This window comes from Tetrao urogallus (assembly GCF_951394365.1).
Source record: "Tetrao urogallus genome assembly, chromosome: 6".
NCBI classification, from domain to species: domain Eukaryota; kingdom Metazoa; phylum Chordata; class Aves; order Galliformes; family Phasianidae; genus Tetrao; species Tetrao urogallus.
The window spans coordinates 24723339-24867517 of record NC_136819.1 but is presented as its reverse complement, the minus strand read 5'-3'; the positions used below and the strand labels follow the sequence as shown (position 1 = coordinate 24867517).

At 41.0% G+C, this 144179-nt stretch overlaps 6 protein-coding genes across 6 annotated transcripts; 2 read left to right on the top strand and 4 right to left on the bottom strand.

The window, feature by feature from the left end:
- Positions 1–4261: 4261 nt before the first annotated feature.
- Positions 4262–37920, bottom strand: ITPKA (inositol-trisphosphate 3-kinase A; the record flags this gene model as incomplete). Its single annotated transcript, XM_079536844.1, has 7 exons — positions 4262–4465; positions 5345–5416; positions 6487–6588; positions 11589–11793; positions 13472–13685; positions 15542–15638; positions 37417–37920. The coding sequence occupies 7 exons, from the start codon at positions 37918–37920 to the stop codon at positions 4262–4264; spliced, it is 1398 nt and encodes a 465-aa protein (XP_079392970.1).
- A 15378-nt stretch (positions 37921–53298) lies between these two features.
- On the bottom strand, positions 53299–54654 carry LOC306947834 (carbohydrate sulfotransferase 9-like; the record flags this gene model as incomplete). Its single annotated transcript, XM_079537265.1, has 2 exons — positions 53299–54143; positions 54561–54654. 2 exons carry the CDS (start codon positions 54652–54654, stop codon positions 53299–53301), a joined length of 939 nt encoding a protein of 312 aa, XP_079393391.1.
- Positions 54655–92960: 38306 nt separating this feature from the next.
- On the bottom strand, positions 92961–118840 carry RTF1 (RTF1 homolog, Paf1/RNA polymerase II complex component; the record flags this gene model as incomplete). Its single annotated transcript, XM_079537819.1, has 18 exons — positions 92961–93067; positions 93835–93946; positions 94234–94329; positions 95431–95508; positions 96073–96130; positions 96510–96631; positions 97815–97892; positions 98451–98558; positions 98644–98731; positions 99718–99800; positions 100760–100937; positions 101379–101514; positions 102348–102459; positions 103988–104102; positions 106615–106819; positions 108537–108684; positions 116137–116247; positions 118652–118840. The coding sequence occupies 18 exons, from the start codon at positions 118838–118840 to the stop codon at positions 92961–92963; spliced, it is 2124 nt and encodes a 707-aa protein (XP_079393945.1).
- A 906-nt stretch (positions 118841–119746) lies between these two features.
- Positions 119747–125319, top strand: NDUFAF1 (NADH:ubiquinone oxidoreductase complex assembly factor 1; the record flags this gene model as incomplete). The annotated part of the gene is made up of 4 exons (XM_079536770.1): positions 119747–120256; positions 122069–122254; positions 123580–123654; positions 125179–125319. 4 exons carry the CDS (start codon positions 119747–119749, stop codon positions 125317–125319), a joined length of 912 nt encoding a protein of 303 aa, XP_079392896.1.
- A 2242-nt stretch (positions 125320–127561) lies between these two features.
- Positions 127562–139812, bottom strand: NUSAP1 (nucleolar and spindle associated protein 1; the record flags this gene model as incomplete). The annotated part of the gene is made up of 11 exons (XM_079536945.1): positions 127562–127649; positions 128105–128216; positions 128758–128868; positions 131599–131774; positions 133665–133852; positions 134772–134884; positions 135498–135587; positions 136945–137119; positions 137947–138132; positions 139367–139432; positions 139717–139812. The coding sequence occupies 11 exons, from the start codon at positions 139810–139812 to the stop codon at positions 127562–127564; spliced, it is 1401 nt and encodes a 466-aa protein (XP_079393071.1).
- Positions 139813–140191: 379 nt separating this feature from the next.
- On the top strand, positions 140192–142886 carry OIP5 (Opa interacting protein 5; the record flags this gene model as incomplete). The annotated part of the gene is made up of 5 exons (XM_079537439.1): positions 140192–140447; positions 140525–140591; positions 140814–140936; positions 141634–141715; positions 142767–142886. The coding sequence occupies 5 exons, from the start codon at positions 140192–140194 to the stop codon at positions 142884–142886; spliced, it is 648 nt and encodes a 215-aa protein (XP_079393565.1).
- Between the last annotated feature and the right edge of the window lie 1293 nt (positions 142887–144179).

Below are 144179 nucleotides of genomic sequence, written 5' to 3'. Positions count from 1 at the left end.
AAATAGTAGATACTAAAGCCTAAAACCGCAAGAAACACTGAAATAACACAGTTTTGTCCCTTGCATAGGGAAGCTCTTTAAGAAAATAATATTCTTGTGTGACCAAATCACCATGGATGCCCTTTTTTCCTTCAGTCTCAGGTATTTATTAGTATACACACTTAAGAGTAACAAACACTCAGCCAATACAGTCAAAAGTGACCACAGTCAGCATTGCATTGTAGTGTTCAGAACAGAAGCACTGTTGACAATACAGGTCATTTGATCTCAGTACTGTAAGAATAACAAAAAATAATGACACCAATACAAAAAAAAAAAAAGAAAAGAAAAAAAAAAAAAAAAAGCAAGAGCCCTGTGAGATACTCACAGGTTTAGTCCAAATCCCATTGAAATCTTTCCTTATCATCGGAACTGAATCAGAATCAGATGGTAAATTAATATTCTACGTGCAAAATACCGAGGCATTTAATTAGCATCACTTTGGTTAAACTTAATCCAAATGTATGTCCATGGGGAACCTTAACACCTATCATTTTTAAACTCATCCAATATACTTCTTTGTGTACTTCTTTTTATATTGCACCTTCCACCAAAGAACCTCAAGGCATCTTGGAGGCAAAAATGAAGTACAGCCTCATACCATTCTGTGAGGTAAGGAGGTACTATTACCAACTGTAGAACAGGAACAAAACTCAGGCTGAGGATAGCTGCCCAAGGCCAAAATGCGAGTCACTGTCAAAGCTGGGGAAGAGATGTCCTACTGCTAGATGCACACTGAACTCTGCTGCATCTAACTAATGAGCTTAATGACCTTGGTGCCTAACTCAGAGGTTAGCTGCTCCATGCCTGGACAAGCATATCTTCCCATGCTGTGGAAACAACATGTGATTTCAGTGTCTCCAGAGTGAGGCACTATCCCAGCGGAAGCATTTAAAGAACTGTGTTCTGGACTTGCATGTGAGCAAGTGCCTTGGCTATCATGCAGCAGTTCTTATATGGCAAATGCCTGCGCATGTTGATCCCATACAAATGTAAGCTTGTTCAAGGCTACTTACTCCACAGCAAAAGAAAGCTATGCTGCTTCCTCACAGTAGCACGTGAATGTACACAAAGAGCCTCTCGGGGATTTTTGATGTGAATCAAGGTTATCTAACTTACCCTGTGATCATTTGCTCATGATCTCACAGCCTCCAGTCCCTGAGAGCTCCAGTCCTCACATTTGCAGTCCTATACTTGCCATTTGCTAATGAAAAGCTCCTTCCTTTGCACCTTTCCTGTAACAGCAGCATAATATTAGATTGTGGTTTCTTCCTTTCCAGCCCTTTGATAAGCCAAAGGGTGATTTTTAAACAAACTTACTAGAACTATTTAGCATCTAGAATGAATTTCCAGAATAAGGAAATAAGGACTGCTATAGCTGAGGTTTTCCTTCTCCCCTCTCCCACCCCCATCTTCTCACCTACTGCACAGCTCTGAAGTGGTTCCCTTGTTATCTCCAAGATGAGGGTCTACGAACCACCCTGGGAGGTGCTAGCAGCAGTCAGGTTTCTGAAGTACTGCTACCACATTGCTTCTACTTCTTTAAAACAAGACATTAATTCTAAAAGTTCATGACACATTCTCGATTGACACTGGAGTATCAGCTAACTTTTACCCCCTAAATCCCACCCCCATCCAGAAAATAACGCACTGATGCAAAAGGTTCACACATGTTAACAGAAAGAAAGCAATATGAAAGTTAATTAGGCAGACCACTAATTAATTGTATCACCCTGTCTCATTATACTTTCTTTAACCTTTTCCAGTTCTGTCTGGTTTTGGTTGTTTTTTTTCCCTAAATCCCTGAAACTGCAGTCTTAGAGAAAAGGCCTTGTTATTAAAGGTAATCCTGTGAGATTTATTTACTCCTTTTTTCCTCCTTAAGCAATGCTAGCTGACAGTTTACCTGTTGGCTGCAGAAAAGGAGGAGGACTTTTTCTTAATTAATAGTATGAAAACCACCACAGATTAATTTGTCATCTCATAGGAATTCCAAAGTTAGGAGGCATCAGAAGTTATAATATGCGTGCTCAATACTGGAAGCTCACCACAATTTAAAAAAAAAAAAAAAAAAAAAAGTGTAAACTCTTTGAAATAGCTAAAAAACCCTCTGAAAAAAAAACAAAACAGTGGAAAATTCATTAGCATACTATCATGAAAATAAATTGAGAAGGACTCTAGAAGGCCACAGAAGAAGTCTGAATTTGCAGTGAACTGCAAAAATAATTATCAGTTTCAAACAACCTCTTTGACAAGGAAATGTCTCCACACCTCACTATTTCCCACAGGATATCCATTCTATGTCCTCTAACCTTCAGGGCACAATTGCATTTTTAATACTGCTGTTTTGTTGAGAGGTGATGAATGAGTTCTCAAATCTGATCTCATAGTACAAGAGTCTGTTATCAAAAGTAACTCTTTGATTTCCCTTTGATTCAAATTACAAACGTTACAGATGCATTTCATTCCAGAGCTAAGCTCTACAGGATTTTTGCTCATGGTCACAGTTAGTTATTCTTGAAAAAGCTGCTCCCCAAAGCACCGAGTTACCTTCATCTATCCTTGGATAGATGCAGTTCTTGGAATCTCTTCTGAGCACAGGACACTCGCAAGAGAAGCAATTTCTGATCGATATGCATTACCAGCTCAAGATGTTAAAAGTGAATTAATCAAACACTAATCTTCAGTCATGTCCTCATTTTGGCAACTGCATCGACATGTATTTATATTAAAGCCTGGAATGTAAGTGAACAGGCGAATACTGATGGTCTTTATATCCTGTTACATTTATAGAACTGTTAAAGTGACAAGAGGCAACCAACAGAAATGGTATGTGAAGCCACTGTAAGAAGTATCACTTCAGTCTTTCTTGATTTTAATCTAAACACTGAATCACTGTGAATTTTCTGTGGCTGTGCCTGGGCCACAGCAGAAAAGAGTAAACCAAAAGTGGTCCTGTGATTCCAGACAGGGATTAAAGGATGTGATATATTGACATTCCTTCCCCCAAACTGCCCTGAGTTAACAGCTGATATATTGGAGGAGGAATGCGTAGGAATTATCTTTAGTGTAATGCTGTGAATGCAGGAACTTTACTTTCCTGATTGCTGCACTATACACTTTTATATAAAAGTACTTACATAAGTCTACACACTTCAGTGGCAGCACTGTACTTGGGAATAGGAGCACGGTCAAGAAATCACCTCTTTCATGTGCATCAGAAGACAGTCAAACTATAATCTTAAAAGATCACATTGCTTACTGGCTACTAGTGTGTGCATGTATGTGCATGTGTACAGTAGTTTTATGTTAAAAATGAGCAAGCCTTGAAAAACCCCCTTAGTTCCCCAGTCTGAGTGCTAGAGTGCAATAACTGATTTTCACAGCTGTAGTTCAGCTGCAAGAGGCCAAACCTGCCAAGCTAGGCACTTTCCCAACAGCCCACCCAGTTTGAAAAGTCAAATGTTTCTGGAGACAACAGGCTGCTACTCTCTCCCTGGACTATCTGTAATCTCCTCAGAGGCTACATAAAAAAGCAAAGGCTGCTCTTGGACAGAAGTGAATTGAGGCTAAGGTGGGGATGAGGAGGACTAATCAACAACAGTTACCACATACAGCCACTACAACTGCTGTCTCACTTTGCTCCAGGATTCTTCTGCTTATCATCGATTTCCACCTTGAGTACACCCATAACATAAGGCAGCAGCTGTTGTTAGTCCAACCTATAGTTTACACAGGAGCAAGAAGACTTGGAATTAGGGTGAAAGAAAAGAAACACTCCTGCTGGTTTCAAAACTATCCAGTTCCCTGAAAAATTGTTACTCCTCCCCTGAATTCCCAAGCATTTGCTCTGGATCACTGAGAGGTAATCTGGAAGTCCCATCAGTTTACCAGAAATCAGAATCATTCTGGTTTACCATACAGACCTCTTGACTCATGCTGGTGTGGTTCCTGAGTATGGAGATCTTGATTCTCTGAGGACCAGTCTTGCGTTAGGCTGGTGCAATGCAGACCAATCTGGAGTTAGTTATTTAGGTTCACAGAGGGCTGATGCAAAGTCATTTTGATAACTAGCTGCTGGGTTCTGGATTTAGTTCCCTCTGCACTGTGATGACCTCAGGAGTCTGAAGGGAGTGAGTTAAAGCAGTTTCCTTCTGAGTGATCTCAATAGAGAAGAAAGTTAGTTACAAAGCAGCCCTGTAAGTTTTGTGTCACTTTCAACTCATCTTTCCGTGATGCTTTCCAAGATGCGAATCAAATTGTCCAGTCCCAACAAGTACCCATCCTCCCTGTTGCCTTCTTGCCAGGGGATCCTATGATCCAGCGTCTGCCCGTCAGGAAGAAGGGTGGTCTTCCCAAAATCAATCAGCCACACATTGGCATTCCCACTGCCATCATGTACAAAAAGTAGTGAACTTCCAACGACCTGGAACACGGATTGAGATGATGTTAAAAGCGTATCTTTAGGTCTCCTCTTATCATGCCACCCATTAAGATGACAGCCTTCTCACCTGAGACCCAACAGTCTTTAGGGCCAAAGGCCACTCTGCTTGCATATTTACAACTTGCATGCACTGTTTATATAACTAAAATCAATCAGTAACGTATAAATGGGCAGCTAGCTGAAAAAAGGGACCCATCAGACAAAGGGAAGAAAAGCAGTTCACCAGCCCACTCGGCAGCTGGTCTCAATTCCAGCGATGGAGAAAATGCCACTATTTTCAAATAAAGACTATAACCTATGATTAACAAAATTGCTTCCAGTGACAAGTGGAAATTAACAAGGTAAAATAAAATGTCTGACCTCAAAATCTTGAGCTGTAATAACCAGAACTTAAAATGCCAATAATGCCCTCTCTACAGAAAAGCATAGAAGGAGAACGTATATAGCAGAATTATACAGATTTAACACAAATCCAGTATTTTGATAAAGACTTGATCGTCTAAAAGACAACTGGATTCTATGGTACCAGGTGCAAGCTTCCACATTACCACTTCCCTGTAAACATTCCACTGTAGCACACCGAGATTAGAGAAAACGACAGGAAACTGGTACTACTAAACTACTCTCGACAGTGGCCCAGGGCTCAATGTGTTGGTATGTTATAAAGATGAGAGGATCCATTATTCTTAAAGATCTGTTATTCCTGTATCCTTGTGATGAAGGCTTTGTGTTACCTGTACTGTTTTCTTCTACCACAAACTCCTTTCTAATAATAGAGCAGGCAATTCTGTAGTACATGTGAATGACTAAAAGAAGCAGAACTAAACTACACCTTCACACAGCATTATACTCACTGCTCACCTCATGTCGCTTGAAGAAGTCTGAGGATTCAAGAACGATATGAATTTCCTGCAGACGCTTGAGGTATTTTTTCTGGAGGGTGACGACAGAAAAAAGAAAACAGAAACAGGCAGAGAATGAAGGAAGATATTCTGCTTACAAGAACCAACATAACAAAGAGTTGGTTTTAGATTAGAAGTCTTTCCAAACAGAGCCATCATTTGAAAGTCAATCTGAAAATACACTTCAACAGGCTTTCACTGCAAAAGAATTGAGTTCCTCTGCTACATGCATTACACCAAGCATACTTATCTGTCTGGATGCAATAATGTAGTCTGCTCTGCAGCCAAATGCTAAATGCTTCTTTTATTTTTCCCTCTTTTTTATATTTTTTTCCAATGAAAATAGAAGTTTCAAGCAATGAAGAATCTTTCAGTTCACCACAGTGGAAAGAGAATGAGTTGGTGTTAGAGAGACAAGGAAGCTCCAAACATATAAGGGGAGGAAAATCAACACATAAAGCTCTAGTATCCATTTTTAATGCTGTCCTGTATTACCAAGCACGCTGCTCCTGGGTGCTTAATCTTTCCTCATAATGGCTTCTGTACTGCAACAAAATACTATGGCAGCCTTTGAAGTTCTGAAGACGATAGAGACATGTTATGACATCTACCACACACCTGCTGTGCTTCCTCTGAAAAACCATGAAGTAGCGCACAGGAATTGCTCTCTGAGGCAAGCCTCACACACAAGCAGAGCCAGCCACCAATCTCACTTCCCGTTCACATGCTCTGTTTTTCTTCTCTCTAGAACAAATTCCCTAATCACAAGTTTTCTGCCAACACAATCCTTGCTCATAAATCGTCATCCTTCTGATACATCTTACACTTATGGTGGAGACTGGTGGCAAGTCACAAGTTTGATTTTTGGCTAGCTCTCAGGCTATGGGAAACCTGAGGAACTTACGGCAACAGCTGCCAGAACAGGTCTCAGCCAACCACTACTCACTGCCCAGTAAGTCTTCATGTCCAGCCCACCTGCTCAGTGGTCCAAACCTGTTCTTCCTTGGCAGTTAAATCCATCTTTCTTGTACCAGAGGAAGTATGGCCCTCAAGTAAGTTGAACGGGTCACAGATCAGTGAACACAAAGAGTTCAGACTCACCAGAATAGTTGTGTTGCCCTCAATGAATTCCACAAAAACTTGGAGAACTTGCTCTTGTGTCTTTGTAGTTTTGAAGTTTGTGTTGCATGTTCCATCTGCTTTCTGCACAAAAACACAATTTATACCACGCGTCACTCCTCTCATCAGCCAATGTCCTTGAACCATCAGCAGCTCAGCTCTTGCTAACCAGATGAAAGTAAGTAGTCAAACAGGAAGAGAGGAGATAAACCTCGTTTCAAGCAAGAGGTGGAAAATAAAGAAAAGCTGATAGGATAACTTGAAATGACACTTTATATCCTGTTGAGTGTAGTTAAAAAACAAAACCAAACAAACAACCCCAAACCTCATGATATTACCAGCCTGCAGAAAGGTTTTCCTCACATCTCAGTAGTAGCAGTGCAAAGGTTCAATGAGGCAAACCACAGAGACCTGTTTAGCTGTCTTCTTAACAAGCCCTACGTAGCCAAACCCTGACAGTGGAAGGGGCAGAAGGGGATGGTTTCAAACCCAATTGTACCAGTTTTTCTTCTTTTTCTTCCTGTTTAGTTTTTTGTTGGCTTTCTTTTTAAACAAGGAAACAAAAGAATTGTAGTAAAGACTCTCCATTCCCTAAAGACCTTTATGTTAACATAACCTAGAAGCCACCAAACAGAAAGCGAGTTCCAGGCAAGAACAACTCAAGATTTGCAGTGATCCAAATGCTAGCAGTGACAAAGTAGGTGTATAAATTCTGGCAAATGACAGTGTGAGCATGCTTGTAGCAGCCAGGAGAAACTCACAGTACTTTTATGCTAACAATACAACTGAATACAGAAGTACCCCGCTCCTGAAAATGATAAAATCTTTTTGTGCATTGCTAACAGCCGGTTCGTGCTTGTGAGGCTACAAGTAACTAAGAGCAGTGCATGGATCTGAGACGTCTGTGAACACAGACTGCACCTCTCCAAGAACATCCCTCGTGTGAAAAGACACAAGCAAAAGCTTTTAGGACAGGCATGCAAAATACAGCCATTTTTGCAGTAGGTCACCTGTTTCTACCAAAAGCCTGCAAGGTATCAAACTACATTTCTCTCCATTGTAACAGTCCAGTGAAATCCCTCATCTCCATTATTCCTTTACAGGATGAAATTAACAGGTCATCAAAATACATTCCCTTCAACACATTGTCACTGCACCAGAACTAGTTAAATTCTGCTCTGCTCTCAGAAGGCGCAATGCTTTTTATTTCACAGCAGAACCAGAGTCCTTACAGCATACATTAAAAAATGCAATAGTATTGAATTTTCAGATCTGTCACGCAATGAAGTAACTGAAGGGCAAAACCATGCTGAAGAACCTCCCACCACCCAGACGTTTTAGGAGAATAAACACAATTTTGTCCCAAGGCCGCAGGCCAGATACCAGCGTGGCACATCAGCCTGCTGAGCTGCGTAAGTTATGCAAAGGCAGCAGCAGGCAGGCAATGACAGTGAGGAGCCAGCTGATCCAAGATACGATAAAACTCAACGGCAGACAGAAATCTGGAGTTCGGTCTGACGCCTTCTACCTCTTCTCTGGAGTAAGGTTGTTTTAAAAACAATCTCTCCCCATGCCCTAAAGCCGACAACAAAGTCTGTAAAAGCTGCTGTTTTCTCTGTTTTTTTTTCTTTTCTTTAAATCGAGACATGCTAGTGGCTTGTATCCTTCTTATTTAGAAATACACTTACGATTTTATTCCTTTGCAGCGGTTGACACGAAACACAACTGCTGCCTGTCTTTTTTTGCTGTAAACAACAGTCCAGGCTTTGAACTGCACCATCCCTCGTATTCTGTAGCAGGTCCTTGCAACAGCTCTGAGTGTACCTGATCCCCAGAAGGCGCTTGCCCTTCTTGCTCCCCGAGGTCACATTTTTGTCAGTTCCTGCACAGCACAGCAGTCCGTTGCATGGTGCAGCCTGTGGAGCACTTGCAGCACTTCTCACTAGATGGGACAGTGACACAGGTGGCAGCAGAGCACTAAAATATTGCTGCCTATCTTAACCTGCATGGTCTTGTTCAGATTACTCTGCAGAGTCCCCTTAAAGGGTTCTGGGTTAAGGTTGTGACCTAAATGGATTTAACAGAGACTTCTGAGTCAAATCTGCTGGGAAAATGGCTATCCCAAAGGACAGCTAACAGAACGGTACCAAAGTAAAGTAACTTCTGAAATCGCAGAAAGATTCACTGACAGAATGGGAAATGTGAAGCCCTGATTCTCATGCATAACTCTGCAGAACCATTAGCTTAGTGTTGAAGAGATGACGTTTGCAAGGCCAAGACTGCAGACAGTCCCTTCAGGAGGGGGGCTGAACCTCATTTATATTGAGCCCTTTCACAAAAGAAATTCTATGAATTCACTTTATTTCTGTTCCTCACTCCAGCAGTCACAAAGCAGGAATATTTTTGAATGACCAAACCCAATATCTGCTGACCTAATTCCTGGAGTTATCAGGGTACTTGGGGCAAAAAAACAACTCTTTTCCCCCCCCCCAACAACTTGCTGACATCACCGATCCTCATAGGCTTTACTCTCAAAACGGGGACTTGTGAAGTGTGGCATTGCTCCCCTGCAAATATACAAAATGGGACTTAGAGTTCGGCTACAGTGAAGCAGTCTGGAGGAACACTGATTAGCTGTATTACTTGAAAAACTGCCACCCCTTTTCCATATAGAAAAATGGAAGAATAATGCCTGCCTACATCCCCCATAACAGCATAGAAAGATAGAAGAATAGGAAGCACACTGGAGTACTCCACAGCATTTCTTGTGTTTTAAAAAAGGATTATTTGCGTACTTTTTTGCACAGTTACAGCACTGTCTCAGCAGAGGGAAATATCATGCAGTCGGTGTGCCATACTGCTCCTTCCCACCTCTGACAACCAGCCAAATCACAAAGAACAAGCCAGGAGGTTTTACTGGAGCTCCTCTAGCTCAGTCACTCTTCAGGACTCAACACAAATCCGTAAGTCTTCTATACTGACTTCAGATATTCCCAAGAACATACACAAAAAGTCTTGAGATCATCTGGGTTTCTGATTCAATTAGAGAGAGCATTCAAGGACTTAAAGAGGCATAGGAATGAAACAGGTAACTTGGATAATATCATTATACGGCTGAAGGGTAAGACAGAAAGTATGCTGGCAGGATTAGAGGCAGACCATCTACCACCCAGACAGTTCCTGCATGAGAATGCCTGTCTACCAGCCAGGAGTGGGTGGCACAGCATACAGGGGGCCAAACACAGCATGAGCTGGAAGGACTAGTTCCTGTAGCACAGCAGGAGGATCTGTGAACAAGGAAGGGAAAAGACAACACGTGGAAGTGGAGAAGATTGGAATGGTTAAAGAGCCTCTGTTCATGTGAATCACCTTCTTTGATTCCTTTCTTTTTCCTATGTGCTAGAACTACAAAGCAGATGCAAAATCCAAATAATAATTTAAAGCATCAAAATATACTTAAGTATATATGCTGACAAAAGGCACAACTGTGCTCTGATGAACATCCTGAAATCACACAGGGTAACTAAGCCTACAAACCTCTTCAGACCCCCCATTACCGACTTCAGCTACCAAGTACTCACACAGGGTGCAGGATGTTTGGGCTGCCCTCACCAGCGCTATGCTGCTACAGGTACACAATTATCAAAACCCAAGCAAACTAATTTAAACTAATTTGATCTGTGACAGAGCCAGTGATAGAATCATAGAATGGTTGGGGTTAAAAGCAATCCTTAAGGTCACATAGTTACAACCCCCGCTGCAGGCCAGGTTGCTCAAAGCCCCATCCGGTCTGGCATTCAGGGAAGGGACATCTACAACCTCACTGGGCAACCTGTGCCAGTGTCTCACCATTCTCATGGTAAATAATTTCTTCCCAATATCTAGCCTAAATCTACCCTCTTCCAATTTAAAGCCATTTCCCCTCATTCTGTCACTACATGCCCTTATAAAAAGTCCCTCCCCAGCTTTCCTGTAGGCCCCCTTTAGGTACTGGAAGGTCGCTATCAGGTCACCCTGGAGCCTTAGCATTTGAGTTAGCGAAGTTGGTGATACTCTAAGTGTAGATCCTAACGGTTTCTGGATAGGTAACTGATTCTGCCATGAGGCACAAGAAATACAAGCAATAAATGGATAGGAAAGAAAATTGCAAAGATTCTTCAGAGGCTGTAAAGTACTATCCTAGAAACGACATAGGGACACAACTCATCCATCAAGAACAGCAGAAGGGTTTTGCTGATTGACAGGTTTTATCATTGTATTTTTGGGCTTTATTCCAGCTTCATCTATACTGGATACTGTCATATTCCTAGAAGTAAAAGATGTTTCCTCTAACCTGACAATACATAGCTAAATGGGGGCCAGCGTGTAAATAGTGATTAGAACTAGAGGAAACAGCCTCAAGTTGCACCAGGGGAGATTCAGGTTGGATGTTAGGAAATACTACTTTTCTGAAAGAGTGGTCAGGCACTGGAATGGGCTGCCCAGGGAGGTGGTGGAGTCACCGACCCTGCAGGTGTTCAAGAAACATTTGGATGTTGTACTGAGGGACATGATTTAGTGGGAAATATTGGCAGTAGGTGGACGGTTGGACTGGATGACCTTGGAAGTCTTTTCCAGCCTTGGTGACTCTGTGATTCTAATGCTTTTAACTTGCCTTGCAAATAAGCATAACTGGAACAAAAACTCTTTTCTGTGATTTAAATGGAATATAACAGGGTATAAACAAATAAATAAATAAATAAATAAACAAATGAAAGTGGAGGGGAGAGGCAGCTATTTCATCAGTTCTTCATTCCTCCTTATATTTTCACTGTATCTATGCTCTGAACCTTCTTGCTTTCTTCCTGCAGTATCTCTGTGGTTGAACTGAGCATGGCTGATATGCATTTGGCACTTAACATACTTGACCCAACTGTTACAACAACTGATGCTTTAAAGCAACAATACATTGAACTTCGTGGATATAATTAATGCATTTTCACATAATCCATTAGAAAACCTGGTTAGTGATGCATGCTAGCATTTTGATTAATTAACAAATCAAAGTTCAGTTTAAATTGAACAGGCAGAAGCAGAACTATTACCTTAATCCCTTCAATCCTAAAGCCCAGGTTGGCACTAGAGCTGATTGTTTCCCTCCACTGCATGTATCGGGGCTTGGTGACAGCATGTTGAGCATTCTCTTCAGCTGTGGGAGCAAGAGGATCCACTTCAATCATTTTCTTGTACATGTCTTTACGCAGCTTTGGCTTCTCACGGGCTTTAGTCAGCTCTTCTTCCAGGTATGTCCTGCAAAGATATCACATTCCAACAAACTGCAGGAACTTCCCAACTTTATTTTTACAATTTCAGTTGGCCAGGAAAGTATTATCATTACCTCAGTTTTGCACATGGCAAATGCAAAGCACAGACTAACGACCACACACGCTTACTTAGTGAAACTATAGCAGGAATCAAGATTTGCCTCATTCACTTCTTGTTTTAACCATACCTTTGCCTTACAATTACACGTTATTCTTATGTCCTGCTTACAAGAATGAGAGAAAGCTGAGTTCCTATTCTGCCAGGACATACAAATGTACTTTCAGAGGACAGTTAAGAGAGATCACTTGCATTGAAATCAAAAGCAAAGGGGCCTGCTGAAGTCTTAATGGCTACTCTCTCCTTGAGAAAAACTTCACTTATGCATTTTTTCAGGCCTCAAAAAGCAAATACGGTTTCATATAATGTTTTAGAGAGTAAAAGACATAAATCTTCAAATAGTAATGAACTAGAGCATGTTATCTGAGGAACTGTAGCTCCAAACCAGAAGAAGTAACTAAGAAAGGGAAGACAACACTTCTGCGCTTTGCTCTTCTCTCTCCATCTTGGTAGCCACTAAAAAGGCAGTATCCATTGTCTCTGCATTTCACTGGATCCTAAAACTTGTCCCTCTCCACAAGTTTCACTTTGTCAGGTGCCTGGAGTGTACATCCTTAATTCTTAATCACGCTGCAAAACAAGCTGGACTGTTGTTTAAGAAATGCTGTCACTCGTTCTCTAAGCGTCAACTACTGTGAACACAACATGTACTGCTGCCAATCCTTCTCCTCTTTCTTCTGGGCATAGCAGATTTCTACTCTGATTTAGCAGACAATTCACTTAAGATTCTCCGCCTATTTTAAAAGGCTTGTCTCACTCCCATAAATTGCATATTCCATTTATTGCAGTAACAAGCACCTGAGTTGCACCCAACCAAGCACCTGGCACCCAAAGGATTACTATAACAGTTTCTACCTTTCTGTATTGTTACTTGAGGCCTTCAACAGATTCTGTATGTATTTGTTATGCTTAGATAACTTATTTGAGGTTTTCTCCTAAATCATACAGAAGACATGGAAAATGGAAAAAGAAAAGAAAGTGAGAAGCTGAAGAATAAGGTGAATAACATCACACAGATGTCAGAATGGGGAAAAGTCAGTCCTGGGCAGACAGTCAACACTTCTCCACAGGGAAGATCAATATCACTGAAGACTCATTCAAGCTTTAGAAATTGGCTTTTCTATTGGTATTCAGCCATTCACACTTGGAGAAGGGAATTTTACACTTCATAGGGTTTTAATGAATCACTGCATAGGCAAAGATTAAATGAACTGGCAGAGAGCGAATCGTGTAACTTTCTCTCCATGTTTTTTCAGGCCATTGCAGAGAAACTTTGTCCCAATCACCACCGAAAACATCTTGAGGGGGGTCACGTTTAGTCTACGGGTCACTCAGTTTCCAGAACCCACGTACAACTGGGCACCAATGGGACACAGACTCCTTAGGCTGCCCAAGGCAAATGTCAAACCAATTGTCTGGACTGAATCCCAAGGCTCCCAAACTGTTACCAAGCTCCTCCAACACACACAGCACGACCATATTATCCCTCCCCTTGCCTCCTACAAATGCATTTAGGTTAGAAAACATGTTCTCTTTCACATCTCACCTGATCCCCATCTTACAGTCCATCACACATGGCCCTTCAAAATCTGTAAGCAAGTCATCCAGCTGAATGTAGGTCTCTCCATCTCTCTCCACCACACCATGGAAGCAAGGGACGCAGGATCGTAGTGGATCTTTCATCAGTCGCTCAAAACATTCCTTTTCATTCTCTGAGAAGCGTTTGAGAATCTTACCACTATCAGCTGCCTTGAAACTCCCTGGAAAGAAAATCAAAGATATGCTGAAAAGCCTCACCTGCAAAGGGGAAAGCACCTTCCCCCCACTACTCCAGCCTCACCTACCTCAGCAGCATGATACCACAAAGATTTTCCCCAAATGAGAAAAGATAACATGCCTCTCATCAAAATAAAACGCCCAGGGCAAACACAGCTGTTGGCAGTGAAAATCCATTTGGATACATTCCCACACTGGAATTTATAGCTTTAAGGAATGCAGCTGCTCCAGCTCATTTTTTTTATCCACACCAAACTCTTTGTGAGTATATTAAACATTACTATACTTACTAAAATGTACAAGAAGAAACCACAAGCCATGCTTCCTTTGCTCTGAAGGGTTCTTTTAAAGCTGCGTAAGACTGTCAGCGTTGGCTTTGGCCTTAATCCTCACGTATGGTGTACCTGCTGAGTGTGTACATCCCAAGGCAGCGCAGTCCATCAGCAAACACAAAGCCAAGCACTGCCCTTTCCCCACGCACAGTCTGTGACTGCACATGCAGGCACACCCAGGTACTGTGCCTGCCCTGGGGAGCCCTGCTAATCTGCAGGTACAGCCTGCAGCACAATTGTTTTCACAGCCACGGGCCTGAACGGTATCCAGTACAAATGAAAGAGTGTGCATAGGCCAAGATAAGCAGTCATTACTCTCCAGCTGTGGAATTTGCAGCCTGCCAATAACATCTGAGAAAAGTACATGTTTCATTCACAGGTACTCTTTATTTAATCTTCACAACAGAAAATAGGCCCTAAAGTAGGAGCTTCATTAAACCTGTGCCTAGCACTGTACTTCTATTGCAGCGGGATCTTTCAGCCATTGCAAACTGTTTCCTTGCTGACAAATTCTGGAGCTGGCACTGGCTCATTACAAGGGCTAGGCTGACAATGGCACAAGTTATAGTTTAGAAAAAACTTGTCATATCATAGAAGAACAGCTGCAAAAATGATGGACTAAACGCAACCACAGAAAACTATCAAAAGCAAACAGAAATGGTATCTCTCCTAATTATCTCTGGTAACCTCTCCGCCCTCTTCTTCATCCTACACAAGCACTCAGAAGGGTTACAATTACACACACGTTCAGTGCAACACTCCACACAGATCAAGCCAACGCCAGACACACTGTGATAGAAACTACAGTAAGACAGGGTCATCTTGGCACTGGGTGATACAGGTCAGTACACCACTACACAAATGCAGCTACTCCATTTCTAGGACTAAATAAATCTCTCTGTGCAGCTTTGAAGTGCATTACATTAATGCATTAACACACAAAGAGCTGATTCGAGTGCTGCATTAAAGCACGATGCAGCGTAGGAGCCTGCCCACGTGTGTACTAATAAACCCTACGCTTGCACATAGGGAACAAGGGCTGCATAAGAATTAAATGAAGCGTAAGAGAAGCAAACCTGATGACTTCTCCTTATTGGTGTTCTTTTCTGTTTGGTTTTTTTTTTTTTCTTGTTGCTGTTTGTTTGTTTTAAGCTTATCGATGAAAGTAATCCTATATCAGGAGCACACTGACTAACTTCTACTGACACAGAAATAGCTGATTGAGTTGCTATGTGCATTGCATGCATATAATGAATACCAACAATCCTCACTATGCAAACACCTGGCCACCAAATCAACTGTCACCATATTTGCTTTCCTCTCAAGGGCTTACGTTCATGCCAAGAGTTTGGGGTTGGTACCAGAAAACCTGTCCTTGTCAAGGCTTGGGTGCACAAAGGCAAGGACAGTAATGCTTCCAGCTAAGGAAGTAACATCAGCGACTCAGTCAGTGGAAATGATCCCACACCACATTTCAGAGACAGAAACATTGAAGATACTCATCTCACCTGTATGCCCAGCCAGCTGCACCCAAGAGTAGCGTTTCTTGAAGGGGCTAATCACTGGTAAATTAACCATGGTTTTAATTGTATGCCATGCTTTTTTCTGGAACACAAAGAAAAGAAATATTAAGTTGGGCAAAATCTGAAATCCTGACATATCATAAACCTATCATATAGCTTCAAGCACATTGAATTGCTCCTTCCTGATCTGCAAGCACTCAGAGGTAGAAGCATAAAGCAAACACTGCAGTCATCTCTGGAAAAATACACTCGTAAAACAACAGACATACATGGTCAAATACAATGTTCTACCATCCACAAGAAAGATGTCTGTAAAAAATAAAGAGTCATGCTGCACACCACAGGCCTGTTCAGAGCCACACCTGGCCCTCTCTCTCTGAATGAGTCATGCAGAGAGCAGACGCTGAAACTACACTTACGCATATTTAAGTTTCCATGAGACACGAATGTGAGCTTTTTGCCACTGTCAGCAATATTTCCTTTCCCAGAGGCTTTCAGTATCACGTCACGACTAACAGCTTTCACCAAGTCAACAAGGGAGTCTCATCATATTAGGTGCATAGAACACATACCATTAATCGGGCACATAGTTCACTCAGTGCCCCTGCAGCACTCATTAGCAGTGTGCTGTACAACTTATTCCAGGTCACAGATTTTCCCACTCGCTCCTCTCTTTCCCAATCTCGTTACTTTTTAACAAAGCTGGTCACTGCTCTGGCCACCTTGGCTGTCCCCCAGGGCAGCTGTCTGGATAGGGCTCCAGGCAGGCAGGGAAACAGAGCAGCTGCTCGCAAACAGCAGCTGAGTGCTCCATCACAGAGGTGGAAAGGTGGAAGAATAAAAATAAAAAAAAATAGAGCGAAATAGAGTCTCATGATTTGGGACTTAAAACCCTGGCAAGTTAGAACCACAGCCCACTAGCAAGCACATTACATGCTGAGGAATCCTAAAGAGCACCACAAACAAGGAAGGCAAGGCTCATTTCTTCCATCATTAGGACATGGCACCACGCTGGAGAAAAAAAAAACAGAGCTTGTAACAGCATGTAGTGGCTATGCACAACAGAATAGAAGTGCAAAGCACAAAGAAAAATTGCAAGTAACAAAACATGGGCAAAGTGTAGCTCTCCAGATCACACTTTCACCTGGCTGCCCTTCCCAGATTTGTTCAGTTATAGCAGTATTGGTCATTGTGTGGGGGCAAAATTGGGTGGCTGACTTACCACATGCAAGGAGGATGTATGAAGTCACAGATGCAAGCGGTATTTCTTTTGGGGATTTCTTTTTCCTCAGGGAAGTTTTAAGCTTTGCTGCAACTTGAACTGACAAAATATAATCTGCATAAATGAGCACTTATTCTGAAATAAGATTACTTTCCTATTTGACTTATCTTGGTTTTGAAAGCAGCTCGAGCTGAAGTCACTCTTGGTTTGATCCAAGCTTCCCATGCAGCAGTAACACTTTTGTAAACATACTGTGCTAGCAAGAGGAAGCGCTCATAGAAAGTTGTGGATGTTAAAGCATCATGAAGGCTCAGATGCACTTGCTGAAACTCCACAGACATCGCTAGCTCCAGCTAAGTTACAGTTTAATAAATCCCTACTGCAGGTTTATACACCGCTGCGGTATCATACTCTATATTAATTTGCCTTAAATCATTCCAGATTGCTACTGCACACTGCTAGCACAGGGCTAACTGCAGTGTAGTGAGAATGAAAGGCACAGCACCTGTAAGTGGTCCAAGCCTCCTTCTGGAGGAAGGAGCAATAACATTCTCCTTGAATGTTATTCAAGCAGAAGAGATTAAAAATGATTTCTGTGTAGCCTATTTAGCAGATAGCAGAAGTCCTGTTTTCCTCAGTTCTGCTGCAGACAAACAGGACCCAAAGTTATTCACAGAACAACTGGAAGTAAACATCATTCTGAGTTGAAGTAATCCCTGTGGATGTAACTCCTGCCTAAAGTGGAGTTTTTGAAGAGTCCAAGTCAGTTTTCAGGTTTGTATTGCTGGCCCCCCCTCCCCCCCCCCCCCAACCAGAAGTCAGCAGAGTTCCGTATCCCTTCTATAAAGATCCTATGCTCATCATGATGTCCCACTCCTAACACAGTGTATCATGTCTCCCAATGATGTGTCATACTGCTATATCCAGAAGTGATGAGAAGCACAGGTTTCCAAGGAATACATGTCAGCTGTCAATGCAACACCACACTCTAGTGGCTTTCCCACCTCCTCCCTCCCACCCAGCCCTCAAAAGCTGCAGCTTTTATTTGTGCTGTGGGTGTGAAGGAGAGACAATGGGCCAAATTCAACTTCAGCTCCAAGGGAAATGTGACTGCTTAGGTTACAGCTGCCTGGGATGAAGATGCTTAAGGTACTCACGCAATAAGAAGTGCTGACAATTTTTTATTTTATTCTTTATTATATATCTACTCACAACCCTTTTTCCCCTAAAACAAGGAAGCGGGAGACTGGAGCTAGGTGGGAAAAGATCACTTTCAGCCCCATACCAGTGGGGCATGCTGTCCCGAGCAGCGGTAGGCAAAAGTACATTTGCTGAACTGCAACTTTCAGTCTCCAACCCCACTCAACTGAGGATGCAAACAGGGCTGCAGGCTGTTGGAGCAGTGGCGTGAGTGGGAAGATGAAAACTCTGTGTGCCTGCTGTAGGAGGAATCTTTCTCACATCTATTTCTAAAGCAAGATCTTCCTCTTTGTTAGTGATGATATCTGTTTTTCAAATCACTGCCTCATGCTGCAATAGGACTAGGACTAATGCTATTGCCCATGTGTATTCACAGCCCTTATCTCCTTCAGCCCCCTTTCTTCTACATTTCTGCTCAGTTTTCCTTGATCTTCTACTTTGGCTGGATTTCTCTAGGCCTCATTTTTTCTAGATTCCCATTCAGTGTTCTATGCTACTTATGTATGTACAGGGAAAATTTAGATCTACGTATGAGGATTGTCTGAATGCCTCAAGATTAATGTACTTAAGGGTTTTCCAATTAAAAAAAAAAGCATTCCAAAAGGCAAAGGTGCAAAATGTTAACATTCTTAGATTCAGCATATAAGTTACTCAGTGTGAACTGTAACTAACACATCCATACATGCGTACACACACACAAACTAAAAGATGCTGTAATGAAAGATGTGGGATGCTGAAGAGGACAACAGCTAGTATTCTGCTAAAGAGCACGTGACAGGCTGTGCCACTAGAACAGCAGCTAGGTAGCAATAGAGCAAAAATGCTGTGGAAGATAATGGAAGAACCAATCCCTGTAACAGAGCCACAAGGCATTCAAAGTATTGTGCTGTGGTGCCTGACGTTAATCTGTGCAACAGCACTGGACTGCACTTTTGAATCACTGAATTTGAAGCACAGCACTGAAGCATACATATATATATGCACACACACATATACGCACACAGGGAAGATGAAGTTTTCCAGACTATTCAACCCCAGGCAGAGTTCACTGTTGCCATCTCACCTATCCCATTAAGAATTAAAGATTAACAGCAACTTGGAGCCATTGATTCCTGGGAGTACAGCTTCCCCCAGAGGTCTGTTGTCATTATCAGAGCACAGTTTCATACATTACTACTATGCAGAAGCACAGCCATCACAATCCTGCCTCAAGACACCAGTAGGATATGGCTTAGCAAAACCCACTACACTTACTGGGAGCAGGCTCATATACTGAGGGGTTTTGGATCAGGTCTGAGTGCCCAAAGACCTAATCTGCTCCCCTGAAATCCTCCCACTGTTTCAGGAGAACAACTATAACACTGCATTATACACACACACACACACACACACACACACACACACACACACACACACACACACTAATATAATAATATATAACATATTCAGCTCACTGAATAGGTTAAGTGGAATCCACTGAGAGTATTCCTTTATCTGTTTAGGGTTGGGGTTTTTTGTTCTTTTTTGAAGCTGTTTTAAGGGCTGTATAGAACAACTCAAGCCTCTCACTGAAATACCAAATATCCCAGGGACAGATCTATTCTGACCCGAGGGTACAGATGACAGAGACTTGAACCTGTTTGATGGAAAAATAAAATCTCTCTCTTAAAAGAGAAAACAAAAACAAATGGCTAAGTTCTGCCAACAGCTACCACACTTGTAACTACCCTGAGGCAAGCACTGACAAGCAGGTAGTGTGAGCAGGAATTTGCAGAACAGGGTCCTAATTGAAACAAATAACATTTATAAATACCAACTACATCTAAACTAATAGGGATGGGAGGGCAGGGGAAAGGAAGATTTTAAAAAAAAAAAAAAAAAAAAAAAAAAAACCATCATCTCTAATAATCCTAGCTCGTTATTTGAAACTACAGTGAGTTAAAGAACAGAAGTAAACTGAAATAGTAAATTTAATAGAATCCCTACGTTCATTTTTCTATCATCAGCAAGGCAAAGTAGTAGTTTCTTGCTTGATCTGGTAGATTTTCATGGAAATTCTGCTACACAGTAGTTAACAACAACCTCCGCAACCTTTTTCCAGGACAATTTCAGTAGTTTCTTTACCTAAGATCCTGCTGCCTTTTTTCTTCGCTCTAGTACAAAGCCTACGCAAGCCTACAAAGAGCTATTATGACAGCAAGAAACAAAAGGATAGTGAGAAATTTCATTATAATTTTTCTTAAGAGGCTATAAAGACAGAGTACTTAATCGTCAGTTATCATCATCTACCATTCTCTTAAAGTCTTTGCACCATTTAAGCTAAATTCTGCAGCTCTGGGACATGGGGGCTGAAATGTGATCTGTATTGCAGATGCCACTGCCTACTCAGTGTTTCACCAACACCCAGATGGAACAAGGATCATCCACAGGGACTTCGAAAGAATATAAAAAAATATAATCATCAGAAGGTTGCTACACATTCCAAAATAATTCTCTAAGATCCATGCACCCAAATCACAAAAGCACTAAGCAATACGTTGCCTGGCAGTCCCAGCCAACTCAGTGCAAACCAGCAAGCTTGACAAGCACGTGAGGTAATGGATGGGTGCCAGTCTCTTAAAGTACAGAGTAACCATAACAGCGGTGACTGGAAAAGCAACACCTGAGAATGCATCAGCTGAAACCACCTTTCAGATAGTGGGCCCTAGGCCGAAAGAAGTGCTGCTAGGCAGGGAGTCAGCTCTGACTTCCCATGTACCGTACTATTCATTCCCAGTGGCTCACCTTTCCTCCATGATTTTCCCTTCCATTACTTCTTCCTTTCTGGGTCACACGGTAGGACCCCATTACTCGGAGTCACATAATAGATCGTCACAAAGTCAATACGGCTACACAGAACTCTCAGAAGTATCTGTGTGAACAAGTGGTAGACTAGTCCTGCAAAAAGCTCCTGTTACAGACCTGTTCCCTCTGAGCTCAGTGTGTTTCAGTGATTGTTTTGCTTACATAAGCATATATATCTACTTACAAACTTAGGGTCCTGAGGTTTTTAAAACCAAGTTAATAATCTACATAATCCTTTACTGTTCCACTCCCCTTAGTTTATAAAAACTGCAGTTTGCTCAAAAGCTAGTTTTGTTTGCTTAATTCTTCATGCTGTTGCACCCAACTACTTCATTCAATTTAGAAAATAAAATTAATATGTTGTTTTGTTTTCAGTGGCTTTCACCTGATACACTGGAGCAACTTGTATACAAAGAGCTTGAAATAGATCCAATGCTACTAGCCATATTGCAATAAACTAAGGCTAGCCTAAAAAATGCTGTTTTCATCTGTCTCACTGCAGCACTACCTGCTTCTTTATGAAATCATTCTGAGTGGACAACAATCAAGATAATTACTAGTCTAGTTAATTACCCTTTACTTAGACATGCTTCCTGTGAGAATGCAATCAATAACTACAGTTCTATAATAACAATCTAAAAAGGATTACACTTTAACAATGAATCACAATGTTCTACCAAGACAAGTCATCATCAGCATAATCCCCCACAAACCAACGAGGTCGCCCAAGGTGCACAATCACAGCTGTCAGCACCAAAGACTGAGGGATTTCTCTGCTTCAAGAATGTGACGCTCCGGGACAGCCAGCCATATAGTTTCATTTCATGGAGTGGTCTGAGGATTTGAATGATAACTTATCCAAAAAAATGTAAGTAATGAAAGCTACTGAGCAACAGGAGATCATTACAGCTGCAGAGCTTGTCTCCTGAGGGATCCTGGTTTTGATTTCTTTCAGTTCAAGGCTTGGTATAGTTGTATTTGCAGACCTGAAAAGGCAGGCAGCTGATTCAGTCAGATTCAGATCCTGAAGCAATCAATGCTTTCATGCCTAATGTAAGCAGCTAATGTAATGTAATGTAAGCTATCCTTGTTTTTTTTGTTCATTAAATACTATAGACAGACATGCACACTTGAAAATATCTGAGGCATTTAGCAAAAGCTTTTCTCACCAGAATTTCATTACCACTTGTTATCATCCAGACCATAAAACCTCCTAGGCTTGGGATTAGGCAGTATTTGAAGAAAAAAATTAAAAGACCTAACAAGGCATCATACTGCAGCAGACAAGTCGAGGAATATCTGTAATTTTTCCTTATTTGTTGTTCAGTACCCACACAAATTCTGTGCAGGGATTTAAGGTGCAAGATTTGCCCATAACTGGAAAAAAAAAAAAAAAAAAGTCCCCAAACAATAAACCCGGTTCTACCATATGTGACACTTGGTTTATATGTTCAGCAACTAGTTTCTGTGCTTTTGCCCCTCATTAAAGGCTTCTGGAATCCTCAAACTAAGGAGATTCTTGCTGCCAAGTCTACTACCCACGTGTCTGAATCAGACATGAATCACGAATCAAGACAAAGATCTCAATGGGTGGGAGGTGAAAGAGCAAGCCAGCAAGAAGAATGCTTCCCAAGCAAGTCCAGACAGGAAGGTATAAGTACACACACACAATCCATTAAAACTAAGTTTGAGTGCACCACTTGATTTAGCTCCCAAGACGGGGTTATGCTTTTACAGCAAATGACTTAGCCCCGCACACCATGGTTCACCTTTTCTTGTCACTGTGCTATGACCAGGTTTCTGACACACACAATAAACACGACTCTGCACAGCACTCCCAGATGCAAATATTCATCACCACATAGATGGGTATTTAGGTCTGAAAACAAAATGTTGCTCAGTGGTAATGCGCACCACAGCTTGCTCAACTCAAGAGTCCAGAGTGCTGAGTGCCTGCTTGAAAATGTCCATGTCGTGTGCTGATAAGCAACAGCATCATCCATTCTTCAGACTGTCAGAAGCACCATGCAAACCAACATCAACTGACAATTTGTCCAAATCACTGCAGTTGGTCTTCCATCAGGGCAGCTGTGCTACTTCAAATGCTGTCAACTGCCATTTCAGGAACGTAATCTAGGATGCTGTTACACTGCTTAAGGAAATTAGAGAGCAATCTCCACACACCAAACTCCTCGGGAACCTTGACCACCCTCGTACCCACTTAGTCAGCACAGCCCACAAGGAACTAACACGTGCTCTTTCTCACACAGCAGAGCTTCCTGCTGCATCCAAGTGCCAACTGGAGCTGGGAGACCAGTGATCAACAGCAAGGGAGAACACACGCTCCTCAAAAACAGCAGTTTGCATGCTACATGAGCGACTTCCCGATTAGCACTTCCAGACAGGCTGCCAGGCAAAGTGTGACTACACCTTCATCTCTGCTTCTTTCACCATCCAGCCTCCAGAGCTCTGAAAAGCAACGCTCAGCCTGTACGCAGCCCTCGACTCTTCCGGTTTTGCACTCAACCATGGGTAATGGCCACAGCTGCTTAAAGCAGCACTTGGCAGGTGTATCCTCCAACTGCAAGGTTTTCATTTCCTGTTTGTACCACAGGCAAGATGGGCTGAGCTAATTCTTCAGAGTCATGAGAAACACTTAATGCAATAAGCAGAAACAAAGCTGCAAGACTGAAGCCTCAGGTTCCTGCATTTTCTTCTCTGTCATGCCTCGCCATGCCTTATGCAGTGAGATGCATATATTCTTTGGCTTGCTACCCTCAGTAAATTTGTATGATATCTGTAATCTCTGGGCTAAAAGAAAAAGCGAAAGCAAGAGGAATTGTTGGACAGAATCAGAGCACTGAATTACACGGAGCGCAAAATTACACACAACCCACTTCACAGCTGGATTCTGCTTCTAAATCCAAGAGATGCCCTCTCCAAATCAGAAAGCGGTGCAACACAGTGAAAGCATTGCTTGCCAGTCTGTAAACAGCACCAAGAGCCACAGTCAGCTGACTATTCCATAGCAATTGCATTTTGCTTCTGTTCATTAACTAAGATATCTACTGTCTGTGTGTCACTCCCAGGCCAAAAGCCAAAGGAATTAGATGGGTTTTGTTTACTTTATCACAGGCACTTTGTAGAAGCCTATTTTTAAAGGGGCAATCTCATTAACTGAAATAATAAAAGGTAAACATTTGCTGTTCTGAGGGATGAGATTGCCATGGCCATTATGCCATGGCCATTATCTCCACCTCCACAGTTTGCGCTTTGCTCTGGAAGTTCTCCAATAGGACAGAGTTCTGCTACCTCTCCCTGCTGGGCGAAACTGAATGAGAGATGTTCTGTCAGAACACCAGTCTTGCTGGAAACTGAAACATCATTGTTCAAGAAGTACACGGAAATTTCCTCACTATTGGAAAGCTGATTTGCTTTCAGAGCGCAGACACTAGAAATTTATCTAAGCTGTCCATCATCAAGAATAATTTCATGGTAAATCAAATATCACTTTGGCAGATGGTGTGGCAGAAGGAAAGAAATCTTTCTTAACCTCCACAACAACTGCAGTTTAATTCCTCAGAAGCTTTCTATGCCAGTTAGGCAACTTGAGAATTCTTTGACCATCCTCCATTAATCCTCTGCTAGTCGTGGGTCACTGATTGACATCAGTCATGAGACAAGGACATCTAGAAAAACCACACTCCTTGGATTAAAAAAAAAAAAAGAGCTTAACATCCTATTAGAGTGGTAGCATAATTATCAGTTCCCAAATATTCATCCTGTTTGGAATATTTTAAACCCTAACGCACCCACACATCTTCATACACAGACCAAGACATCCAGCTTAAAACAAATGCACAATTTGTCAAGGCATAGAAAATTCTCATTTGTGCCTCAACTGAACCTCAAATCCAAGGTTGTACAAGTGCAAGTCAGGTATGGTTTCTGTATAACATCAAGACAGACTGCATTCAGGCAAGAAGCCAGGAAATAACTTCAAGAAACTAATCTGCCCCAATTGAGCTCCAAGTACTTGGGAAGGAAGCTGAGCACACATTTCATCCCATTTGCTACGGTGATGCAGGCTAACTTAGAAACACAGCTCTAGCCTGCAAGTCCAGCCTACGTTCACCACCAGTTTATCACCTCAAGAATTCACTATCCACGGAAGTTTGAACAAAGAGAAAAGATGGAAATCCTTTATTAAAATTTCTCATTCACCCTACACACATTGGCCACAATTTCGCAGTTGGCCTGATAGTAATGATTTGCCTTCTAATAACTGGTCAAAGACTTCTCCCTTCTTTACCCTAACAGCTCGGTTTAGTGAAATATATCCTGTGATGTTATCATGCTACTGTATGTCCTCACATGTGGGCCACAAAAGCTGTACCCCATACAACTCTGAGATTCTGCCTTATGGGAATGAGTGATCTATATGGGTCCTAACACTCTAATTATGGAAAACAATTGCACCATAATTCATTTTTCCCTATAGGAAACAGAGAGCACAAGGACAGCCAGTTGTTATCCACGTCTACTGGAATGAACACAAACAAATAGCTTTAATTTCCAACAAAAATAAGACATTCTAGTGAGATACCAGAAAAGAGCTTTCCAGGGGCATCAGCAAAAACAACCTTCAACAAGGGAAACTCAAATTGCCTTGACATATCTGCAAACCACAGTCTAGTTTAGTCATGGAGGACCAAGATAGAACTGGGTTGATCCCAGTGTCATTGAGCTGCAATACTTTTAAAGGAATTCTAGTCACGGGCACCAAAAAAGTTAACTATCAATGGCGAAGAGATACTTATGTCCTGCAGAACACCAAATAAGGATAACCTGACCCTTCTCTTCGCTTTACTTCCATGTCGTAAAAAAATTCTGATGCATTTGTTACAGAAACATTAAGTCCCTGACACCAAGATTCATCTGCAAATCAAGGCTTGCAAAACTATATGCATGCATGCTCACATACAGTTGTGCTAGCTATGGAGCATCATGGCTTAGTGGGCAGTGCTGGTGGCAGGTGAATGATAGAACTGGATGATCTTCGAGGTCTTTTCCAACCTTAATGATTCATTGCTTTACACAGAAAGGCATTTTTGAGAGACATTTATTTTTCCAAGTGTGTTTAAATACAACTTCTTGCTTTCCCACCACAGTAATTCAGCTTACAGTATCCTGAAGTGTCAGACACTCATTTGCAAGAGATAAAACTGCCATCTCACTACGGCATCTTAGTGCAGAGAAGTGCCCTTTGTCTGCTGCAGCTCCGACAACTATAATAGCTATATTTCAGAACACTGCTGAATGATGTAAGTAATTAATGCTTGTAAACTGTATTATAGGCACTCAACTAAGGCATGCGAGAGTCAAGTAAGAAGCCGAACAGCGTTAAGCGAAAAGCATTGTCAGAGCCTAAAAACACGTCATGTTAAAACAGATCAGACGTACTGGTAGCAGTTTGCCATCTGCTCTTCTAATCACAAAACAAAGTCCAGTACTCTTCCCTCTCCTCCTTTGCTGCCTCTGAACTCGCACTTCCATTTTCCTCTAAAGAATCATGAACAGTTGCTGCTTCTCCTATCATACACTCCACTGTTCAAACAGGCCCACCCCTTGGAATGGAATGCAAGTGTCAACATGCGATAGGACACTGTTACTCAGTGGGGTGTGGCATTTACCTAGGGGAAAACTACATCCTTCAGCGACCGCTCCAGTAACTGAGCTCTATTGCAGTAACTGTGGGATTATTCCAAACCACTGCATTGAAATAAGTTTTTGAATAAACAAAAAAAAACACCACCACCACATTCCTATTTGTGTTTGTGTGAAAACACAAGTAAGACCAGCGTGTTAGGAAAGATAGAGCCCACAAATAGGAGGTGAGAACAATGCAGAATTTGGCGAAGGTGGGGAGCAAGAGGTCCTTCTGGGTCACAAGATAGTTGTTAGCTTTTGGAGCAAACCTAAGACCAGCAAAATTCTTACTGCCTCCAATCAGCACTGGAAATATGTAAGGAATCTGGGGAAGAGGATGACTTCACCTTGAGCAAAACTACAGGATCAAAACAATTTCTGTTAACAGAAGAGCACAAGGCAAGTTGAAGTCCTCCTCCGTATCAGTAGCAGGTAGTCCCAGTAGACAAGGGATTATTTAAAATTTTAATTTCCATAGCATAGAATTAAGAAAAGGAGTTGAATTCAGACCTTACATAAGCAGCAGTGACTCAAGACTGAAAGAAGGCATCTGAGTACTGAAGATTTGTGGGTGTCTGAACAATAGTCAGTGTTGCACACAGTATGTTTCCTCTGCCCTGAAGGTAAACAAATGCATTCACAATCAAGATCCTGGAGATCACCTTCTTTAGAAGCACAGACGTCAACTGCCAGTTCTTAAGGAGCTAACAAAATAAACAGCCTAGTTTATATATAGATCATTTATCTACCCAAACTTTAAGAGGCACAAAAACCCAACCCATAAACCTTAAGAATTCCATACTATTGGTTCCTAGAAACAGAATTGCAAGCTATGGTCCTCTATCCTGCACAGACAGCTACCTGCACCAGCCTTGTGAAATCTGGAAGCAGCAGCAGCTTCTGTGCCAGAGTGGACACAGGCACAGAACCTGACAATAACCAACATCAGCACAAACAGCACAGTGCTACTGGCACGGGATGTCCTCTCTCCCTGATCTCGCTGCTGAAGTCAGATGCGTATTCTCTTTGGTCTTACTATAAACTTCAGGGGAAAAAAAAAAAAACATGAAGCTGTTACATGACCCTGATTATTGCAGAAATTCACGCAGATCGTCAAGGCCAGTCTCTGGAGTGCCAGCTTCTCATAACATATTTAAAATACAGCTTCCTAACTGTTTCTGCTGAGTGCTTTTGGTAGCTATGGTGGCGTGACATGCAAATGATAGACATAAGCCCCTAGAAGTCAGGAAGCCTCACCTTAAAAATCCCTCATAGGACTTCAAAAATGGCAGGATCTGGCCAAAAGGGCCTTGTGATTTAATTGTTTTGTCTATCTAGATCAGCACAAGGAAGGCAAAAACACTGCTTATCTGAATTCCACAGAGCAAGATTATACAGACCGTATTCAGTTATCAGTCCGAAATTCTGACACTCAGCATTTTGTGCTACAAGAAGTGAAAGCTGGAGCGTAGGAAGGTTTCCTAGTTTCTTCAGATTACGTTCTCCTCTGTGCAACGCTGACCCTTTGCGGAGCCAGCACTGCTGTTCCTACAGAACACACATGGGTGGGAAGGGCTGAGGAAGGAGCTCACAGCAAGCAAAGCTTATCATGATTACAACATTCAGGTCAAGTGCACTTAGCCAACAACCCACTCAAACCCCACAAAAAGATAACGAACAGCCAATCTGCATGCACAAACACCGTTCACACAGATTTTATCCCACCACAGCACCATGTGAGCGTACAGTGATAGTGAAACGCACAGAGACCACCTTTTAACTTTTGCTCTAGCTCTGCCTGTTTCAGAAGACTAGGGTCTCAGAACCCAGATTTCCTGTGCTGCTAAAAGCACAAGACTGCTTCAGTATGCCTCATTCTCCTGAGAATTGCTCTAATTTGTATGCATCAAAGAACAACAACAAAAAAAGATTGCTTCAGTCTGAACATTTCCCACAAAAAAAGTTCAGTTGTCTCCAACACCAGAAAAAGGATACTTTTTGATCACACCACTGATGAATCCTGTGAGAATTTTGTTAGCCTTGAATCTCGAGGAAGAGAATTTAATTCTGGCAAGAGGAAAGCATTCCAAGCAGGAGCAAACCACTGGAAAAGCAAAAGCCAACTTGACCAAATCTAACAAATTGTAAAAACCTCAACTTCTTATGCACTAATTACTTGTTAGACTTGGGAAATTACATCTGTGAAAACTGTGGGCATAGCACGCAGAAGGGACTGATGGAGCTCAACTGTGAGGACTCCTCAGACACAGTGAAGCTCAACTGTGCACCAGGCAGCTGGGTCCTAGCTTTGCCCAGGACAAGAGGGCCATCTCCCCAGAGCCTGAAGGTCCTCTCCAAGTTCAGTGCTCCCGAGGGCATCCTGCAGCAGTCACCTCTAGTGCACTGTGCAGCACCCGCTGTGCAAAGGAAGCGAGGGTGAAACATCAGTCACACGTCAGCACCTTCCACAGCTCCAACACTGCTCAACAGCATTCAATAACAATAGGTATTAGAAAAGCAAAAAAATGACATCTCAAATTTGGCTTCAAATTTAGCTGATATTTTTCTGCACTAACGTAGCCTTCCTTCAGTATTTTCCCTAAAAGAGATGACTAAAGTAGTTTGCGCAACAGATTGTGAAAATAAATTCATTAAAATTTCAAAAGTGCTGTTACTGCAGCGATGAAGTAACACGGTGGAAGTACCACGTAAAACTCATTAACTGCTTTTACAGTAGATTTCCAGTATATTAAGTAAAAATGGTGATGCCAAGAAGGCCAGAGCTAGGAAAATCTGCTTGTTATACAATCAGGCATTGTGCATTTACACTGAAGGTATTGCAATTACAGTACATTATTATATAATTAGAGACGGTATTGTAAGCTGTGCATTGAGGATGAGAGCTAACATCAAGATGATAAATTCCATATATATACACACAGATTTATTTGGAGTGCTCAGTTTTGAGCTGGAAAGACATCAATGTTCTAGTGCAATTGTAATGCTGCATCTGAACATGTTTGAGCAATGGCAGGCGCTGACATATGACAACTTTTCATCCTCACTGCCTTTCCACCACGTGTGCTGCACAGAGCACTGGAGATGAGTGCTGCGTTTAACATGCTTGTGCTAAAGAGGATGCCTGTAGGAGTGCTGTGCATGGAAAGGATCTGTGGGAGATGGCCCTCCCGGCCTGGGCAAAGCTGCCTCATGCACAGCTGAGTCCCTTCAGGCTCCACTGAAGGCTGGGGTGGCTGACCACAGCTAACAGCCGAGCCCCAGACTTTGAGAAGCACCGGTACAAAGAGGAGAATTAGACATCTACATTCAGTTCAGCATTCCATTGCAGGAAACAAGCATAAAATACAGCACAGATATGACATACTGCCCACTGTGAACATAACTGAAGAGCCACTGCAGTGTTCTTAACTACTCAGAGCTTCTTGAAAAAACACCACAACAAAAATCTACGTTCTCTGTTGAAGCTCAGAGTAATGAGGGCAGCTATAGGTAAGGCAGGGTCACTGCATGTTAGGATGTGGAAGAAAGTCAAGGACAGAATCAGCTTTACTGATGATGAATGCTGATTTCCTACCATCACTAGAAAACAAAAGCATTCTCTATGAATGCTCAATATAATTTAGCAGGAGATATCACTTAGCATATGAAACAGTTATCAAGTCTATAGTAGCTTGCATTCACCTTTGATGCCTCACAGCAAAAAGCAAGTTATTCCATCATCACCAACTTTCTTACTCACACAGTTCAGCATCATCCCAGGTTCCGGTTAATCAGGTAACTCATTCAGTGGACTGATGATGAATCATGCAGACATCAATACCAATTACACACAGACATCCATACATCTATACCTGCTCTTATCACCATGACCGTGCCTTTCTTATCAAGGTTGCTCAAACATGGGTGATGAAGGCTGATGAAGTAGACTAAAACTGAATGCGAGTGAAATAGAGGTGGTATCAGTGGGTTTGGGTAAACAACTTAAAGAGTTTGTGTTCATTGTGCCACCTCACTTTGATATTTCAGCCCATAGTTAAGGAGCGTTCCTGGATTCTGGGATTAAGCCAAGCTCCCACAAAGCAGTGTCTGTGTTATGCTTCCTACAATCACCAACTGGCTCAGAGATTCTGTCCCAGGCTCTGAATTTGGATTGTGCCAGGTCTATGATATTGCTTCAAATGAGCTGCTAAATAGTCTTTGGTTAATGTTTTCCCAAGCTTGCCAAGGACTGGAAAGTTTGGCAACAGGCAATAGTAGCCAGGCACGATGGGTTTAATGTAGTTTTCTGTCAGTCTCACCAGCCTGAGAAGTGAGACTTTTTATAAAGGAAAGGAAAATTCCATTCCTCATGGGAAGTTCAGAGTTTGCAGATATAAAAGCACATGCAAATGCTGCTTGTTACATGTTATTCCCTAAAGTATTCTCCATTGCTATAGAGTATAAATCAGTCAAGCACTGTAAATAACAACATTCCAGTGGAATGCTAGTCTGACACTGGAAGGAGTGAGAGAGCGCCTCTCCCCCTATCCTTCACTTTTCCTACTGCTTTTGAGCTGTACAGAATAAAGCAATAGAGATTCACTCCTGCTTTTCTTAATGGTATTTTTCCCCAGCGTGCTACAGAGTGGACTGACAATGCCATCTTGTCGAACTAAAGATCTTTAGGGGAAGCTCTGTTAGTAGAGAAGGCTGAGAAAAGCAGTTTAAAAATGAAATCTAAACCCACACTGAGCAAGATCCAAATTAACGAGAACTGACAAGTTAACTCTTTCTGCCTCAACCCCCTTCCTCTTCAGAAACGACACTGACACAGAAAGAAGAGAGAGCAGGATTATACTGGGCTATACATAGGATAAGTTTGCTCTTTGCTTGCAAGATGTGAAAGGACAACGTTGCTTTTTCTGCCATCATATTTATAGATAACCATCACAAAGTGAAGCGCGGCTGATAAGCCTTAGTTCTTCTCTCGGTCAATCCGAAAACAAACACCACAGCACTACATAAATATAAGGGGTATTCTCAGCTACCAGAACACTGCATTAAACTGCCTCATTTTGTTGTTTTTGTTTACATTTGTTAGCCAAATTGTTTCACTTGAGCACTCTCTATTTAGAATAAATCTTAGATGTGAGTGGAGAGGTTATTCCTTGTCTGCGATACTTGCTTTGCCTACTGCCTGTTCAATAAAAGCAATTCAGCCTCCAACCATTTTAATGGGTTAACAGTGACAAACCCCCAGAATACACACAGGCATGTTAAATTCCTAAACTACTGTCACAGCTGCTGCTTTTACCCCCTGTCCTGCCTGCATGGGCTTTCACAACTAAGTCTTCAACTCTGCCGAGTTGACAATAAGCTGAGAAGATTCTGATTAAAAGCAACTTCTTCAAATATGAGCACATCACCTGATGATGAGGAGCTATCACTACTTCTAGGAGCAATAAGCATTATGAGGAGCTCAGAACTGGAGAAGAGCACATACAGAGAACCTTCTATAGCATGCTTAATCCAACAGGTCCGTTAAGAAAAAAATTATAACAGAGCTCTTCCAATTTTAAACTGCATACTCAAGCCGCATTATTTAAAATACAAAAAAAAAAAAAAAAAAGAAAAGAAAACTAACAGTGGGTTTCATTCAAAAGAAAAGATTTCTGTAACCTCTAAGCCAGTGTATGAGATGTATGTAGGGTGAGAAAGGCTTAACTCATAAGACTTAGTTGCTTTCCAACTGATTTGACTAAGAGCCCAGTCACTTCCTACATCACTACATTACTAATGAACAGTTGCTGCTAAAACTGATACTGCTGATGTTTGGATATTCCACCATTTGAGAGTACAGTGGAGAACAAGCTGTCCTAAAATTGAGAGGTCTCCCAGTTCAGAGTTGAGGCCCAATAACAGAGCAACACAGAACCATTCACTCGTATTTGTTTACTACGTAACAGGAAGATGTCAGTAGCAAGTCTGTTATTATAAATCATTATTTTTAAAAAATATCATGAAATGCTGTTAAAATTAGCTGTTCCACAACTAGCAAATTAATGGAGGCTGGTGTCTACTGAACTACTAGCCTACTGCCCTGCACCCTTCTCAAATTAACAACAGCTTGTCACTGCGCTCCATGAGCTTGTGTCATAAACCCTCCACTGCACCTCACAGTTCCACATCTCTTATCTGGAGCTTGTATTCTTCACCCAGAGGATGATGTTCACGGAACTTTACAGAACTTATGAAGAAAACTTTGGGATGCTTACCTCATTGTCAAAGTCAGCTGAATTCTATTGAAGTTGTTAAAATTAAATTGATACAGTGATTACACAATCTTTCTTTCCTTTGAAAGTAGGCTAAAAACCCATTAACAGTCTTACTTCTGTCATCCCTTCATTCCCATTCTTCATTTAAAAATAACAATTCTGTTCTAGTGCATTAGCTTACATAACACCCACTCCTCAGCTGAACCACTTGAAACTTTCAGGCTGTATTTATTAAGTGTATGTGCCTATGTTTGTTCATTTTTAAGGTGCTCACTATTATCAAAAGTAATAGTGAGGAGATAGGTAAAACCAAGTAATGGCTATTGCCCAAAGTTTCTGAACTGGTATCACTGCAGGTAAGAACTGCACTGCTTTTTCTCTAGCGAGCTGTTGTCAGCTGTTCTCATGGTTACCAATGCAGGAATTTGCAATGACAGGTCACAGTTCTGAGAATGAGTAGATTTGCCTGGCATGCTTCTATCTAGGAAATAACACTACCCTAATGAAAAGGAGAAAAGACTGCTGTACATCATCACGCGATTCCGTCTCTGAGAAAGCCACTTTTAATTCTCTCTGTCCCAACAAAGAAGGCGCTAACCAGACTTAACATAGTTCTTAAAATTGCTTGTTCACACAATAAAGATAAAAATACATCTCTTGTATTCTCTTCATTACTATAAATGGACCAATGGAGCTTTCTCCAAAAGATTCAACTGCATACATAAACCTTCCAGATTGTGGGAAGCAAGGGTAGGAAAGGCATGCTTTCCATTTAAATTCAAAGACAGGCAGGAATAGTAACTTTGTCAGCTCGTGCAATAGCAGCAGAACCAGCTTCTCTCACAATTCTAACCCCTTGCTGCCAGAAAAGCCCTCCTTTAGGAGAGCCAGAGCAGTTCAGTTTCCGAAGTCACTATTACTGAAAAATGAAGTGTGGAATTTGTGATGATGAGACGAAACATCTACCTGCTGACTTACCTTCAAATGTCAGCCTTCTAGATACAAACAAAGGCAAGTCCCTACAGAGCCAGGCTGGAACCGTACTGTAATGGTCAGCCATCATTCCCAAGGAACTCACTATTCATTAAGGGCCATAGCATTCCAGGGACATACCATACATGGAACTCAGTAATATGCAAAAATTGCATATTGCTGTCACGATGTGCCAATTGATCCATGCCAGAACACTCTGTGAAATGCTTAACTGAGTCACTCACACTCCCGGGGAGCTCCTTGTCTGCCCAGAAAGCTTCCAGGAAGAGATTCTTCCAAGGCGCAGTCGGGAAAAGCACTGCGTAGCTTGCTGTCCCAGGATTCAAGGCCTGCCAACTTGCACAGTTTTCTGTTCCCTATGGGTCTGCACAGGTAGCTCAAGGGCCCACAACATTTTGAAGATACACCTGAGTATAAACTTCCAGGTCAACAGTAGAGAGGCCTTCAGCAAAGAAGCCTGGGAGGGCTTTCTTCAGCTCAGGTCTCAAGTTTCTGCATCTGCAGATGGAAGCCTTGAAACCCTGATAACAGGAACACTATCAGAACTTCTGCTCCTGCAGCTGAAAGACCTGGGCAAGTTTCCAAGGTTCCTGTGAAGCACTGAGGACTTGGGAGGCTCGATAGCTCAGCAGCAGTCCTGTGAGCCCTGATCTGAGCTACATCAAAAGGTGTCAGACTCTACATCATTTCCAAAGAAACACTGGAGAAAATTCCAATACAAGGAAAATTTCAAGATGTCACAGTTTTCCATGAACTGGGGAACACCAAGTCTGGCTCATTTCCACTGCAATTTCCTGCAGAAAGTCTCTAATCTGTGTTCCTCTCTGAAAATAAACCTTCACCTGTTAAAATACATAATGCTAAAGCAATAGACATGAATAAAACATGCAAGCTTACCTTTAAGGTACAAAAGCATCCCTCGTTATCCCCAAATTTCTAGTTATTCTCATATGAACATGCCTGCCTTGAGTCCTAGTCCTTTCATTTAAAAAACAACAAACCAGATCTACTCATCCTTCCTCAGGACTTACAGTAGAAAAAGATGCAACCTGTAAAGCCAAACCCACAGAGGTTCTAAGCAGGTTACTCCACTTGGCATATTAATTACTCACAGTTTCTTTACTGAAACAGTATCTCTAGAGACTGGACAACTGAACACAGGGCTGGAAGTTTTAGAGTACCAAAAGACAACAGCCAAAGAACCAGTGTGTTCTGGACACCTGCAGGAATGTCCAGCCCACAGGGCAGCCACTTGAGATGAACAACAGCGTGTATTACAAAAAGAATGGCAGATTCCTGGGATCCAAGCTCTTAGAGGTACTGTGGCAAGGGAGGGAGGGATGAACTACACCAGCGCAAAACGAGCAGGTTAAAGATTTAGCTCACTTAATTTATTAGGTAGCATCACAAAGTTTTTGATACTTAGTGCCGCAGTTCTAGAGCCCGAGGCACAAGTCCCAGCTTGCCAGCCTGCTGCACAAATGGTAACCAGACGCAGGTGTCCATGGAATGCGGGCTGCTGGTGGGGCAGTTTATCCCATCATCCCTACAGGTGTGGAAAAGTAATTTGAGCCTTAAGGACATTTTACCAGGTGTGAATACTTCAGTACTGAAAAACTAAAGAACACTGAAGCTGCACTGAACTTCAGAAACTTGCAAGAAGCTTTTTATGAGACTGAATTCTCACAATACCTTTCAAGGTCTCAATTTCTCATACACCTAAATGAAGAGGACATTCTTTCAGTTTAAAATATTTCTTATATGGCAATTTTTATTCATCTATGAGTGATCCATAAAGCTTTTTTTCAGTTAAGAAGTTTTCTTTTCTTGCCATTAAAAGATGAAAAGAGCGTTTTCCAATTTCTCACAGTGCCTAGACACTTCCTATAATTCAGATTAAATTAATAGCATTCACATCCACTTACATCGTATGCTTTAGATGCACTCACGTAGAATTACAGAGAAAGATACAGAAGAATGATTTAGGAATCAGTATTATATACAATATCACTACTTCCAAAATGCAAAAGCAACCTCAGAGCAGCTCAGTTTCTCACCTGAAAAACAGCTCTTGCTTTAATTTATGTGTATAGACAAGTGAACAGATGCTACAATGCCATCCCAGAGTTCTCCATGTAGCTTAAGCATTCCCAGTAAACTCTGGCTCTATATTTACCACATGTACAGCCCAGGATTACCTCCACGTAGCTCATTATCACACCCACTCTCCCACTGCAATAGCAGCGTTGTTGAGTCAAAGGATCCAACAGCTCTTTTCCATCTTTAATTCCAGTTCTTATGCTACTTCCACAAAATCCCTGCTAGCACAGCACATAGTTTAGAAAAGAAAGGCATATGGTGACAGAGTAGCAATTGTTTCCCTCCACACACCAGTTTCTATATCAGGATAGAAAGTACAAATTAAGAAGCGTCATTACTGGTTTCTTGGAACACAACATGACAAAGTACAAAACTTTTTTCCCCCCAAGTTGATGCAAACAAAGCCAATATTGCGCACATTTTAGTTCCTGTACTATGTGTCCTCTAAAGTAGTAAACCCACAATTAGCATGAGAAAGGTCCAGCTGGAGGTATCCGAACAACTAGCATTACTTCTTGCATATGTATTTTTTTCAAAACATATGTTCTGCTTGAGAACAATAGAGTGCCAGTAGGTTGGCAGTAGAACAACAATTTAAGTTATGGTCTCAGTAAAGGTAGGAGGAAGAATTTGCTAAAGCAATGTACTTCACTTACAAACCCCCAAGAAGCCCATTACAGACAATCAGGCAAATACATGTTAATGGCCATGGGGGAAAAAAAAAAAAAAACCCTAACTAAATGCTTTTAAAAGTGCACTGCATGGATGAAAGCTGCCAAATTACAGAGAGGATTTACTGAGAAGAATGCGCTGCTGCCAGGATGGACAAAAGCATGCATTCTACCCAATCCAAGCTCCTCCCCATCTCCTGTCATGCTCACAGCAAGAAGCAGCTCAAAAACTGACAGCCACAGACTCCAGGACTAGAAGAGACAAAAAGAAAAATAATAATAACCCCGCTGGCAAATGCCAGGAAAAATGTTATTTTGAAGATCTAACAAAAGAGGCTGTGGGAAAAAAAAAAAAAAAAAAAAATTAAGAAAAAAAGAACAAACAACGAAACAAAGCAACCAAAAAGACCCGAGTAACGAGCAAAAAAACACCACTCAAAATTTCTGGGACAGCAAGCACAGTTTCACAGGAAACCAAGCACACCTGATGGGGTTTTAAAAGGGCCAACATCAAGAAGTGCTTTGAAAACAGAAGCTGCAATGCGCATCATGCAACGCTTGGTAGGAGTTTCCCAGAGTTTGTGTGCAAGGAGAAAAGCGCAGTTCCCCCCCCTCCCAGCCGGACCACCAGCCTTTCCAAACGAGGATGCTCGATGGCCCCCAACCAGGCGATCGGCACCGGTGGGGGAGCCGAGCGCCGTTCGGCACGAGTCTACTTCCCTCACTCCCCCCTTTTTCTTTCTTTCTTTCTTGCTGTCGCTGTAGTTCCTCCGTCGGTCCCGTTTACGGAGCTCCCGGCCCCCCGGGCAGCGCGTCCCGGCCCTACGGCTGCGAGCCGCCCCCTACCTGGTTGGAGTCGTCGCCGCGCTCCAGGTGCACGATGCCCTGGCTCCTGCCCTCCGTGTCGCTCAGCACGTCGTCCTCCGAGTCCTCCAGGAGGGATGACGAGCCCGTGGAGGAGAGCGAGGAGGTGGACAGCCTGCGGGACTGCAGGTGCAGCGAGCCGCCCGTCCTCAGCCAGCCGCCCTCCGCGTGCGCCGGCGGCGCCTCGGGGCTGCCCTGCGACTCCTCGCTCTCCTCGGCGGTGACGGTGAGGCGCGGGATGACGGGCGGCAGCACGCCGTTGGGGGGCCGGCAGCCCCGCTTGGCCGGGTCGGGCAGCTGCCGGGCGGCGGCGGCGGCGACGGCGGCGCAGCGCGCCTCGAAGAGGGAGCGCAGCTCCCCCACGCTGAGCCGCGTGGCCCGACTGAGCTCCGGGCTGCTGTGCAGCGCCGCTCGGGGCTCCGCGCTGGGGTCGACGGCGGGCGCCCGCCGGGCAGAGCCCCAGGGATGGCGGCCGGGGGCGTGCATGAGGGAGCGCCGCGCCCGCCGTGCCGCCGGGGAAACTTCTTTGTTGCTCAGCCTCCGGCCGCCGCTCGCAGCCCGGCGGCGTGGCTCATGTCCAGCCCGCCCTCCCCGGGCGGCTCTGACTCACCCGCAGCCCGTTACCGCGCCCGCTGCCCCGGCGCCAGGGCCACGGGGGCTCGCCGAGCCTTCCCGCCCGCCGCCGCCCCGCTCCGCCTCGGCGCCGAGGGGAGGAGCGAGCCGAGCCCCGCCGCGGGGAACCCCGGCCCCCCCGCCCCTTCCTTGCCGCCGCCTCCACCCTTTTGGTTTCGCTTTCCCTCGAGCGGCCTCCGCTCCTCTAAGGCTGCCTCAGCGCCCGCCTTCCCGCCCTTACCTCGGCACGAGCCGCCGCTTGCTCCAACGGCCGCCGCCTCGCGCCCACCGCCCTGCAACGGTCGCCCGCTCCCCGGGCACGGCGGCTGCGCGGCGTGGACGAACCCCGGCCCGAGCCCCCTGCTGGGCGGCTTCGATCGCCTTTCCAAAGCCTGAGCCTTCCTGTGCCCGGCCGAGGCGCGTGGCAGGGCGCACCTGGGAGCTCTGCGGCCGCGTGGCACGTCCCGGGCGGCGCTGCCCACGAGGGGTGGCTGCCGGGCAGCGCCGCGTTCCTAAAAAAAACCTGAACTGCGTGTCTGTCTGTCAGCGCTTTGCTGCAGAGCCGTGCTAAAGAGGCTCTCCCAAGCCCCGGGCTGCTGGTGTGCTGGTGTGCCCCGCTCTCCTTCTCTGAATGAGTTTCTCCGGATACCGCCCCGCTTTGCCGCTGCTTCCCCGCTGAACTCCTGCTGCCTGAAGTGCAGCGTGCTGTGACTGCAGGCACTGAGGAGAGCCGTCCTGCCTCAGGGTTCCATCAGCCGAGATGATTAGTAAAATTAACAATTTGGGAACCAACTGCTAAAGTCTTCAACCCAGTTTTTGCTCATTTATCTCACTGTTTCCCTACACCCTTCCATCTTCTCTCCCTGGCTCTTAGGCAGGAGCTCAATGGGTGGAGCAGAACGGCCGCGGTTGGGCTGCCCAGCCATGCCACGCTGCAAAGCAGAGCCTAGCAGCCCACCTCACTATGTCCAGCTGGGCAGCTGGGGAGCCCCACAAGCTCAGTGTTTTTGGACACCTCTCTAGAATTAGGTGCAGTGGGTTGGGCAGGGCAACAGCTGCCCCCAAATTAGGTATGCTTACCAGAAACTTGCAGGAGAAAATGGTTGGCAGTGCAGTGTTTCCCCAGCACATGTGGAGCGGGTGTCCTGCAAGGAACAGACATGAGCTGGTCTGAGTTCTCTCTGGAAGAAAAGGCAGTCACCACCTTTATTACAAACTGTGTAAGTCACTTGAAATGTTATAGTGCAGAAAGGCAGTCTTAAAATACGGTTAGGCCCCACATACTGAAAGGCATACCTGAAAGTGCAGTTTTATAACTGATGGCATTATGAGAAGAGTCACAGTGAGGAATGTGTAGATACCACAGAAAGCAAAGTAGCCAATTTAAAATGAATCTGAAAGATTTCACATCCACAAGTTGGATGCGCTGAGCTCATTTCTGTAGCCATGACAGCTGCTGCCCATTGGCAAGCAGGACAGAAAGCGAGCTAGGGCAGAGGTGAGGAGGGAAGGAGCCCTTGTGCAGGCAGAAAGGCAGCTCAGCATCCAGCATCTCTGTGCCAATGCTCACTGCTGATTCTGCAGATAGAGGATTATGTGAGGTCTATGATCAGAGAACCAGACTCAAGTGGATTCCTTATTTAGGAAACCTTGTGACTGTAATGAGACTCACTACACATAGGACTAAGATGAGTTAACTTTATAGTTATAAAACATATTTTTAAAGGATTTATTTTCAACTAATAAACATGAAACGCTTGTAACGCATTTCATTTTAATCAACCAATATATTGGACCGGGCTCTGAGCACCTCGATCTAGCTGTACGTATACTGTTCACTGCCGGGGACTTGGACTAAACAGCCTTTAAGGGCCCAACTCAATGATTTTATGTATAAAAATAGGAAAACAGCATTTTGACAATATCAATTAGTAGCAATTGGTTAGATAGGATTAGATCTGGTTAGTTAGCTGCTTTTGTAACATGTCAGTGTTAGAGAGCTGCTGATCTCTGAGGTTTAGGTGAAATTTAATTTGAAGTCTTTCCGCACTAGCAGGAGAATGAAAGACTCTTTGGTGTTCTGTCAGGTGGTGCTGCATTAACTCACAGCTGCACAAGTTTGTTTTAGGAAAAGTGATTGTGGCCTGATGGGAGAAGTGCTGAGAAATTGTATTTTCCACCTGTGAAATGCTGAGATCCTGGCAACAAAGGGCTGTCAGCATTCACTAGTAATGCTTGGCAAGAGCTAAATCTGGAAAAATATGAAATAGGTGTCCCTCTTTTGCAGATGTGTGTACTGACATACAGATGGCAAATGAGTTGGCTGCAGACGCATAGTAAGTCAGGGGCGGAAAAGGGCGTTTGATTTGTTGCTTGCTTCTCTAACCACCCGCTCACATTCCCATCTCCAGGGCAATACATTTGTCTATCTCAGTCATTCTGATTCATATTGGTATTCTTACTGCTGTGGTTTCAAGTTTCACACGCTCCTGCTACAAAAACAACTTTCTGCCTTTATTTATATTGGCAAAAGAAGAGACTATTTTGTTTTCATGAAACCTCTTTCTAAACATTGTTATCATTAACATGTTACTTATTCCTTTTAGTTTGCATTTCCTTAGGGTGCCTAAGCCTTGACAATACAAAAGCAGCAAAAGATGCGGTGAATGCTTGTAGAAGATTTGAAGGGTTTCACATAGAAAAGAGTTTAAATATAAGGTAGAAGAGAGCCTTGGGTTTAGTTTGGCCTACTCAATAAAATACTGCCCACATGAGACCTTACTGATGGCTTGGAGCTCAACAGCTGGAAAACACCACACCTTTCTATTCAGTGTGGGCCTAAGAAGACCTGAAAAGTAGCTGGTAGTTGTGATTCACATATTGCTTTTGGATGCGACACATACAAGCGAGATAACTCTTATATCAAGTTACAATGTCTCTTTCAGGACCAACTGGTGTAATAAGGGAAACAAACAAAATAAAACAAAATTAAAAAAAAAAAAAAAAAGTAAAAGATGGGTCAGCTTTCATATGGGAAGGTCCTTCTTAATGATAAGAAGGCAGGTATCTGACCCTGAAAGCTGGTCTGGCGTAATGGAGACCCTGCCTGGCACACGGCCCCTTCACGGCAAAGCCTAATGTTCCCCCCAGCGGCTGAAGCTGAGATCGCCATTGCTTTGGGAAGGGGAAAAGAACTGCTGGCGTGGCATGGGCTTGGCGACTCTGCAGGGTGTTTCATCGGCAGGAGGAGGCTGGGACTGAGCCCAGGTTATATGAGGTGAAAGAAAGCACTGTGCTAAGTGACAGCTATTTATTTTACAGATTAAAATTTTGTGGGCTGTTTGCCAAATTCCTCTTCAAGCCTTCCTCTGCAAAAGTTAGAGAATTTTTGATGTAAACTCTGCTTAACGGATGTGTCAGCTCAGTGTGTGCCCTGTGGAAAAGGATTTATGAATCTACTTTTACCCCAGAAGCAGTACAGCTGTAACTCAGGCACCAATTTTTAAAACCATACTGTGGATTGTTAAAGATGTACATGTGAAATGACACAAGCAGTTTTCCAGCTTTCCCTCACCCTGACCCTCTGGCCCAGAGTCTGAGGGACAGCACAGCACAAACAGAAATCACTTCCGTGTTGCCCAGCCCTGCTGTCAGCTCAGCTGTGAGCACCCCAAAGAATTAGACCTGAAAGGGGAGTCCAAACCTTATGGGGAAAAAACATGGGGAAGATGCTGTTGGGTTTAAGCAGTATAAGACAGTAATCTTAGATATGGATTCCAAGGATATGAGAGATGACGTGGCAGGGAATTTGAGCAGATCCTCAGCTAGGAGAGATCCGTAGATTTTGGGTGGAAGTGAGCACGGCTGTACTGATCCCAGTAAAGATCAGAGAAAACTGCAGCGAAGCAGTAAACTGTGGAGGACCTCTGGTGGCTGAAATTCAAATTACATCCTTAAGTCATATTCCTGAACAAAAGTGGCTAGAACTGTTCACTTGGCTCGTACAGTAGGTTATAAGAGCAGGAGCTGATGGGCGAGGCAAAACACATCGAGCACATCCAGAAACCAGTGTCCCTGAGAAAACAAGCTTCGAGATAAATAATGTGACAACCACGATGGTGAGAAAAAACATAAGGCCAGGGAGAAGGAAGGAGTGCACGCAGCAACCTTCTACCAAAATGACCCACAGCAGCTTGCTGATGAGCAGAGCACAAGGTCTACAGAGAAGTGCTACAGGAGGTCAGCGCTCCACTGGAGGTGGAGAGGAAGTGAAAAAACACTTTCCTCCTACATCTGCCCTATCTCATACTGCAGGCTGTTATTGTTCTATGTTAAGGAACGGGAAGAGAAAGGCCTTTTCTTCCCATTTGTCCACAACACTCTTGCTGCTGGCTTCATGGCCAACATACCAGGCAACAGAATAAACTGAAGGAGGAGAAAAGGCTCCAGGTGCACCGTTGTGTGATAGCAAGCACGTGCTGAGAACAGCAGCATTCACTGTTAGCTTGACAGGTGCATTACCCCAGAGTGGCTGCAGGCTGATAGAAGCGCATCAGAGATGCTCACACGGTTTCTGCTTGTATTTTGCCTGTTGTTGGCTTAAGCAAAAGATCTAATTTACAGGGATTTTATCAAAAAATCCACATGAAACTCATGACAAAACAAGAAGAAGTGTTGCTGTTGTATATTTGAGATTATTATAGATTTTTCTGAGATTTGAGATTAAAGCCAACTGTATTCCCAATAGTTCCCTATCAGCTGACTGAGAATTCAGTACAAAGACTTGATTTAAAGATAAGTCCTTCAGTGAAATCAATGATGAGCTTTATGGTCTACATAAATACAACTGCTATTTTCGACTAGCTACCTATAATGCTCTCAGAACATGGGGACTTTTCCCTATTCTTACAGTAACAATTACATTAAATTTTGTGCATTTACTCGCAATCTATAATAGTGTAAAGAAGAGCAGGATGTGCCTCTTTATGCGCACCCACACCATCATTTCTAGAAGTTTAATTTTACCTGTTCCTCGTGTACTCCAGGGAAGTATATTAAGAGCAAATCATGCTTATTTCCTATCAGATGAAATTAAGACATCTCAGCAAGAAGCTAACCCAGGTTTACACATCGGAAAGAATAAATTATAAAACTTCTGCTGATTACAGAGAGCAATGAAATAGCATCAGTAGCTTAGATTTAAACAAAGATAAAAGCAGAATCTAATGTTTTCCAGAGAAAGCATCACTACTAGCATTTATTCTAACAGTGAATCAGTCATGGTAGCTGAGCTGAAATCGTCTTCATAATGATGGATGTTACTGCACAAATAGCAGAAATTCATGTCCCAACAGTCACGGGCTTTTATTTCCCTTTGAAGTGGGAAAATACTGGAGAAATCTTAAAACTTTTTACTAAACCCATTTAATAGCTACATGATTTTTTTCTTAACAAATACTTATTTGTCCACACAGTTTGCTTTGCCAGTTCGTTTGACAAATTTTGCATTAAAACCCAATACATACTGTAATGTCATAGCCACACTCTAGGATATCAATGAGTCTATTTTAAGAAAAAGACAAGCAGAAATAATTACTAAGAAATGAGCAAGCTGGGTTGTTTCTTTTTTTTTTTTTTTTTTTTTTTTTTTTTTTTTTTTTTATGTTGAGGGTCTATTTTGTTCTCGTGCAAAATTGCTCAGAATAGAGGGGCTTTTAAGAGTTTTTTAATATGTGCTTTAACGCGACCTAATTGAAAATAGCGCCTATCTGCTTACAACAACGTTGACTTTGGTGCCACATGCCAGTCGGCACCTGCGCTCGCTGTTCCAGCCCAGCATCCCGGCTCACGGCAGCAGCGGAGCGGGAACGGAGCCGCCAGGCGGCGGGGCCGTTTCAGCACCGCGGACAGCGTCACGATCAGAGAGCGGCCCAATCCCGCCCCGCGGGGAGCCGGGCTCAGAGCGGGACAGGCTTGGTGCTTCCAAGGGTTACGCCAGTTCCTGCTTCCTCTGGAACAGGTATCTCCTATTCTGTTTCACCTTCGAGTCCAAAAGGCTCTGTACTGCCTCTGAAAAGCGTCTGAGAAGACGCTTAAAAAGTCAAGCATTGACAGCACTGTAACCTTAATGATGCACGGCACTATTGGTGCCGTGTAACCAGCAAACAGCCTGCTGCACTAAAGGTTGCAAGAGTAAATCACTAAGTAAATACAGTAATGTACAAAAAGCTTGCCTAAGAGTTTATTTTTTCCAAGCTTTTTCTGTGATAACATGCATGATATTTGAATTTCTTTTCATACCAGTTGGAAAGAAAAGCAGGTACTATGCTGAGTGGAAAACAATTTCTGATTTCTGCTTTAAATAAATGTTAGCTCTCAATTTCTCCTGAAGCAAACCATTACGAAGTCTGTTTTCCCTAGGATCAAGACCATACTTTGTTTGGTTTGTAGTCATTTTTTCTGTTTCTTTGCTTGTTTCTCAAATCAGAATTTAAGTTTCCCTCTATTCTCCTTCAGCCTATTGGATAAATTCTGAGGTTTCATATACTATTATCTCTCTGATAGGTTTCTTGAGTTCTGTACGTGATAGTAAACTACCCAGGACTCTGACGTAAACATTAGCAATGCCATATCTGTGTGCTGTAATGAAATACTACTGCAGAAGTAATAAGGAAAAAAAAAAAAAAAGAAACATTTTTTTCTGACATAAAAACACCTGTCAACATGATGAAAACCAAACAAACAAGCAGACAAAAAACAGGGATATTTTCTTCCTGTATTTAATGTATTTACCTGTCATGGTTTTATGTTGTTGGGGTTTTTTTGGTTTTTGTTTTTTTTGGTTTTCAGTATTCCACATCAAAACATCATGTAGTGTACTGGGCATTAAAGTGTTAATGCTCCAGTTCCAGGTACCTATCCCTGCACATTACAGAAGTCACGGGATCTGGCCCTTCCGGGTGGGGGGTGATTACTTACTGCCTGGCAGTGGGTGCTGGAGGCTGCTTTCCTGGCCATTTCAATCTCTTCAGGTTTGACTCAGTCTCGGGAACTCTCTCTCCTATCTTGTTTGATTGATTAGTCTCAATTTCAATTAAATTGTATTACATTGTGTTATCTCGTATTCCGGTATCATAGTAAAATTATAAGTTTTCCTCCATAGATTGTTGCCGCTGTTTTTTCCCTCCCTTCCTTCCTTCCCATTTTGTGGGGCTGGGGTGGGGGGCAGGGCAGGGGCTTATTGCCCCTCCCATCACAGGCATAGATTGATCTAGTCAACTCCGTGACATTACCTTACATAATACCATTTTGCAGAGCTGCATGGTGACCACACAGGAAGCAAAGGAAAAAATCACAGGGAGAAGCCCTTTACTTCCCCAGTGGGACAGCTGCCAACCTGAAGATCAGTCTTCAGTTTTAGCTCTATCTTATCTGTTTATCTATCTATTTTCAGTTGGGAACAGTAACTATTAATTACCCTGTTTACTAAAATCTAATTACTTTTCTTCTGCACATCTGTTGGAAGAATAATGAAGCTAGTTTCACTTAAAATGCTATTGAAGTACTTACCAAAGGACTTGAGAATTTGCCTCATGAGGACAAAAGCACCTTCAGAAATGAAAATGCTGGGCTGAAAAGATATAGGAAAACTGAAATGAAGTTTCTGGGTATTGGTTTTCATTTTAGGAACTGCACTTTCCTCAATAGGACAGGTAACTTTTGGCCATTTTTTATAAAAACCTTCTATCTTTGATACACATATATATGGGCTGCTGAAAAGCAATGTTATCTGCAGCTTTTATCACGCAAATACAACAGATGAATTTTATCTGAGGTAAATAATAAACATATTGAGCTGCACTTTACAGACAGAATGCCTAATGGCAGGTTGCACCTTCACACATAACTATGTAACGCCTTATTTTCCAGATGATCATATGAAGGTCATAAAAAGATTCCAAGAGAGTGAGTGGATAAATTTCTTCGTGAGCCAGTAGTAGAGATAAAGCACACAAAACAAAATGCATGTGCAAACACAGGCAACTGAAAAACACTGAATCATAAAGTTACAGCTTAATAAGGAAGCTGATAAGTTAAATTCATAATGCTGTATTTTCCTAACAAGTTGCAAGGAAAGAGAGCAAATTGGGTAGTCCACAGATCCATTAGAGAGGAATGTTTGTAGCAAGAAGAGAAAAGTACTGGGCTGAGAAAACAACTTGTTTGAAACTGAATTCTTGTTCCAGTAAAAGAGGGATGGAATCAGAGGGAGAAAAGCAGGAGGGAACGAACAGGCACGAGTCGCTTGAGATTCAAGACTTCAGGTTAAAATGAAAGGATTGGAACAAACAAGACAGCACATACCTCTTTTTCCGAGTATTTCACTCTTGCCTGGCACACACTTCACCACCAGATGGCCTCATAATAATCGGTTACTAGCTTCAAAGACCTACGGCATTTGAATCTGTTAAATTTCCAAAACTGTGCCAAAAAAAATATATATACTTCTCCAAAAGCCTACCCATATGCAACTGAAGTTTGAACAGCTCCAGGTTCAAGTCTGGATTAGAATCCAGGTCTCATGTCCTGCAACCTTTGGATGTAGGACTATGGTTCAGTCTTATTAATATGAAAGGTATAACAGTGATAAGAAATTCACAGTACAAATAGGAATATAATCTGGGTCAAACCTGAGTTCGCTCTTTCAATCCATGCAACACTCCCAAGTTCACAGGACTGGACACAGCTTAGGGCACCTTGCTTCAGGAGAGATGGAGACTGCCTGGAACTGCAAATACTTCAATCGGAGCAGGAAAAAATAAAAAATAAACAAATTTGTGAAACACAGCCCGGGTGCTAAGCCTGAGAAAAGGGGCTTGATGAGCTGCTGAAAAACAGCTTTGTCAGTCAGCTGCAGGCAGCAATAGGTGGCAGGGCCAGGAGATAAAATCAGGAACATAGTAGGGGATATCGGTGCCAGGAGCCAGCAAAGAACAGCTAACAAATTCTGGTACAGATAGACTCCTGGGATCGATTTCAGGCTCACTTTCTACAACTTCACTTTGCTGAAAGATTCAAGGGAGTTAACCATCAATCTGGCAGATATCTCCGGAAAAGCAATCTGGAACCGCACTGTATGTTATTTTCTAAGACTGCAAGTTTTCAATTCATATAAAGAACGTATAGAACAACCTACATACAAAATAAGTAGCTTAAATAGCTATTTCAGAGCTGTTATTTATTTATATCTGTACAATTTTAGAAAGACAAAACATTCTCATGAACTCCTAAACCTGCAGTTTGCAGAACACGGAGGCAAAATCTGTTTTGGATACAAGTAAAAATGAAAAAGCCAAGAGGAATGAAAAGCTTTGGCACAGACTGCAATAAACGCCTAACTTGTAGCATGCAGTCAGCTGCCAGCACTGAGACGGGATAACTCCTGAGCATCACATGCTGTGTAAACAAGAGCAGCAGGAACTCACTGAGTAAATCCAAATTCTGATGGGGTATACAGCTAAGCGGGTGTCTGGCTTGGCATGTCAAGAACCCTACTACAAAGAAAAGCACTGTTATAACCCTTAATTTAAAAATAGAAAACCTAAAGGGCACTACCTATAGTAGTACTTGCTATGCAGCGAGGCAAAAAAATTCTAAACAAACAAAAAAGCAAAAATGTTAATCTCAGCATTTCAGATAAGAATCTAATGAATTAATATAATTAAAAAAAAAAATCCCTTGTTCTTCTTACATAATGCTGTCTTTCTGGAATAGAATGGGCCCAGAATCAATGTCTTTAATGGCCAGATGTCAAGTGGATTTCCTCCAACTTTTGTTACTTTACTTTTATATTCTTATCAAAAGCTAGCAGTGGCCCTCCAAGGGGGTCACTTATCATGTAGGGACAACTGGTGACAAGTCTTAAATCTCTGGAAGTAAACAGAATTCAAGAGGAAGGCAATCCTAAAGTAGGAGGGTTTCCTGGATCTCCTGATTTATCATTAACAAAAGCCTCTGAGACTTGATAGTGTTGGTGAACCCCAAATTATTTTTCCCCCTTGGCTGATAAATCTGAATGGAAGGTAAGCCCATTTTCAGGGGGAAAATAACATGGTTTCAAAACCTCCTTCACTTAAGAATCACAATTCACCTTATATGAATATTTCACTTGTGGAGCAGGTGCCCTCACACAAAGAGAACTGGTGCTATACATCCAACAACTTGCGCCTGGCAAGTTGTGCCCGAGTAAGCCAGCATCTGCAGCACCTGCCTGCTGGCCCCCAGCTGTGGGAACTCAGCAGGACTCCAGGTGAATGTGGAGGAGTCTGGAAAAAAGTGGGGGAGGGGGGGTGGACAACACAATCAGTGAGGTAGGATATTAGTCATAGGTTTATGTATATATAAAGGCTTTCCCTAAAGCACTGCTAAATCACAGTGTTACAAACTGGAATATGCTTACCTGGCTTCAGGTACTTGTGCTAAGTTCTTCTCTGAATTCCAGCAACATCTGAACTGTTGTACCTTTGATGGGAGTGCTGAAAACCATGTCTAAGCTTATTAACAACATCTCTTTGGAGGAGAATAGTCAAGACTTTTCAAAAAAACCCTTTCATCACAATAAGCACTAGTATGTCTCCATGGGAAGCTCTGGAAGGATCTGTCAGGTGCATCGCAACACGAAGAAGCACGCCAGCAGTTGTGAACAAAAGTGAGAACAGATAGTGCTGAAATGGTGATAAACTGGTTTCTTTTCACTAACCTGATCCAGTGATGTATTGCTCATTTTGAATCTGCTGATTCACTTTAATTTCAATCAGTATACCGACTGAGATTTATGATCACTTGTGCTTTTTCTGTAAAAACAATTCTTATTAGAAGCCGCACTGTAACTGTACACCTGTGTATATTCAACACCCAAAACTTCCAAGAGGGCCTCCTTCAATTTCAGGCACTTCTATCAGAAAAATTAGCCATCTATTTTGATTTAGTTTGCCTTACATTAATTTATGTAAGCTATATGACATTAACTTTTTTTTTTAATCTTACAGCATGATCTGGCATATAATTCTGGGAAGGAGATAAGAAGTTTGTGATAGAGACAAGACAGGAAAACTGGAGACTGTAGAGACTATGTCTTTTGACATATTAGCATTCTGAAGTTGGAAGCAGTCATCTCCCAGCTATGAGCTGTGTCACCTGAACAATGACTTGCACTAGTAAAATTTGTTTTTTTTCCCCTTAGTCAGAGGACATTCAGTGTAGTTGCAAGAACTTGAAGTTTCATTGCTCATACTGTTCACCTGTAGATATCTTTTATTCTGTTGGCAGCAGCACTGCATTGGGAACTTCTCTGAACAAGAAACCACTACTCATCAGTTGCCTGTTATTTTAAGATGCGTTCAAAATTGTACGAAAAATTAAGACTATTCAAGGACAGAATCACTGATACGTTTATTTTTTTTAATTGGAGGAAATGTCTGTTTAAGGAAATAACTGATGACATGGTCTCTGTTGTAGATGTACATCAGTCAACCACGGGATCTCTTATACCTTCACAAAGACTTGAAGGAAAGCAGCATTTGATTTTGCAAGATTTTTGCTTCTCTTATTTTACCACCTTAGCTTCGTATTTTATCCAAACTTGAATGTCCATTAATACTTCCTCATTCTTCCAACTCTTCCCAAAATCCTGTGAGACAACTTTATATTAAAGTACTGAAGAAGTCAAATGGCTTTTAATTGTTGTCCAATAGCTTGTGGCTACGTTGATTTGATGGAACAGCCCTAAGCATTGCGGTTTTTCTTTAAAAACAGATGTTATTGAGAAGGATGAACAAATAGATTAATATATTAACTCACTACTATTTATTACAGTAATTAGGTATAAAGCATAGCAACAGTTATATCACAGACAAATATAATGATAAATCAGAAGATCAATTATAGCAATCCTCTACCCCTTCTAATCTACTCTGAGACCTGAGCCCCTCTCCCCTCCATGCTGCCTCCATCCCTGACCCATCTGAAAGTACCCAACTTCCTCCCAGGAAACCAATACCCAGAGTTAGAGCTGAAATGAATGAAGTTCCCCAGACATTCTTCTCCTGCAAACATAGGTGGGAGCCAGTCCAGCCAGGAGCCTCTATTCTGGATAGTACACTTGTAGAGAGGAGAGTGCAAGAAATTTCTCTACCAGGTCATCAAGAGGTAATTGTCTTCTCCTTTTCACCATTAAGTGTACAGGTGTCTTGAAGTTCTTTCAGACTAATTAGGATTAGGTCGAGAGTCTCCATCAAGTTCTATTATATTGCAGTACCAAGGATGAAATAATGGTAAGTCTTTTAATTGGAGAACTTAAAAGGCTATTTCGTGAAATGAGCCCTACGAGTCACCTGGAGAATAAACCAAGTGGCACAGTCTCCACTGACAGTACAAAACAAGTCACCAACAACTCTGAAATACTGCAAAGCTCGTGTGCTCCTGCCTCACCGAACAGCAGCTCTTGGAAGGGAGAAGATGTGGATTATTTGCAAGCTGAGAGGTAGAAATGTAGTGAGCTGGATTGAGCATGGACAGAGACCTGCAGGAGAATGTTATAGCAGCCTTTACAAGGTAACGGCCTTTTTTTTTTTATTTTCCTCTATTTTCCAGCAGTTCAAGTATCATCCTCCTTTTGTTAGTGTTGATACACAACTGTTCTTGTACACTGCTTCCTTCTAGAATATCTGAAGTTGTATGTGCACACTTACATCCTCCATGATTGTTGTTGAGATCCACATCAGCTAGACATAATTACAGCAGCAAGTAGTTCCTGGAAATTTGCTGCATACAGTTTGCATATAGGTAAATGCTGGAAGTCTGAAAGTCTGTCATGAATAGCTACAGAGGTTTTTCTGCATCAGTAGCCCCCAGTTACTGACTAGCATTTGGTGACAAATGAATTACCCATCCATTTTCTGTCACCACTGTAGGAAGAATATATATGTGATCCCATGAGAAAGAAGAAGTAAGAATAGAAAGCCACCCATGCATAACAGCACGAAATTGGTGAGGAGTGTTAACACTAAAGTACTGACAAGCAGATACCTTCATCAGTATCATTTCTTCAGACATTTCCTTGGCTGGCTGGTGGTGGCAAAAAATTCAAGAACCTGTGCCGAAGCTTACAGCTCTGGAAGGAGTTATCATGCAGAAGAAAGTTATCAAGCAAATCTTATTTTCCCTCTTTTTTCTCTTCATGATCTGACAAAAGATAGGAGCAGTATATAGCTGGAGATGGCACTAAATCTGATTCAGGAAAGACAAAGGCCACATCCTTTTGTGCAGACTGAACTTCAATGAGAACTCTTTTTCAGCTCCCTCTGCCTCAGCACAAATAAAATAATTAAAAAACTTTACAAAGTACAGGCTGTCCAGAGAGGCACAAATGTTGGGGGATAATAGGACTGTAGGGATACCAAATATGATGATTCAGAGCCATGAATCATTGGGAAGAGAAATACAAGATTTTAATTTTTTAAAGTTGTTCTGCTGAGCTTGTTTAGGCTTCTTGCTTTGGATCCTTTCTTTGCCAAAGCTGTCCAATTTATGAAATAGTTATCCATTCAAGAACTGCAAGACATACTGAACAGCAATCCTGGCTTTGTGTACAATCAGCCATTGCGAAGGGCTGCACACACCTTCTTCTGCCTCTACCTCTTTCCGTGGTCTGTCTCCAGCTGATGACCAATATATCACTTGAACTTCTCTTTGGAGTAGACCAGCCCTAAATCCCACCGACTACACAAGGAGCCCTCCCAGTAATTCTCATGAGTCAAATTTCATCAGATCGTCCACTTTTTCCAATCTCCTTTTAACTATTCTAGGCTATTCTGCTGTCAGGAATGGCTACACAGCTAGTAAGCTCCAGTGCAATTAAATTATCTTGCCCTTTTCTGTGTAATAAGCTGTGAACCATCACTGGATCAAGGACTAGCCTGGCCAGTCTTTGTTTATTTGCAGATACAGACGGTAGGAAATAAAATCTCTTAAATCTCACTGTTAAATGCAGTTAAAGTTTGCTCCTGAAATCAGCATTGCCTAAAGGTGAAATTAATGGAAAATTTCTGAAAATAGTTACAATTGACATGATAGCAAATCATTTTCAGTGGGACTAGGTTTCCAAAAAATAGGGCAAAAGTACTTAACAGATCTCCCTGATCTAAAACAAAAGCCACTTAAGACTGGAAAAGATGGATTATGTTTTAAATGGCTTCTCACACACTCTTGTTTCCCTCACCATAACTCTGCAGTTAATTTGCATTCATCTTTCTGTGAGGTGAGAAAGCAACAGGTAGAGCCTGTTATATATCACCTTCACCTAAGTATCATACTCAGGTAAGTCTCCAAGGCTCATGATCTCCAGCAGCTACAGATGTGAAAAGCCTGAACAGTGTCACCCCTTTGTTGACTGGCTGATTAGTTGGTGCTAAGTACTTTTGAAGAATAGGTCAGAGCCACATTCCCACCATAACTTCAGATCCTGCACCACCTCCATTGTACAGTCTAGAAAGTACCCCTAATTTCATCTCTAAGGAAGACATTTTTTAGATTTAGACATTTTTTCCTCTTAGATCAGATCATCATATCCACAAAGGTGGTAAAAAGAATCTGAAGACACATAAGGGGAGACCTGCTGGACTGCAGCTGAAGATGCTGCTCGATGGAAGAGGCTGGTATGTTGCAGTAAGAGCACTGCCAGAGAGGAATATAATCAGGTATTAAGTTCTCTATCACAGGTCCAAGTATCTGAAGTTATTTGCTTCTTTCCTACAGGATTCACGTTTGAGGCTTTTATAGACAGAATGGTTTAACACTGAAGTATATTATCTATTGCTTTATGTCTTTTTCTTAAAAAAAATATCGTTTTAATAAAAAAATTCTGTAAAATACTAATTGTGAAGAACAGCATTCTTCACCCTTCTCTCTTCTTCTGCCAACCGACTAAAAAAAATCTATCTTTTACAAGCAGCCTTTTTGAAGCAAACATATCTATATGATTATCAGAAAGAAAAAAAAAATCATATGGCTAAACACTGTACTACAGATCAAAGCACAGATTTGTTATGAGTGCTTACAACGAATAAAACCATGTCTCTAAACACCGCTAAAATCGCATCATCTGTAATATACCTATCGATCAAGCACCTTTGAGGACAAGTTCAAGCTCATCTTGTATGAATGAAAATTTTCACTGTTTAAGCTGCATTAACGTCACAGAGAAAAATAGTTCTTGTATTTCAAAGTATAGTTGAACAAGAGAAAATCCATTTGATATAATTTTTGTATCTTCTCAATTTGTTCTGAGCTCAATTGTCTGAGGTACTCCAAGGTGATATCACTATTAGTTCGTTTCTCTGAGCCATATCTCTTCAAGCTGGGGTACTGCAGGCTCTCTGGTGCACCAATTGCCTTCAGAACTTGCACAGAATCTAACCCAAGAGTTTCGTACTTGCCCAGAATATCATAGTGAATGTTGCAAGGATCACAGAGTAGAAACATTGGTTTCCAGTGAATGTCAAGAGTATTTGGTGGTTTCGCTGTAATGAAACTGACAAACTCCTGGAAACTCACTTTTTCAGAGGAATTTTTGTTTTTCCTGAACATTGCCTTAATCTGATTAGCAACAGTGATACTATAGTATGGCTCAGAGTGCAGAAGCTTGTCTCTGTAAGCCGACACCAGCCGTTCCAATGGATGTCTGGTGAACATCACTTTGGTGTAATTGTTTAGAAATTCCTCTCGCATGGCAGGAGGGTAAGCACTCAGCCTTTTGATCAGTGAGGTTTGGTGAATATGGTCATGCTCAATTTCAGAAGCTTCCACATTCAAGCCTTCTTGGAGAATGAAAATAGTTCTCTTCCAGTTAGAGCAGCCTACTTTGGGCACCTCACAGTAGGTAAATTTATGTTTGTGCTCCACAAAAATCTGGCTTGCAACAAGAGAATCCAATGCACTTTTTAATTTAATGAGGTTGTTCTTCTGGCAGAGGGAAGCCAGTGTGTTTCTGCGATCATTTTGAATTGTTAGCCAATCTTCAGTGAGACCAGGAAAAGAATCTGCAACTAAGGAAGAAGTTTAAACTGTTAGTGTGAAATACACATAACCTTTTCTTGGTGTAATTATCTAAGAATTACCTATGTCTATCTCCCTGCATACATAAACAAAAAAGGATTTTAAAATCAATCTTTGTTGTCATCTGACTTTAATACAGGAAACATGCAAAAAGCTAGCCTGCTTAGTGGAAAGTTCATTAAAATGAAAACTGTCAACGTGTTAGCCATACTACTCTAAGGAGGGTGTTCAAACACTTTTAATATCAAACATTTTTTGTAGCTTTCTTCCCAAACATTACTAAGACAGTTATCAGAGTGACAGCAGATTTTCTTACATGAGCTTCATAATTATTTTCTAACACATTTGGGAAGGGTAGACTTGCTTCTAGAAACTGTTATGCTGGTAAATTCTTTACTCACCCATTAGATTTTTTTGTCTTCTACAGAAAAATCCAAAAAGAAATATCCCAAAAATGAAATTAGGGAGAAGGAAAATTAATGCCTTCAGATTCATAGTATTTTCACAGGAAGGAAGATGAAAATATTTCTAAACTGGAAATCTGCCTTTTTGTCAACAAGGAAACATAACACAGGTTAGATTTTGTAGGACTGGAACAGCAAAAATGACATTTCTTACCAAGTTTAGTATGAACAACATGAACAAATACACAGTTACATATATTAACTATTTACTGTTGTCTACATTAAACTGTTACAATATTTATGCAAACGAATGCAGCATTTTTACACATTGGTTACATTCTATGGCATGTAGCCAATATTTTTGCATTTTCTTGGCTGCAAAAGATCACTCTAAAGACTGCAAGAAAACATAGAATTTGATCTTCGACTTTTAATATTTTCTCAACTCCATCTCAACTCTCCCTTCATCATGTGTTCTATTGACAGAGAATCAAAGAATCACTAAAATCAAAAAAGACCTCTCAGATCATCTAGTCCAACTGTGCACCTACTTCCAATATGCATCCAACTAAACCATGTCCCTTAGTACCAAGTCTACATGACTCAACCATCTCCCTGGGCAGCCTGTTCCACTGCCTAGTCATTCTTTCAGGGAAGAACTGTTTCCTAATACCCAACATGTGCATGTATACATATGTATGAGGGTTGCTTTAGAAGTAATGCCTCCTGTTTTATTATGTTGGCCCACAACACCAGAGGTGGATGTTGGTGGTAGAGTTTGAACCTTCCCACCAACATTGCATTACATTTTGTTGCTGTGTGACAGATGGCAGCAGAGGGGCAGTCTGACAAAATGATGTCTGATATGGAATTGCGTACAAAGAAAAGATGCGGAATAGAATTCCTCCATGTGCAAAAAACTGTACCCACTGACATTCATTGATGCTTGCAGACTATTTATGGAGACCAAACAGTGAATGTTATCACAGTGAGGCAGTGGGTGGTGTGTTTCAGCAGTGGTGACAGTGATGTGAAGGACAAGCCACGTTCCAGATGGCTAAGTAGATTTTTATGAGCGGGGCATGCAGGCTCTTGTTCGCTGCTGATAAAAATGCATATCTAATGGTGGTGACTACATTGAAAAATAGCATTTTTCAATGAGAGATTTCAATAGAGAATTTGCTCTATCGAATAGTGTTAATGTGGTCTTTGTATTTGTTACAGTTTCCGTGGAAATAAGTAGGAGGCATTATTTTCAGAGCAACCTACGTATTTTTAAACAATACGCACATCTATGTGTTCATATACACACAAATATATGCACAGTTCAGGAACATATTAATAATAGTTACATTGGCATATTATTTGCTCCAAGTAAACTAACCAAGTGGGTTGATAAGGATATATAGTCTCCAGGTGATAAACTTGCATAGGTGTGTCTCAAGCTAACTTTTTGGCACAGGCAGACCTTGGCCACACCTGAGCATATGGGTGATCTTCTGCACTCTACTAGAAGATAAGTGGGACTTTTCAGATTAGAAGAATGAAAAGGCAACATTACTTACGTGTGTTCGTGACAGATTCGAAGCCACAGGTGAAGAAAGGTATCAGTAGGGCCAGTCACTGGAAGGCAGGGAAAATCTCTGTAAAAAGATAACATTCTCAGCAGCTATGTTGCTTTCTCTACTTACGCCCCGCTAACCCCATTGAAAAGACAAATGCAAATACATGCATACCTATATGTGTGTAGGTACATAGCAGGTGAGGACAGGATGATGCACAAAAAAAAGAACAGGAAAAAGCAAGCTTTGCTGGACACAGTTCTGAGTGTGCCCCTTGATCACTCAAATCTACAGCCTCCCCATTCCCACTGAATTTGTTATGGATGGACAGGAGGAAAGGAGAGCCTAGTAACAGGAGTCTCTGCAGGTAGGCTTCCCTTTTCCATGAAGTGGAGAATCATTAGTGGATTAGGAAATTTCAGTAGGCTGCAAACTGCCAAGGGCTCATTGCATCTGATCTGGCTCCATGTGGGACCAGCCAAAATTCAAGTCATATTTCTAAAAATGTTGTTCAAATGTTTCTTGAACTTGAGCAGCTTCAGGCCATGACCACTGCCCTGGGGAGCCTGTTCCATGCCCACCACCCTCTGGTGAAGAAACTTTCCCTAATACCTAGCATGACCCAACCCTGATGCAGATCCATGCCATTCCCTTGGGTCCTGTCGTTGTTACCAGAACGCAGATCTCAGCACTACTCCTCCATTGCCCTCGTGAGGATCTGCAGGGCACCAAGAGGCTTCCCCTCAGTTTCCCCTTCTCTGGGCTAAACAAACTAAGTGATTTCAACTACCCCTCATATGTCTTGTCCTCTAGACCCCAAACACCTTCACAGTACTCCTTTGGACATTCTCCAAAAGTTTTATGTCTTACGTTGTAGTGCCCAGAACTGCACCCAGTTTTGTTCAAGGTGAGGCAGCATAGCACAGAGCAGAGCAAGACAATCCTTCCCCTTGCCCAGCTGACAGTGCTGGGTTCAGTGTGCCCCAGGGTACAGTTGGCCCTTTTGGCTGCTAGGGCACACTGCTGACTCAGATTCAACTTGCCATCAACCAGAACTCCCAGATCCCCTTTTGCAAGGGTGCTCTTCCACCTTTTGTCCCAGTCTTTATGTATATCCAGGATTGCCCTCTCTCAGGTACAGAATCTGGCACTTGCTTGCTATAGAAGAACAGGTACAAACTCAGTGAGGGGACAACACAGGACCTGGACTGAGAAGGAGGCTGACAGGGAAATCCTACAGAAAAGTACACCTCACTGCAGTGAGACAGGTACAATGTCACAATTTCTAGCACACGCACATAGATAAGTCTCATTCTCTGCTGTTGTCATATCAGACCTTCATTACTGTAGCAGGTTTCTTTCTGGCCTCAGCAACTGCAGTGCAACATTCCTCCATGCCATCATTAAGCTGTTCGTTGTTTTCATTACATCATCATTTTACATCTACTAAATTCTCCTTCCCTACTTCATCTCCTTGTCTTCCAAGACTTTTCCTAACTTGTTATTTCTCATGCAGAATTAAAAGCACAACTTTACCTTCTAATCAGTCATATCACTAGCCCCCATTAAATGCTGCTTTTTTTGCTATTTTCCCTGTTGCCTTCTTTCTCTGGAAGAAGTTTCTGAAGTATATACAAATTGAGTGCATTTTTTACTTAAAATCACTCCTTAAAATCCTCCTTTTCTGGGATGCCAACACCACTCAGGCTGCCAGTACACTAAAACTGTTACCAACCACCACACAAAAGAGCAAGCACAAACAAAAGCCAATCTGGGAATGAAAAGAACCAAAGCAATGAAGAAAAAAAGAGGACACAGGAAAAAACAGCAGAGTCTGACAGAAAAAATCCCAGAGTCAGGGAGCTGCAATGTGAGGATGTATGGAGGAACTGGGGCCATGGGAAACAGAAACACTGTGCAGCCTGATCAAAAGGTGCTGTGGGAAAGGGAGGCTGAGAAAGGGGGCAGAAAAACCACAAAAGTAGTTCTATGAAGATGGAGAAGAACAAATATCAAAGAAGATTCTGTCAAGGAGCAGCGAAGGACAGCTTTTCCCATAGGGACAGGCAGCAACGACAACACAGCCAGCATGGCAGGGCCTCACCCATCCCCCTGCCTCTGAACACCAAAGACCAGGAATTGGCGGCCAGCTTCAGCCAGTGGGATCATCAGGGAGGGCCATGGTGACAAGGTCCTAAGAGTGGGGTTGGTTGGGCCAGGCCTATGGCCAAGCAGGTCTCTGGGGTGCTGGAGCCCAGCCCTTCTGCAGCACTGATGGGGCAGGGGCTGATGGCCCAGAGGTTGATGATCTGGCCTTGGGCAGAGAGGAGAGAACCTTGGGGGTGTGCAAGGTTAGTCAGGGCCCTGTTCGTACTCTCAGGACCTGGCAGACCATGTAAGAACAAGATTTATATCTTCTGCCTGGATACCTGGTAATGGCTGCTGGACCTTCTTATATAAACCGCTAATTCAAAATCCCAGTATACATCAACAGTCGCTTAAACCATGGGGGAGTAACTACTTTTTCTTCTTTGGAATCTAGATGAGCCTAAGGGACTTGCAAAGGAGGAAGAAAGGGAAAAAAAGAGTATAGAAGAAAACCTTAGAAAATGGTGCATGCTTGTTTAATGGGACATCTGTCCTCATAAAATACCTGTGTTTCTTATTATACCAATTACTAGGTCTTCGGTTTCCTGACATACCATGACAAGGTATGCTAAGAACGCTTGCAAATATGGTTCCAGAGCCTGCTTGGGTACCCAGAAAATGGAGAACAGAGCATCACTCAGACTCTGAAAAGCTGGGTGTCTCAAACCACACAAGAATATTCTATCAAATAATTCAAATTCTTACCATAGTTTCCAGATTCACTGCAAAACTTCCCCCTTTTACCCTTTTGCTGTAGACAGCAGGAAACCTACTGCACAGCCCTAGAACACATCTATCATCTGTGAACTGTATACCAAATTGAGCATAATAGCACGTTTCTTTAAACAACAACAACATGCAACTATGAAAAGCTATTGAAAACGTCTTAATGCAGCATCATAACACCATGCACAAAAATCACTGTTAGTGATAACTTATCAACCTTGATCATTCTTGTGGTACTCACCCTGATAGAATGACCAATAGTGCAGCAGGTTATCTTCTGATCAAGCTTGGGGTTGGAAAGGATGAGACCCAAGACCATCAGAATTGTCTGCTGACAGCAACAAAATAGTGAGATTCAGGCATGCTGGATGTCATTCCTGTCACTGGTGGAGAGTGATCCTTAGCACAACTTCCCCCTGCTTCCCTCACCGTCTCTATTTGCATGACCTGCTCAGATTCTTCCAATTCTGGTACCTCAAATCCCACTTGCTTGCACTTTACTCCCAGCACTGCCTTCCCCTCCTGCTGGACAAAGTATTTATACAGGCACCAGTGATTGTCCCTCAGCCACCAGCCCAGGTGGGCCCCCCTTACTCCCCAGTCCCCATCTCCAGTTCTCAAGCTTTTAACCCAGTGTCAGCAAATCCTCACCTCATCTCCAAAAGGCTTCTCATATAATTCCCTGTCAGTTTGTGAATCCTGGCTTCCAGCTTCCCAGATGCCCATCAGGTCTCATCCTGATGCTGATGTTCAGCTTTCCCCATGCATGAACAAGGTCTTTGCCTGCTCTAACTGCCAAACCACTCCCTTAATTTCCTCAGTCAATCTTACAGTCTCCCCACCCACAACACTTCTGAGCCCAGCTCTTCAGATCTGTCTCTCCTTCCTCTTCCAAACCTCCTACACAGCCTCACTGCTTCTCACTTCTGAGGTCTGTAAGCACATCCCATGCTGTTCTTTACCTTTTCTAGCAAATTTAGTATCTCCCAAACAAAAAATGACAAATTTTCTTTTCCACTCCCTCCCACACCAATTTTCTCACTGCCTTTCAAGGCAGTTTCTTTCCACTGATTTCATTCTTTGAATCTATTTTGCCAGTTATCCTCAGCACTTTCCAAAAACATCTTGCTCATGCTTGCCTTGCTATTTAAATGGGGTGGCTTACTTCTCAGCTTACTTCCCTGTGCCACCTCAACCCAGCTAAGGTTTCTTTGAGAATATACATCACCTCATTTTTAAATGCCTTCTGCAACATCTGCAGAATATCTGAAATTTTCAGAGGAAAGATTACCAGAACCACTTGATGTGACAAAAAAGATCAGTATAAAAAGGCTATCAGCTATTTTTGCTGAAAGGCTTTTAAAAAAATAATACCCACAGGCAGATATCCAGCATGGAAAAATTCTGCTTGAACACTTGAAATTTGACAAAATCCTATGCAACTGTAAATTGTATTGAAATAAGAAGAGTCAAGATGTGTTTTATCCTTAGCAAAGCCAGAAAATGAACAAAAGCCATTCTCTCTTCAGACACCAGAATCCCTGCAGCATCAAATTTTAGCTGTGTGTTCAACTTCTCTGTTCTCGAGAGAGGTAACAGAATAAAAAACAGACAATTAAAACCCCTCTGTAGATACACTTCATCATGGTATGATTTCAAAAGCTAAGAAACGTCCCAGTTTGTTTACTGAGATTCCATGGCAATTTCTGAATGCATAAATTAAAAAAAAAAAAAGAAAAAGTAAAAAAAAATTCAAAGAAATCTTCCTTTGTACAGATTCAGCTACACCATGAAAATCAAGGTAACATGAAAACAGACCGGCAAGCAAATTTTACTTTACAATCAGACAACCTCAGTGGAGATTACCGTTACTTGAAGGAATGAAAAAATAGAACAAGACTCAGAGAATGACAAGCAGGTCAAAGAGACATGTTATTTCACTTTATGCCCGTGTCTGCAAAGAAAAGGGAGAAAAGTTTTATATTCTTCTTACCTGAACTTCAGGCCAGGCAAGGTGCTTCTGTAGGCACACAGATGCCTTCCTAGGGGAAGCGTCTGAAACACCCTGCATATGTATTTATCCTCTTTTTGATTGAATGCTCAGCTAAAAGAGGTGACTGTTTCCTTCTGAATGTTTAGGTGATCATCTCAATTTGTATATTACAAAGCAGTGTGCTGTGTTTGTCTCTGGGTGTAACGAACAGCATTTAACCACCCCCTGTGTATGGTCTACAGCAGCTTTCAGAGCCTGCCAAGTACTTCAATAGCAGCCTGCCAAGAGGCTGCCTGCTAAGCAACCAAGAGAGAGGATAGTTGGGAACATGAGGGTAAAGGTAATCTGGTTGAGAAAAACTGTGGTCTGATAATGTATGTTACTTTTAGATAAAGAAAAAGAGCAACAGCAATTCAAACCCAATGACTCTATGCAAGTAGATTACAATAAACCCTGGGATACAGCAGGTAATTTCTCAAGGGAAACATAGCTAAGACAGAAGGAATTCAGCAGAGTTGGCAGTTGCTTAAAGAAATGATGTTTAGGGTACAAGCACAAACAATTCCACACAGTAGGAAGATAGGAAGTATGGTCAGAGACCAACTTGGCTAAACAACATGGTCTTCAGTGATCTAAAACACAAGAAGGAGAAGTACAGAAAGTGGAAAACAGATCAAACTGCTAAGGACAAGAAAGAACAGCATGAAATAATGAAAAAAATCAGAAAGGATAAAGCACAAATTTAACTGCCAAATGCAACAGACATAACGGATAGCAAGACAACAAATCTGTAATGAAAAAGGAAAAAAAAAACAGTGATGGATCGCTTACAGCAGGGTAAAGTACACTGAGCATCACTTTTCATAAGGGGGGATCTGTAAAGGTATGACTAAACCAAGTATGAAAAAATCTTTCTAAAACAGGAAAACAACAGGTTTGAGAATAATTTGGAAAGACTGCAACTCACCCCATCCTCAGGTAGGTCTCTACAGCACATCTCCAAAAAAGCTCTCTATTGATCATTGACTGTACTGATCAAGTCTTGCTCAACAGTGACAGGAACCTCAACTCCAGCACAGACATAGATATCTATTTTATAGGTAGCTAAATTAAGGTGAAATTAATCCCCTCCATAGTGAAGGCTAGGCCTGAGGAACTGCACAGGCGGATACCCTGAGAATACAGTGAAGCAAATTTGGAGCTGTTAGTTTCCTCTCTGAAAATTCACAAAGTCACGTGAAAAAATTGTGATGCTCATCTTTTAAAAGCCAAGAAATGAGAAAGAGATCAATTTGGAAAAGTCTCCGAATTAATAACAAAAGAAGTTATTCATAGAAGGTTTAGAGGTAATTTTAAAAGCTAGTAGCCGACATGCCAAAAATATAATTTACTTTCTATAAAAGGGTAAGAGGTTTCAAATACAGGAGAAGCAGATCATACAACTTGTTAATTTTCATGCTATTCACATTGATTGCTAACATTTTTGTAAGTAAATTATAAAACATAATGAAGGTACTTTAGAGGGAATATAAAACTACCTAGGAAAAGCAACCTTTATAATTCATTTATCATCATTTATTTTCAAACTGCAAAAAAATATAATCAATGAGATTCCAGCTGTGCCTGTTCTAGGCCAAGTATGTTTTCGTTAATGACGCATAAAGGAATGATCCTTCAACCTTGCAGAAAACACTAAGCCTAGATGAATAGCAAACCCATTTCATGGTTTGTTAAATGCTGAATGCTCTTGTCAAATAAGAAGTTTGTAAGGGAAAGAAAAAATAGTGTACTGCACTCGTCTTTACAAGTGGGAGGTCCTTAGTGGGACTAATACTTTGTAAAGATGCAGGAGTGGCAGTTACCAATGCCACTTAGGCAGCCATTACATCAAAAAGGCCTGTGAGAGTTGTAGTCAGTCTGAAGCTGTACATTTTTAATTGACTTGATACTACTACAAGAAAGCAAATTGTACATTAGAAAGATAAACTTTTTTATTTGTAAGATACATTAGAGAATCTTCCCATTATATTTCTGGTTAGCAAACAGCATTGTGTCCTGTTGCAGGAAAACTGTTCTTGTAGAAGGCACACCAACAGGAGAGCGCACAGGGGAGAGCAAAGAAAATGGGCAGAGATCTAGAAAAAAAAAGGTCCCCTCTCCTTCCTCCCCCCCCCCCAAAAAAAGGGAAACTATAGAATTGGGAATTTGGGAAATTGAGATTCCTAAGTCTGAAGAACAGAAAGCCAAGTGATGTTCATCTATATCAGCTGTCTGCAAAGAAGCAGAGATTGACTATTTTTATCTGATGTGGATATTAAGTGTAGGGCTTAAAAAACAACAGCACGAAAGTTTATAATATGTATCAAGAAAATCTATTACAAATGAAGATAATGAAATACTTAATTTCCTAGGTACAACTGATCCTCTTCTATAGCTTCAAAATGCAAAAGCCCTCTTGAACTCTTTTCCAATACGCATTTTTTGCAAGTCTGTGGCTCACAGTAGTTATGTACTTTAGAAGTCCCATCTTGTTGCTCTTGAAAAGATAAATTTATCAAAGTTTCCATGCTAGATTATACCAGCTAAATTGTTTTGATATAGTGACTAAGAGAACCAGCAACACTACTGCTATCTTCCAGAAACTAGTGTACCTGAGATTCAGCAACTGCACAGCTTTTCCAAATGTTAAAAATGGGTCTTTCTCTTTTCCTGGAGCCTCCTAATGGAGTCCGTTATAAAAGTACCTATAGCTATACCTATAATAAAAGTTATATACTTTTATAACTCAAGCCTGCCTTTCCTGAGAGCTCTGCTGCAAACCGCTAAAACGACACACAGCTCCTTTGCCTCAGGGGACACTAATGATGATGGGACACGGAAGGGCGCTGCACTAAGGGAAGTGAGATGTGGGGAGGAAATGTGGAGATGTACTTTTTTAGAGGGCTGCAGAATCAAATCGCTGCTTTATAATCTCTGAAGTCATTCAGGTGTTTCTTCATATAAATCAAAATCCAAGTTCATGTGATTTTAATGAAGTGCCCTCGCAGGGTAGAAATGATTAAACTCCTTCAGCCTATCCTCTAACTTGGTCCATATACAGATGTGCTTGGCAAAAGAACATTATATGTCCATCTGATGTCTATCTGATGTCCATCAGAATGAAGATCTGGGGAGCGTTTGTTGTATTGATTCGAAACAGGAGTTCCTAGGATGTGTGCCACCATTGCCAGCAGAATATCAGTGTTACTGACTGCCCATATCACTTTTGCAATTCACTTATGTTGACAATTTCAAGTGACTTTATACAGAACAATATGGTCTTCAGAAGCAGTTTTATACTTGCAAAAAAGTTACTTTGTTCTCATTTTAGAAAATATTAGAAAGATTAAAATCCATTTGATGCCGCTTTCTGACCTTTCAAATTTCTACTGAATAATGAAAACAGATGCTTTGGTTCTCTGAGCCACATCTTTTAAAATCAGTGTAACATAACCCAGCATGAAGCTCAGGCTTATCCAATATACCAGAGTCACAGAGCAGATTTTTTTACACAAGGTTCTTCACCTTATGATTTTTTTTCCAGGAAAATTTAAACTTTTCTGAATGAAAATTTTGGTCAGACCAATGTATTTCACCTGAGCACAGACTTTTCAACTAACCACCTAATCCACCTAGACTCAACATGGGCTATCAGTGCCTGATCTCTCCACGTAAATGCCATTATAGCTGCACTTCTGAGTCCTTCCTGTAGTACAGATAAGGTGTAATAAAATATAAGTTTGATATAAATAAGCTTAAAAGTCCCAAAATCCAAGTATTAGCACAGGAAAAAGCAGTTATCATTAGGAAAAAGTTCTGATTCTTATGGAACAAATGAGGTCAGTGATATTTTCAGATTGGATAGAGATCTTGAGATACTGAAACTGTTTTCATAGAATGATAGAATCACCAAGGTTGGAAAAGACCTAAAAGATCATCCAGTCCAACCGTTCACCTATTCCCAATAGCTCCCACTAAACCATGTCCCTCAGCACAACATCCAGCCTTTCCTTGAACACCCCCAGGCTCGGTGACTCCACCACCTCCCTGGGCAGTCCATTCCAGTGCCTGACCACCCTTTCTGAAAAGTAATACTTCCTCATGTCCAGCCTGAATCTCCCCTGCCGTAGCTTGAAGCCATTCCCTCTGGTCCTTTCACTAATGACACGAGAGAAGAGGCCGACCCCCAGCTCACTACAAGCTCCCTTCAGGAAGTTATAGAGAGCAATGAGGTCTCCCCTGAGCCTCCTCTTCTCCAGGCTGAACATTCCCAGCTCCTTCAGCCTCTCCTCATATGGCCTGCGTTCCAGACCCCTCACCAGCTTTGTTGCCCTCCTTTGAACACGTTCCAGGGCCTCAATATCTTTCTTGCAGTGAGGGTCCCAAAACTGGACACAGTACTTGAGGTGCGGCCTCACTAGTGCTGAATATAGGGGAACAATCACCTCTCTGCTCCTGCTTGCAACGCTGTTTCTGATGCAAGCCAGGATGCCATTGGCCTTCTTGGCCACCTGGGCACACTGTCGGCTCATGTTCAGCCGAGCATCAATCAATACCCCCAGGTCCGTTTCCCCTACACAGTCCTCCAGCCACACCGCCCCAAGCCTGTAGCGTCGCCTGGGGTTGTTGTGGCCAAAGTGCAGGACCCGGCATTTGGCCTTGTTGAAACTCATCCCATTGGCTTCAGCCCAGCTCTCCAGCCTGTCCAGGTCCCTCTGTAGGGCCTCGCTACCCCCAGGCAGATCCACGCTTCCAGCCAATTTGGTGTCATCTGTGAATTTACTGAGGGTGCACTCGATGCCCTCATTGAGGTAATCAATAAAGATATTGAAGAGGACAGGCCCCAGCACCAATCCCTGGGGAACACCACTCACGACCGGTCGCCAGCTGGATTTGACTCCATTCACCACCACTCTCTGTGCCCGGCCCTCCAGCCAGCTCCTCACCCAGCCAAGAGTGTACCCATCCAAGCCTTGGGCTGCCAGCTTCTGCAGGAGAATGCTGTGGGAGACAGTGTCAAAGGCTTTGCTGAAGTCTAGGTAGACCACATCAACAGCCTTTCCTTCATCCACCAGATGGGTCACTAGATCATAGAAGGAGATCAGGTTGGTCAAGCAGGACCTGCCCTTCACGAACCCATGCTGGCTAGGCCTGATCCCCCGCTCATCCCGCACATGCCACATGATCTCCCTCAAGACAATCTGCTCCATAATCTTCCCCGGCACCGAGGTCAGGCTAACAGGCCTGTAGTTCCCCGGATCCTCCTTATGACCTTTCTTGTAAATGGGAGTCACATTGGCAAGCCTCCAGTCTTCTGGGACCTCACCAGTCAACAAGGAGCGCTGACAGATGATGGAAGGCGGCTCGGCTATCACCTCCGCCAGTTCCCTCAGCACTCTCGGGTGGATCTCATCTGGCCCCATCGACTTGTGACAGTCCAGTTGGAGCAGTAGGTCTCTGACTGTTTCTTCCAGAATCACAGGGGGGTTAGTGTGCTCCCCAGCCGAGATTACCAGGTCAGAGAGAGGAGTATCCTGAGGATAACTGGTCTGACTTTTAAAGACAGACATAAAGAAGGCATTCAGAACCTCTGCCCTTTCCTTATCCTCAGTGGTGACATTCCCAGCCTCATCCAGCAAAGAGTGGATATTCTCCTTTGTCCTCCTCTTACTGTTAATGTATTTATAAAAGAGTTTCTTGTTCCTTTTCACCTCAGCGGCTAGGTTCAATTCAAGCTGGGCTTTTGCCTTTCTGATTTCACCTCTACACATCCTAACGACTTCCTTGTATTCATTCTGAGTGGCCTGTCCCTCTTTCCACAGGCAATAGATTCTCTTTTTCTCCCGGAGCCTCAAGAATAGCTCCCCATTCATAGTTTATAGTTTTATAGTTTTATAGTGTTAGTACTCTTATAAGGAAGTTGTCCTTATATCAGAACATCATGCTACAGACTCAGCATTCTTTCATGTACAGTGACCTTTATAGCACCATTTTCCAGGAGCACATTTTGCTTCAGTTGGTTAGACTGATGAGAGACATTAACTTTAACAGTTCTTATGAATAGCTACAATATTTAAAACTAAATAATGAATAACATAAGCAAAAGCTTCTCCACAACTTCTATTCCTCCAAAAAGAAAATAAGCAATAGCAGTGTCTGTCTAGGTTTAGGAGCAGTGATTGTAGAATCACCAGGGTTGGTAAAGACCTTGAAGATCACCCAGTCCAGCTGCTCACCTATGACCAACATTTCCCACTAAGCCGAGTCCCTCAGTACAACATCTACACATTTCCTGAACACCTCCAAGGTCGGTAACTCCACCACCTCCCTGGGCAGCCCATTCCAGTGCCTGACTGCAATCTTGGAGAGTTATTTCCTAATGTTCAACCTCAATCTCCCTTAGTGCAACTTGAGGCAATTCTCAGCTAATTACACAGGAGAAGAAGCCAACTCCCGTCTCACCTCCACCTCCCTTCAGGTAGTAGTACAGAGCGAGGGTTAGCCAGTAAAAGGGTATCTACATGAAGTCCTGCATTAATACCCTCCGGAAAGGCCAACCAGTCAATAAAATAAATAAATAAAATGTGTTTTTTCTCCTATCTAAGAACAGTCATTACCGAACCCCGTTAACCACACTTTTGAAATTAATGCTTCATTGATTCTTTTTTTTCCACAGATCCTAGTTCAGCCAAAATGTGGCAATACAAGGAAAACAGAGCTTTTATGGTGGGTTTATATATTATTTAAGAAATCAGACATGGTACCACGCTGTACTGCCAGAATACAGGTTGTACAACTGTGACTGTCTGCAGCAGATGGCAAACGTCTGTACAAGCAAAGCAGGAAAATGAGGGAAATGGCAGAAGCACTTTGCACAGTCATAGCTAAATGTTCTGTTTGAGGTATCTACTGTTACATCTTCAGAAGAGAGGAATACTCAGATGTATAAGACATACCTTTCTTTTACACGGCAGATTACCTGAGTAAACACAGACAGTACAGTCGACAAGAATTTCTAGCTAGTAAGCATTCCTAGCGTACGTGAAGCCTGAGAAAAAGCATGACGCCTTGTATCAGTTTTCTGTGCTTTAGAACCACCAGTACATTTCAAAAGATGAAATTGAATAAGAAAAATATAAAGCAGATTGTAAGACAAATAGAACAACAAGCTGTTGTTTAATTTGTATTCTCAATAAGCCTTGACATCTCCCTTTCAAACACTATGGGAGCCAAAAATATGAAGGAAGCTTACCACCAAAACATTATGGTACAATTCATCGTACAGGAGAAATTGCTCCAAAGTTTAGAAGCTCTGTTAGAGGAGGATTTTCAAAACAGCTTCTGGTTTTGATACATAAGAACGTAAAAAATCAGAGTATTCTGGAAACACTTCCACTAGTGAAATGACAGCAGAAGAAATTTGTGTGAGCTTTTGGATTCTCTGTACACTGTCATGAATAAAAATGGGTTTATGGCATCTTATTTATAGCTGAGAATGTCGGAAGTTTGAGGGGAAAAAAGATTTTGTGCTTTATGAGGATTTTCCAAGGTTTACTTACAGCTATACTTACTCTAACAGAACAAACAAATAAAAAAATACAAAAGCGGAAATTGAAGGCATTAAATAAGAGTGTGTCCTGGATTTTAAACAAAGCAGAGAGAGAAAAAATGCAGAAAATTTAAAATGTAATATCAACTGAAATTTAAAATAGCCTAGGAACAACATCAACACTTCTTACTACTTCTTGAAATCTATTGCCTACAAAGCATTTAGCATTTTAAAACACTCCAAAACAACAAGAAGTCATTAACTATTGCAAAATGATTCCTGCATCTGAAGAGACCTACTGAAAAGTCAACTGCCTTTGACATCACTAACCCTAAAGTCAGAACTGAGTATCTTTTAAAACACACATACAGAATACAGATGCTCTGATTTTCCTGTAAAACACCCAGAGGGGGAATAAGGTCATATTCTACAAAAACAGAAAAAAAAGAAGACAAGTACCTTTACGTTTTCTGCCTCTGAAGCTGCCTGCGTGGATACAGCTTTTACAGCTCTGGTTCCAGTTTGCTTTCTGTTTACTCAATAGTGTAGCTCATAACAAGAAGGTGTAACCCTTTGATGCTACGTGTACAGCACAACCCCTCCAGCTCTGACAAAGATGTAAATAGACAACGGGCCAGACCTACTGACAGCGTTCTGCAGATGGACTGCTTGTGTCGTTAGGAGCAGAAGGGTCGCAGTAACCTGGGTTTTCTGAGCCTGTCTCAACACCTGCTGACATTAATGAAATGTTTCTCACCGAAACCCTGAGGTCTGACATGGGACACGGCAACTCCCTGCAGTTCTGGAGGCTTTGCTGGGACTCATCTTTTCTTTCCTTTTATACCCATCTTTTACTTCAGAACTGAGACTATCAGCAGTGAAGCCTGGTTCTCAGTTTGAAAATGAGATGCTGTGTGGTGAGACCCTGACTGACAGCTGAAGACCTGCATCACTGGTACTCGTCTATCCAAAAAGGACAACACCCCAAGAAGCACATCTACAGCATAACCCTCATGTCTTCTTTTCCTTTAACACTTAATTGACACAATTTCTATTAACAAACACTGTGTTTGTTAATAATTGCTAATTTGTTGATGATTCAGTTAACAGTGCAAATGACTCTCTTAATAATTAATATTTGATTTTATTTTACTTGTAAGAACAGTACTTGTTGACTACTGCCTGTTTAAACAGAAAGGAAAAAGAGCCATAGCACAAGTTCACTGGTAATCACTTCATTACATTTGTTTGTTGCCTGTATTTTACTTAACCTCTCTAACTGATAATGAACAGGTTTGATTATGAAAAGCAGCCAACCTTGCTTAAAATGTTGTTGGGTTGGGTTTTTTTGTTTGTTTGTTTTGCAACATAGAATTTGTCTTCAACTCTTCTGTCTCAACTCGCCAGCACTCTTGTATCTTCCCTAATCTGAGAAGATATGTGAATTTTTCCCAGCCTGAATTTGCCCGAACTCTGTCAACCAGCCCTAGAATCATGATAAACATTTCTCCAGCTAGACTGAACAAATTTCTATCATCAACCTTTGGTCTGTGAAGTGAGACAAAGCCAAGAATGAAAACAAGTCAATAAAGGCTTGGATGACCTGAAAACAGAGCTCAGGTATATTGGTTATTCTTATGATTTCCCCCAGTCTTCAATATCTTCCATAAAGTACCAACAGAAGGACTGGAGCTGCCATAGTGAAAGACCACTGACACACAGAGAAAACACTCAGCTTCCTTAAACCAGCGTTTGAAATGCAGTATTTTCCAGGTGCCTGAAGGGCTGCCTACTCTCTCTCCCGTCATAAGAGATCTTGTAGCAGGTATTAGTTTCTACTCTCTTCTAGCCATTATCTTTTAAAGCAATGACTTGCAACTTAATATACTCCAATATGCTTTGGAAATATTACACAAATTCTACTTTTAATTGCAAAGAGTATTGGATAAAAATCAAACTTACATACCTTCAATCTCAACAGCAAAATCTAGGGAAAAAATTTCCAAACAACTGAAACTGTTAAGTGGAAGACATTGTACAACTTTAAAAGCAGGAGCATATATATATGATGCAACTTTAAAAGCAGGAGCATATATATACCATGCCCTTTACCTCCATATGTGGATAAACTTCACCATACATACTCATGCTATAGCTCGAAGTATAATATCAGTTGCACACAAAGTGGTTTATTATTTATCCCAAGTAAACAAACAAAAATGAGTGCTATATATTTAAAATCTCCAGAAGATAAATTTGTAAGTGCAGGTGTGTCTCAAACAAACACTCAGTAGGGAGGAAGCTTGGTCATAGTCAAACACAGGGTGATCTTCAGCACTTGATCCAGGGATAAGATTTTCCATGTCAAATAATGAAATTACAGTAATTCCTGTACGTGCTACTGATATGTTTGACTGCTATGGCAAACAGTTGAAATGATAGGATTGCCAAAAGGCTGGAAAGATCTCTGGAAACAGCTGCATTATCAACTTCAGCGCGTTCTCCACATAATCTCTGATAATCCCTGAATGCTGGTTGGTTCACCATTTACCCTTTCCTTAATTCAAAGTTATTTATATTTGATTACTTACATAACGAATGCAATTAAAGTTTGTTCTGAGCTCTGATGAAACCCCAAAGGTATCCAATACCTCCTGATGCTCAGATCTGGGGCTTTCCCCCCTTCTGATAGAGCAGAAGAAGGGAAGTAACATACGTTTGAAAGACGAGAAAAAGCAAATACATTCATTAAAGAATATAAGAAAACTAAAATAGTATAAGCAGAGAAGCTCCCACAGTACTTCAGAGTACAAGTTATCTAACTGCTCAAAAAAACCTGCTCATAATTAGTTACTTGCCCTTCACAGCTATTACCGCTGCCTCTTCTCAGGCCTCGATAAAATCAGCCTTGACCTGCTGTAACCATAAATTCAATAGTCTGCCACATCCCATCCACTCTCCTTTCCATTTTACAGTTCAATCATACCAAACATCAATTGCTCCTTGTTGCTCTGAAGACGTCACATGTCTTTACTCTTTGTTCATCAAAAGTGCAGCACCCTCAGCTGCAAGATTTTCAGAGTGATAATATATGAAAGGCTTCCCCAAAGTCCAGGCAAATTAAAGCCACAGAATTTGTTCTAACTAGACAATCTCTTTTATCAAAGATACCAGATCAGTACAGCATGATCTACCTCTAGAAAATGTATGCTCCATTTTTTTTTTTTTTTTTTTTTTTTTTGTCTCACCTTAATTACTTCCTTTTGCGCACTGTTGAATCAGACTAATGGCCCCATTGTTGGTTGGGTCATTTTTACTACCACTCCTGACCCTTCTTTAATACAGGTACAATATCTGCTAGAAGAGTAACCGACGATAGTTCTGTGAACAGGATCAGCAGTCAACTGGTAGCAGCTGAATTTCATAGATTTTCTAGAAGAACATTGCAAAATGTTTTGTTTACCTGCACATAAACTGAGTTTCTTGACAGGCATGTAGAGGTATAAGCATCTTGTTCAAGCCCGAATATAGTAAATGTACTACAATTACATTTTGAAAACTAAACTTCCCCCCAAATTTAGGAGATCCAAATCTAAATGCCATGTTTCTGCCTTTCTGGGTGCTGTGCTCAGATTGACAGTTACGTACTCGCTTGACTGGTGTTTTTGTAATATATGCCTTCTAGCATCCATTTGATCAATTCTGTCTAGCCAAATCTATTGAGGTTAAGATAGGATATTCTTGATGCCATTGTATTAGAACATTTTTTTTCTAGGCTTAAAGATGTATAAAAAACCTCATTTATGAAAGAGATTGTACATTTTAGGGCAGCCACCGAACGGGTAGAGCAAGAAATAGAGCCAAGCATACAGGAGGAAGTATGTATCAGATAAACTTAACCATATGCTAAGGTTTGCTTTCCTTTCAGAGAGAAGTTCAAGAATGGTAGCATTTCAAGTTACAAGCCTAAATCCTTACAAGCTAAGACAATTTGATCAAATCTGAGTTTTACTCAGTTTTCCACAAAGAGAAAAACTGTAATCTTCTGCATTCAGTAAAACCTTTGTTATATATTCTACATTGCTCTAAGAATTTTTCATGCCAACATGAAATGGAGAAATAAAATTTGCCTTTGTACCTTTTCTGCTAGTTTTGAAGCCCTGCATCCACATTTAAATAATGCTTACATATGTGCATTCCAATTATTTTTCATGCAACTCAATAATACTTTTTGACATTTCCAAAACTGTAGATTTTCTTTATTGATATACTCTCTTACAGTGACAGGGCAAAAGAAACATTCTGCAGATAAAAGACTTTCTACAGAAAAATTACAACATTTTGATTTTCTTTATTCTGTAGGCTGAATTCTGAAGTCCAGCAGCCTTTCATTTTAATTTGTAGAACAAGCTAATAAGAACATAAGAAATTCGAGATACGATTCAGAGGGCTGGAGCACCTCTCCTATGAAGAAAGGTTGACTGTGCTGGAGATCTCTGAGGAAATCTCACTGCAACCTTCCAGTGATTGAAGGGAGCTTACAAGCAGGAGGGGGACTGAGTTTTACATGGTCAGATGGTGACAGGATGAAGAAGAATGGCTTTACCCTCAAAGAGGGAAGAATTAGGGCAGGTTTCAGGAAGAAAATTTTTACTCAGAGAATGGGGAGGGACTGACTGGCACAGGGATGGCCCATCCCTGCAGGTGTTCAAGGCCAGGTTGGCTGGTGCCTTGAACAGCCTGATCTAGTGAGTGGCAGCCCTGCCCATAGCAGGGGGATGGAACTGGGTAGGCTTTAAAGTCCCATCCAATTTAAACCATTCTTTGATTCTGTGACTGCCTGAAAGAATTGGCATCACAATACAGAAATGTCCCTCTACAGACACTCAGTTCAAATAATGCTGGCAATTAATAAGCATCTGTATTATTTTCATAGGCAGGAGTATAAATGCTGACTCCTGATTTAGGCTGGAGCTCACACATTATGTACACCAAATTCCACCAACCATTTACCAACGTATACAGAAACTCTGTAAGCTTTGTCCAAATAATCTTGCAATAATTTAATACTTTCTTCAAAACATAAAGTTTGCAGTGAAAAAAAGTTGAAAAATGAGAGAGACATTTTATGTTAGTGTATTTCACTCTGTGGATTCCTCTATCATGTTTCTCAGGACTATTCACTGAACTGGGGGAAAAACCACACAATAGTCTATTATTCACATGTGGGGTTGGTCATCTTTGGCACAAAAACAATTTCCTGTTCCCTTCCCCAGGTCCTTCAGGTATGTCTGAAAGACATTCACATCCACACTGATCTTTATGCCACTGATTTCAAGTGCCAGACTGCATGTCCAGAGAAGTCACTGTTTTTCTGATCTGTTCATTCTATTCAGTAGCAAGTGGACATTTCTAGAAGGCTGATAATGCAATAAAGTTTGATTAAATTTCAGAGTTGCTGAATCTAAGAAGCAGCTCTTCCCCTGATTTTTTTTTCTGGCTGAGTTCATTCTGGGCCATCATTTCGGAAATGTTTTGTATCCTGTGAGGCCAATACTGGGACATTTTTGATACTTTCTTTGGAATAGAAGGCTTCTTTTTGCTCTGCTATCACATCTGTGACATAGGGAACCTTGGGTCAAAGCATGTTCAGTAAGGGATTGTGCCTAATGAAGTCCTTCCAATAACCCTTATGCACAAGGAAAGTAGTGCACGCACAGTATGTAGGTTGCTCCAAAAGTAATCTCCTACTTATTTCCGTGGAAACTATAGGAGATACAGAGAGCATAACACCACACCAGTTGATAGAGCAAATTCTCAGCTACAAAACATAGTCATGGCCATTAGTTATGCATTTTCACACCAGCAATGAACAAGAACTTACATGCTATACTCGCAAAAATTTGCACTGGAAGAGCTGGCCCACTGTCACTTTTGCCACTGCTGAAACACACCAACCACTGTCCCACTTTGCTCACTTCCATGTCAGACACCATTTTGTCAGATTGCCCCTGTGCTGCCATCTGTTGCACAGTAACAAAATGTAACACAGACTGGCAGGAAGGTTCAACATCTACCGCCATACTGCCAACATTTGTCTCTGGTAATGTGAGCCATCATAAAATAAGAGGCATTACTTTTAGGGCAGCCCTCATATCGCTGGTAACAGTTACCCAAGCCTTTACTCCTGACCACCCACACCTGCTCCCACACAAAAAGACAACTTTTTTTTTCCAGAGAAAACTTCTCAGAATGTTCCTGTACTCTCCTTAACATCAGCATTGTGGTTATTTCCATTTCAGAAGCAGGGATGTACCTCTGATAACTCTCCTGGGACTGTTTCCATTCCTCTTGCTGTACATCTGAGAACAAAGTGATCAGCTAAATCAAACTGCATTTACATCGTGTGGTGCCAGCACTTGTGGTCAGTTAACAGCATTCATTACTTCTCCACACAGTGCCAGATCATCTTGATTCACTTAGTAGCAAAAGCAAGTTTGCTTTCAGCTTTCTGATAAGAATATCTCAATTACATACGGTATAGCCATTGTGCCACATCTTTTTAGATTCCATTACACATATGTAAGTCACTTTTTTGATTACATACGAACATCAGTACGAAGTTACTTGTCTTAAACTACACCCTGCCAGAAATGATAAGGCTTTATCTTAAACAGGACTTAAACAGAGCTCAAAACACACCAAAAGTGTGCACTGCTAACTGCTGAGGCCTGCTATTACTTAAGAGAAAAACACCTTCTGTTGGGATGTGCTAAGATCAGACCATCTTGCACAAAAATCTGCCACAACAAGGAACCTACCTACCTCTGTATCAAGGAAGTGTCCCTTGACTACTCCACAACTGCTGTCTGTGATTTGGGTGGACCTTTCTTACTGTCTTTCACCTGCTCTTGGGAAGAACAAACCACTGTGCCACACAGCATAGCCACCTCTAAATAGCAACAGTCTAACAAAGGGGCAGCTTTAGTCTGTATGCTGCACCTCCAAGCACTGGATTGCCAAGAGCTAATTAAGATGACTCACATGGAGATTGGCTTTCCACAACCCATTGGAAATAGCGAGGGGAAGCAGTAAATCTAGAGGCGTGGACCCCAGGTTAGAAAAGAGCAAAGGTTTCTTGAGGCTGGATATGCACAGCCAGCATTCCTGATGGGGGCTGCTAACAACGTGAGGAGCAAACTTTCAGAGGAGAAAGAGCTCTTGGCAGGCTGATTTTTAAAGAGGTCAGCTAATATATTTTGAACTGTCACCTCAGAGCTGTCCTGGAAACCTGCAAGTTACGGGGGGGGGAGAAGTGAAAGAACCCTTTCAAAGATGCAAATAATGTTTCCGCTTTTTTATCAAAAAATACTTTTTTCTTCTTTTTTTACTGCTGCCACAAAGAAGCTTTGAGCCCTTGCAGAGGCATGGGGGCATGCACTGCGTGCTGCTTGTACAATACATACAAACAATTTTATCAGAAACTGGGGAAGGTGAATAAGGAAGAGGAAAGAAAACTTCTTTGTTTTCAGGTATCCTCCTACACCAGTAACTGCATACCTCACAACAACACAGAAGAGGCTGGGCTTTTGCCCACAGCTTTGAAACACTGTCCTTTGGGTCTTAAAAATTTATTGAAGTAGTTATTAAACAGCAGATTTTACCTGCACAACATAAATGACTGTTTAGGATAATCCTTGATACTGCCTATCACTTCATCGTGGCATATTTGACAAACACAGGACTTGTAAAATCCTATTAAATAGAATAGGAAAGTAAGGCCTACAGAAAGATCTCATGACTTAGTCTAACATGTGTGACTAATGCAAAATAAAGCAGAGACACAGCTAAAATGAGCACAGATATCCTGGCATTATGTGAATTGTACTAATCTGCAAGATTCGAGCAAGTCACAGCTTCTGTAATCTTCAATGCCACTTTTGATACTTGTCACTATTTGAGGAGGATCCTCAGGAAGATCCATTTAGGGAATGTTTCAAAGAATAAAATCTGAATGAAGATGACTTGGGGAAGGTGGGGCAACAAGGGCCAGGGGTTTTGTTTTTTTCCAGACACTGGTATCAGACTACTGCCTGAAAAATATCCTTTCAGCTACCCAACTAAGCTTTGCAAAACTGAAAAAAAGTGATCTTTGTTTTTTAAAGATAAAGCTTTCCTTCCCATAGTAAAACTGATTAAGCATGGCTTTCATCCGCTGTTGCTTTGAAGCAAAAAGCAAGTCCTTTTCTGAAGGAGTGAGTGGCATCAACTTCAGCTTAAGAGGTAGAAGGAGCTCTGGTTTGAGCTAGCAGTCATTTCAAGGCTTAGGGAGACAGCAAAATTAGTATTAGAAGTCCACATGTTATTATGTGCCTCAGATAACTGTCTGCTCCAGATTCTCTGGTTTTTTTTTTGTTTTTTTTTTTTTTTTGCTAGCAACCAGGGCACTGTGCTGCTTCTATCATTTCAGTTCAGTATCAACTCCATTTTCTTTCACAAGAGCAGAGACTTGCTTCAAAAAAACCTGCTGTTTCTTTCTTCCCTTGTCCTATTTTTGTACGAATAACATCACACAATAAGAAAGTAAAGTAACAGCCTCCTAGACACATCTCCCAGTTGAGATGCAAGGTGAGATGCAAGCATGGCTTCCAGTGGATTTGGACTAGATGGTCTTCAGAGGTCCCTTCCAACTCTAAGGATTCTATGACTTTAACATTTCCCCACTTGAAGTAAGAATAGTTGGGTGTTTTTTAGAAATCCATCCCTTTTACGTTCACAATGTCTGTAGGAAAAAATCAAGCTGCAGCTATGCTTGCTGAAAAGCGGGGTGACTTCTGTGGCCCAATACACACAGCCCAATATGAATTTCACTGATTCTCATTGGTAGAAAAGACTTTGTGGCCTCTGCAAGAAGAGATCCTAATTTGTCTTGTTTTGCTCTTTGACATCACGGCTGCAAGCACAAAGGAATAATCAGACTTTTACTGCCATATGCACTCTTAGTGAAAAAGGTACCTGAGACACCTTAAAAAGAAGTACGCCTAGTTTCTCTGTCAGAAATCTCAGAAAAATTGAAGAACTAATCCCAGTGGTACTTCTAGTGGAGAAAAACAGATGTTTATTTTGGCCCCCAGACAGTCCTAGAGGATGAGGGTTGGAAACCCATAGAGCAATATATTATCATCATGTCTGATACTAAGCATTATCTCTGTACTATTCTAATTTTAAGCAAAATGGCTGACAGAAACAAATTAATATGAAGGATCTGAGCAATAATCACATATTTAACTGCGTAAAGATTTTGGAGGATCTGGGACAATGATTCTAAGTCAGGCTAAACATTGTTGATTTTAATCTATGTCCTCTGCTTTAGATAATATAAATAAGATGAAAAACCAGACACCTAAGAGTTTTCCATCCAGAAAAAAAAAAAAAAAAAAAAAAAATCAAATATCTGATAGAGATTTCAGAGTGTCGACTTGGAGTTGGCTGAAAATTGGTTTAGGAAGAGATACCTATCAAAAAAAGAGGTCAGCTGTAAAAAGGAAAACTATGTCAGTCTTCATTTATTCAGGAATTTACGACTGATGTTTTTACTCATGGAATTAGGCCATTTGCATATCTATTTCTTGCCAGTTTTTCTTCCTCCTACGTAACTGACTAGTGTTAGATTTAAGTCTTCTCTCATTATTCTAGAAGATGCTGGTTTCTGTGTAGGGAATAAAAGGAAGTTCATTGCTAAAAGGAACAGAAGAATTTCACATAAAGCACTCTGTAATGTCCTACAAACCACTCCCCATCGCACAGAAAAGAGGTAGGAAAAAAATCCCAACATTTCTGAAGTACAGAATACATAACAATTTACAAATCAAGGCTTTTATCCTAAGCTAGCTGGGAAAGAGCTCCACAAGTGACCACACCACAGGCATCTTCCATGGCCAGAACTGACTGAAGAACAGCTGCATAGTTTGAGTGACCACCAAATAAATCTGAAATTTTGATCCAGCTTGCTTAGGAACATGAAGACGCATCTACTTACCCACTAATTTATGTCTAGCAGTACAGCTCTGTTCTGGTAATGAGAGAAAAAAGCCACAACCCTTCCTCAGGTCAGCATTCCTGAGATGAAGCCCGTGTTAGCAGGGAGGCTCCTGGTTCCAATCCATGGCATGGCAAGGGCCTTCAGGGCCTGCCCCACCACTCCCAGCCAGACACAGAGGCCAGGTCCAATCGAGGGCCCAGGTTCATGGTGCTGGGGCAGGCGGGGCCAGAAAGGGAACCCCTCTTCAGAGCTGGGGCCAAGGAAAGGCCACAGCAAGGTGCTGAGGCCCTAATCAAGCTGCACCACAGGTAGAGTCTGTGGCCCAGCACCCCTCCAGCACAGTGCAGCCCATGCAGGGCTGAGGGCCCAGAGCAGAGTTCAGAGGCGCCGAGTGTGGGAGGCCTCAGATGAGGCCCACCAGGCCCCTCAGGCCTAGCAGTGCTTCTCCATGGCAAGCCTTTAACCAGCACTTACAGCAAGCCACACGCCTGAGATAGGGCCAGCTGACAGCCTGCCTTAATTTCTTTTAGTTTGCTGCACTTTGTGAAACACATGCTCTGCTAAGCTCTTCAAAATCCTTTCACTTGAACCAGCTGCTGCTGGCAGCCAAGGGCTTCTGCTCTCCCCTTCACAGCCAAGGCTGTAAGAGAGACTGTACAAGAGATGGAAAAGACGTCAGCCTGGCAGTTCCCAAAACCTCCTTCAGCACATTCTATTTCCCTTCCCATTTTGGGATCTGTTCTTGCAGCTGACACATCCACCAGGCCAGCAGCACCCCCAGCCTTTCAGAGAGCCTTTGTGTTCTAGGCACAGCATGGTGCTATGTGCGATATTTCTTTATCCTCTAGTGCATCTTTGTTTCTTCTTCTTTGTTAGGGTCTCTGTCACAAGACAGACGTACAGTTTAAATGGCTGTGATCAGCTTAGTTGCATTCACATAGCACAATCCATACATTATTCTTCCATAAGTTTCTTTGTTTCCGTCTATGGTAGGCAAAAAGGATGGATTCTGGAGTTGCCTCCTTTTATTATCAGGTACTGGAGTCCCTATACTCATTTCAGAGCTGAACCATTTCTGCTACTTAAGACCCAGTTAATGCAAATTCTCTGGGGCTGCAACAATCCACAGTGTGTTCACCTCATGCTTCCAGCTCCTTTGAAGTGCTGTAATGACTACTACCTGAGGTAACAGGCTTTTGATTTCCAAGGAAATGCTCACCAGCTCTGGTTCTCTTCCATGTGTGTAGTTAATCATTTTTTAAAAGCAATATCCCAACACATTTTCCTATCTGCCAGTGTAGTTTTAATCTCATTTGTTGAAAAAAGTAAGATAAGCAGTGAATAGAAATAATCATACCACTATGCCATAACTGCTTTTTTTTTTTTTTTTTTTTAAATTCATCTTTTAACAGACCTTCAGATAATCCTCTGAAATGTTCAGTTAGCAATTGGAGTTAAAATCTTTTTTTGTACCTTGTTTGTTCAGTCTTCAGTCCCACTATTCTACTGGGGGGAGGAAAAAAAAAAGGAGGATAGCGTGAATAACTTGAGCCAGATATAATGCATGTACCAAGCTTCTGCAGTCTATTCATGAGCAACTGTGTTGTATAATTAGACAGTCTAATTTTAAACACTGGACAGTTTTTCTTAATTTTTTTTTTGCATAAAACATAGCAACCTCTGATCTACCACAATGACACCTCAGAATTCTGGTCTAAAACTTGTAATTAAAGTGTTTTTGTCTTTTTTTTTTTTAACATACAGTTAAAGTACTGTAAAAAGAAAAGATTAACTTAGAGCGTTAAGTACAGACAGAAATCCTATATATCTTTCACTACCTCACATCAACAGCCAATTTCAGAGAGTTTCAGCTTCAGAGAGAGACAATTACCTTTACATCTTTGTCTTCTCTAAGAAAGAAAGATCATACAAGGTACATAGCATTTATTTTCAGAGCGTCTCTGAGCTATGCTTTGTTTTCATAATTCTCCAAGGATTACTCTGCAATCTTTGGCTTACTATTACCATCAAATTTTAACACCCTGTCCTGTATTTTAATTTGAAATAAATTATTCTCTTTTTTTCCCCTCCCCTCCCCTTTTTTATATACATTTGAAAATATTCACTATTCCTTTTACAAGCCACACACACACACACACACACACATCTATTTTAGAAACTTCATGAAAATTCAGAAAGTTTACAATCTATTTTCTTATTTGCTGTTACACTGCCTCAGGCCTCCTTCTTTCCTAGAACATTTTAAATTTTATTTTTCCCTTGTGCAAATAACAGACCACAATATTCACATTTTTAATACTGCCTATGATATTGTAAGGAAGTCCACTTTTCAACTTTTTACTGAAAACTTCCTCGTTTTCCAAAGATTTTCAGTTAAGCCAAGTAGGAGTTTGGGCTTAACTCTCTAATCTTATAAAAGCCTTTTAAAATGTCTGTTCTTCATTCCATAGTACTACCAGATCGTGAATAGTCAGTACTCCATAGAAAGTACATACAGTTGCATCCTTTTACAAAATATTTGAAATTATACTGATCAAATGGGGAAACAACAGTGTACTGTTCATAACAACCAATAAGTCATTATCACATTTAATATGCCAATTCAAACATACCAGATATTATTTTCTTTTTACAAAGTTCTAGATTTAGTACCTGAACTCTGAACCGTTCAGTGAGAAAACAAGCCACACCAGTACATCATTTAGGCCATTTTGAGCAGCAGACCCTAAATTTCTGCAATTACCATGGCAACTTTTCTTTGGTATTTCTAATTTTTTTTTTTTTAATATATATACATTCCATGTCTTTGGCATATTTCTACATCTATTGTCACTTGAGTTTACAATTTTAGCCACTTTTATATTGCTTTATTCACTGAAGCTAAAGTGAAGCAAAATTTTACACCTTTTTCCATAATTATTACAGAATTCAGACACTTAATTGGCTTTTCTTTACTGTTCTGTTTATCAAATGAATCTTTAAGTATTTACTGGAGCACAAAAACATTTGTAATTCTTTATTTTTTTCAGTGTAACTGTATCTTAGAATCACAGAATCATCTCAGTTGGAAGAGACCTTTAAAGGCTATCCAGCCCTACTCCCTGCAATGAACAGAGACACCCACAGCTAGATCAGGTGCTCAGAGCCCAGTCTAGCCTGACCTTGAACATCTCTAGGGTTGGGGCATCCACCTCAGCTCTAAGCCACTGGGTTCTAGAGCTTCACTAATCTTATCATACAGTGATTTCCTTTTTCTACCTTCAAAAAATTTGAGAGTAGACCTGTACATCTGAAGTACTCATCCTCCTGATAAGACTAAAACAATAAGCTATTTATTTTCAATGTTTTATTTTTACATTTATCTCTAAACTATTCATGTGTAGAAAAGAGTTTCCTTGCTTTACACTGAGAACCACACTTAACGGCAGTACAGTTTTCTTATTATTATTGAAAACTAATTTAATGCTTGATGAATGCATGTTAAGAATTCAATCAATAAGCAGATCTATTAATTTCTTGAAATATCTTTCCCTCTATCTTCAAAATAACTGATTTGTATTGTACAAAGTACATTTCACAAAAATCATAGAATGGCTTAGGTTGCAAGGGACCTTAAAGATTGTCACGTTCCAAGCCCCCTGACATGGGTGGGATTGCCAGCCACTGGATCAGGCTGCTCAGGGTCTCATCCAACCTGGCCTTGAATGCCTCCAGGGATGGGTACCCACGTCTCATCTGGGTTGCCTGTTCCAGCACCTCACCACTCTCTGACTGAAGCATTTCGCCCTAATATCTAATCTAAATCTTCCCTCTTTTAGTTTAACACCCTTCCTCCCCTTCCTTATTCATGTAAACAGTTGTTTTCCCTCCTATTTGTAAGCTCCCTTTACGTACTGGAAGGCTGCAATGAGGTCTTGCTGGAGCCTTCTCTTCCTCAAGCTGAACAACCCCAAGTCAGCCTGTCTCCACAGGAGAGGTGCTCCAGCCCTCCAATCATTTTTGTGACCTTCCACCAGACCCACAGTCCAACATCTCTACATCTTCTTACTGAATCAAATCATATACCACTTTAAATCTATTATCGTAAGCCTGAAGAATAGACTTTCTTTGAATCCTAAAGGACTGATTTCCATGGAGAACAGCCATAGTTTTATTCAGTCCACAGTTTTCTGTGAAATTCCCATTTTGTGTGCCAGAAACCTTCAGTCTTAATCTTGATGCATTTCACATCTTAATTTAGGTGATGAGGCTAAGCTGAAAGTACATTCAAACCTGCAGAGAGAGTGAGCTAGATGGATGGAGAAAAAGAGACGAAATCACCATTAAGGTATATGATTGTTTGACAACTTGAGAGCTTTAAGACCTGTAAGTTTGTTGAGAAATATTAATATGCAAACATAGCAACCATTTATCTTTTCTGAAAGCTTATTGTGTTGTTTTAGGGTAGATTTTCATAACATTTGTTTGTGACAAAGAAAAAAAAGAAAAAAAATTTCTCTTAGCTACTCTTACTTAGCACCAATGCACACATTGTGTAGTCCTTCCCATAGAGCACGAAATGAAACAGCAACTCCAGTAAGTATTCTAGGATATAATAGCATTTTCTTTCCCTATCTTCTAATTATTAAAAAAAAAAAAAAAAAAGAAAAAAGAAAAAAGAAAAAAGCTGTTTTGTTTTGTCCCCCCTCCTCTCCCTAGTAGGAACAAGCAGTTCTGCAGAAAAGCCATGCAAGAGGACAGCATAGAAAGTTGTATGTTCTCTGAGGGGGGAGTTACCAGCAGGGCAGTGATGGAGTGGCTGACATGCAGAGGGACAAGGGGTGATTTAAACAAAATATAAAAATCAACAAAACAGCCCTGAAGCGAGGTCAGCTCAAGCAGTTGCATGTAAATAAGAAATGTCTATCAGACATCATTAAAGGAAAGCCCACCAGCCTGCCATTCTGCTCCTCTGAAGTTTCTGTACACAAATGCATGCAGCACGATGAATAAACACAAGGAATTAGAGACATGCTTGCAGCTGCAGGCTTGGATCTTTTGGGGGGCAGAGTCGTGGAGGAAGTGCTCGTGTTGCTGGAGTGCTACAACAGAATGACCTTATGACCTTAACTGCTAACAAAGTTCTGCTGCAAGTTAAGAAGCAGCACAGCAGAAAGCATGAAGAAACTTGTCTGAAAGATGTTCTAGTCAGCTACAGATTAGAGGCAGGAGTTAGCATCTCATTAACAGATGGGGATAAGCAGCAGGGAGTCTTGAGACTAAAGGCATATAGTCCATGTATGATGCAGTTAGAAAAGACTATGCAAGAGGATATTTAAAAAACAAGAACCAAAAGAAAACAAGAATGGATCATGCATTATCAACCTGACTGCTAGAAACAAGAATTTATGACAAATCCCCGTCACAGTTATCTTGCAATTAAAGAAGTTGGCAGTGTCACATAGATGGCATCCAACAGGCTCTGTAACAACTTCCCCACAATCTTTTCTCAGACCAGCACAGTTTAGCCAGCTAAGCTCAGGCAACACAGGAGATGGTGAGTACAACTGCCTGCCGGAAGAAGAATGCTTGTTCTCCCACAGCAGCAAAATCCCTGCACTGCTTCTGCACATACTTCTGCAAGCAGCCCATTGCTCTCTTGCTCCCAATAAGAAGTGCAGGCTTCGAAAATTGTCATTGACAACTGCTCACCAGATTCATATCTGTACTACACAAACTGAAATGTACTTGAGCATCTGTTTCCCCCAGTACCAGGAAATCCTTTTTTCCCCCTAGTTCCTCTGCCCCTATTCACTGCATAGCAAAAAAAAAAAAAAAAAAAAAAAAAAAAAAAAAAAACAACCAAACAAAAAAACCCCATCAAGATCTTTAGCAGCAAGTCAGATACTTCAAAGATCTCATTGCCACAATTCCTATGCAAAAGTTGGATGCCCTCAGGATACACTTTCCTCTTCCTCCCATAGGCTATTACTGAGTCCCAGAGAGTGCTCCTCTCTCTGCTCCTTGGCCCTCAATGTCTTGTAGAAAATGCGGTAGTTGACACTTTGTTCTTACCTTTGTTCCAAAAGAGGCTGAACAGAGGCAAACCTTTGTTCCAAAAGAGGCTGAACAAACAGAGGCAATAGACCCATCTGCAGTTAAGTGTAGTGGTTTCAAAACAAGGTCTAGTTCAGGATGCCCCGGAACAGAGGATGTTGAGAAGTCAGGTTAAGATATCAAGGGGAAAAAGAACTTTCTGCCCTATTTCTTGTACTGCTATCTAAGGCAGGATAACGGCCCAAAAGGATATTTGATTAGACTCAGAAGAGTCATTTTGCTGCCCTTCCCAACCTAGAAGAGGAGCACTACTTCACCCTCTAAACCCAACTCCTCCCCCTTCCCCCCCCCCACCACACAATTTTACTATGAAACATTGATAGAAAAGACAAACGAACTCTATACAGGCTGGTAAGATCAGTCAGAAAGTGAAGTTTATAGCAGCTGTATGTCTGTCAGAAAAAGTAAAGTATTACCTCAAAAGAGATCCTTACAAGTTTTCTGCTATTTTCAGTGAATCCCAAATCAAATTTGAAGACCAAAGAGATTATTCAGCAAAACTTCTGAACTCCTAGCCTGATTAATAGCTTCTGGATTCTCCGCTGCATCAATGGAGACTGAATACAGTCCTGGCATCTGATGCTATTTCTCTATAGCTTCATGATCTGCTATTGTCCAGAACAACAACAACAAATCATCCTTAGGTTTTGGAAACAGTCTTCTACAGTAACAGAAAAACAGTCCTCATCTTTTTTTCCTCGATAATGCAATAAGTGGCTATTAAGTTACTTTTTATTATTATCAAGAATTAAGAGACAAAAAGAAACATATAAACATTTCCTTGCATCAAAGTGGAGCACAGCCCAAGCAATTCAACAGGCCAGATCTCCGCTACTTCCACAGCCAAATGCAACAATTTCACTCAGATCTGAAGAACTCAGTCCTCCCCTACCAAGTGAAATCCCCTCAAAAATCCACAATTTGCTGTTTTTAGTCAGCGTTAAAGCACCTTGCCTTATAACAACAACCCAAGTGCTAAATTTACTTTCAAAATACTAGTTCTCCCTTAGTGGTTTTTTTTTTTTTTTTTTTTTTTTTTTTTTTGCATGTGTATGCATAACAACTCTCCTCACTAATAGTTGCTCTATCGTCTCAATGTTTTGAGCAGCTTAATTTCAGCCACAGGATTTCTGGACCAGAGCCACCAGATTTTCTAAGTGCTGAGCCTTCATTGTCTTCCATTTATAGACACAAGTACCACGTAAGACATTTTCATCAATTTTATGTGATTTGTTTTACTGAAAAACTTCTGATGTGATTGATTTCCTGAATTATGTGTGTGCTGTAACTATTTATTACTCTTTAAAAATGAAAAATAACATTCCTAAGCCTCTTGTGCTCCTCAAGGTGAGTTTTTGCATGTGTTTGCCCAGGTGGAAGGTTACCACGGCTACCTGACATGGCTGAGTGGTACTTTACCTTCGATTTGTCAAGCTGAGCAATTTGTTTTTAATACTGAATGATTTTCTACAATACAATATCGGTCTTTTCCCAGGATTAATTTTCAGTTACAGTAAAAAACCAAAAATGTAAACATACACACACACACACTTCGATACAGAAACCAAGGCAACAGTAGCCTCCAGGCCTACTTCTTCCATCATCTAATCAACTACAGCTCTGTTATTACAAACTGGTACCAAAAAGCCTTGTGAAGAAAGCATTTACAGAAGGGTGCTTGGAAGGCAATGCTGAGCTGTGGGAGTTACATAGCACATTCAATAGCAATGCTGACTCCTTGCCCTTCTGAGCTCAGAGAACTGGGAAAAAGTTGCCAGGTTTCCACAGGTCAGCCTTCAAAACACTGCCTTTCACTCCTCCTGTGACCCAATATTGTGATCCTCTTTCCCACATCACAGCCATTGTTGTGCTGGGGCATAAGGAAGGAAAGAAAAGAACACAGGACAAAGGGGCAGCTGGAAACGTTGCCATCTTAAAAAGCTCTCCCTTCAGTCCATTTTTCTTCAACATGATAAAAATTGAAGAGTTTATTTCAAGGCAGAAGTTGAGAAACAGGAAAACACGAAGGGGCTGTAAGCAGCTTTCAGAATTCAGATGTCCCCTAATTTTATGCAGCTTACAGTTAGGAACCAGACAACAAACGTGTCATGAGCAATGACTTACTTTATGCTGGATTACAGTGGATCTCACTTCCTTAGGACAGCAGGACCAGTGAAATCAGCTAGGCTGTCTACCCAGCATTCAAAATGCACGGCAGCCTGCTAAGACCTCAGAATCAGTTTTCAGTGAACAGCACAAAATGACCACCAAGAGGAAGCAGTCTTACCCTGTGACTGCAATTCAGGTCACCCATGAATGAAAATACTCTGAGGGCTTCATCCAGATCCCAGTGCCTATCCCAGTATTCCCATCCATTGCTGCAGAGGCTGGGCCAAAAGATAAATAGATCTTTACACAGCACTACGGATTCTGTGTTTTCAAACTCTTGGCCATTGATCCTTATAGTGTTTCAAGACAAAGTTTATAAACATAATTTTTCTCCCTTAGTACTGTTATCCGCTTCTAGAAGAGTACTAGGTACAGCAGACTGTTAGTTGAAACAGGCAACACAATGACAGGAAAACCATGAGCACATGCCCTGTTATTAAAAAGTCTTTAGCGCTAAGCAGTAAAGGGATTTTGGCTTAAGATGAAAGTTTTTGTTAAAGCTTATCCAAGAAAGGATATCTCATGCTGTTAGAGTAGTTCCTCACCATTCCCAGTGTTTGCTAGGCTAAATTGCTCAAATACTCACAGCAGATCTTTCTATTAGGAGCAAAGCTGAAACCCCACAATTTTCCAAGATGCTAGAGTTGTTCTTGGCTTACTTTTATATTTTTGCCATCGTATTTTACTACCCTCAGCTTTCTACCTATGAGCACTTGAGAAAGTATTGTGGAAATTTGCAAAGAGTAATAAACTAATAATCAACTAATAGTCAATCAAGTAATCCAGATACAAAACTGAAAATGATTGTTTTTGTTTTTCCAAGTTCATTTAGTTTTTTTCAGATAAAGAGTGCATTTACACAAACCTTCAAGTTTTGCCTGGATAATGGAAAAACAGTTTGCCTTCAGTGTTAAGATACTTCCTACTGGAGAGTTTCATTACCTGAAGAACAGCTATCATTTTTCATTACTAGTATACCTTCAAGACTATGAAATAAAACTTTTTTTCCTTTTCCTTTGTAAACAATTTGCTTTTCTAGTCACATAGATCAGTTTTTTTCCACTAAATCAAGGGAGTCTAGAGCATTACAACTGTTTAACATGTTTATGATAACCGCAATCAGAAAAGTCACTGGATCAGAGTGCTCTTTGGAGAATATCTAGTTTCATTGTGTTCTAAAGCGTAACTGGGATGTAACACTTTTATTCTATCATATCACCAAACACCAAAGAAATCAGTTGCTGTTCAAATGAGATGAGAAATACCTGTGATGTACAAGGAGCTGAGGATGTACAAAAGCTGCCATCTCAGTATCCACACATGGGCTGCTGAGTTGCTCACATTCAGGCCGCTGCTTCCCAACAGCTTCTCATTCACTACAGCTTCCAGAAAAAGGTCTAAAAACTGACAGCCATGCACCTAGATTGAGGAGCTGAGATTATTGTTTTAATGCAGCAATTTCACCTGCTGACAGACCCGCCATCACAAATTCCAAACAAGTAACGAGGCAGTTGCCATTTACACTTGTGCTTGAGGCCAAGACTCTTGCCCCCAGCTGAGGCGTATGACAATTGCACATTTGTCTGCAGTCATAGAGAAGAAAACAGATTTAAGAACAGTCTTTTCATGAAGTATGAAGTCACAAACAACAGGGATTTCAGATTTTGGGCTGTCCTGTGTGGAGCTAGGAATTGGTATAGATGATCCTTATGGGGCTCTTCTGCCTTGGAATAGAATCATAGAATATAGTATTGTGTTTGATCCTGGGTCATTTTCCACAGCTGTTGAAATCCAACCCCCTCCCTGCTGTTAAGTCAGTATCTTCAGAATTTTTTTTCTGTAACTGGCAGAGCAGATCAAGGTACCATGAACTTGTCTACTCTGGCTGCAAAGCCAGATCACTTCTAAACAGTTATTCCCATTTCTCCATTTCTCTAAATCACACAATCATAAGTCCAATGTCCAAAAGACATAATCGTCGTATGAACATGAACTCGTGACAGAAAATTATCTGCAGTTTTCACTTTTATGTGCATTATTTATCATTACTTTCTACTTACAAATTTCATCTGAAATGAGTAACTCTGCCATGCTTGTCAGAGTATTAAATTGCAGATAGATTTTATCAACCCTCATTCTTTTATGCAGAACAAGCTGATGGAGACTTACCAATAAACCAAAGATCTGTCCTGGGTTCTTCAGTTGCAATCACTTCTGCTAAGAAATTTATCTGACCCAGATAACTGCAAACAATATCAAATTAAAGAAACTGCTCACATGATATTCCTTCTAGCTAGGGGGTGAGGAGGTCTAGCATCTAGAATGGCGATGGTGGTGATATAGAGCCACTTAGGACTTAAGCGTTCCAGCTAAAATCAAAAGAGAAATGACCCGTTTATTTGGCTGCTAAACATCTCCCTCTGAGAGGCTAAGTTACTGTGCTGCATTTATATCAGTATTTTAAGTACTAAAGTACTTAATTTCCACAATTAAGAACCCCAAAATTCAAAGCTTAAAGTAGTCTGGACACGATTTTCTTCTAGTTTCAATGGGGAAGGAACAAAGATGCCAGTGAAAGTTTGAGTTGACCTCCATGTGTCCTTTTATCCCCCAGCATGTGTAACCCTAATTCCTGTAAACCCTTAAGTTTTCAGATCTCACTTTCTCATAGCTAGTTCATTCCTTTTCCTTCAAGAAGCACCAGCAAATCTCATTTTTTTTCCTTTGACTCTCCTTCCCATAGCCAGTTGAAAACTATCAACCCATCATCAAGATCACTTGATAAGATTCCTTTAAGATCTGTGATTTTGCACATATGCTTGGAAGCACACTAATTAAAAACAAACAAACAAACAAACAACCTAAGGAGGGAAACCTATTTTGTTATTCCAAGTGCAACAAGGAAGATAATCAAGTCCGTCACAGCTCTGAGAGCAGTCTCACTCTGTCTCATTCAGGAGATGAATGCTTTAGCAGCTTGGACTACAAAAGTAGTCATGACACAAGTGGAATTTGTGTTTTTAATGAAACACAAGAGAGATGCAAATGAACTGGCCTTCCAACGGGTTCCATTTGATTCTAGTGGTAAGAAGAGTAGAGAGTGATCCAGTAGACAACAGCTTCTCTTGCAAAAGAAAGGCCTTATTTTTCATTAATTATTTTACAGTGTTAGTATTCTATTTTTTAGATTTCTAGACTGATAAATGAAGTGTAAGTTTCGGAAAAAACAAACTTCTGCAGATAGAAAACTCTTTGCACTTCAGATCAAGGGATAAACATAATCAACCTTATTAAACCAACAAACCAAGTTTATTTATAGAAGTCTGTACAATTGTAATGAACTATATGCTAGGACACCAATGAAACAGAGCAAACAAGTCTCTCCCTAATGAGTGGGAGATATAGTCACTCACCTTTACATGCACTTAAAGGAAAAAAGATTACAGCTTTCATACACAGTTCTGTAACTATTCAGAGTACTTTCTTGATGTATTCTCAATGTAAGAGGTTTGCATGATAATTTACTGTTTCCTCTCTCTCTCTCTCAAAAAAAAAAAAAAAAAAAAACCCAAAACAAACAAACAAAAACAAAAACCAATCCAGTATTTCAGCAGAATCCAGAGACTTTAAGAGGGTAGGTGGCAGTTTGATAGTTGCAGATAAACAGGACAATGTCCATCATTCAGTTCTGCATTCTAAACTCACTGCATCTCCCATTTTGGTCATCTCCACTAGAAGTTTCTTGCAACACTGTATAGGTCTTGACATTTTTACTGCAGTACAGCCTACTCACATTAGCACCGAGTGCAGACGCTTGCTAATACCCATGAGTCAAAGGCAAGCACGTTAAAAATACTGAATTTGAGTTAACTCGACCTTCGGAGACCACTTTCCATTGAACCCAAGTGCTGAGGCACTGCCATGTGAAAATCAAGTTTTGGGCTGCTTGATTTTGCAATTATTTCTGCAAAGCATTGGAGAGCGATTATTTTGAAAACTGGCTACTGCAAAATAAGTTTTGATTTTCTTTTTATTACAAATCGTTAACATCATTGAAGCTGTTGAAAAAACAAAATCATATCAAATGCATATCTACACAGTGAATTACGATGTCTCCTATGAAGTTATTGTGGTAGATTCCATAAATCCACTCTTAAAAAAGTTAAAAGTACATATATGTGAGAGCCTACAACAACTCCAGAGAAGCTGCTAGAAAAGGCCATCAAATAAAGCAGTCTATGATTACATATTTACAGAATAATCCATTTGTCCTAGAATTATGGACTATTCAGTAAATAAGTACTGAAATATCCCTAATTATTTCTTTACATGGTAGATTATAGCTGCTTCATATGTTGATTTTCTTTTTATACACAGTTCATAGTATCAATCTGCACACAATTACATGATGTTTCTTTAAAGCTACCATTAAAAAGGAATAAGAGAAAGTTAAATAAGAACTAGATTAAAGTTTCATTAAGAATCCAACAAGAAGGTAGTATCACACACAGGTTTAAACATAACCAGAGTATGATGTCAGAAAAATAGTAATGCTCTGACACAAAGAGAGCATCAGCATTTTCCCTCTTTGGGGTCCCCAGAAACATTCCTATCCAGTTCAGTGCTTAAATTAGCATATACGTACTGGCCTGGGTAGGAACAAGCACGTGCTTCCACGATTACCTGAACGAGGGCCTCTAACCTTTCAGATTTCTAATTCTCTTTTAATTTAGTTCTTAGCTCCATATATTCAGTTGCATCTTGTTTGGAAAAGCTCTTTGTTAAATGTAACTTATTTACACTTCGATTTTTATTTTTTTTTTTTTTTAAACACCTGAGTGATAATTGAGCTGTCATCTTGTGTCCAGTCAAATATTCCATAAAGCCATACAATTCTTGTGCTAGTGTTGCACTTCACTTGTACCAGATCTCATAAGAAAAATATGCATCAGCTACCTCTCACATATTACCTGCTGACCTTTCTACTGTGTCCTTACTGTGTCCTTCCCCTTTCACACAAAGTGATTTTATTTCTTAATCTTTTATGTTTGTTTCATAGAAGCCCAGTTTAAATGGTTCACAAGGCAAGAAACAAATGTGAGCTAGACCCCAATGAAGACGTGATGACTTAACGAACACATGATACTGGAGGCTGGGAGAAAAAATAAAGCCCAACCAATGAGCACCCCAGGGACATCCCAGAAAGAGCTACTTCACTAAGTAAAGCTGGAGACTCCAGATGTGCTATAGATGACAAGTCCAACATCAAGAGCCGTGTACCTCTCTCATCAATTAAGCGTAAATAAAGAAGAGAACATGAAGTTAAACAGCTATATCAGCCAAGCCGTTTTAGTAAGAAGAATCACATTTAATGAGTTTCTTTCTTGCAATTTCAGATGCTCAAGTACAGCTGGTAGAAATTCAAAACAGCCGTAAAGAACTGTGACAGACTGATACAAATAGTACTGCAGCTTAAAAATGATAAAAAAACACCTGAAAAAAAGTCACACAACCCTCCCAAAAAAATTTACACTTTGAACCTAAGCCAGTTTTTGAAGATTCCCTTCTCCAAAGCTAGAATGAAGGAGGAGGAGGAAGAAGAAAGTGCAGGTGACCTTCCAGCCACAAAGGTCTTGCGCCAATGTTTATTCACCGTGCCTGTGGTGGTATGTAAGGGGAGATCACCAAGTGCTGATTCTGCAACCACCAAAAGAGATCCCTACGGAAATCCACACCTCAGGCTAATACTGAACACAGAGTGGACCAACGAGCTGCATCAACAAAATAAAAACAGAACTCAAACTAAAAGAAATGGGAAGACCCCAAATAGCACAGATCCACATTTGTGAGGGGGGCAGGAAGAAAGGGCAAGAAGGGAGGTCTATACAGTAAATAGTTGAATGGTTTATGTTACAGATGACTGGCAGTTTTAAAGAGTCTCTTCCCAGCTCCATTGCTGCTCCAACCCAGAAGGGAGAACTGAAAGGGGAAGAAGAAAAGGTAGGACATCATCATGGAGCATGCAGGATCAGAAGCAGCAGAGCGGGCATGCTCAAATAAGCCCCCGCCTCTTTTTGTAGTCCTCCAAATTCAATGATCTCCGAGGAGCACCATCTTTTGCTGGTGGAGCCTTGGAGGTGATAGCCAGTGCCTTTGATTCTGTTGGGGACAAGGGAAGAGTGAGGACCAAAATACAAGAGAAAAAAAAAAAAAAACCAAAAAAAAAAAAACAACAGAATTTTACTTCTTGTTTTTGTTAACAAAAACCACCACCAAAGCGTATTTGGCTTTTCTGGAATACATCAGGTTAAAAATTAAGAATACAGCCATCTTACTGCTTATCTTCAAAGATAAAGCACATGCAATTTGGCTTTAATGTCATCTGCAATACCAAAGACAGCAAACAGCAATTTTATAGAACAGCAGGTTCATAAGTCAATACTTTTTCCACATAGTGGATATGCAGGTTATGGAACAGGACAGTACGGGCTTATCAGGCTTCAAAAAGTGACTCCACAAATTCATAGAGCAAGTATAAAGGTAGATATCATGATTTATTAAATACAACATTCACATTTGTTCCTCAAGAACTATGTGAGACACAAACACTGTAGATTAGAAGAATGAATCAGAAAACTCTCATATTACCTCCTTTTCTTTGTAGATGGAACAAGGATACAAGGACATACATACTTTTAGTGCAACACAGTACACCTCTTCCTCAGCAAATATCACTAGCACATGTTCACACTTCCTCAATGTGAGACACTTCACAAGAAGACAAACACAGAGTCCTTGCTCTCATTTTCAAAAGCCCATGACTGACTCTGAAAGAACTGTTCTGGAAGAAGTGAGCTCTTCTATCATATCCCTCTACAATCGTACCAAACAGCAATCATTGCCCCAGACTCAACTGAAACACTTACCAGAACTGGGAACCTGAAGATCAATCTTTACATCGAAGTCATGGACTTTGAAAAGATCTTCTGAGAGGTCACTGGCTGATTTAGAGTTCACATCTTTATCCTTCCCTTGACCCTGAAAGAAGAATATGTAAATATCCAACCCACATCCGTACAAAGGTCGGAGATAAGAATACTTTTTCCCTTCACTTAATCACAAACACATTTAGTTCAGCTGTTATTGCTAAACAAAGTTAACTTTATTTCTCCACGGCAGAAATAGCTGTTCTTTTTCTACAATAATGCTTCACACGATATTTATTTCTAGAACTGAAAAATGCCTATTTAGTTTTAGTCATAAGCTTCTAGAGCAAAATGGTGACAGTGGGAGGAAACATAACAGAAGCAAAATGGGAAACTTGCCTTACTCATGTCCTTTGGAGCATCTGGTAATACACCAGATCCATATTTTGCATTTAGCTGGGCAAGGATAGCAGCCTGGACAGCAGGATCTCGGGACTGCAGGGGAAAATAAAACACTGCATTTAAATTGGTAGCCATTTTTTTTTTTTTTTTTTTTTTTTTTTTTAAAGACAATGCTCACGCTCATTCATACAAAACCAACAGAGAATGGGGATCAGTTAGTCTGATCTTCAGGATTTCAAAGACAATTAAACTCATTCTGATAGCTATGTAATGCATTAAACTAAAAGTTATCTGTCAGAAAGTCCTTCTTTAAGACGACACTTTTTGTTGTGATTTGCTCCTGTGACTAGACTTAACAATACCCTCAGATGTACTTGCTTTTATCTTTCAGTTCTGGCTAAAATACTGCACTAGAGAAGAAACTGTTACAAGACTATTTTCTTTACATGATAATGGTTGTCTAGTATAACAATTTTACTCAATTATGATTCTACCTTTCAATAAATAATCATTTAATAAATAATCATTTAGCTCAATTTCCACAATAAAATCCCTTTTCTGCTTTGCTAATCTGTGGAGACTGACAGTGCCAACTTTACCTGAAAGGAGAGAAAAAAAAAAGTAATTTAAAAAATGGTACTGGTGGCATTCCAGAATAGGCTTCAAAGTTTTATCGCTTACAGGTAAGAGGTGATCCTCCAGCTTCATTATCCATCACTTATGTATCTATAGATGGCAGTAGCAGTTTTTGCCACTGTCGCAATGGAATTCTGTGTTAAACTGCTTTACATCACAGGCCCAAGTAGTCTGGGGCCCCCTTTCACAAATCTTTAAAGATGATCTCAACTAATTAGAAGCAAAACCAGCACCTAAAGTAAACTGCCTTCCTAAAGCTAACTAAATACACAGTAAGTATTTCTATGTGTTAGAATTCACTAAAGAAATACACAGTTGCTTTTCCATGTGCCCACATAATTTACATCCTCTATGTTGGGGGAGGGGGCACTTTTTTCCCCTTTTGGGGGAGAATAAGGTTAGAATCTCAATTACATCTCATCCTGGCACCCGGTATTTTAATAGCAGATGGCACAGTTAGGCACAAGTACAAGCAACATTTTCCTTCCTACTCTCTCCATTGTATTGTTTTCTGCTGCTCTGCAAATTGCCCCAGATGAACTTCAACATTATACTCACATTAGACACTATTGTGGGCTTGCACTGCCGCCTAGTAAAGGGGTCCATTTGCTGGTTTTTCATGCTGTGACTTTCAGCCTGAACAAAAAAGGCACACCATTTTGCAGTTAGCTGCTTACATCCTTGTAAATCTTCCCACAGCACCCCAACCATGCACGCACACACACACCAGGTACACACAATATCAAGGTCATAGAAAAAACAGTATTACAGACAAGAAAGATTTTTTTAAACACCCACCGCCCAATATTTTACAAGTCAAAACTGCCCTTACTGAATACAACAGAAAACACCCGCACAACAACCCTTAGGGTAACTGAGGCTTTAGCATTTGTTAAGAAGCTTAGCTTTTCTTAAAAGTGTCACCACAGAGAATTCAATACTATTTTCTTCTTCAAAGTCTCCTTTCTGATATCTTTGCCTTATAAAATGTATTACATTACTACTACAGTCAGGAATCTCGTGACTGAATTGGTCAAAAGCAAAGCAATACACTTTAAAAAAAATAATAAAATCATATCACTTGCCTATTTAAAAGTTTTATAAAATCATTAAAAAAAAGAGCAACTTCATCATGCAATTATCTTGCTCTGCATCATTTCATCTCTATATACACAGAAGTATTAATTTGGCATTATTTACCACAAGAGCCTTCTCAGACTCAACAATATTCCACTCTCTATTTCGTTGGTTGATGTAACTGCAGAAAAAGGGAAAAAAAAAAAAGAAGGGAGGGATAAAGAAAAAGAAAATGACTGTCATTTATCAACTCTTACACAATAAAAAGCCTGTCAGCATTCTTGCATCTTCATCTGACCACAGATTACTCTTATTGGAATGCAACTGCTACCAGGGTTACATAAAGAGTTTCTGCTTTTGACATTTTTAACTGAATGACACATACAAGGAAGTGGAAGCGAATATCAGCAGGCAAATATTAGCAGAGCCATCACTATGCAATCCACACAACGAAGAAACAAAGCCTTACAGTTAAAACACTGCTGATTTAATTGATTTCACCACTCTTCCTAAAATAGCATCAACCAAAATACAGAAAGTGCCCAATATCAGTTTCCTACCTGATGGCAGAAATGTTTTTTGTTCGTTGACGATCCAGGGCCTCTGCTCTCTCCTCAAGTTCATTAAGCTGATCTTGAATCTGTTTGGCCTTATCTTGGTCCCCCAAGTCCTCCGCCATGGCCTTCAACAAAACAATAACTTATTAAGCACTACCTTTTTTTTTTTTTTTTTTTTTTTTTTTTTTTTTTAAAACCACAGAACTGGTCAAAGAAATGAGGGATAGACCCAATAATGAGCCAGCAAACCCTATTCAATTCCAAATGTCCTAACCACATATAATGAGAACACAGCAGAGAGCTGAACTCCCCTTTGCAGCTTAAAACAAAACTGGATTTCTCATTCTGAAAAATTCTGTGAACTAAAGATTACTTAGGAATGCCAGACTCAGCACCAATAGGACCAGTCAGCTAGTTGATTCAAGTTGCATGATTTAAGCTACACATTTGAGTAAGTTTTATCATTGCTATTTGTCAGCTCAAGAAAAGACACTATTTCTGCAATTGTGAGTTGCCACTTATTTTAGCAAGCTGGAGAGCAGAATGAAGAAAAACAGCTTATTATGCCATCTGGTGATAACAAAAAGGAATTGCACCCCCCTGCACCATAAAACTAACAATTTATGTATTCACACTTAGTAAAAAGTGACGATCAAACACTGCAGTTTAGCAAAAGAACGTAGAACTTATGATTAATATGAACTCTTAGGTTTTGTATGAAACGCAAATGTCCTGAGAAAGGGCTGTACCAAACAAAACAACGTTTTCTATCTGTCTTCTGAGATACTTAAGACAGTTTGTTTACTTGTCTTCTGAGCTTTGGCTTCTCAGCACTGTTAAATCTATGCATTTCAGGAAGTGTACATGTAAAGCAATTTAGTAGCAAGTAAATCTTTCAGCAATGTATTCTTTTCAACACAAACCACTGGCCATTATCAAAGTAAAAACTGTTACCCTCAAGCAAAAGGCAATTTAACACTAGTTTTGAAAACAACTGTCAAGTGTTACTAAGGAGTAGCTTACAAAAAATAAAAGGAAAACTAGTTTCTAAAGCTGAACAGCTTGAGAACTTCAAAGGACACAAAGAGAGACAGGTAGAATTGTTGGCAATTGCCTTCAGTGAAAGAATGCAACAGCTTAAGCTGGATTACTTAAGTATTCTGAACTCAGTAATGAATCTTGAGATCCACCTCTTAGCTGTATACTTAAAGTTGAGCTTTCAGCTGATTACTGCCAAAATCCAGAGGAGCTCCAGTTCTTCAAAATCAAAGACTGTACTAAGCTTGCAGGCATCGTCTCATCTCTCACCTTCTCCTTTAACAGCTGAGTTTTCTTCATAGCATAATTTGGAGGGGCTTTTCTGAACCTTTCCTTCTCTTTCACAATCTGTAAAACCAGAAGAAACAGCAAAGAAATGCAGGTATGCAATGTCTACTTTAATACTTGTACTCTAGAAGCAACAGATCAGAATCATCTAAGAAATTTACTTACTGCCACAATATTTTACTCATGCTCTTTCTCTGCTGCATTTTTTATTTTGTGACTTGGTAATGAGTTACAGTTCCATTCCCCTCACTTAACGACCTACAAAAGTCTCATGCTAATCACATTTGGTCAGTATGAAGCAAATAGTAGGCTGTAGGAACTGTAATAAATGCATCTATCACCACGCTGTGAGCTTTTTATAATTTGAGAGATATGTTGCCATACTTTGATTAGGAGTTCAAAGCCCTGCAACACAAGTTGAAGAGGAGGTAACAAAGAACAAAGATGAAGTAAAGCAGAAACGTGAACCAAACAGCTGGATCACCAAGATACTCTATCCAGTTATAAAATCTCATTTTCTTTTTAGGAAGGTGATACCATGATCATTCTGCTTCTAAAGGCTAATCTGCTACTCCGCTTTTAAGTACTGCCATAGCCTCACAATAACATGCTGTTTACCTCCTCAATATCCTGATCGTTAAACTTGTAGTTGAGAGCTTCTTTGATGGACACTTCCTTCTTGTTTATCTCATCTAATGTGGGTAACTGCATCCCAGCAGAAAACATCTAAATGAAACAGAGAGTTCATTTTTCACTTAGAATACCAGCTGTAGAGGGCTGCTGAGAAGAAATTAAAGACTGGCAAACTTACCGCTTCCTTCCACTTCATAAACTCACTTTCAGTGAATTCCTGATTTGAGACAAACTCCAAACGAAACACACGCTGATCACTGCCATGCCTGCAAGAAGAAAAATGTAACACCCCTTTGTGAAGGTACAGAGCTGTAATCTTACACTAGTTGGTAAGAAACTGACTCATAAAGCCCCAGAACAGACACTTAAAGCTACTCTTTTGGCTCACATACTATTTATTCCTAACTTCAGTAAGATCAGCCACAGCTCAGGAGCTTCAGTCAGCTACTAGTACCAACAAATAGTGCAAAGGAATACTTGATGACATGTCTGTAGGGAACAGTAGTATCCTTAGTAGAAAAGGGAAACAGACTTATCTCACACCTAAACTTCAAATCCCCTATTTGGTGACCCATGGCATGATCTTGGGAAACAAAGTTTTTTCACATTTGGACCGATAGAAGTAATCTGTAAGTAGTACTGAACTGTACCAAACGCAGAAGCCAGCTGCAGTTTAATTTCTCATTCGCTGGTTAGTCAAGAGCCAGTAAGCCTTAAAGATTACATTCTGTGGAGACCTGCTACTAACCACTCCTAAAATTAGTTGCCATCATGTACGTTTCAATCAAAACACAGAGTTCTCTCCTGAAGTAGCATAAGCAGCTAGTGTATATCACAGTGGATGCAGATAAGACCTATTTTTTTCTGCTGTTACTGCATATTTTCACCCACATCTATTCTCCACATACTTTCCCATTTCTTCCAAATGATGAATTTCTTCTTGACCTATCTCACCAGGATGTTTTATAATGTAACTGCTAACCTTCACCTGATCCTTGAAGGGCTGTAAAGACAAGCGAGAAATCTAAAACTATATTCAACTTCTTCCCTCCAAATTACTGTTTATGTTGTAACACATAACCAGACCTCATCACTCACGCCTTTAATACACTTGATTATCTCAACACTTGACTAAAGCAATTGTGGAAAAAAAATATACAGAAAAGCTCTCATCATCCCTCCACAGGAAACATTACATGATATAAAAACAACTTTGATCCAGGAACTGATGAGGGTTATTTTTATATCTCACCGCAACTGCAGTCCTTTGTTTGTCCGGGTACCACCGAGTTGGTAAACCTTTGCAGTCTCTACCACACCAGTTATTTCAGCAACCTGTACACAAAAGAAACAAAAGAATGAATGCAAATGCATGTGTTCGTGTGTGTGTTCCTCTAACATACCTGGGCACGTTTAAGTCTTTTCACTAGATATCAAAAACCTTAGTCTCATTAACAATTCTAACCAGACCAAAGCAAGCAGGACTCTTCAGCAGCCATTATCAGGTACTGAATTCATTGCACCATGCATCACCTTCAAATCGGCAAGAAGGATTTTTTGGTTGCTGTTGTCTTCTTAGTCTACCTTCAAGCCAAATGATGCACACTTTCCTATTTTCCCTTACATTAAATTAAACTAGGGTTAATTGAATTTCCCAAATGACACCATAGCTATCCACATACTAAACACAGCCTCCTCTGGGACCATTTTAATGCAATTTTAGACAGTATTATTACACCCTATGGTTGTAGTTACAGCAATGATAGAAATACGTGTTCGAAATCATCTTCTCTTCTAAAGCACATTGCTGTTGAAATGTGAGAACTGAGATCATGCAGTAACTGGGGAACATTTCCAGAAGAAGGAGCAACTGTTACTCATCCTTACTCTGTCAGAGTACCCTGAACTCAGGTTTCTTACACAAGTGAAGAGACAAGACAGCAAGAACCAAAGCAAGAACAGGCTTCATTAGTGCTCCTTCCCTCATGTAATACACACACACACCACACACATACACTGTATACATTCATACATCCACACATCTGTATGTATCATGTCATCAGCCAGCTTGATTTAAAGGCCAATAACTGTTTCCACATCTTCACCTACCTGAACACACAGGTATTTACCTTAAAAGTATTTTTCTCCATTTCTTTGGCAGCAACTACATTTTCTGGCTAGAAAATACCTTTTTACATTAATCACCCTAATCATAGATTCCTCAGAAGTACTAAGCTGCAAATACTGTATTACAGCACTACAAAAAGAGCTAAAACCCTTGGAACTAAACTCACCCGATAAACAGGTTTGCTGTTATGATTTCCAATGCCAATACGGACAAAGCAACCAGTGACTGTCTTGGCAAAGAAAGGCATATGACACCAGCGTTCCAGCTTGTGCCGCGATAACCGTACTCGGTTCAGTTCTTCAGGCAAAGACACTGGCTGAGATTTAGGAGGAATTTCCTCTTTCCTGAAGTGGGAAAGATGAGAAGGAAAGTGAACAAAATAAGAGATATAATTATCAGAGCAAGGTGCAGTAGAAGTTCCAAATGTTTAAATTACTAGTAAAAAGAAAAGAAGATTAATATACTAGTTGACCGTAGATATGTAAATTTAACATTCATGAGAAAGGTGTAATGCAACTGACTAATGTTACCCATTATCTTTGCTACCACAAAGCAGAAAGACTTGTGCACCAAGCCAGCACATCTTTCTCCCTGGCTAATATGCAAAGGTTCTGCAGCAGCTGAACTATAGGACTAAAATCTAAACTGTGTAAATTGGGATTAGGATAACACCTAGACACACTCATCTGTCCCCCCATAATTCTCTAAAACAGAACAGATCTACCTAACGTGAGTACCTGTGCTTTTCATCACACAATAATCGTAGTCCTATGTTTACTACTTACTCTTCTTCTTCATCCGAGGATGAGGATCTGGATGAGCGATCACTTTTCTCACTAGACTTATCATCCTCTTCCTCCTCTTCATCATCAGAGTATACTTCACTAGTCTTTAATGGCTGTTTTTTTGCAAGCAATTCAGCTGGAGGAGAGAGAAAAAAAGCAAGCCGTGTTTTGTTTTGTTTTTTTTCCAATCAAGCTTATTTTTTTTTTGTGCTGAAATCTCATTGTTAAAAAAAAAAAAGAACACTAAAAAAAAACCAGCATAACTGGAAAGCTGTTATCTTTATATTAGATACAAGTACCACATGCTTAAATCTACTATCAAACTAAACACTCCATTGTATATATTCAAACTGAGAAGTCAAAGTAATTTAATTGCCAACTTAGATCTCCATTGTAGTTATCTTCAGCTTCCCTACTTGACCGCATATAGCCATAGCAGATAAGCATAATAACTGGATATACAGTTAAAACTATCACAGTCAGACAATTTATTCTTATTTTGCATGGAAAATAAAAATCTCACGTGTTGGAGTTTGGAGCCACAATTAAAACCCACCAGAAAAACAAAAAAGTAATGCATTAAAAGTCCGTGACAAGAAGGACAAGATGACTTGCCAGTGAAGAAACTAGCAAATGCAGACAAGATAGCACAAGTACAATAAACATGGTTTAGACGACTCAGAGATGAAGTAACGGACTCAAATACATGAATTAGACATTACTTAGTAAGTGGTGTTCAGTAAAATATCAGGGAAGTTTGCTGTGTTTTCAGATCATTCCTTATGGGGGAATGGAAATATAAAGAGTTAAGAAGTATCAAATAATTTTCTAGGTCATTATACTGGTCAAAAGACCAAGGAAGATGCAGACAGATCATCCATCCAAAGTGTAGGACTGCTGCGTTAATTAGAAACAGGCAGAAGCACTCGCAGAAAGCAAAAAAAGCACAGAACAACAAAGCCTTCATACCTGTTCTGTTCTTCCTTTTCTCTCTTTCTGCTTTTAGTTCCTCCATTGCCTGAGATTTCTTGTCTAATTTCTCATCCCGCTTTGATCGTCGCTCTTTGTTATGTGACGTGACCTAAAAATATGCACAGAAATCCCTTAGCACTGGGGAGCAATTCATGAACTAAAATGAAAACAATGGTTTGCAAACCAAAAACTCTTCAAATGGAAAACATTAACAAATTCAATTTTAAAATAATCAGGTGGTGTGGTTTTTTTTTTGTTTGGTTGGTTTTTTTAAAGTTTGTCCTTTCATAGTCTAGGGAAGGGTAAATATACAAAAATAAGGGATTTTTGTACTTTGTATCAAGAACGATTAACACATTTATTCTTCAACATTTCTGCCATCAATCTCAAGCTCCACATTAAGAAGATAATAAAAGACTAGAGAAATAAAACTGAACTAAAATTCTGTAACTAACAAGTCATGAAGAAAAAAAAGGGATAAATATTAATCTCAAAGACTACTTCTCAGGCCAAAACACTCGTTTTCCTTCAGCAGCAAGGAGAGCTGATAAATTACTAAAATCAGATATGAAGTCTAAAGTCTGCAATAGGAATACAAATCCAAAATGCTGGAAGTCTTCTAATTCTTACTAAGGTTCTAACTAGAATTAGAATGCAGTTTATGTAACAAGTGGTCATTGAAAGTAAGTCAGGCGTTTCTGGAAGGCTACACTTTTATGTACATGTATGTATGTATGCACTAGCACACTCTACATATGGATCTACATACATATTATATATGGACAATATGTGTAAGTACATTCATATGCAAGTACATATGTGGAACTGAGAGGGGCGTGGGGAATGAGACTCAACCAACTTCACGTGGGCCTGAGGGAAAAATTCATCTCACCCAACTTAATGTAGGTGGTAAACATCTATTTCACTAGAAAAAGAATGTAGGCTGAATTGCCCCCTCTGAATACATCCTTCTGCACAGAGAAGGCAAGAAACTACAAGAGTAAACAAACAAAGAGTTCACAGATGGCGTTAAGCAAGATTAATTTCATCACATTCTGGGAAGCTAACTGCCCAGACTTCTAAATTAAAGGCAGGCTCTCAACCTAACAATTCAGCCATTTGAAACTATAATTCAGTTACACAGGCTTCACTCACACACACAAGAAATGGCATTGCCCTCTTTCTCCTGGAGATAAGAAAAACAAAAAAAACAAAAAAAACCAACTTGTGTTTCTCCTAGAATTCAAGCTATTCCTTCACACAATGTAAAAAGCTGAGCAGTTTCTGGCTCTCTCAAACTTTAATTTGTAAGAAGGCAGCATATAAGAATTCCAGACTGAATGACAAGCCTTGCCACAGGAACTCTCTGTGTAGCCACAACTCGTTCTTTATTTTGCGTTTTTCATTGAAAGGAGTTATCAGAGCACCCCTCAGCAGGCCAAAGATGTCAGTCTCTTTTTAAATGAACTTGAAAGGCTAAAGATAGCTTGAGCATTGAAATGAACCAAATCCTGACCTGCTTACTGTGCTGTTTGACATTTTTAAGGGAAAAATGTCAGGGGCAGGGAGAAACAGCATCCCATCTCCTGTTGCCAAGGAAAATAGAATCAGTTACTAAGATACATTTCATTTCCTACCTGGGATTCTTGGATCTGTGTGAGTTTTTTCTTCTCCTGCTCTTCCTCTTGCTTTTTCTTTTTCTCTTTCTTTTCTTTCTTTTTTGCCGTTTTCAGTTTTTTCTTGATTTCAAATCTATTAGATATTTGAAAGAAAGAGCGCATGAAAGAATTCTCCCTTCTCAAGTGAGCCAAGTACCATTACATTGCTATCTCAGATTAAAAGGTCAGTAAACTTCAAGAAACGTTTGCACTGCTTGGCCTAAGATAGTTAACCCCTTAACTCTGCCCCACAACACTGGTGGGTCTTGCTCCCCTCCCATCCTCTCTTCCCCAAGAAAAATAAGACAAGGAGAAGCTGAGCACAATAAAGTTCAGGCTTACAGAAGATGAGAGCTAGCCTAAAGGGATGGGGAGACCACATACTAATAGTTTCTCCCAAGAAACCTACCCTTATGTCAGCTTAATCTTTGCCAGAATAGCGACCATTGCGTGTTGCCTTCAGCTATAAAAATAAATTGGCTTTTACGCATAATTTGAACCTTAACAGCAAAAAAACTTGGTTCTTTTAAGCCACCACCATGCTAACTTCTTCCTGCTGAAACTCAACCCGTCTACCTGAACTCACGTCTGTAAGAAATAGAAGTCACAGCAAGTCACCTGCTACAGCACATTCCATCAGACGCAGGCATTTTTTTGTGATTTACCGCTTCTATTTTGACCTTCCCTAAACATGTTATCCTGAAATCTCATTTTTAGCCACTGTACTCAGAAAAGTCAATTCTGCTGGAACCATCCTGTGGCAGATTTCACTGCAGCATACACTGGTCACTGCTTTAGCAAAGTGTGCATGTGGATTAATAAGCAAAAGCTTACAGCAACTGAAATTTAAAATGCATTATCCATATGGCACATTTCACCTTTAATACAAAGCGTAACACACTGGACACAGGCATTGTATCACATGCCCGGTTTGCTGTCATCTCCAAAGATTTAGCAAAAGATACATAAAGACAACATTCTGAACAATTCAACTTACCACAAGAAGTTAAGTAACTATCCCTCCCACAACCACCTCTTAGCTCTACCTGCCAACCCCTTCCACCGAACAGGACAAACTTGTTTAAGATTGTATCAGAAACTCGAGCTTAAATTCTTTTGCTAGTTTGTATCAAGTATTTTCATGTGTTTACTTAAAAAGAAAAATATTCAGTTAAAAAAAAAAAAAAACAAACTATGAATGAAATCCAGAAAAATGGTGGCCTTCTACCTGATCTAAGCCTAACCTTTCCCCCATTTTGATCTGTTTGAGGAGGGCAGCAGACAAGAAAAGACACAGCAAGTAGTATTAAGAAGCACATTCAGTCAGTGCTCTAGGATAACTAGATAGCTGATTGTATTGATTTGATGCACACAATAGTGTCCGTCCTCTAGAGGAATTTCTTGGCAAACAATAGAAGAGTCACTGAAGAGGGAAGAAAATGAAGAAAACGTGCCCCACATATACCAAATCTTTTGTTACGTAGGTGGAGAAAACAAGTGAACAACCTACAAAGAAGCTGTCTGACAGTAAAGCATTACAGCAACGAATAACACCAGAACAGCTAAGGCAGAAATCCACAAATGAACCCTGGAAAATGACATGTCCAAAACCACTCATCTATATCTCAACGCCCCTCCCTTCTACTAAACCCCCAACAAGCTTTATACCCACAGAGGCAACCTGTAGTTCTGCTCTGTGCTTCACTATTGCTTTTTGAAAAAACTGACGAAGCTCTACGGAACTTTGTTCTTCCTCATTTTCTAAAGTAGCAGCATATGACAGTCAGTACAGGAAAGACGTATGAAGAAGTAATCCTAATGGCTGTCATCTACTGCTTAAAGCAGCACACAGGGATAACCGCACACATTCAGCAGCTGTGAAACTTGCAGAAACCAACCTTTTTCAAGAACACGCAGAATTTCTGCTGTATGCTTTAAACAAGCTTTAAGGACAATTCACACAAAAATCTGTCATGAAACTTAACCTGCTTTAGAGTGCTAAATGCCTAGACCTCAGACATGAGAGCACAGTCGACGCAGCCTCCACACAGAAAAGTCCAAATTAAGAATACAGAAAAAATATCTGTAAAGAAAGATCAAGCTGGAGAATATTAATCCTAAAGCACTGGAACACTTTGATCTCAGTTTCCTATACAATGGTATCTACCAAAAATAACAGAGGGAATAACAATTTCATGGGAACACACAGAAGGGTTCTCTGCTTTTCAGTTTGACACTATGCAAGAGTTAGACTTAATTACTTGCAATCTGCTGGACTGTCCAGCTGTTTACCCCATTTTTCTGCTTTATTCCCTCTTCTCATTTTTTTTAAATTATTATTATTCAGTGTTTTAAACAAACAACGTAAGTTACCTGCAAGTCACAGAAACAGCAACTTAAAGTTCCATAACGTTTACTCATATAAATGAGAAAATAAACAGTTCACACAATATGAAATATGTAGGATATGTTATACATCACTGTTTATGTGTAGGATTTAATTTCAACAGTCTAACTGAACGGTGCATTGCAGAGGATTTAACTCAGTGCTGTTTATACAACAGCCTGTACAAACATGCTATCAAATATCAACAGTCTAAATTTACCTTCTCTTTAGCACTTCTCTCTTCTCTATCCGATTAAACAGCTCCTGTTCTCTCTCCTTTTCTGTCATTTGTTCCAGTCGAGCCCGGTCTTCTTCATCTCCCATAAGGTCTTCTCCATAGCCATCATGGAATTCCTCATCTTCAGATGAAGAATCTGAATCTGAGCTAGATGAGGAGCTGTTGCTTTCCGAGTCAGACACTTCTCCTAAAACAAAATCACAAGGCAGTAAAATTCAGCTGGGGCAAAGCCCAACCACTTCAATGTAGCGTGTTAGCAGAGGGCATATATATGAAAAGTCTGCATGTAATAAAACCAAAACCCACTAAATATTTTAATATAGGAAGATGCACATACTGCAAAAAATGAGGAAACAAGTAGTACTGCGTAGGAACAAGATGCGTCACAGGTAAAATTCTTTGCAGAACAAGAAAATCTTAGGAGCCCTTTCAATCAGTGTTTGGGTCTTACGGTTAGATTTCTATGCCTACACGCTTACATCACTTGGAAGTTTCCTGGACATCCATAACACCTGTGTGTGTTCACACCTCAAATGCCACTATGAGCCACTATCAATATTCCTTATTACAGCAAGTGAAGTAACCAAAAATGGTCATTCGAAGACTGCAACTGTAGGCACTGCTACATCACAAGATGGAATTAAAGCACACTACCCTTGTAACTGTCAAAGTTGCAAAGCAAGCTGCATTACAGTAATAAGTACCCCCAATTACACCTGGGCTTAGGGAACAGCTGAATCCCCAACAATACTGGGTAACACTATCTTTGAACTTGATCCAATGCTGAGACTATCTGATCTAATCAATCACATTACACCAAAATCCAAAAGCAAACAGATACTAGAATTCTTTATTCCAGTGTCAGCCAACCCTCAGTATTCCTGGAAATTTCCAGCTTCACAACCTTACTTACAAGCCTTGGTTTGTATGTGCTTATAGGTACAGGTTCAGTCACTTCATGCTTTGGACTGTCTCCACAATGCTTAACGTACCTAAATCTGTAAGTTTCTTCAAATGCTTTCTTAACTTTGACTTTTAGTATTAACTGAAGTTGTAACAAATCACCTGCAAACCTTCACAGACATGATAAAAACAGGAAAGAACACAAGAATTCTGCCCAGTGTAGAAACATTCAGTAGTAATGTTAAAAAAAAAAACAAAAACCAAAACATCTGACAAAGCTGAAGAATTAAAATTGTGACTAATTTAAGTGTAAATGTGCAAAACATCTGATTCAGGGCAAACACATAAGATAAGCTTCTGCTTGCATTACAGAATCATGGAATTGTAAGGGTTGGAAGGAACCTCTAGAGATCATTGAATCCAACCCTCTGATAAAGCAGGCTCCCTACAGCAGTTCCACAGGTAGGTGCCCAGACAGATCTTGAATATCTCCAAAAAAGGAGACTGTGCAACCTCTCTGGGCAGCCTATTCCAGTGCTCCATCACTCTCACAGTAAAAAAGTTCCTCCTTAATTATTTAATGTTATATTCTTTCTTTTTTGTTGTCACAATAATTCTGTGAAGGCAAAATACACCAACTGGAATAAAAGTAAATGCTACCCAAACTACAGATGGAAGGAAGAAGGGTGCTTTCCCAGAAGAAAATCAAATAATTACATCATACATTCTCCAACTGAAGCAATATTGAGTGGTGCATTTCCAGTGGAATGCCTACAGCCACGCTATGTTGAATTACAGTAAAAATACATTATAAATACAAATTGCCTGGAACTATGGCAAGTTGAAGCCATTCGGTCTGCCAGTAACATAGAAAAAAGCTCTCTCAAGTAGTCTTTAACATCACCATTTAGCTTTACTTTACAGTATACCCAAAGATGCAACTTCACTTGGCATTCTTCTGTAAGTACATGCTGTATGGAGATGGACAGGTATTATCTTACCCTCTTCAGGTGCTGAGCTCTCAGCTGAGCTGTCTTTATCTGAGCTGCCTGAAGAGGCAGCTTTGTTCATCTGTTTCTTCATGGCTCCTTTCTTCTCTGCCTTACCCGCCTTTCCCTTTTTTTTGTTTTTAGAACCTCCAACGGTCCACTGTAAGGAAAAAAAACAAGGAAGGGATCATAATGCAGGAACACTGCTCCTCAATTCTCCATCCCACCTCAAAACACTGGAGGGAAAATGATTGGGAAAAAGTCCAGTATCTGACAGCAGCAAATCAATCATACAAAGGGCGGGCGGGAAGAGGGAAAAACAAAAAATCAGTAGGTAACTCAGTAAATGAAAGCATTTTATGGTAGCTTTTTTCTTTTATTTATTAAAGGCAAAAAGTTATCATTTCAATCGAACAGTTGAGAAAACACTCCTTTAAAATAGGACAAACACTTCAGAGTTCAGTCTCATGTACACTGGGGAAAAATTACTGAAGATAGATAGCTAAGAAAACGATTTAAGTAACAGGTGTCCAGATGTATTTGTAAAGGTTATCATCAGCTTACTACTATTAAACAGAAGAAGCAACAGAAGCATCTCTGAAACTAGTTTGTTCAAGAACAAATTTTAGATTTCACAAAGGAACGCTCATTACCTGAGGCTTATGGATAGCTCAGTTTTGCCAAGAGTTTGCAGTACCTGTGTATTTTTATGCCAACAAACCAACAGCACACTCATTCTTAGACAGTAGTGCCACCTTCTGCACCTTACATATAGTGCACAAGTCGGAACCACATCAGAATCACAAAAGAAAAAAAAATGCCTAGGCTTAATTTTAACTTTGTCTTAGCACCATATCTTCACTTTAGGCTGCAGTTTCTAAGTTTGGGGTCTATGCCACCACATATACATAAGCATCAACTTCAAGCACTAGACTCTCAGGAGAAGAGACAGTATTTACCTTAGCGTGACTTCTTACTACTTTTTTTCCCTGGTCCCAACCATGTGGGTAAAGCCAGAAAGGAACAGAATTGACAAGGATGGTGTGTGTGATTGACAAGAAGATTTTAAGGCTTTACAGTGTTCTGCAACATGCTGCATCTCCTAGAATTTCTCCAGATTCTCTCTTCAGAAATAAAATGGTTTGTTTCTAAACATATATATTTAGAACGTTATCTTCTTCATAGCTGTATGCTGCCCTCACCACTCATGCACATCAACAGCTCAAGCATGCCATCTATTCCCCCTCAAAAAGGAAGCAAGCAATGACAAAAGCATGCAAAACAATGCTTAACAGAGATCTTATATGGAAGATTATAAATTTTTTTCAACTACACTATATGTATTCATAAGTATATGTATTTACATTTATATGTATTTACATTTAATCTTCAGTGCACACACATTTCAGGCTTCTTCATCAAATCTGACCGCCACTTCCACGTCTTTTAGAGTATACCAAACATCTCCAAATGGACTTCAACCAAGTAGTCAGAGGCTACTACGTCATCTACCAGTATCCTTACAATTTCCCACCTTTTGATTGAAGTCACAACCATCCTTGTACCTTCCACATTAGTGTTTACTTCAACATCACTTTTAAGTGTCAGCGACGCATTCAAATTTATCTGACAAAGGTCAGGCAGAAATTCTCTTTTCTGAGGGGTAAGAACAGCTACCTAGTGGTGAGCCTTGGATTGCAATCCATGCCTCAATCTGTTTTGCATCACAGGACAGGTGAGAAGCTGCACAGAAAGCATCTAATTTTGTATCAGCCTGAGCTTGTGTTTACAACTTTACCGGTTCCCATATCGAAGCTCTACTTGTTCAGTGTCACAGTGCTGCTGCCTAACTTTACCAGTATATTGCCACTAATTATCCTGGTCATCCAAGCCCAAGAAAAAGAAATAAAAAAGCACTACTGGAAAGTCATGAAAGGCTTGGCAACTCACAGCCCAAACTGAAGTCTCCAGCCCCTTCCTCCTATTCTAGCACATCTGCAGAGATCAGAAAGGGAAACACATGTTCACAGCTAGCATTAAGTAAAAGCATACATCCAGATACAGTCACCAGAATTTGTTTGCTTTGCTTCCCTTCCCTCCATCTCAGACACAGAACCATAGCTTCCAAAAATCTGTCCTTCATTGCAGCTCCTCCAGTTTCCCTTTCCCTCGCTCAAAGCAGGCAGCTCCAGTCAACACTTCCCATGCAATATCCACAGCTACAAAGCCTACTCCGAGCAGCCCCTGCCTCCTTGGCCACCATCTGGAACGCTCCACAGTTCCAGATGTAGCAAGTTAATAAACCCATGCCAAAGTGTGCTGTAACATTGCTTTCTGCTCATTTTTTTAGTAATATTGAACAATAGAACTTTATGGTTCACTCACAGGAAGCAGACAGAAAATATTTCAATTTTCCCTCCTGCTTCAAAGGTTCACAGAGCTGATCACTTACATATTTCCCCAAGAAGCCCAAGTGAAGATACAATATCCAGAATGGACTGCCAACACAAAGTATCCTTAAAGTCAGCCAGATTTAGAAGTCAACTTCTAAAAAAGCAACCAAACAAAATGATTGAAGAAAATAATATATAGTCCAGGAAACCTGGACCATATTTCGAACGGGGAGATGAAGACCTCAAGAGGAGAAAAAAGGAAAAGTGAGCCGTGACTGTGCAGAATGAAGTAGAATTCTTACCAGTGCTACTCAAATAGCCATCAGCCTATTCACACAGTGCCCAAACATACTAGCCATTCAGTTTTCCTCTTTGCAATTAACTATTCTTCCTGCTTTTTACATCAGATCAGGCAGAGTTGTAAAACTAAGTTTACCAGCCCATCCTTGCCATATCCTCCCCTTCTGAACAAGTGGGTTTTTTTTTAATACACAAACAAAAGGCAAATTACAAGTCACAGCTTCAAAGCAGACACGGACCAACGCGTTCTTTTTCTAGCCCGGATGAACTTACATGCCATGGCAACGCAACATCTTCAGTGCTCAAGTAGCAGGACTGCTTCAAAAGTACTGCTGCCTGTTTTCTGATGCTGGCCCACACCATCAGAGGCAGACCTTGGAAGTATGACAGTATGGATGTGAGCACAGCGGGGCGGTCAGCGGTGTGCTTCAGCAGTGGCAACAGTGGCTCAGCTCCACTGGTGCAGATTTTTACCAGTGTGGCAGGCAGGCTCACAGGCACGGCTGTATGACACTCTGTAAGCTGGGCCAGTGCCAACAGTTCACCTCCATTAACGCCACTGACAAAAAAGGCAGTCCTCCACACAACACAAACTGTGGTTTCAGACTGAAGACAAACTGCAGGCAGCATGGACATTAACATATGGCAGGATTTATAGTCTTCAGGGTTTTTCAAGATGACAATGATCTCTACCACCACCCTGACAACTAAACAATGAACAAAAAGCCCTTGTTACTTCTCCTGTCTTTCAGGGTCTGCACCCATCATTCAGAGAGCCTCAAACACCTACACAGTGACTACTGTCTAGCAATTAGAAAACTTAAGGGGTCATTTCAGGCCAAGAGGAGACTTGAAGTATAAACACCAAAACGGAAAGGGGAGAAGGAGGCAAGACTTTCTAAAGTCATGGAAGAGGCTTTTTTCAGGAACTAGCTGAATGAAGGCCAAAATTCACCTGTCCTCCCCTATTGTCTGAATCTCACTCAGACCAGCTCACAAAAAAAGGAACTAAGAAAAAAAGAATACATTTAGTAAGTTTAATTTCAGTGTAAGCTGCAAATTAACACTTGCTCTGGAGTTATTTTTAGAAGTCACTGTACTGAAAAACACTGAGACCTGCAGAGAGACAACATGGAGATGGCAGATATCAGATGTTCTTAGGAAGCACTGTACTCCACAACTCTCATGCAAGACTCTCATGCTCTGAGATCTGCGTCCCTGTAGGTTATTCCCATGCTAGCCTGCAATTCAAAGTTACTCGCCAACTAAATTTTGTATCTGCTTTGTTCCCACCTGGTTCACAACACTTCTTTGTGCATGTTGGCCTCCAGACAAGTAGCCTGCACAGCTCCAGTTGACATTTGCACATCTGCGGTGTGCGCTTCCATGCTAACAACAGCCACCTTTATCTTCCTTAAGGACAGCTCTACCATTCTGCGTTAACAGCTGAAGGAAATTGTCTCCACAGAAACTCAAATTAGAAAGCGTACAGCTATGTAGAGGCAAATGAAAACCCACTGTTTAAAATTCTTTAAGTTTGAAGAAGTATGGCAAAGGCCCCACAGGAGCAGAGAACATGTTCAGTCTAACAGGCATAGTCAAGCAGCATTATGAAACAAAAGCACACAGGGAAGACATTTAACACAGTAATCTCTACAAACCCACAAGATATCCCAAAACAGAAGGAACACATGCAGTTTTCTGCTTATCTGTGGTTTACCAAAGCTCTTGAACTTTAAACACAGTAAGGAGATTTAAACTTTCAAGTCCTTTCCTAGTAACAGCAGCATAAACCCAGAATTGACTTACTGTCTGCATGAACTCTGCTTTACTTTTTCCTCTGTTCCACAGCCCTTAGCATGGCTGAAGAGTTGCCTCCTCCTACCAAATCTGCCTATAAAGGCCAAAGAACAAATCCTCAGTGAATTCCAGTCTGGTAACAAATATTCATGACCTAACTTTCCATGCCTTGAAGTATCTTCTACTATCACTCTACAGCTGTTAAAAGGCACAAGCAAACCCTTCAATACATTAGAATGAGTGTAAAAGGATGCCATCTTATACAAGCATTGCTATCACACCCTTCAGGAGCATTGCTGCTTTTTATCTAAACTAAACTGATGTTAGTGAAGCAGTTCCAGAAGTCATCCAAGCATAGCAGAGAGAATTATCCATGAGCGACAACGCCAGGATAAAAGGAAGAGCAAAAACCTAGAGTGAACTTACCACAACAGCTTCTACACAACATCTTCAATCCGCAACGAGGCCAACATGTACTTCTACTGCAGTAGCCTCAAAAGCAACTGACTAGAAGCAAACATGCAACAGGTTGATAACACTCTGGGATGGTGAGCTTGTGAATGGTCACGGCCACATGTTGCTCCACAGATACAGAAACCACCCTTACACCTGTGTCCAGCTTACTGTATCTCTTTGAGAAGGTGGAGGTACTTGCTAGCACAAAGCTTTGTGGGCATTGCTGTTCATCTGCAGTCTAAACAGCAGTTCAGCCTACTCAGCATATATATTTGGCAGACCCACCAGAATACGATTCAGTGCATCTCTCCTACTTCATCAGTTATAGCTCACGCTCAGGCTCTTGGCTGGGTAATCTGATTAAGACAACAGGTCCTTAAGAAATTATAGAACTCAGTATTTGCACACAATGAACATCCAACATGGCTGAGTTTTCACAGAAGTGCACTCTCACTATAAAAACAAGCAATACATAGGTGTAAAGATCTCATAAAATCACTTGGGCACCACTATACACATTGTATGATTTGTACAAGCTCTTAATTGCAAAAAACATATCATCTTTCTCTGACCTAAGTTCCCCAAATTTTCATCCCTATGGAAAAGTAGAATGTGGCATTAAGTCTCCAAAGCAGAGATTGAGGCACCTTTCCTGTATATATGCAATATGCCAACTATCCTGGAACATTTAGGGCTAGCCAGGAACCACAAAGGATGTAAGCTTAAGCACATTCACCCACAGCAACAATTTCCATGCTGCTGCCTCAAAGTCCTCATCTTCCAGGAAGTCAAGCAAAATGGTTTCAGCTTATAGACCCTCCTCCTAACCCCCAAGCCTAAGCAAACCCCAGAGCAACCATAAGAGCACTAAGCAAGACCAAGGTTGTTCAAGCAGGAACATTAAGCAGTGAAGTCCAGGGATGCACACAACACAGTGACTGGCTAAAGCAGAGCTGTCGTAACCTGGCCTGTCTCACCCTGCGACAAGAAGCAGTTCAGAACGCATATTTCAGGCACAGGAATAGAAGCATGTCCTAATTATCTCTTCTCTAAACCTTTTCCTCCTGCTACTTGGAAGTCAGAAGAACAGTATTGGGGAAGAAATGTTACATAGATTTGGAAGTTCCAGTTGCACGAGGCACAAGAGAGTTACTACTGCATCTGTAAGGTCCGTGCGTATGAAAAAAGACAGACTTGACTTCGGAAACATTTGTTTTCCTAGCACTGCTAGGAATGCATTGCTGTACACCACATGTAAAGGAAAGGTAGAGCTTACATGTAGTTACACTAAAAAAAATTGAATAATAGTATTTATTCTATCAGTTTTCACAGATAAACATGGGGGAGAAGACTATAATCAAGGTGCTCTCCAAACCTGCTTACATTTTCAGATGAACTGATTGCCCAGCAGCGTGGGATAAACACTGCTGTTTGCTGTGAGTTCAGAACACTCAAAGCAACAGGTTGAGTGGTAGCTCAGTAAGATGGCTAACATCTAGTCCATTCACAGTTTTCTCAGTCCTTATTTGACAGTAACAATAATAGCAACCAATTTGCTGTGTTGGTTTTGTGTTTTGTTTTGTTTTTGTTTTTTTTAAAATAAATGCTTGAAACAGAGTCCCAATCATACTTATTAAAAAAGTCCAGCAAGAATCTACAGCACTAAATATATTAGAGTGTGTGCACTCTTAACATGTACTGGAATAACTTCCAGAATCCCAAATGCTAAACAGTTAATGGTTCATCACTGATGTTTCCTGCAAGCTGTCACAGTGAATAATCCTTCCCATAGTATTGAGGGGGGGAAAGCAGAACAGTTCCTTCCTTCATTGTTAAGAACAGATGTAATAAGAGACCTGCCATAGTACAGAAAGCTTGCAAACCCTTCAAGAAAACGTTCTTATTTAAATAACTAAGTGACCCATTTGTCAGACCCTCTGTTTTAATAAATCAATTTCAATTTTCACTTGCATAATAAAGCACAGACTTTTCCTCAGCTCTAGAATGTAGCACCAGATAAAAAAAGACATGTAGCAGACCTGTCTATAGCAATGCTATACAAGAGTTTGTCAAAACCCTAAACCAAAGTAATTCTAAACTCTTGCCTGCCTTCTTTCTTCAGAAAGACCAACAAAACCAGCCCCTGCTGCACACTCAAATGGTTGAAGTATTTCACTGTAGAGTTACTAGAGAATCAAAGCAGCAAAATAGGACAGTTCTGCTGTGAAACAGTCCTACGTGCTTTAGCCCTCCTCCTCTCTGAGGAAATTCTCCCAAAGCTGAACACCTCGCTCCCTTGAATTCAGAGTCCAGCTTCAGCTACTTCATTATCACATCAGCCACAAACATTACACAGCAAAAAACACTAGATGTAAGGAGATATGTCAGAAACATTCATACCACACAAACATGGGATTAAACAGGCAGTCAACTTTACCACATTCACATTATTTTGTGTACAGTTACTCTAAGCTCATTACTCACAACAAAGATAAGGCTTTCTGAGTACACATCCTCTGAGCTAAATGGTTCTCTACCAGTTCCACTGATGGCCTGTCCCACTCTACAGTATAAGCAAGCTAAATACACCACGTGACAAATACCTTCATCACAGAGGTAGAGTCAGACAAATCAGAAGTTCACTGCTAACATGACAAACTCACCTCATCATCGCTGTCCGATGTCTCAGAGTCCGAAGATGCTGTAGGTTTGCTCGCTGGTGGCTCCTTTTCCTCAGAGTCACTTCGTTTCCGTTTGGCCAATGACAAGAGCTCCTAGTGAGAAAAAACACACACTGATTTTAGAAAGCCATAATTAGTTTTACCTATCCAGGTCAGTGCACGCACACCTTCCTTGTGATATTTGAGTGGAACAGGATGATCTCCACTAACTGGGAATCAAAGTCCCCTCACATTTCATAAATATGCATATACTGAGAGTTTTAATACAGCTGAATGTTACAAAAGGATTTTGAAAGCCTTAAGTATCATCACCATCACTTTTTTGATATAAACAAGATCAAATACATTAACTTTTGGTCAGTGATATTTAAATCGGGTAAAATTTAGAAAACGCTAATTACATTGCCTGAAAGCCAAATGCCACTAGAGAGAAGTGCAATCAGTGCTGGAGCAGTTCATCTTGCTTCCCTTTTATTTTTCAAGACATTTGCAACCATACATGTTATAAAGGAGATATATCACAGCTGATGCTTTTAGTGAGACTGTTCAACTCTGTTTCACTGTCCCTAGGTGCCAGGGAATGCACTAAAAGCAGCAGACACACACACAGCAGGCACCAAGCTCAAACTTGTGAAGCAACCCCAAAAGCCACACAGGTAATCACAAAGAAGTAACGGCTCACGAATAAACTCACAGTTTACTGTGAGTAAACTCTAACAGACTGTTCAGGTGACAGAAGCAGTAATTCAAAACAATTATTTCTGAAGCTGCAGTACTGCCTTTGTAGTCCATGACAAATAATTTACTATTAAAACATTGCTCTGGGGCTGATGAATCTTAGTGGTGAGTAAAAATAAAGCCACACCAACTTCTGCAGGCTTGGGAAGACAATACTGGATGGGCTTGAATGAATTTCACAACTGGAAGATTATCTCCACAGCAAACAGATTAGAGTTTAGGACCACAAATGAGAACGTAAACATTGCTGAAACTGACAGCCTATGCTTTTACCAACAAAGTTGGCAATGACACTTCACAAATCATTTTCTGAAGACAACATGCTACACTAACACAACATATTTATACAATAAGCAGCTTTCTTTAGGAAGCACCTGGTGTTTTCTACAATCATTTTCTAGACATCACCTCTAACAACTGTTGCTAAGTAGTACTTACTCCAGCACAGATTACCTTCCATCATGATACCCCGGAGTTAACATTCACTGCTGCCTTTACTCCAAGCAGTTTGCCTCTTTCTTTCTAGCCTTACTCTCCATTTTCTGTGTCAGCACATGAGAAAGACTCCTACTCCTTCGATTCAGTCAGCCCAGCTCCCTACCAAAAGCTGTCAAGCCAACAGGGGCCTCACTCAGCATACACTCATCCTTGAAATCTCACCTCAGGAACAGCCCCGCTGCACAGTTTCCACCCTTGCATGTGCATGTCCCTGCTGCGCACAGCTCCCCAGGGGACAAAGCAAAGGCAGACAGCTTTGGTATCACCACCAACCAGCACTGAAGTAGAGCTGTAGATGCACGCTCCTAGCAAGTAGCAGAACTGTGCAGTTGTTGCTCCACCATCGCTCTGCTTGCCTTATCTATGCTAGGGTTAGACCAACTCCTCCTGTTTTCAGGTTCTGAAGCAACCACGGAATTAATACAGCAGGGTGAGAAGCTGACAGCTTTAGAGGGCAGCAGTACTATCAAGACAGGCTCTACTATGGAATGTTTGTCTAAAGGGGCGTAGAAATTGCAGCTCCAGCCTGCAAAAGCATTTCTGAGCATTTCAGGCTGGTGTTATTTATTTATTTGCAACACAGCAACAGCTTCTCTGTTAAAAACTCAAGGTCCGGCACACAACTTGAACAGACGCATGGGCTCCAGCACGTGAAACCAACCTAACTTCTTCACAGAAGAAGGGTGACCACAGAAGACACACCGCACTTGGCCTACACCTTTATTTACCACCTGTCAGCACGTGCCGCCCCGAGAAGGCCCGTCCAGAGAGGAGCGCATCCCCTCCCGGGGCCCCGCGATTCCCACGGCGCGATGCCCCACGCCGCACCCCCAGCCCCGGGCCGCCACCGGCAGGGCACGCGGTCCGAGTGGTTTCCACCGGCGGAGCCGGGCCGGCAGGGCCCGGGAGGGAGCACCAGTTCGCAAGCCCCCGGGACCGGCGGTACGGCCGGGCACGCCGCTCCCGGCGGGGCGGGCGGTACAGCGCGGCTTCCCGCGCCCTCAGCCCTCCGGGCGCTGCCTGCCGCCGGGCCCCCCGCCCGCGCCTCAGGAGCCCGAGGGCCGAACCCACGCGCGTCCCCGCGGGCCCACAGCCGCCGGCACGGCCGGGCCGAAGCGGCGCCGAGAAGTCTCTCCGCGCAGCCCCCGCGGGGGCCGCATCCCTGCCGGGCCGAAGGGAGGAGGGAGGGAGGAGAGAGAGAGGGATGGCGGCTCCCAGCCCCGCGCGGGCCGGAGGGCCCGGGCCGGGCCTCCCCGCGCACCTGGTCCAGGTTCTCCTCGCTGCCGCTATCCTCGGTGTCAGAATCGATGAGGACGCGGCCTTTCCGCTTCTTCACCATGGCGGAGGCGGCTTCCCCGCGTCCCTCTCCGCCGGCGGCGGCGCGGCGCTCCGAGCGGCCCGGCCTGCCCCGCGCCGCCCGCCCGACCGGGACACAAAGGGCACCGCGCATGCGCACCGCGCCGGGGCGGGAAGGAGGGCGGGGCCGCCGCCGCCCGCGAGGAGAGAGGGCTGCCTCGGCGGTCTCCGCGCCTTCCTAGCTTCGGGGGTCGGGGCTCCGCGCTGAGGTCGCTCCCCCGGCTTCTTCTCCGTGCAGTCAGCGTGCCGCTCCTCCCCGTCCCCTGCGAGCGGCCGTGTGCCCCGCTCCGCTCCTCGTTCAGCACAAAGACACGGGGAGGGCTTCTCGGTTCTTCCGCGCCGTGGGTCGGGGCGGGCGGTCGGCCGCTGTCACCGGAACCCGCGCGGCGCGGAGCGCGTTCCTTTCCGGGCCCGGAAGCGCCGAGGAGCCGCAGTAACGGTGGGCGGCTGAGGTGAGCGGAGCGGAGCGGCGGGAGCGGGCCCGTGAGTGAAATCGCTGTTGTTACGGCGCGGCCCGTCCTGCAGCCTGATCCGGAGAGAAGCGCGGCGTTGATGAGCGTCCTTCTTTGAGAAGCGCTGCTCCTCAGGTCGTTCTTGCTGCTTGTTGCTCGGCAATGCCTAAACGTATGTGGGGTGAAAGGGATTAACAGGAATAGCTTTTTTTCTACTGTTTGACTCTTCGGTGTTTTGGTATTTCGTGGGGTGAGAACGTACTGGGAGAAATACTGAAACAAACTAGGGGGCTGAGAAAGTGTAATACTGGGCATTCATTGTTATTCCTTCTTTCCTAATGGCTTGGATTTCTAATTAATATCCTTTCTATAAAAAAAAAATGCACCCAATGCTTGTAAGGCTTTAATTTTTCTTTTCTCTTTTTCATTGAAGGTGGAGATTAACTGCAGTAACAAACCAAGATACCTCCAGATACTAATTTGGCTGTTAAATTAATTTCAAACCCATAAATTGCCTTGCTGGAAGCAAATTCTGTGTCTTTACTAGCATGGCTGTAGCAGTTACGTTGCTGAACAGCGTGTGCTTACATGGTAGATGCTGCAGACACAAAGTTTTGCAACCTTTGCTTGGAACTCTCCGTGTTGATTCCATGTCAAAATGTTACAGCAGTTACAGGAGGCCAGGGTCACAGCCTGAGGTAACACCGTCTTGGCGAAACATTGATTTCAGCTTTAAGAAGGGCATTAATGCCTTAAAGACTCAGCTAAGCTTGCTGAAGAAGGAGACCGAAGACCACCTAAAAGGACCTGACGGCCATTCGTTCAGTCAATACATGTTGGAACAGACAAAGGTGATGTGGGTGTTTCGGAGCCAGGAAGATTTAAATAAATGGGTTATTTCCTCCGATGTGGAGATTGGAGGAAAAAGTGAAGTTTACCTAAAATTGGGTAGGAACAACCAGGGTGCTATGCTGTATGGAATACTCAATACTGAAGTACCTCGCGATGGGGAGACGAAATACAGTGGATATTGTACTATGAGAGCCAAACCAGCAGTGGTAAGTACAGCATCTGTTATTTGAGTGCTTTTCTATGATTCCAGTGATGACAAGTGGACTGTTGTTTAATGTGGTTATAACTGACCACCTTCAGGATTATTACATGCTCTATTTGTATAGATGTCACTGCTGTTGTATCCACTGACCTATTGACCTGGAAGGAACTTGAAAGTCTTACTCAGCTTTTCTCTTTTCTTAGAAGACAACATGTTTGGTCATTTGCTGATGTAACATCGCTTGTTAAGACAGTCCTGTTTGCAGCCTCATCGCAAATGAGGAATTTGTAGTGAGCTTTTAGATCTGAAATTGATATGATTAAAATTGATGAGTCTCCGAATTTTAAATTCATTGCATGTGTCATAAGGACAAATATGCTGGGCTTCAACTGGGTCTCTTTATCAAACTTAGTTTAGGCGAGTTTGTCTTTATTTCCCTCGCAGGAAATTAATGCTTTGAGACGTTTTTCTAAAAGTCTTGCCCCTACTGTGTATCAGAAAAAGCAAGATAAATGTTTGATAATTTTGAGTTGAACAAAATGTAAGCATATGGCTCCTATCGCACTGCTTCTTTCATTCCTTTTATTTTAACATCCTTAAAAAGAAAAATAACACTTTGACTCAGCATGTTACTAAAAACCTTTTTAGTCTGTTCTATTGTTTATGATTCAGCACAAGTAAGCAGCTACAAGTCTTCTGAACTGTAAACCTGGAGAGCAGAGAATGTCAGCAAGGAAAATCAACAGGCAAATGATAGGCAGAATGCCACGGACTGGTGTGAACACCACAGACTGGTGACACCAGCACAGGGGAGTTGGGCAGGAAGTTGCATCTCGTTAGAGTTAAATTGCTCTGGCCTTGCGTGAATGTGACTCAAACTTTCTTCTCCTAATTTTGAAGTAGCAAAGTGTCTGTCAGTCCATCTTTGTAATACAGTTTGAGATCAAAAGGTGAAAGCATGAATACAAAGACTTATTCAAGTAAAAAGGGTCAAAATTGGCAAATCAGAAAATCAAGTAGCCGCAGTCTTTGCATTAATGGGTTAATTGTCTACTGATTGTGAGCTTATAAAAGGAAGGCTAATTAGGTAGCTGTAGTAACAATATCAAGTTAAGGAGAAACCTCTGGATCTTTGGTGCAAATTTTGGTTTGGTTTGAGCAATTCTGGCCAAGAATATCTCCAATGACACCCTCCTGCTCCAGCGACCTCAGTAACATTCTGCAGAGGTTACTGGATCTGTCAGAGTGCAAATCACAACTTTGGGACTTGGAAGATCTTTGGAAAATACATTTGAGGATTGAATGTGCTTGTAATCCAGATCATTGTGCACAGTTAGTGTCAAAAACTGTTGGAAAATGTGTAGGTGCTTCTAGTGCTCACGTCAGTCTTCAATAAAGAAAGTAAGTTACCATAGGGGATAAATTATCCCACGTTGTAACCTCTTCTGAGTAGTCTAGTGCTAACCACAGAATATTAAACTTAACTACAGGCCTGGTGTGCTATTACAGAATTTGTGTTCTTGCCTAGGAGGGGATTTAGTCTTAGGATATAAATCTGCTAATTACAAGATTTATAACTAATGCATGGATCTTCAGAGTGGTGATACTACGTTTTGTGGGCTCTCATACAGTGCTGAAGGAAATTCATTGAGATGAGACTGGTCTGATGAGAAAGGACCCCATTTTCACTGTATCACAGTAGATATTGCTTGCAGTGAGAACAAGGGCGGTGATTCAAGCAGTAGCACTTTGCTCTTCATAATGGAGATTTCTTTTTAAGTATGAAAGGAATAATTCTATTTATTAATATTTGTAGGGATCTTTTGCCAGGAAGAAGTATTATGACTGGTCAAACTTCAACAGTCTGTATTTACGTGTCCGTGGCGATGGCAGACCTTGGATGGTAAACATTTATACAGACCCTTACTTCTCCCATCAAAAGGATGACCTGTACAACTACTTCATGTTCACACGAGGAGGACCGTACTGGGAGGAAATAAAGGTAAACAAATGAGTAATAATTAGTAACGAATAATTAGTAACACTAATTATATTAATACAATAATACGTTGATATCTACTAAGTATTTTAAATAATCTACCGTGTGTCTAAGTGTCCTAAGTGTCTGTTGTTTGCTGTTACAGGAGGCAGACCTTTGAGTTATGCTGATGCTATACATATGTAATATATATTATACTATTACTGTACTATAGTATGGGAATATATATGTACTATAATACATACATTATGACAAATGTATGTGTATACTTAGATGTTATTAATTTATTAAAAAAAAAAAAAGCAACAAATTCTACTCCTAGCTGAAATTGGCTTCCCGAGCTGAGGGCTCATTAATTCAGATTAACAAAAAAAGACCCACCAAAACCAGAATCTCCTGGTTGTCACACCTGTGTGTGGGGCTGTACTGGGGCTCAGGAGCACCTGCCATTCTGTACCTGTGATTGTCTGGAATCCCGTGGGTCGCCTTTTCTTAACACTGGAAAACAAACAAGCAGCCAGGCAGGGTGCATAGTTAGCTCATACAGTGGGTGGTCGGAGTGTGCACTGAACAGATGCAGCTACTGGAGCTTTGCAGGCAGTGCCAGGAACTTTCTATGCAATTACCATTTTATCTGTAATAATAAATGGACTTGATGTAAGATTTCTACCCTGCAGTGTGGTTTGCCAAACTTGGAGTCAGTTGGAGCCTCAGAGGTATGTGGGCTGTTAGTCACAGCTTTGAATCTATGACATGCAGTAACGTTGGCAAGAAGTGGGAGTTTCAGCTCTTTTCTGAGGACACTGAAGTGTGTCACTGCTGGCCTGTGTATGTTCCTCACCCACACCAGCCAGTTCTCTTCTCTTGTATCATTGTTATATTTTTGTGAACTGTTTTGTTAGAATATTGATGTCTTTGAATGAAATTTGCAGTACAAAATATGCAGATTGGATGTAGATGAGCTGTCGGTGAGCTTACAATGCATCCTAGACCTTTCATTAATTTAAGCCGACATTGTTGGAAGGAGATATTCTAGATGTGAACGGCTGTCTTCCATGCTTCAGCCTCTCCTGTGCGCCAGCTGGCTCAGAATCCAGCACAACAGCTGGAAACGGCTGCCACAGGGCAGCGTGGGGCTGGAGCTGGCAGCATGTGGCTAATGGGTGACGCTTCTTTTCTCACTGATTCTTTGGACCCTGGAGCGCTGGTACCAGATTTGGTGTTATTTCATTTTCTAAGGCAGCTGTTTGTTATTCTTTTTTGCCTTGGGGTTTTATTCTATAGACTGGTGACACTAAAGTCCATTTTTCTTTTGTTTCTGCTGTCAGATTCCGTTCTCCAAATTCTTTCTGTCCAGTCGAGGAAGAGTACAGGATGACCAACACCCTATCTGGTTAGACAAGGCAAGTTTTCTATAGGCTTAATCTGTCAGAAACATACTTTGAGATTGTATTGTTGTTGTATAGGTAATTGAGAAATCCTTGGGATATTCGGTGGTTTTAAATTTAAAATTCAATGAGTCTCTACTTGTTTTAAAGTACTTATTCCTGTGTGCATACCTTTGCATACAAATTATCCTACTTTGTGATTTCAGTGTCAATTTACTTCAAAGTAGTTCCACAGATATTTTTAAGAGATTTAGATAACTTGTCTGTTAAAAAATAAATAGTTTTTTTAAAGGAATGATCAAAGTGACTGAGATATCTAAAATGCAATTTGGCACAGTACTGCCAAAAATAATAAAAGCAAGCATGTATCACAGGCAACGTATCTAGGCATTACGAAGGGATAAATTCTTCAGAACACGGAGTTTAGGTGATTCCTGCAGTCACCTGTAACAGTCACCAGCTTTAAAACTTCTGTAGCCTGCACAAGCCAAGAGCTGACTGCAGAGCTCACTTCTGGAGAAGATAAAGCAATTGAATCCTTACAATCAATCAGAGGAGTGTTACTCTGCTCTACCACCTTAGCTTTACTCTATTACTTATTTAGCATGCATGTGCAACTTATGTTTATCCTCAATTCTCAGCAAATTCTTAGCATGCAGTTATTCAGCTTGAATCTGACACATTCCTGCACGTACGGCAGCCCTTAAAGTCATGGGTATGGATCAGACCTGCACTTCCAGCGCAGATTCCCTAATCCCTAAAATACCAGGAGCTTTGTAGGTGTTCAGCTACTTATCACCCAACTTGATTTGAGAACCAGTAACACTGGAGTCTCTGAAAGGTTGGTGATGGACAAGAGCAGAAGGCTTTCGAGGCATATGCTACAGGCTAATGGGGGACATGTCTGAGCTCCAGGGATTTGTATGGTGTTTATTACAATTAGAATGAAGTTATTATTTAATCAATTAGTGTTGCAATTGAGAATGAATGAGGGATATTCTTTTGAAAAATGCTATTGTAACTGGAAAACTATGGCTAAATAACTCAGTGTGCGATATAAAATTCAGGAGTAGTTTTGTGTTTTTCAAAATGTTTGCTTTGGGGGCACTTTCACAATGTAACAGGCCTCTGTCTTGAAATGGAAGTTCCATCCATCCTTAATTACATTCCATTTGTGTTTCCTGTTCATATTAGAACTGTTAAAACAAAGTGACAGAAGTATGTTATTAATTCATCTTATCATGACCAAATTGACAATATTCAGACCTCGAAGGCTGAAAATCCCAGTATTGCACTAGGCTCAGGCCGTTTTCAATACATTTCAACCTAATGGTAGAAAAGAACCTGTGAATCCCATTGGAGCCTGTAATGAAAATGTAGTAATAAAGCATTTGTGCCTTTGGAGATACTGCTGCGTTTTGAGCAGATACCCCTCTTTTAAACTGAACTGTTGTGAACTATTTGTAGGATGTGGAAGTGGTAGTTACAGGTTGTAACATTATTTTAAGATTTATTCTAACGTATGCATCTCCTTATTAGATCAGTACCCTTGGATTCACACTGGGAGATAAAGTAGATGGTCCCTTCCAGCTGGAGATTGATTTTATTGGCCTGCTAAATGACAGAGCTCACACAGAAGAATTTGCCTATGAAACATACGAAAGGAATCCTAGAATCTAAGTTGGTCTTGTGTCCTTTGGAACATTCATCAGCTGCTTACTTAATTTTTAAGCATTTTATAAAGTGTGAGAATATCCTTCAAGTTGTTACAATTATGTAAACATTAAATGTTAAGTGGATGAAGTGTTGACTCATAATCTGACTAGACTGACACTGTTGGCATCATCAAGCTGCCAACAACAGGCTGAGAGCTTGTACCTACAGGAACTGGAATACAGCCTGCTGAGAGCTGCAGTACATGCTTACTGTGTATTAACTGCTGTCTGGGTACGTTTTAACTTTTGTCCTGAATAAGAGTATTCTGTTAACGTGGTGTTGTTTTTTCGTACTTAGTTTGATTTTCTAATACACTGTTTATAGGGCTGTAAAAGACTTGAAAAACAGGTTGTAACTGGAGAAGTTACAGTGTGAATTAATACAGTGATGATACTGCTGAAGTGTGTCACAGCTTCTGAAATTTACAAAAGAACAGGACCTGAAATATGTCAGGAAAGAAAAACCTGCTGCTGCCACGAGCAAACAGTAGCACTGAAGCGCATTTAGCTCTTATTTTAGAGTTATAGGTGATAAGAGCTACAAAGCAGTAAGACTAAGCTGTTAAACAGAAGTAAGGTTCCAGGCACTGGCAATTCCCTAGAAATGCACCTCAGCTTTATTAACACTCTTACCCACAGCCTATGGCCCAGGAAGAACAGGTGATGCTTTTCTGCAGTGTTGTTAGTTAACTGTGTTGCAGAAAGGCACAGTGTCAAGAGGTAGGGCAAATGCTCAGTTCCCCAACCCCTCTTTTTTGTCATCCTCAGTAATTTAAGAAATACTTTAAAGAACAATTGCTGAATGGTTTCATTTCAGATGTCACAAATAGACTAGTCAAAGCCTTGACATCATTTAGTGTCCCTCCTTAAATGTGCCTTAAAAAAAACTAATCTTAGCTCTGCCTTATACGGAGACCACAACAAAGCAAGTTGACACCATCTTGCATCAGCAGTTTCCTCTTGCACAGATTTAAAGCAGAAGGGGAGCAAAGCTTATACTTCCTAATGGTGTCAGAACACTAATGCATTCACGAAAGGGTATGCAGGCAAATCAGTACAGAAACAAATCTGTTCAGAGATAACTGAGTAACGTGCAAACAGAACTGGTGCTACACTAAGGAGGTAGGTAGAGGTAGTCACAATAGATAACTGGTAATAAACAAGGTATGTACAAAAAAATTTATTTCCCCCCCATTTGGTTTATAAAAACAATTAAGCTTTATGTTTCAGCATTTGATATGACAGCACTGAAGTATTTGCTCACCTAGTGTTTTTGAAGTACAAGTTTTTGCTGAGATTACAACTGCTGAGTTACCTTTCCAGTCACAGTTTCATCCATAACACATCCAAATAGCTTTTCTGAACCTTTTTTTTTTTAAATAACATTAGTTTTTGCATTTAAGGCATTTAAACATCTCACTCTTCTTAACATCTTTGAAGTATTTCAATTGTTTTTTTTTAATCATCTGTTTATTCTCGAAAGGACCAAGCCCAACCATAACTGATCTAAGCATCCAGTACTAGTTAGTAAAGCCACTTTTCATCTGTGACCTTACTGAAAAAAAAAAAAAAAAAAAAAAATCATAGTTCTGCTATGCCTTGTAGTTTTCTGTAAACGTTGTGGATTTCCAGAAAGCATGCATATTTCTTTCCCTGGAGATTCCCTACCATTTCACAGATCTATGGTAGGACACACTGAACAGTTGCTACAGGTTTTAAGGATCTGCTTGGAGAACAGAGCAAGCAGATATCTCAGTTCCTTTAATTGACCAGTGGAATGTTTTGAAGCTTGCAATCCAAACTCTGCGTTCTAGTGGATAACAAACATTTTGGTGAAGTCTGCACCAAGTTATTAGGAGGCTCCACGAGCATCTCTTTCCCACTTGCATTTTCTCCTTTGACATCTTTTAGTTACATGAGATACATAGTGTGATACATAGTAACGTTAGAAAATATCAGTAACCAACTGGAGAGTTCTGCAGCTAGAGACAGTTCTCCAAGGAGATGAGAGTTCTAAACATTTAAGAGCTTAGGAGCTGATTGGTAAAACGTTATGCTCAGATGCACTGTAAGGTCTTATTCAGTCATCTGTGGATTCTGCCTAGCTAATAAACAACCTGACCCATACTCTGAAGCACAAACAGCACAAATATTTACATGAGAGAAACAGTATTTACAAGTGAGATCCTAGCTATTTCTGATTTTACCTAACCCATAGATAGTCCTCTACGGTTTCTAAGAGCCTGAGCTTTCTTCTTTTTTCTCTCCTGCTCATGCTTCTCCCGCCTGTCTTCCCTAAAGGAGAAAAAGGAGAGAGACCATTTCAGATTACAGTAAGAGCAAAAATAGAAGCAACCTCAGAAATATGAAGTTAACCAGGGCTTAATACCTGTTCTAACAGTGTGCAACATTAGCTATGCAAAAGAAAACTGCTCCAGTTAGACATTAGTCTGAATATTTAGATTCAGTTGAAATACTTAAGCTTAGATGCACAGATCTAACACTCAAGGTAGCAACTCATTAATACCCAGTTTCTTTTGAGATAAATCACCCAGTGCTGGAATTGATAGCTTTTCACAGAAGGAGATCTATCAAGTCCATAGCTGCTACATAGGTATTGAACTACAATATGAATACAAACTGTTCTTTCCTAAACCGTATATTTTAATGCTCGAAGAGATAATCGAGTCACGATGTTATTTTAAATGACACTATTCATAAAAAGCTGTTGTACAAAGTGTTGTACTGACCTTGTCTGGAGATGTGGCTGTTTGTAGTCTCTCTTATGTGAAGTGATGCTGCTGTTGACAGACCTCTTTGGGGGAGCATTTTCCTTAAGTTCTCCCCAAGGTTTTAACCGTCCTACAAATTAGAGGCAAAGAGAGGATACTGAACTACTACAGCTTAGCAACAGCATGCTTAACAACTTCTTGTGAATTTTACACTAGCTAGCTTGTCCTTGGCTGGTTTCCTCTGAGAGAAAATGCCTCTTCAGCTGCATAATACATTAGCTTCATCAGCCTATTTCTTATGAGCAGTTTTCCAGGTAGCAGTCTCTATGCAACAAACACTTCAGATGTTTTGCTTTTGCTAAGAAAGTGCACTTTTTAAGCAAGCATTATTGTGTACAGAATTATCCATATATTCTGTATATCCAACATAATACAAGAATGTTTACTCCTCTATTTATGAAACTTTTGTTAGAGATTTTTTTCTCCAGTAGGGAGACTCTCAGAACACACAAAGTAGAACTTTCACATCAGTGCACAAACTATGGGAAATCTCAAAAAAGAGGAGAAAAAAAAAAAAGAAAGCCAATTCACACCACGATATAGAAAGTTTGCTCAGTGGCTTATTTTATGAACACTTTGCTATAAATAACACTACCAATGCATCACAGTACCTTTGTGTGGTTGATACCGAAGCGGCCTTGAAAGACTTGCTTTGAGATCAAATATCTTTTTGGTGCTTGAGGGTTCTGCAGATTGAGCTGCGAACTTGAACGGGGTAATAGCTACAAAAGGCATCAAGATATCATACTTACTAATGGTAGCAGGAACATCGGTGTACAAAGCAACTCAGGAAGTGTCTGAGGACCATGTGACAACTGTTAAGACTAAAGAGTTATTAAACACTGCCTTCTGCCACTAAAGAAGAAATTGCAAACAGCTCACTGTCAAAAGGAAGCTTCCAGATAGGGCAGAAGTCGTGAAATACCTTTTTGCTCTGATTTTAGATAGCATTCTGGTAAGCAGCAGATCTGCTACACCTCAGGTTAGTTGAAGTCATTCTCACATTAGTTCAGAATCCCTGGATTCACTGATCACACTGCAACTCTCACTTTACTAACATCTAAAAGCACACATAACACTGTATGTCATGCTAGTAGCTTCTCACTGTTGATGCAAGAGGAACAGCCTACAGCCATGAGTAGGTAAGTGAATTAGTTATGTGGCAATGCACTGTATCTGCTCCACACAGCTCACAGCACAGCCAGCCCCTCACCATCAGGGCAGCAGCTCCACAGCCATTACTCAGCAACAACCAGACAGCCTTGTGCTATTAACCCCATCTGTGCTGAGACCAGGGCATGGGGGGGTGCAGTGCAGTGCCAGCTCGAGGAGCAGCAAATAAGTTCCTGCATTTTGACACACTGGCTAAACAGTCCTGTGAACAGCCAAAGAAATACACAGCCATGCTTTCCATTTTGATGAAAGAATTGAGAACAGGTTTCAAGACTGCCAAAAAAATTATCATTTTTTTTTTGGTCTATTTGCACTTCTGTTTTCAGTCAACATAAATATATGTTCTGTACATTTTCAAATGGAACAGATAAAGTTGCAATCAGATACTCAACTTGAAACTGATCGTATCTCTCTTCTGGATTTCTGCACGCACTCTCTTACCAGAGAGAAATACCTCTGACTTCACATCATGTCTTATTCATGCCATCGCCCTTTTGGCAGTAAACAGTTTGTGAACAACTCTTGTGCTTTCAAGGATGAAGCACAGGAGTAAAATTTCATCAGAAATCTGCTCACTAGAAGTGCAGCTCCGCCACTGAGCGTGGCTGATGCATTAGTTTAGCAAAACCAACATCCACTGGTGTTTTTCTTTTGCTCTCAAATGTTATGTTTTAATAAAAAGTATTAAGCATTTAAATGTTTTGTTACTGATGCGTGTTAATTACAGTATATATTGTACAAGGGCTGCTCCAAAAGTAATGCCTCCTATTTTATTATGTTGGCCAGTGATGTCAGACATGGATGTTGGTGGCACAGCAGCAGAGGTTGAACCTTCCCACCAATATTCCATTACTTCTTGTTGTTGCGTGACAACAACAAGACAGACACCAGTTTGTCAGACTGCCCCTCTGCTGCCATGGAAGCAAAGGTGTAGAAATGAATTCCTCATTGTGGAAAAAGCAGCACACGTTCACATTTGTTGATGCTTAGCTGAATGCCTATGGAGGCCAAACAGCAGTTGTGAAGAGTGAGTGGAGACTTTTTTAAAACAAACAAACAAACATAGCATGTAGGTGCTTGTTCATTGCTTGCAAAATGCAGAGCATATGGTGATTATGTTGAAAAATAGCATTTTGTAGCTGAGAATTTGCTCTATCAAACAGTGCCACCGTGCTCTTTTTATCCATTGAGGTTTCAAAGAAATTAAATAGGAGGCATTACTTTTGGAGTAATCCACATATACGCAGCCCGATGCATTTCCTTCTCACTCAGTGTGGCCAAGGCGAGCCAAAAGGTTGGACATTCGTGCTTTAAGGAGAACATGCGGCCTTTTTTTGTCTTTCATGCCACTTAACAACTTACACTAAACTTGTAAACACAGTTCTGTAGCCAGAGAGGAATGTATTATGGCTCACTCAAACTGATTCTGTGCTGAGGTTTAAGTTATGATTTAGATGTTAGTTCCTCAGCTCAGCTGCTTAAGGTGCACCAAACCACATACTGAAAACAAGATTTTATCAGTTTTACCCTTATCTGTTTTTAAGGATGAGAGACACTGACAATTATTTTCCTAAGCTCATTTCTGTTCTTTTAGGATAGTAATTCTTACTTTTACAATAAGAACTGGGATACCAAAACAGACTCCCCTAAAATGACTAAGCAATACCATATACAGCCCCCTGCATTTTTCTAGTCCTTCAGAGGAAATAGATTATTTCCTTGTCTCTGCATATTTGTTTGGAAGAGAGGATTTTCACATTTAAGGAGAAGAAACGAATAAAGACAAGAAAACAACAGCAGTGAGACCTCCAGCTGCCACCCCAACAAAAAGAATATCAGTATTGTCATATATACTGAGAGGTCAAGAACTTAAAGCTGATGTACTTAGTGATGCTGGGGCATCAATTCTTAGCAATGCTTCGCTGTTGCAGATTGCTAGTGATCAAAAGACTTATTTTCCCTACAGACAGGGTTTTATAGGGTTTTGGATTCCAAACTAACTAGGATTGCTGAGGTGATGATATCAGATTGTCTTAAGATGTGTGCATCCTTCAAGGAGAATGAGACCTCTGAGAAGACATCAAGCCCATGTCTTCAGTGACAATAAGAAAACTGGAAACTGAAGGAAATAAATTACTGCAGTTTCTAAAGAATCACTCATTCATTACTGGATTAAATTGAAGTGTATAATCTATTAGGTTACTGGTCCACAGGTTACACAAACATTCAATAAAACATGTCTTGATGTGAAAGAGACAAGTATTTAGTAACTGCTTTACCCTTTAATGCAGGCAGGTCATTATTTCTCGTGCTTCTCTTGCTGTTTTTTGCATTTAGGGGTTCACAGCTCTTCTGGCTGTCAGGTGTGCAGATCTCTTCCACGTATGGAGACATCCTAGATGGAGTCTTAGTAAGAGAACGTTTATGTTCATTATCTTTTGTGGCTTCAGAGAACCTGGAAGTTAGAGATAATCAAGAAAAGTCACCTGCAAGGAATGCAAGCAATGTCAGAAAACAAGGAGCAAGTGTTGCACTTACAATAAAGCTGGTAACTAGCAAAGACATTCACAGGTAACAAACTGCACTAAAAATACTTTCGACAATTTTCAGCTTGTGAACCATCATTAACAACTGTAAATAACAGTGGAAATTTTAAAGAGGTGATTTTAAAGAGGTTATTTCAGAAATCAAATGTATTTGGATGCAATAAACTAACTGCATACTAAGAACTGTGTGCTGCAAATGTGAATAGACACATTTTTTAAGTATACGTGTGTGAGATCATGAAATAAATTTAAAATCTTTTGTGAATTAATAGTCTCATCAATAAAGAGCTGAAAGCCTGCAAGATATGGAAAAAAAAAGTTAATATTGAAGAGAACTGTATTTCAAGCAAGTTCGTGGATGTGCATTTGCATTCCATTACATTTTTGGACAGATGACATGGAAATAAATTCTGAAAGAGCTTCAATTTAGGCACTGTGAAAGAATCAAATAGGGCTGCAGCAGAGAGGAAAAAACATGCAACACGAAGCACAGAGACAGAATGAGTTATTTTTGTTTGTTGTCACTTCCACAGGAAGAAAGAAAGTGATACAGAGTAATTGAAATGGGATAAATAGGAAGAAAAAGCATGGAAATCAAAATTGCACATTTAAAATAGAAACAAAGCCATCTGGATTCAGTTTGATCCAGTTTCAGTTTCAAGGAACATTCAGTCTTGAATTCTCAACAGTCAAATAACTTGATAGGAAAAGTTACAAGTCCCATAATGTAAATAAATCATTAGGAGTTGGTCAATAATGGAAGATGTACTGACTCACCAGTAGGAAAAACCACACGTGTAATATTTATTCGAGGACCAAAAAATAGTCCCAGCAATTATTCACTTGGCACACAGCTATTAGGAAGTGAAGGTTATCAGAAAAATTCAAAGGAATGCAATAGAGACACAAGATTCACCTGTCATTAGTAGGGTGATAAGTATAAAATAGAGTGTCTAAATCTGAACTTCAGCTGCTGTAGAAAGCCCAGTGAAAGCAAGTAGTTGGTGTCAGTACAACAATTAGAAGCCAGGAAAAACAGCAGAAAAAATGACTTTTGCTGAAAAGAAAAGCGTGCAAAAGAATACTTTTAGGGACTGTATTTTCAGTTCTTTAAGAAGATTTTTTTTCCTCAAGACCCAGAAAAGTCACTATTAAGCTATTAAAAGAATTACTTATAATAAAAAAAATTAATCAGGAGATGTTAATATAATTGCTTACTTATAAAAATAATGAAGCATGCATAGTATCTTAAATGCAAACAAGGTGAGGCTTAATAACATCAGCTCATTTATTTAGCAAGTCGTGATGACTTTCTGGCATCAGTTTGATTCCCATCTGTTAAAAGCAACCTGCTTATATCAGTTGATCACAAGACGAAGCCCTACTGTGCTATGGGCACAGAGTATCTGAAGTCATTGCAAGTTCCACCTGGGATACTACATAAAGCTCTGGTTAAATCATCTCAAAGAGGAATTAATCCAAATACAGGAGACACTGTTAAGTTGCTGACAAAACTGAATGCCTACACAGTGAGAGAGGGAAAAAAAAAATTTATTGGTTTGCTTAGGAAAATGAAGGTTGGAAGTGAGACAAATTTCCTCTGCAGTCAAACATCTAACTAAAGAGTCAAGATAAAAACATTTACTGCATTGCCTAAAGCTGTCAGTCCTATCTTTCAGCCTAGCTTTCTATCTGTACCTGGGTCATACTTGGAATAGTAATAAAGTAGTCAAATCACAGTCTACCTTTATTATTTTCAACGTGTCATATTACATTAGTGACAGCTTCATTCTTATTACCTGACATTCATTTTGGTTGTTGAGAGAACAGAAGGATTAAATGAAGATTTCCTAGGCAAAATACTTTGACTTCCAGCGTTCAGCAAACCGCGTGGTGAGCGTCGCAGGTTACTGGGAGTGCAAGTGCCAGAGAATCTGCCTCGTTCTGGATTGGGGCTGAATAACAATGTTTTGCCACTGCTGTGTTTCTAGGGAAAAGCAAACTGGGAGTCAGCACAATCTGCTAGAAGTTTTTCCATCGAGAAAGCAGTTAAGAAGCAGGGAAACTATAGTGTGTATGACAACCACACCGTCTCTTATGCTTTGAAAGGGAACAGGAGGGAAGTGTTTTAATCTTAAGATTTTACACGATTAAATTCATCTGAAAGCATATATTGTAAAAGTGCTACAAAGTGCCTTTTTCTGGTGCCCTTCAATGATTTGGGCTTTTTTGGCCAGCATCTGCCAAAATCACTTCTCTTAAGCATACATTCATACACTGTATGCCTTAAAGAAAGAGAAATGTAACGTTCAGAAGTTCAGTGTTACTATTTTGGTATATCCAGTGACATCCATCTATTCACTGACACATTGCTGTTGCTTCATAAAACTGCTGTGCCCAGAAAGAAGCTTCCCTTACAGGTGTCAGATGTGCACTAACTCAAAGCCACTGGAAGCTACACGTTACCTACTAACGGATTAGTAGGTAACGTATGTAGTCATTGGCAAAGGTTCTTTAAAGCACAAAAAAACCCTTTGTTTAATCCCTATTTTTTTGGAAAACAACCCATCCCATGTTATGTTCTGCTGCAATTCAGAAATGCCTGTTACCAGAAGTTCCAGGAGACCCTTTCACAAGTAATCGTGAATTACATTTTACACATGATTACCAAGCTATTTATTGTTTCCTATAACTATTTATAACCATACTCAATTAACAAATAAGTTACATCAAACTATAGAGAAACTGCATAGAACCAGTTATATAGGACTCCAGTCAGAGAGCTCCATCACATATGCACAAGGCCAGCTTCTCAGTTCTGAAGAGGCTTTGTGGGAAACTTAAGGAGAGCCTTTGTGGAAGTAAAAATATGGCAACAGTGAAAGTCTTCGTTTGTTAGCACTTACCTTGGCTTCACTGAGGGAACTGCTGCAGGTCTCACGCATTTTTTTCTTCCTCTCAATGTAATCAGCAATGGACTCCATTTTCTTGAAGTGAGCTTCGTGCAGCCTTTTAAAGTCTAAGAAGTTCCAAAAGTAATAGGAGTCATGCATCTAACAGACTGCTAAAGAAGCTTGCTACAACACAGAAAGTTTACAACACCGACTGTTATGGCCTCAAAGACCATAGCATATTCCTCTAAATAAGGTTGGGTACCCACAGGTAAGTGAATAGCTTGCAACAACATCTACATCAGCAACACGGTTACATGGTGAATGCTCTAGAGAATTCCATGGTCAAAGAAAAAAAGATAAATACTTCCACTGTCAAGTAATAAGAAAAAAAAAAGTGAGTATTCTACAAAATGATGAATTGTTATCACAACTGTAGTATTGATAAAGTAAAAACAAGTAGGAATCGGGAGTCAGAGCACACCTTCCTACTCTTTGGTGTTTTGAAAACTCCAAGTGTAAGTGTTTTATCCAGAAAACACCAAATAAACAAGTGGGAAGATACACATCAGTGTAATTTTTGGTGTTCTGGGTTTGTTTTGTTTTTCTGCTTTGCTTTTTAAAGAGAAGACAGCCTCTTGGTTCATAGAAACCAGATTTGTATTTTTGCAAAACCTGCAATTCATCTCTCTTCATACACAGGCAATACTTTCTCTTTTTAAGCATGGAAGATTATCTTACTTGGTGTAGTAGCTTTCAGCCCTGTTTTCCCAGGCTTAGATGCACCACCAACATACAAAGGAATCTTCTGTCCTGCAGGATGAGGATCACCTGGCACAGTAAGATTAAACAAAACTATTACAACTACTAGAAAAATATTTCAACATCAATATAGCCCTTTATTAAAGCACTTGTGGCAAAACACACCTCATTTCCTCAAAGTGGTTTAGGTTTCAAGAAATAAAACCTCATTTGAAGTAGATAAGTCCTAAGTATCTCAGAAGCCTTTTAAATGACATGTCAGTAAAAGCATGCCCTGATGAACTACAAAGCGAAGCACAAATTTGACAGTCACACCAGGTTATTTTCTCTCAATACTGAAGTATTTTACAGGAGGAGTTAACAAGAGAACTTTGCTTGCAGTAAGCAACTACAGCTCACAGGTCTTTATCCAGTTCATAAGCTAATGTTTTTAAAATATTGATAACTGAAAAAAGAAATATCTTCTAGCTAGCCTTTCTGCCACCACCTTAAATATGCACACAAGAGCCTCAGCTTTTTAAATCATTTCTGCCTTCAGGTCAGTACTACGACAAAACCGACATGCATTAAGTGTAGTTATAGTCTTTCCTCTATTACACAGCTATCTTACCATCTGAAGTTACAGTTGAGAGGAAAAAAAAAAACAAAACTAAAGCAGTACAGATACTTGTGGTTGCAGTTATGGGAAGAGATTAGCACTGTTTCAAGTGTCAATGTGAAACTAATTTTAGTACTGCTTCAGCCAAAGCATTTTTTTACATATTTTATTTGCTTTTAAAAGAAGCTTCATAGAAAACTTTTGTTTTCTTAATTAGCTTTAAAGTTACATATGACCTGTAATAAGAAAGGCTTTAAATTCTATCAATCAGCAAAGATACCCATGGTACATCACAAGGACTGTGACACTTAACAGGAGGCAAATAATGGTACATGTCCAATAATTTTTTGTGAATCTATCAAGCAAGATAGGGAAGACAAACTTAATTCCTCTCTAGTTCAGCTGCATGCACAAAAGAGTGGAGAAGCCCATATTTTCAGCAGCATCATGCTCTAAGGTCATGAAAATTTATCAGATACAAAAGCGATCCACCATTACACTGCCTAACAGCATCTGTGTGTTAACAAATTAACAATGGTGTTGCCTGCATATCTTTTTATACTAGCTGTACTCCCAAGAAGGCAGTGAAAAAGCCCATTCACCCAAAGAAGAAGAATCAATACTGAGGCATTTTCACTTTTTGTGCTATTTGGCTCCTTTAAAAACTGGCATCTCAGGTGTATTCCAGAAGGCGCTGATCCTAAACAAAGCAGCAGGAGGATCAAATACACTCAGACTCCTTCACTGAAAACATTTGCAGACAAAAAATAGCTTAAGTAGTAAATCTAAAGTACTACAAAACTTATGTTTATGGAAGTTTTTACTTACGTTCTGCTCTAGTGCTTTTAGTAGAAGTCCTGTTTGGCTGCTTCTTCTCAGCAGTAGCTGTGCTTGGATTCTCATCAGCTCTTTTTTTAGTAACTTGGTCCACATTTTGGAATGCCATTTTTTCCTTTCCACAATCACCCTGAGGCACTTCGTTCTCCTTTGTTTCAGAACGCCCCTACAGTTAAGCATACTTCATTAAACTCTTTGTTCCAATTGAATATAAGAAAAGGATTTTGTTCTGAGAGCAGCTGGTCATCGAAAGGTGTATCCAGAGAGGTGGGGTAACAGCCATGCTGAAGAGTTTTACAAAAATCAGCTCACATAAAACCCCAAGCATTGTGATCTAACCTCATAGCTGACCCTGCTTTCAGGGAGAGAATGAGGAAGAGGCTTTATGAAACACAACATAAGTCAACCTAGGAAATATTTGTAATTATCTATATTAAGGCTTTTACCTGCACAGTTCTAACATTCTAGCACAATGTTTCTTCTATTAACAAAATTATTTTCAAGAAAAAGTCCATTCAATTGCTATGTTACTTTTGACTATCACAGCTGTAGTTACCACTGGCTTTCGTTTACTCATGCTGCTAAAAGGACCAACGCCTCTCATGTCACCATTTCCCTACCATTAAGTTTTCTGCACAATTCTGACTTCACCCACTCACCCACCCAAATTGTGAAGCTCCAAACATTCAGATGTATATGATGAGCGAGTGAAATCAGTCCTACACTCAGTGTAGTAATCATGCACTTCCTCAGAAGGTTTTCTTTTCTTAGACTAATTTCATAAGTCATTTCTGTTAATTGTGGAGTAGTGTACAGTCCAATTAGACAAGATCTGTGGTATAAAGTACAAGTTCTTGTTTTCTGTACACCTACATACAAAAATGAAACCCTTACCTGCTAACCTAGTAGCAGAATTAAGCCTTTATTTATTTATTTTAAATCTCCAGTTTTATTGCAAGACGCAGACACACAAAAGAAAGCAATACAAATTACCTCCATCTCAACAGAGGGCCCTGTATTTTCTTCACTGTCATTAGCTTCCATATCAGAGCTCTTCTTTTTCCTGGTTGCTTTCTTTTCTTTACATCTTTTTGTGACAAAACGTGCTGGATTAGGCATAAATTCCTGCTGACAGCTTGGTTCAGAGTCCATTGAAGCAGGCACGCTTTTTTCAGAATTCTGTATCAGAAAAGTACCATAACATGGAACGCACATACAGCAGATAGGCGCTCTAAAGGGACAGCTTCAACATTATTGGAAAAGGCACTTCACACAGACGAAAGCAAAAGTACACTTAAGTAGTACAGTAACTAACTTGGCAATATCTAGATTTCCCAAAACACCTTAACTACATCTCCATGGAAAAGCTACGTAATAAAATAATTGTAGTACTTATATTCAGTAAGCGACTACTTATATAAAAAAGTAAACAGCCACTTAGTATTTGAGATCTGACTTGAATGAAGCTGCTATCCTCCAAAATCTGTTAAAATTATCCTACAGAAATGTACACATACAAGCCACAAAAGACTACACAATTTCCTCATGAATTTAGAGAAGTAGATTATAAAGGCAAATTTTAATATGAGTTGTTTTGGAAAAGTAGACGCAAATTTATCAAAAGCATAAGGAAGTGTTAGATGCAATATTTTGGCTCATAGGAAACTTAATAAGAAAAGCAACTAATATAAATGAATAAAAGAAATATCAATTGTATTGAATCATAGAATGGTTTGGGTTGGAAAGGATCTCAAGGATCAGCAGGTTCCAACCCCCTTGCTACAGGCAGGGTTGCCAGCTGCTAGATTAAGTACTACTAGATCAGATTGCCCAGTGCCCTTTCCAACCCGGCCTTGAAAACCTCCAAGGTCACAATATCCACAACCTGTGTGGACAACCCATTCCAGCACTTCACCATTCTCTCAGTAAAAAAAACTTCTAAACCTAATTCTAATCTAAATCTCCCTTCCTTTAGTTTATGACCATTCCCCCTTGTCTTGTCACTATCCACATATGTAAAAAACTAACTTCCCTCGTGTGTATAGGCTCCCTTTGAATATTGTAAGGCCACAATGAGATCTTTCCACAGCTGCCTTTTTTGCTTTTGTTATAATGTCAGTGTAAGTGAATTGCAGATGTAAAATGCTTTGGGATTAGTTAGTATAGAATATAAAATGAAGAAGTATAAACGTCAGTTGTTACAGGGAATAATTTTGTATTGATACTAACAGATAAACTTCAGGCAAAATTAATGCCTTCTGTTGTTCAGGAGGGCATGTCAAACATTCACACATGCATCTATTAATACATGAGCGCGTTAAACTAAAAGCGCCATTGAAAAAGTACTTTTATTACAATTAACACCACTAAAGCATTCTTTCTGAAAAAGAAGGGCTGCTTGATCATCTATTACCGTATTTTCATTTTCTTGCATTCTTCCTTGGAAGTGTTGCTTCAGAGCTTTCAACAGCTTGTCGGCCTGAAGAAAAACCAAAGCGACAGATGAACTAAACACTGCCTAAGGAGACCGCCTGAACCCAGAGAGGGCTCGTGCCGGCCTGGCCGCCCTGCCCAGCGCCAAGCGGACCGGGCCACAGCGCTGAGGCCACAACGGCCGCGGCCGCTCCCGGACACGCCGCCCGCCCCGCCGCCCTCAGCGCCAAAGGGACGCGGTTCCCTCAGCGCCAGCGACACCGCGGGGACGACGGCACCACGTCCCGGCACCACGTCCCGGCACCGCTCCTCCCGGCCGCCCCCACTCACCCGGAGGTTGGCCCTCAGGCCGGCGGCCTTGGCGACCTGTTGCAGCTCAACGTACTTCAGCGCATCTAAAGACTGAATCTGTGAGGAGAGCGCCATTATTACTCCACTACCAACCGCCACTCTTCGAATCTCGCGCTTAACCGACACGGAGCGCCTTGCTCCCGCCTCCACCGTTCGAACTTGCCCGCCGCGGCCGGCCATTGGCCGGGCCAGGTGAGGGAGGCGGGCTTAGAGGCACAGGAATCGGCCAATGGCTGCTGTGGCCTCCAGCGTGCTGTTTTTCAATCACGATTGGCGCAGGCTGCTCGGGAAATCCCCGCCCTCTACTGCTTGATTGGGCGCCAGAACGAGGCGCCGCAGCCCACCTCCCAATGGCCCCGTGCTGCGAGAATTGACGTCGCTATTGCCCAGTAACAGCGCTCCCATGGCGAGGCCGAGGAGGCGGGCGGTGCGCTTCAGCGCCGGACGGGAGGAGATGGCGGTGCGGAGGCAGCTGCGACGATTCTTCGAAGAGCCGCAGATCCGCGGCACGATCGTGGTGGAGCGGCCGCTCTCCTCTGAGCCACCTCCGGCTCCGGCTCCTGCTCCGGCTTCAGAGGTGCCGCAGTGCTACGAGCTGCGAGCGGAGGACTGCGCCGTGTTCCAGTGCCGCGGGTGCTGGGCGGTGCTGGGCGACTCTCTGCATCTGTGCGCGCTGGAGGAGCAGCGCCTCGGCCTCGTCGTCTGCCTCAGTCAGTGCTGCGGGCCGGGCTGGGGCTGGTTCCGCCTCCGCACGCTGCTTCTCCACGCGCTTCTCCTCTCTCCTCAGGAGTCACCAGCAACGTGCTGTGCGAGGAGGAGCTGATGGTCGGCCTGGAGGGAGCCCTGACGGGATGGTGCGTAGCAACGCCCTTACGTCACTTTGGAGTCTCAGAGCCTAAAGCGTTCCGTGCGATGCGCTGTGGATTTAATCTCTCCTTTCAACTTTGATTATTACAGAGGTTTTCCACGCCTGTTTGAATCTACGCTTAATCTGTGTCCTCTGACAAGTGAGAAGCAGTATCTATGGTTTCAGAAGCTTTTATTTAATAATAGAATTGTTCTGCTTTTCCTTTTAGTGCTTACAACACGTTGTCTTGTCAGTCGTGTGGTACAGTTGTGGGCTTTGTTCTCTATTCTGCCTTCAGAGACCTGACCCATCTCCGAGGCTTCTTCTGCTTCTTCAAGAAAAGCATCTTCTGGTGGGTGCTCTGCCCAGTGTTTTGACGGTCAGGGATTTCATGGCAATTTGCAACTTATTCCAGCACAAATACAGCTAACACGCACCTAACAAAGGCTGCTTTATTGAGAGCATCACTGGGATTTTAATATTCTGTTCTCACTTTGTGTCGTCATGATTCCATTCGATTTACCTTATACTTTCTGAGTCTCCTCACATCAAAGTTTAAATTCAGCTATTTGCGGTACTGAGATCTCCTTCAGTTCCAGATCCACCTAACTAACGTCAGAGATAAAACAGGTCTGCGATAGATGGACCTGATTATAGAACCACAGAATTGTTTGAGTTGGAAGGGGCCTTTACAGGCCTTCTCGTCATCTAGTCCAACTCCCCTGCTATGAACAGGGACACCTACAGCTAGAGCAGGGTGCTCAGAGCCTGGTCCAGCCTGATCTTGAATGTCTCCAGGATCAGGGCACCTACTTCAGCTCTGGGCAACCCATTCCAGTGCCTCACTAGCTGGTACTGAGGGGATTTTATGATTTGGAAGTAAATGTGTTATGGTTTTTAGTATTTTCATTGTCTAGGTACTTTAGGGAAGTACTTTAGGGAAGAGTTTTATCTGCTTTAAAATCAGCTCAAATAGTCTGTCTAAATGAATGCAACTACTTGTTTTCAACTGTTTTTCTTGTTCTTCACATTCCCCATTTGTTTTCCAGTTATCTCTTAAAAAGCAAAATGATAATAGAAGCTTCTAAGGTGAAATTTCCTGCTGTGACCCTAAAGGATCAAATAGAGAAAGTAAGGTTTCCGCATGACTTTGTATGAAAATAGCAAGAAATTCTTTTTGATATCAGTATTTTTGGCTAACTAAAATACTTCATAATATTATTTTATCTGTAACACATATCAAGTTCTAGCTAATTTTCTGACAAAAGCGTGGTGTTTCTTTTTTTAGTGAACGTGTATGTGTAATTTTGCTACCCAAATGTTGTCAAGAGGGAAGGGTACTTCTCTACATGTTGAAAGCAAAACAGAAAATCCTTTTTAAATAAAACTTTCCCTAAATATTGCTAGCTGTGTTGTTCCTAGAATTGAAAAGTCACTGCTGAAGAATAAAAAACACGTATACAAATTTGTCAAATTGAAAGGGATTCCATTATTTTTATATGGGAACTGACACTAAAATGCACAAATGTCATCCAGGCGTAAGTTTCCGTGAAGCTGAAATAGATCATTCTGAGGTAAAAGTATGAGTGCTTCATTGCAAACATGCGTTGAGGGATTTTGGAAAAGTTGTATGTTGATTAGAGCGAGTGTTGGACTCTAGTCTTTGCTTTTTAAAGATATATCTTAAAAGATGTAAAGATAAGATAAAAGCTATAAAGATATATCTTGCCTACAGTACTTTTCATGCGTTAACTTAAGCCCCAAACTCTAGAAATGGCATTTTTGAAGGGTTGTCTTAAACTGATGATGATGCCATCTCCAGATTTTGTAAAGCAGAATCATAGTCTATGTAAAAAAACATGTAATGAGTTAACTAGAAAATACTGCTCTGATCACAGCAACGCTTCAGCAGCTCTTCAAGTGGAATGTTTCCGTGCATCTCTGACACACTAATTATGCTGGCCCACAATCATTTCTTTCTAGGACAGGTTTCTGATTTGAGTCCTGGTTAGTTTTGGCTTTTGTAGACATAGAACATGAAGTCCAGCATCATTTTCCATTTTGAAAGTCATCTGCGCTTTAGCCACTGAAAGTGGGATGCATATCATTGAACATTAAACATCCAGACCAGTTTTCTCTAATCTTACAACTCCCATCTCTCTTTTTTCTTCTTTTTTTCTAGCTGAAAGAAAGCCTTGTGATGACACACATGCGCATTGAATTGCTGATGAAGAAGGTGGAGCAACTGAAACAAAATAATGTGGCAGAAAACAAAGCTCTGCATCACATGGAATTGTCCTAATGCCAGGATACGCAGTAGTCGATACCAAGAAATATTATGCCATTTTGAGGAACTACTGGGGTCGTTTCTGCAGCTCTACTAAGTTTCATCATGTAGCATGAACGATTTACTCGTGCAGCATATAATTCTCTAAGACTGAACTTTGGTTGTGATTCTCCATAATGACTTCAAAGAGGTAGAACACTTTTTGCAACAATAAAATCAGGGCTATAGAACCATACCAGACACACTATCATAACAATAATTGAGAGGAAGCGTTGTAATTTAAAGGTTCCTAAGGAGTTCTAAAGTTTTGTTCTATCTTTTCATATACATAGAATATTTATGGCAGCTAGCTGCCAGGTGATTCATTAGCTACATCTGGTGAGACTTCTGAATAGCCTCCCAATGAATTCTTTGAAAGAATCTGCTTGTATATGTGGCCTGCAAAAGGAACAAGTTAGCATTTCCCAGAAGCTGCACAGCTGCGCTTGGTGACTCTGTATGGTGCAAAGCTAACTGGAGCGTGAGGTTACACATTTCAAATCAAGGTACAATGCTTGTTTCTGCCAAAGACATCTGGAAATGCAGTCACATGGCTGCATGGATCAAGTTCTGTGTGCTCCATGAATCTTACGCTGTGAGCAGTTGCCTTCAATAAATTTGAGTCTTTTATTAAGACTTCTGGATGGTCTCAGTCTGTTCTGATCAAGTAATAACATAGCCTTGTTAAGAGCTGTTCTGCTGGGAAGGAAGCAGATCTCTATTAAATTCCTCAACTGTGAGCTATAGAAATGGTTATTATCCATGTTTTACAACTTCTTTAAGTGCACAAATGCAGTACTTTTCAATGACAGCTAAATTTGGGCTATCAAAACACCTGAAGGCAGTGTTACTCACTCTTAAAATCTGCTTCACCGCCTATAACGATAAATGTTTCTTTCAGTGTATGCTCTAGCCTGAACCCTTAACTGGAGAGCTGTTGTTCTCAACAACTGTCACTTTATACTCACGTAAACTCTGGAGTTATATTTGACTGCCTCATTATTAAAAACAAATAATTTTTTTAAAGACTTCGTTACCTAAATTACATTTAAAGAACTGCTGCTCTTTGACTGGAGTTCTGTCACTAAACACACCTTGTGCAAACACCCTTCCCATCTCATGTGTTTTCCATTATGTAACTTCACCTTTGCATTACTTCTAAGTGGCAGTTATTTGTTGTTGCATCAGTCTCAGAAACATGATTGATAATGGGACTACTCACTTCTGCCCTTCTGTTTGCTTTTTTTTTTGTGTTGACTTTTTTCTTGT